The 104,460-nt window shown below is 46.7% G+C and overlaps 2 protein-coding genes across 2 annotated transcripts; both read right to left on the bottom strand.

Moving 5' to 3' along the window:
* Window positions 1–8,054: 8,054 nt before the first annotated feature.
* AMER1 (APC membrane recruitment protein 1) lies at window positions 8,055–40,579 on the bottom strand. The gene is made up of 2 exons (XM_084814162.1): window positions 40,498–40,579; window positions 8,055–23,230 (listed from the first exon to the last, which is right to left on the bottom strand). Exon 2 carries the CDS (start codon window positions 23,144–23,146, stop codon window positions 19,826–19,828), a length of 3,321 nt encoding a protein of 1,106 aa, XP_084670288.1. The 5' UTR covers window positions 23,147–23,230; window positions 40,498–40,579; the 3' UTR covers window positions 8,055–19,825.
* A 24,546-nt stretch (window positions 40,580–65,125) lies between these two features.
* Window positions 65,126–73,515, bottom strand: ASB12 (ankyrin repeat and SOCS box containing 12). Its single transcript, XM_084813362.1, has 2 exons — window positions 72,693–73,515; window positions 65,126–65,304 (listed from the first exon to the last, which is right to left on the bottom strand). The coding sequence occupies exons 1-2, from the start codon at window positions 73,513–73,515 to the stop codon at window positions 65,126–65,128; spliced, it is 1,002 nt and encodes a 333-aa protein (XP_084669488.1).
* Between the last annotated feature and the right edge of the window lie 30,945 nt (window positions 73,516–104,460).

Below are 104,460 nucleotides of genomic sequence, written 5' to 3'. Positions count from 1 at the left end.
ACTGCCATTTTTCTGGCTGAGAATGCAAAACAATATTCTGCACTTGAGCAGCCAACGTTCAGGCTGTATAGGCTACTCTGCCGTGCAAAATTTATTTAATGTTAAATGCTTACTCTTGATAAAGTATACTGCAATCCTAAACAAGTTTACATTCAATGGACGTATTCTTCAATAGTTGTATTTTTAGGATTGCAGCCTAATTAGGATTAAGCCTTACATGACTTGGATCCATGATACCTGATGGAGCACCTTCCCGGCATGAACCAACCCATACACTACGTTCAGCATCTAAGGCCCTCCTCCGGGTACCGACGTTGAGAGAGGCTTGGAAGATGGCAACAAGAGAGAGAACCTTCTCGGTGGTATCCCCCCAATTTCGGAATGAGCTCCCTGATGAGGTCTGCCTGGTGCCAACATTGCTATCTTTTTGGCACCAGACTAAAGCTGCCCTCATCTCTCAGGCATTTGGCAGCATATAATGAGTTTTTAATCAGATCTTGGATTGTTTTTGATTGTTTAAAAATTGTTTTTAGATATACGTTGTATGTTTTTATGCAAATATATAATGTAAATACATATATACATAATGTAAATTATACCAATATAAATTTGTATAATGTAGTTTTAATGTTTTTAATTTTTTGTGAACCGCCCAGAGAGCTTTGGCTATGGGACAGTATGGAAATATAATAAATGAAATGAAATCAACTAGAAAAAGCTTTTTAGTATAAACATTTAAAAAGTCACCATCCTGCAATGAAGGGTTCAAGTTTGTATTCTTTGACTAGATTCAAGTATTAGACAGAACTAGTGGGACCTGCAAGAAAAAAAGGAAAACATACATGAAGAAGATTAGAAAGGGCTACACAAATATCACAATCACAAATATAACCTGCAACAAAATGTTGCAGCATGGAGTGTTCTTATTCACTGTTTCGTTCCATCAGCCAGCCTTGCCTTCATCTGTGATACTTCATTCCATTTCGCCTCCCACCTAATTTTCCATCTCCCTCACCCACCCCCATCAATAGGTCAACATTCTGTGAGCTTACTGGACTGCTGGGGGGGGGGTCCTCCCCCAACCAACACCTCCCCCCAGGGTTTCCCTTCTAAAGATTTTTTGTGCATCTGTGTGTACAAAATAGATGATGCCATGTTGACTACATAACCATTGGCACTCACTTCTGAACAATGGAAACAGAGTGAGTGACTGTGCTTAGAAAGCAAATATTGATGGTATTGAGCTTTTCTCTTTTAGTTGATTACAGCACCCACTTCCAGGATGATGTCCATTGGAAATAAATGAAACCAGATGGGAGGGCACCAGATTGTCTGCTGATCCGAATTACCGTGAGCTGTTTTACCTGGATCTGGCCACCACACACATCTGCTCTACTCCCATCAGCATTAATTCAGCTGTAATAAATCCAGTTGGTGCCGAGAGAGGGAGGGAGGGAGGGAGATATCTAAAATCCTCTACAGAGAGAGCAGCTTAAAATCAGCAATGTGATCCCTAGATAAAGAGCAGATGCCATTGCAGTGGGACCTCAGTGTAGGTGTCATAGGCCCCTAACTTAGCTTAACCCAGACAGCAATCCCAGGAACCACGGGAAACCCCTCTGAGACAATGCTCCGACCTCGGAAGGGGGAGTCAGAGATCTGACCCCAGATCCCTCCCCCTCACAGCTGGTGCAGAAAGATCCATGCTGGCTGCTTCTCCAAGGTCAGAAAAGTGACCTTGGAGGAAATGGAAAGGGGGCATTCTGGTGGGCAAGAAGGGGAGGAAAGCGGAGAGGCCAGGATTCAAGTTACCCCGAGTCTACTCCAGCCACCTTCCCCCCCCTCCGAAGCACCCTTGTTGTTAACAGGGACTGGCCTGCGAGCTCATATTATGCCAGTACTTTTCCAGCTGCACTGGCTGCCAGTCCATTGCCGGGCCCGATTCAAAGTGCTGGTGTTAACATTCAAAGCCCTTAACGGCTTGGGGCCAGGTTACCTGAAGGATCGCCTCCTCCCATATGTGCCTGCCTGGACCTTAAGATCATCATCAGCGGCCCTTCTCCGTGAGCCCCTGCCAGAGGAAGTGAGGCAGGTGGCTACTAGGAGGAGGGCTTTTTCTGTTGTGGCACCCCGGCTCTGGAATGAGCTCCCTAGTGAGGTTCGCCTGGCGCCTACATTGTACTCCTTTCGGCACCAGGTGAAGACCTTTTTATTTTCCCAGGCTTTTTAGCATTTTAGCTTTCTAAATTTTTATCTTTGCTGTTTTAAATCTGTATTTTAAACTCCTGTACTGCTGCTAGGTTTTATTGTGGTTGTATTGTTATATTGTGGTTTTAATGTTCTATATATTTTAAATTGTTTTATTGTGTGTTGTTTGGTTTTGATTTTTGTGAACCGCCCAGAGAGTTTCAGCTATTGGGCGGCATAGAAATGAAATAAATAAATAAATAAAATACAAGAGATCAGAGGATGGAGCGGCGAAGTTCATCTCTGCTGCTCCTCCTGCCCTGCCGGCTTCAGCCCGGCAGAGCATAGGAATCTCGGAAGCCCCAGAGTTTGGGTGCAGTCCATAGGATTATGCCCTAAATACCTGTTACACAGCTAAGGCCACACTTTGCTTAGTTGTGGGCATGTTAAACTAGATGCAGCACTCCACAGGCTAACCTGGTGCATATGTTCTGGAGTTGCCCAACACATTCCTGGATCAACACAACCCTGGAAACCTCACTTAGTGTAAAAGATGCTCAAGTCTTAGTGGGATATATTCTGGGCGAATAGGACTTGGCAGAGGGACATGATGCGTGGTTTACTACCAGCAGCTAGGGTGCAATTCTATACTGTTTAGACAGAAAAAAGTCCTACAACTCCCAGCATTCCCTACTCCTCCAAGATGTGAGGGAAGGACCTGCAATGGTGCCAACAGGAGAGCTCTGGCCTCCATACCAGGGCCTAACGCTCTGTGGTGTAGCTTGGAGAGCTCCTTTAGAGTTCTGACTGGTTCTGAGTGAAACCCGGGGCAGATCCACTGACCCACTAACATCGGAGCCACCAGCCTCCATTCACTAGATCTCAGGCCCCAAAGCTCGGGGCGGGGGGGGATTAACCACCCAGGGAGCCGCAGTTAATAGGGGGGCAGCAGCAAATAAGGCTAGTGTTAGCACCTGGGCAGGCATGGGCATGGGGGCGCGGGTAATGCTGCTTGCTGCAGCATCCTTCCTTATTATTTATAAATAATAAGCATCCTCCACATGCCTCCTCTGAGGGAAGCTCAGGTGCCAATGAGGGAGAAGGGCTTCTCAGTGGTGGCCCCCCATCTGTGGAACGAGCTCCCCAGTGAGGTCCGCCTGGTGCCAACATTGTTACCTTTTGGCACCAGGTTAAAACCTCTTTTCCCAGGCATTGGGCAGCACATAATGAGTTTTAATTGGTCCTGGATGTGTCTTTAGTTATGACTGATGGTTCGAGGTTGTTTTTAGTTATATGTCGTTTGTGTATATTGTCTGTGTGCAATATACACAATGTTTAATGTTTTAACTTCTGCAAACCACCCAGAGAGCTTTGGCTATGGGGCAGTACAAAAATGCAATAAATAATCATAACGATTGGGGCATTTATATGGTTACAGATGCTCATTTCATTATTCTACTTTAAAAGGTATGTTATCCTTTTCTGCAACAAAACGGTGGTTATTCTCAAGTAAATGTGTTTGGCATCAGAGCAGCAGAAGCAAACTCCATTTTTATTCCTGTCGTCATGATGACGTTATGATCTAAGTGAATTTAAAATGAGAAATAGTGCAGGCTCAAAGTATTTCTTTTTTTTAATTGATGTTGGCAAACAGGTTTTTGCTTTGTCTTTGCTCTAATGTTTCAGGGATGCAGAAGCAGTTGTAAAGCATGGGATGGTGGCAGGGTGGAAGATGATATTAGTTGCAATACACATGGCCATCTAAAGCCGCCCCCCACTGCCCCTTGCCCCCACCGTACCCTCCCATAGCACCATTAAGTCCAGGGTCTGAAATTGCCCAGCTGCACCACTGAATCACACTTTCTCCTGATCCTGTCACCCAAGTGAGGCAGCAAGGAAGGGAAATGACAGCCACTAATTTAGAAGGGGAGAGCAAGAAGGAAAATACCTCTTCTAAAAGGGCCCAATTAATTAGGGAGACCATATGATTACCTGGAAGGCCTTTAATTGATTAAATATTGCAGCCCTAACTTTATTTACTCTTTTACTCATTCCATAGGATACTTGAAATTAATCTTATTTTACATAGGAGGCATTGAGAATCAGCAACAGTCTCTGCATCCTTTCTCTTTGTCTCCCTCCTGGCCCAGCAGGTTGCCTGGGAAAGGGGAGATCACTCTTGCCTGCGGTCTGAATGGATTGCTTGCAGGCAGCTTTTGAAATAAGGCCAGGCAGGGGCCACAGGTAATTAGGGCAAGGACCACTGTTTGCCCACTGCTGTTCTAGGAGCCCATTGTTCAACCTGCCTAGGAATATATGAATCTGTCATATAATCATTCCACCGGTCCTGCTGGAAGACCACCCCCAGGAAGGTTCCTCTTCCCTCAACCGTCGCCACCACCAGCCACTCCAGTAAGCTGTACTGAAGATGAAAGGGGGAAGCAGGGCCTTTCACCAGCCCTGCTTGAAGACCCTTTGCTTTTTTCCTCTTCCCTTCCCATGCCTTTTTCCTTGCATGTCGTGTCTTTTCAGACTGTAAGCCTACGGGCAGGGACTGTCTCGTTTTACTTCATGCCGAAGGTCCAGATCCAATCGCCAACATCTCCAGGTAGGGCTGGGAAGACTCCTGAATGAAAATCTGAAGAGCTGCTGCGTATCAGTGTAGATAGACCAGGGGTCCCCGACTTCTTTGGACCCGTGGCAAATTTGGGAATTTGAGAAACTGCTCTGGGCACCACCACAACGTAACTAATCAGTGGATCGCCGCTTTGGCATCTACCTGTCACATCTATGCATCTTAGGCTGCATCTTATTCAGCAAAACCTGTTTCATGTTTCCGGGACACCACACCGTCTCTTTTAATAAAGGATTTTCTAATTTGGCTAATTACTGGTGGTGTGATACAGCTAATGTTTCTTTTAAACTTATGTTTTGGCCATGTCCAGTAGTTGCTTCTTTGGGGGGCGGGTTATTACACAGATCATTTTGTACTGGAACTGTCTTTAATATTCACTGATGTACATGCTCTTTTAAACTGTTTACCTGCTTCATGGAAATTAATGGTCAGTATAAATGGATTCTGTGTGCCCTTTTGACAGCTGAAAGACTGATATTACAACACTGAAAGGGTAAACACTCACCTCCAATAATGCAATGGATTGACAGCCATAAACTGCTTTCAATATTTGACCGGGTGGCTTATAAGTGCCACCTTGAAATGGATACTTATTTGGATATTTGGTCCACTTTTGTTGAAGCCTATGTATAAATGCTAGGAAGTTGTATGCATTTCATATGTATTCATTGCTATGGATTTATACAAATCTATGTACATGTATTTAAAAAATGGGGAAAAATTGCAGGTGCGTCATGGTGCCTGTGGACACTGCATTGGGAACCTCTGAGATAGACAATACAGAGCTAGATGGACCAACAGCCTGGCTCGGTAGAGAGCAGCTTCCTAATGTGTCCATTGCGTGCATGGAATGAAAAAATTGTGCGGAACTATCTGCATGCAGATTACATGTTAATTGAGATGCATAAATGTCTTCTATGGTGTTAATCTGGTACTAAAAGGGTTAAAAAAGAATAAAGACGGCTGATTTGATCTGGGGGCGGCCTACAAGAAGAGCCCATAGAAGACCTCAGATTCGTCACCAGCTTTATATTCCAGACTCTTGACCCCTGGGTGAGAAGACCGTGAAGTTTGATTCTATGCTAAATGATGTTATCTCACTAACGGGGACTCTTGAGATTTTGCAGGACTGTCTTTGAATAAGGGGGGGGAAATGCAGCTGTCTTTACAAGCGGCTTCACAGAGCTTGCTCAAGGCCACAACATGCTGGAGAGTGTCTAAGTGAGATAAACAGCAGAACTGAGCATGCTCAGATGCCTACTGAGGAGGAAAAGTATTGTTTTGACATCTGGTGGTGTACACCTGCCGGTAAGAGAATGTCCTTACTCAATGCTAGTTGGGTGGGGAAGTGTAGCCCTGAGCACAAGCGACAACTAGGAGGAGGTGTTTGGGTGGATACGACCAAAAGTAACCAGTTCAAAGAAGATATACCAAAGAGAAATGTATCGATCAAGATAACATGCCCAGATGGCAGACTTTGGGTCATATGTTGGGACATTTCAAAGTAGCCCATTTGTAATGGTGCCAGACACGTTCCCCAGACACATGAAATTGTGGGAGATAGATGGGACACCTTGCTTCTGATTAGTGAGCTCTAACCACGTGCACCCCATTTTATTGGAGGCTGCTCGTCTCATTGACCAGAGCAGGGGTATAAAAGCCCAGGGAATGGGAGCTCCGGGGTGGTGCTTTTTGTTCCTGCTGCTGCTACTCTACTTCCCCTTTCTGCCGTGCCACCAGACCCACGGATTAAGGTAACTATGGACCTCTTTAGACTCTTAGACTTTGGAACGTAGGATGCTTTCTGAAAGTAGAACTTAGAATTATTTCTGAGTTTGGGACAAGAGTGTTTCCCAAGCTTGGGACTTGGAGGTTATATCTGAGGAGGGGATTTGGAATCCCATCTTCAGAGGTGACAAATGGAATTATTTCCAAGTCTTGGGTTTTCCGTTCACTCTAACTCCTACCTCTATTCTTCCTCTGCCTAGAGGAACTTAGTAATGCTTTAGCATTTGTATTCAAGTAAGAAGCAGGAGGAGGTAATGGGAGGGTTAACACATAGTTTAGATTGTTTTTGTTTAGCTTTGAACCAACTAGTAAACAGGAGTAAGTTGGAAAGAGGAGTCATAACAATGTTAGAAGCTCAAGCCATTATCTTATTGGCCAAGTTCATAGCGCCAGCTTTGGCAATTGCAATTCTTTTGATTTATCTTCTATTTTTGTTGTATTCTCTTTCCCTGTAATTGTAGAGAGAGTTTCTAACGCTCATATAACCACCATGCCACTTTCTTTATTTTGTATTTTCCCGGGTTTTCTGCAATAAAGCCTTAAAGATTGGTTTCAATCTACGCTTTTGTCTGTAGTGATGTTTGTCCGTTGGGATTAGCTTGGTTACCCACTGGGGTGCTTCGGACCCATTTGGTGCGGTTCTGAGGTTAAACGGGACCGTATTTACACATGGAGCCATTTTATGACATGTGAAGTGACTGTCTTCCTGCTTGTTGCAACCAGTTTCTTTACAGGTGTACAAGTTGAATAGGTGTTATATAGGTACAGAAGGAAGGTTCCTCCTGTGCAAGCACCGAGTCATTACTGACCCCTAGAGGGACACCGCTTTCACTGGCGTTTTCATGGCAGACTGTAGCGGGGTGGTTTGCCATTGCCTTCCCCAGTCGTGACTACCTTTCCCCCAGCAAGCTGGGTACTCATTTTACCGACCTCGGAAGGATGGAGGGATGAGTCGACCTGAGCCGGCTACCTGGGATCGAACTCAGGTCATGAGGAGAGTTTCAGCTGCAATATTGCCGCCTACCAACAACTCAATTTAGCTGGATCAGGGCCCTGTGGTTTACCACCAACTACCACCTTAGAGAAAGATCATGTTGTATAAAAGTATAGCACAGCTGTTGCACCAACGTTTATTAAAAACAACTGTCTTCCAGCTTATGGGGTGGGCAAGTTGTTGCCCTCTACATTTTGGCCTACAACTCCCATCAACCCCTGCCAGCACAGCCAATGGTGAGGAATCATGGGTGTTGGAGGCCAAAACATCTGGAGGGCCACAAGTTGTCCACCGCTGTGTTAGGTTGTAAGGTGCACAAGTCTCTTTTGTTTTTGCTGCAGCAACCCAACACAGCTACTCAATGAACACTTAAGTCGTTCCAAAGCACGTCTAGAACCAAGGCACTTCTTGTGCCAAATGCTTTGAACTTGCAGCAATAGTATATTATATAGCAGTTTGTCTCATTGCAGTGTTTGTAGGTAGAGACATATCAAGTTATTGAAAACTTTTTTCCCCATTTTTTTAAATTTTATTTTATCTTCGTTCCCAGACCTACATCTTAATTAAGAATGATAAACATGGTATTGGCAAGGAAGGACTTCCCAGTTACCAACGATTAAAAAAAAGTCACAGAATACTAATGAAAGAGGATGGTCTCTTAAAAAATCCTCAAATTTATTCATTAGACTTTAGCAAGGACATTCATTGTAAAATACAGAAAAACACATTAAAACTTTTCAGAACAATCAAATGAAAATAAAAATGAACTGAAATTAAACTCAAACAAACAAACAAAACTAGTTGAGGGAGTAACACAGATGGGGGAGTGAGAACTAACCCAGGATTTTTATTTCATTTAAATCAAACTGAGCAGAACAAGAGAACTTAATATCTGGCAGTGATTAAGAGATGGGCTGGAAAAGCCTGAAACCACCTACATGAAAGAACTCCTATTGACTTCAGCAAGAATGGTTTCAAAGTTCCAGGATGACAAAATTACTTGGTTTGCAAGTTTGAGATGGTCACTGGGGCTTACGCACACTAGGTTTTCAGTTCTCTTAGGATAGTGGAAGGCTATTCAGTAAAGTGTTTTATTTCTATCTCATTTCCCTGATCCAGCTCTACTCGTGCAAAGTTACACGCAACTAGTTGCACCAGAATGTGACTGGACAACCCCTTGAAAGCAATGCAACAGAGATGGACAACATCTGCACTTGGATGTACATTTGCAGTTCCTGATCTGAAAGAGGAGATCCATGCGTGCCTCTCCTTCTCTGGATCGGGTCCAATGAGATCAGTTCCCGCTCTAGCCTTTATATGTAAACTCTGTACCAAAACAGCCACATTTGCCACTAGCCAGAACAAGCCCCACCAGTAAGACCAGATGCTTGGGCTTTGTAGCAAAAGGAATGTTTAAGCCTAGCAAGGCTTTGCAAGCACGCTTCCCATTTAAGTCTAGTGCTTCAGTGTTCACAGCATCTCACAGACATTATATCAGAAACCCTTACAACAACCCTGCAAGGTAGGTATTTTTATCCCCATATTGCGGATGGGAAGCTGAGGTTTCGAGAGAGGGTGACTTAAGTGAAAGCCTCCTAGTGAGTTCATGGCAGAGGCGAGATCTGAATCAAGGACCTCCCCATTCACAACTCGGCCCCTATGGTAAACTAGTTTAGTGGGAGTGGGAACGCCTTCTGCACTCTCTGAGTGAGCGATCGGGTTATTTTTCCTCCAAAGCAGACAGCTTGTCTGCACAAACATAATTCCACCCGCTCCTTTGCAAATCTCTAAATTACACTACACCCACTCCTAACAGGACTGGGGGGTGGGAGACCTTTCTTCAGGGAACACCTGGGGGACAAAAGAAAGAGATGGATGTGCACTTGACAGCTTAGAGAGAGGAGGGGAAGCAGGCAACTTTCAATGGAGGGAGCAATCCTATGGCCGCTAGACAGTGGTTTTCCGGGAACCAACCTCCCCCCACTTCCGTGCTGCCTCCCCCGTGCTCCATGCTCACAAGAGGAGTGCAGAGCGGCCAAAAAGCGCCGTTCCTGGAGGGCGTTCTGGGGCAGGGAGGGCGGAAATGCCTGTATGACACATCCAGTGTGTTGTCTGGCAGCCTCCTCCCCTGCTCTGCCCTCCTGTGGCTAGACAGCTACAAGCAGCTGTATTGCTGAAAATGCAGGGCAGGAGAAGCGGGGAGGGAACGATCCCCTCCGTGCTTCTCCTGCCCTACCTTGGAGAGGCGGTAACCTCCAAGTTTGGAGGCAGCCACCTATCTGCATAGGAATGCACCCTAATTTACTTTCAATTGCTGCCACTCTACAACATAGCTGCGAACCTACTTTGTCAACTTCATTTCTGCTAACCCAAACCAGGGAAACTGAAATCGACAGAGTTGCCTTCCGAGCAGGAAGAGAAAGGAAAACATTCCAAAGAAAAAACACACACTTCGCAAATGACTTGCAAAACAGTGAGGCATCACAGCCTTCAAATAGGCCCCTGTAAAGGTTAATCGCTGTACAATGACAACAGGCAAGGCAAGGGGATTAAAATCCAGTCTTTTTTCCAAAATTCTTCAGTTGGTACAGGAGCATCAAAGCATCTCAGTTACAAAGAACTTGGCAGGCGAAGATGGACATACTACTGTTCTCCCAGCTTTGCAAGGGGAGGTACAGACAGTTTCATCAGCAAGTGTGGCAGCCTCCCCCTCTGCTTTTTCGAAGGGGGCGCACATGCAGCTATGCATGCGCACAGGCGGGCAATATACTCCTTCCCTTTACAACAAAAAGGGAAGACGTGTTAGTGATCTCACAAGCATTACAGAAGCATCTTGGTCACGGGAACAAGCCCACCACAGCAGTAACGCAAGCGGAGGCAGCCTCTCCCCAGTTCCTGCTGAAAACCTACAGGATCAGTCATCAAAAACTCTTGCCATGACTGGAAAGTAGTGAGTGTTGTTCTAAGGACAGCAAAAAGCACTATCACATAGTTTTTGCCATCCTTAAAAATGCTGCATCTGACATCACTCTGCTGCATACTCCTATGCTAACCTGAGATGGTGAAGTAAATAAGGAGAGCCATCAACAGCCACTGTAAGGCCAGGCTGGGGATGGGCAGATTCCCCATCTCTTAGCTCAGGGGTGGGCAACTTGTGGCCTCCAGATGTTTTGGCCTACAACTCCCATCAGCTCTAGGCAGCATAGCCAACAGTGATCAAAGCTCAGAGTTTCAGGGCAAAACATCTGGAACGTCACAAGTTGCCCAGCCCTGCCTTAGCTTGCCCAAAAGAGCAGAACCACTACAATGCATTTTGCCGTTTCTTCCAGTAGTAGCATCAGTCCTCTTAGCATTCAGCAGAGAAAGACACCGCTGTTTTAAATGCCATCCCATGACCTCCTATAACAAACACAGAAACCAACATCTGACAAGGCTGGACAATTTCAAGGATAAGATATTTACTAAGAGAACTAGCAACAAGAAGGGGAAAGAAGCTGTGCCATCATAATCGAATGGCAGAACGTTTTAGCATAACCATTTTTCTTTCTTCTGTTCTTGAAAACATGAAAGGAGAACCATGCTAACAGTGGATCAAGTTTGCAAAACAGAAACAAGAAAAAAACGCTACATGAGAGTTTCTAGCTTGAAGTAGCGACCAAGAATACCTACAAGGGGTCAACAACGAAAATGGACACTGTTCATCTATCAAAAACAGAAAACAAGACCCCTCCCCACCAAAACACAAGACATCTCAAATTGCACTTGACAAGGGTGCAAACTGTTATTAAAACCTTGTATTAGTGCCCAGAAAAGGAAGAGTGAATGCAAAGACCAGGGGGCTTGGAAGTCTTCCAAAACGGCAGTCAGTTTAAAGTCCAACAATGATATTCAAGCCACCATTAGCGGTGTGTCCCATTCCCCTCTTTCCCATTGCAGATGTGTAAGCAGCAGCCACTGCGTTGTCTTCAAAACTGTAAACGGCACCTTTCTATCTTAAAATGTAGCATACAAGTTAGAAGAAAAGCCCATAAAATTTCCCCATGAATGTATACAAAATGCAACAACAAAAATCCCATACAAAAATAAACATTCAACTTCTTATAGGTATATAAAAAGAAATCTCAACGGAGTATAGGCGAAGCACCTGGTAATCTGACCTGAATCTATCATTGGCTGAAACTACAATCGGAGTTGCAAATACTGACAAAATGGGCAGCAATACAGGGCGTGCCCTGATCTTTACTGACATTCAGAGCCACATTAATATAGTGGTGGCAGCCCCTGGGTCTGAACAAAGAGCATGTTTCAATGTTAGCGGCCCAAACCAGAGAACCATGGGAGAGGCAGAAGTCAATACAGCATTTTTATGCTCGCAATTGAGAAATGCCAAATGCTTGAGCTTATATTGTGTGAGGACTCCTGGACAAGGGAGGCTCGCGAAGTATGACACTGTTGTGAATGCACCCTGGCCACACCCCTTTCCCTTGGCCACACCCCCAGCCACCTATCATTTGGTGGCTTCCCAGTTTTTATGCCGTTTTTCACCCTATTCTAAAAGGTGGAAAAGTCTCTCCTAAGATGGTGTTACAGGTAGGACAACTTGGGACCAGGACACCCAAGAGAGCGCCTTCTTCTTCATCAACCTGCCCGGTCACTGAGGTCATTGGAGGGCTGCTCCTGGTGTTCCAGACGGACCTATGGCCCAGCTGGAGTCCACCAGGAAAAGAGCCTTCAGCATGGTGGCCCCCTTCCTGTGGAACTCCCTGCCTTTGGAGGTCAGGCAGGAGCCAATGTTGTGTTGTTTTCAGCGCCTCCTCCAGAGTGACCAGCTGCAGTTTATTAAGTTCAGAATCTGTGCTTTTAAGATGTTTTAACTGTTTTAATTACGGGGTTTTATTCTTTTACCCTGTTGTTCACCACTCCAAAATCTTTGATGTGGAGCGGTATATAAATATTGTAAATAAATGAATTGTAAATAAATATGCTGCTATCTTTTGTATTTTTGCCCCCACCCCCTTTTGCTTTTGGCCCTGTCCACCCTGGAATCTGCCCCCCAAGAGCCCCTGCCTCAGGTTTTCATTATCCTGAGTAATTTGTATGATTAGCAAACTCACTGCTCACCCCTAGCTTCAGATCATTGATAAGCAAGTTAAAAAGCACCAGCCCCACAATACAGATTGTGTAGAGGCCCTATTTCTTACTTTTCCCCCATTGTGAAAACTGCCCATTAATTCCTATCGTGGAGGGACGTAAGAAGCGGACAACCTACTCCTTGCCAAATGCTGGGATTCTTGTAAATAAATGCTGGATTAGCTGCACCTCAATATGATCCAAAAAAGCGCCATAAGCAAGAGGGCATCTGCAAGACCATTTAATAAAATTTAGTTATGCCTTAACAGGCAAGAGATCCTAAAGTCCTGTAAATTTGACACACATTGGTGGATGACGAGGATTCTGCTAACAAAACTGCCCTGAGCAATCCTAGATCATGCAACCTCGCCAGCATGGCCTGGAGCAGGGGTGGGCAGAAGGCAGATCTCCCCATGTTTTGGATTTCAACTCTCATAAGTCTAAAACATCTGGAGGCCTACCTTCTGCCCACTCCTGAGTTAGAGCATATTTGGGCATATAAAGTCACGTTGCCTGTTCCTGCAAATATGGCACCACCACCACCACCATCTCCAGACCCAAACACTTAACACGAAACCTCACCCACCAGTTGCTGCAACCTTTGCTCACCACAGCAGGATCTGCAAGGGAGAAACATTTATTGGGCTGAACTCAATGGCTCTACAGATGTCACCCGAAGAATGACATTTAGCCTAATCCAGTTCTTAGTGGAACTCAGAAAGAAGTAATCTTGAAATCAGCCCATCCTATTCAACCGAATATGAAGAACAACACAGACCCAAGATCAAACATTAAGGTTCTGGGCCTCCTCTTATGAAACAGCACACCAATAATTCTTCGTTTTGTTCCGAGCGCTGTTGGCTCTGGAGAGCGGCATGCCTCTTCAGCAGTAGGACCACCAAAAAGGAAAGGAAAAGCTTTGCCTTTGTGCACGTGACCTTCCAGTGGGTAGGCATCGCCTCTTTTGATCCCAGCCAAACCTGAAAGTTTCTATTGCACAGAGCAAGGCTTGTGGATTTCAGCTCCCATCATCCCCAACCTTTGCCAATGCTGGCTGGGGGAAATGGGAGTTAGGAGTCCACCAACATCTGGAGGGCCATAGGTTCCCCACCACAGGTATATAATTTTATCTACTGCACTGGGCTGGACTATCAAATCTCTTCCTTGACTCAGACAAGCTGGTAGAATTCTGGGCTGGGCCACTTTTAGACCGCAGGTGGGGAAGAGGGGATCATATTTTAAATGTTCCCCCAGTTTAAAGCTCTCTTCTTAATGAACCAGCCCATCCGGGCGCACTACACTAGGCCTTACTATGCAGTAAAGCGTGCAGGTGTTAATGTGGGGAAACATTCCAATCTATGACTGTTCCCCTCTAGTAGTCAGAAGGAATCCAATCCAAGACTCTACCACCTCATCCTCCATAGTATGTGGAACAGTTGCAATACTTTTGAGCTTCACTGTTGCAGTTCGGCTTGGAAACCTTCTACGCCTTGGAAGTCACCAGGGTGGAAGGGTCCACACACCAAGGCCATAGGAAGAGAGAGGTTCGCTCCCCTGCACTCATTCCCTGCCAGCCCATCATGGTTCTGCAACCTCATGGTCCTGCCATCATTTCCATGTGCCAATTCTTTGTCCTTACCCACAGACCAAATCAGATATTTAATTTGTTATTAAAAATAAAGGGAAAGCATCAACTTTTCAGAACATCAGGGAACCCTCTGGAAACAGGTCAAGTTACCAAGGCAGTGACAAAGTGTTGTATACATTAGTATATTATAAAGTGGTTTCTTTAAAAAAATTCCATTAAATATGTACAATCAAAATGCTAACCAACACACATTTGTAGATGAACATTCGTATTAGGGTGTATCCCCACACGCACACAATCCCTCAGCCCCCAGCCCCCCAAATCAGCAAGTGTTACACCATTTGACAACAAACTTCACAAGATGTCTTTGGTGATATGTTCAAAAGGAAATAACGCCCCCCCCCCCTCACAACCCAAAACACATCCAAGAGCATAAAGCAGGCTTCTCCAACCTGGCACCCCCCAGCTGTGTTGGACTGCGAGTCCTAGCATCTCCAGCCAGCCTTCCTGGGTAGGGATACTGGGAGCTGTAGTCCAACACATCTGGAGTGGGGGAAGGCATAAAGCTATGGCCAAAAGAGACCACTGTGAAAATCTGTCCACAATGCAAGCAGTGTGATCCTTAATAGTCCTTGTTTGTGAACAGCATCCATGGAAAACAAGAGATGGAAAGAGGTGGGGCCCACTCAACTCACAACCCCCAAAAGCAGCTCACCAGTTGCGTGCGTTCATACGGCTTCAAGAGCCCCTCTATTTTGATAGTCCCAGACAGCAAAACTTGAAAGCGTATCACATAATCATAGAATAGTAGGGCTGGAAGGGGCCTACAAGGCCATCGAGTCCAACACCCTGCTCAATGCAGGAATCCAAGTCAGAGCATCCCTGACAGGTGGCTGTCCAGCCTCATCTTGAATGCCCCCAGTGTGGGAGAGCCCGCCACCTCCCCAGGTCATTGGTTCCATTGTCGTATTGCTCTAACAGTCAGGAAGTTTTCCTGATGTTCAGCCGGAAATCAGAACCCTGTTGGGCTGCCCTACATGGCTGTCTGCATTTGGCTCAATGGGGTTATGAGTCGCATAGGCCTCAAAAAACGGCTGAAGGATCAACGCTGGTGATTTGAGATCTGGACATTCAGTTCCACCTCACCCTGCCAGACATTGCAACCATTATTCACGGCAGGCCATGCATATATGCTCACAAATATTAAAATGCCATCCCAAATGAGGGTCCAACAGCTTGAAAAGCAAGGTATAATGCTCAGGTATTTCTACAGTTCTAGACTGGCAAAACTCAGGAGTAGAATAATGCACAACTGCCCTGCAGGGATATGGTTCCCAACAGTCAGGCTCTAAGGTAATCTGAAGAATAGGCCAGGGGCCTATACGGAACACCGCCACCAAGAAGCAATCAGGCCTCAATAGACGCCTACAGCAGAACAAGATGGAAATGGCAGCATAATCCTGAGGTATGTTTTGGAAAATGCACACAAAAACACTTTATTCAATGGGAAAAAGTTGCTTGCAAAAATGTGTACATTTGAAAAAAAGATGCGTACAAAAAAGTGTATATTTTTGAAAAATGCATATGAAAATATGTAAGAATTTTCATGCAAACTTTTTTTTAAAAATTGCAATCCAATGCAGAAACAGGACAGAACAAACCTAGCTGTGGAAAAACGAGAACCTGAGTGAAACTGATCTGGAGAGATTCACTCATTCCTAGCCGGCAAGTGGTGGTGGGAGAAGAGGGGGGTAGGAAGTGACTGATCCACCACGGAGAGGGGAAAATACACTCCCTTAAAAACAAGGTATCACTTTATGAGACATCTAGACTGGATCTTTCTTCCTGGCCTATTTTTCTATGTTAATGAAACAGGTTCTTTTCAGGATGGGAGGGCATTCAAACAGGCAACCCCACCCCTCACACACCAGTAGCCTAAAGCGGTATGGTCCAGAACAGCTTTTCCCATAAACTAGAGTTTAGTAAAGATCTAACAAGGTTGGATTCATATCCTCCAACTCCTTATTTAGCTGACGGAATGGGGCAGTTGGTGGCAAACGAAGACCCTTCGTAAAATTGGTAACAAAACATTTGGGGGAGGGGAAGAAATCAGGCAGATATCTTTCCACACACTTAGGGCTTTCTACACAAGGCTTTTATTGTGTGCTCATGATTGCTCACTCACGGTAGTTTACAGCTCCTTTACACAACCTCGTCATCCTCCATGGCCTCTCCCAGGCTTTGCAACCATGTTTTTTTTTGGGGGGGGGAGGTCAAGGAAAGTTTGGTGTATCCTGCATGGCACTATGAAATGCTCCATGTATCTGCGCAATTCCACTATACCACATCACCATTTACTGGCTGTATAATGAAACATATAGAATGGCAGAGAAAGACACCCCTACCCCCCAGGAAACCACATGTAATGGAGCTGATCTTAATCCCACAAAGAATCCGGAAACTGAAGCCCCAGTAAAGGTGCGGGATAAAAGCCTCATGCAGAAATGCCCATAAATGGGCCAAGAGGGTAAGAGCTGGCAGCTGCTGTAAAATAGTGACTCTTGCTTATGTAAAGAAATAGTTTTCTTTTCCACTAAAAGCAAGTGTTATTTCCTGCAGAATTTGCACACCTGGGAATGTGGTAGTGATAAGCAATCCACAGATGGGACTATGCTTTACACCAGGGGTAGATGTTTTGGACTACAACTCGCATTGGCCCCAGCCAGCATGATGAATGGCCAGCGATTATGGGAGTAAGTCAGTCAAATTTAGCTGCACCCTCGGTTTAAAAGAAAGAAGGCCTCTGAAACTGCATTGTACTGATGGCAGCACCATGAGACCTGGCTCTGATACAGGATTTTCCTCTTGCTCATTTCGGGTTCCCCTTGCTGTTCGAGTAGCTATTGTGTACCAGGGAGCACTCAATGAACATGAATTGTGGACCTGGAAGGCCTTGATTTGAATCCTTGCTGACCTGCTGATAGTCCCAGTAGACACGACTGGGCAGATGGGCCAATCGTGACTTCATGTCCTTTTGAGGACTCTCCTATACTGCCAGCCGTCCCTTTCCGGATGGCTGCTTCTAGGTGGAAAGCAGAGACAGCCTTATCATAGGACAAAGTGAACAAAGGATGGTTCTTGCCCTCACGTCCTGACTGTGGGGTTCCCACAGGAATCAGGTTGGCTCCTGTGGGAAACAGGATACTGAATCAGATGGACCTATGGTGTAATCCTGCGGGGCTTTTATGTCTGACTTGGGGGCGTTGGATGCCATTAGTGGCAGCTGAGTAAGAGACGAACAGTTTCGGTTCTCGGGCACAAACTACCAGGAAGCCTTCCCACACAAACACCACTGAAAGCCCTATTGCCCCTTCACAAGCACCAGTTCTTCCCAATGGGGCTTGTACTGGAAAACGTCCTGGTGGATTGTGCCCCATGTTGAGTAGTATTTGTGCATGGCGTGTGGGAGGATACGATTTGCATTTTCTACCAAAACGCCTTGGGCCATCCATCCCTGTGCAAAAGGGAGGAAGAAGTTACCCGACAGAGGCAATGTTGCTGCGTTCTAGATGTTTTGAACTACAATCCCTGGCATCTCCGACCATTGGCCGTGCAGTCAGGTGGCGCTGATGTCCAAAATATTTAAAAGACACCAGGCTGGAGAACATTGTTGCATCTGATATTCCAATCTAGATTAACGGGAGTTTTGCATCACATCAACAAGCACAAATCCATCATATAGCTACCTCCTTTGTAAAAAACAACCACCACCACCACCCACCTTCTCCAACCTGGTACCCTCCAGATGTGTTGGACTACCACTGGAATCAGGTCCAGCCAGCCGTCGTAACCTTCTGGAGGGCACCAGGTCAGGGAAGAGGCTGCGGTATACAAAGCAATTAAAACCAAATGGGATTTGCCCAGAATTCCACTGGCACCCAGGTACCCCAGTGTCACTCACTTGCTTTCTGTGCTCAAAGGCTAAGTGGTTCTATCAGACATTCCACCAATTGAAATTTAGTCCTAACAAGGAAATAATGGAAATCAATTTTTCAGAAGGGACTCTGTTTGAAGCAAGGATATTTTTTTAAACACACACAGACTCATATCCTTGACGCTTGCAATTCTGCAAACATTGTGACTCCTCTCCAGCATCATCCATAAACTGTGCCAAATTTTTTACAGTACAATCCTATACATGTCTACACAGCTGTTCTCCCACTGAGTTCTGTGGGGCTTACTCCCAGGTAAGTGTGTATAGGATTGCAGCCTTAAGGTGCAATCTTATGCACGTTTAGACAGAAAAAAGTTCTACAACTCCCAGCATTCCCCAGCCAACACTGCTGGCTGGGGAATGCTGGGAGTTGTAGGACTTTTTTCTGTCCAAACATGCATAGGACTGTGTCCTTAAAGGCCTTTTACAGCCCCTTCCCCTTTCGTTGATGGTCACTTTGCCCCATTTTAAGCCATGTCCATTGACTTCTTGTTCTCACTTTGTCACTTCCAACCACTCTCTCAAAGCACAACATACTTCATGAATCCCACCCCAAATGCTACCCAATACAAGGGCTCTTCTCGAGTAATTGTGGCTGCAATCCTGAAAGACACTTACTAGAGACTAAGCCCAATTGAACACAGTGACACTAACTTCTAAGTAAACATGCATAGCATGGCTGCAACCTTATACACCAGCCTTCCCTAACCTGGTGCCTCCCAGACGTTTTGGACTACAGCTCCCATAATCCCTGACCATTGGCCATGCTGGCTGGGGTTGACAGGAGTTGAAGTCCAAAATATTTGGAGGTCACCCATTTGGAGAAGGCTGCTATACAGGCATATCTGGGAGTAAGCCCAAAGAAACTTAATGGGTTTTACTTCCAAGAAAACATGCATAGGATTGTGCTATTAAAAACTGAACATCTAACTGTTTTTTCTTTAGGCAAACCATCCCACTTTTTAAAGTTGCAACAACATTTACGTTTTCCCACCACCCTGCTAAAAAATAACACCAGAACCCCCACCTTTAACTTTGGCCACCCAACTGGATTTTAAGAAATTGCTTTGCCCCTTTTTAACTAGAAAGCCAAGCTGGAAACTTTAAAGATCTGTTCATCTGGGACCAACAACCTTCCTTCCCTACTGCATTTGGGATTCATAGTGGCCCACACTATGGAAGGCTGATTCCGTATGACTCTTAAGCAGAAGCACCATCACAGTGCTGAGTGACAGAGACCTCCCACTGGACGTGCTCTGCTTCGCTCACCACTGAAACAAGAATTCAATCCGTTACTCCCAGCTCTAAATCAAAATTAACGGTTTGGTGTTTCTTATGCCTCCTCGAAGCCCATCCTCATCCTGCCGTCACCCTCCATTTGGCTATTGTTACATTCATCATGGTGTTCTGACAGCAGGCAGGGGGTGTCTTCCAATCTGCGGCTCTCCCTCTCAGTAAATCCCATTCAGAGCTCCCACAATGGTCAGCTTTGCCCCCCGCCCCCAGGCCTCAGCACTGCTTGTTGTGAAGCTGCGACATCCCTTGCGTCACACCCACAGGTTTACATATTGCTGACTTGTTGGGAGAACGAGCAAGACCAAAGTTCGGAGGCAAGCTGGCACCTTCCTCTCCCAAAGGGAGAACCCAAGCAAGCTTTTTGGCCACACTGACGCCACCAGGCCGGTGAGAGGCGCATACCTCTTGGGACACAACAGTCGTTTGCAGAGGCAGATTGGAGGGCCTGACCACTGGCCTCGTGGCTGGTGGCATCGGACGGTTGGGTCCATCAGTGAGAGGTTTCCCAGAAGGTTCCTTGGCACAGTTCTGAACCAGGGCCGTGAAAGGCGGTTCTGCATCTGACTGTGCCAACGCATCCCGTCTGCTTTGGAAGGCTGGGGCATTCAGATCACGATCCTGCGATTTCACATCTTGGGAGGAAAACTCCTCGCTGTATGGGGCAGTTGATAGCCCTGGCCAGGAAAGGACACCTGCATCGCCTTCCCTTTCTTCTGGAGAACACGGCGCACTTTCCTGGCCTACTTCCAAGCCAGGAGGATTGGGATCCTTTCTGCAGCCACTCCACAGAGACCAGAACTCGCATGGCTTAAAGCCGTTCTTGGACAGTTGCAAGCTTGCCAGCTCAAACTCCAAACTCTCGGTGTCGAGGGACCGGCTTCTCCTGCAGATGGACAGCGGCTCTGGCACAGGAGGCCTCAGCTCCTGAAGCCGGAGCCGGCGGGGCAGGCTGGCGACACCCCAGTTGCAGCTTTGGAAACAGCTCTGCGAATACCCAGGAAACATTCTCTCGTCACATTCAGCAAAGGATTCTTTCGGGACATAACTGTCGTCAAAGGCCTCAAAGGATGCGGTGATATCCTCGTCAGTGTTCATCTCGAGATTCTGTTCGCACTCCCCTTCACCCTCCTGTTCTACATCGACAATGTCAAAAGTGACCATGGTTGGGAGGGCAGGAAGGTTCTGAGTGAATGCAGACCCTGAGTCAGAGCTGCCGAGACTTTCAGAGAGGCTGGAGAAAAGGGTCCCGCTGCTAGTGAATTCCACCAAGGCTTGAGAGAAGTTAACAGCCTGTTCTGGTTCACATTTGCTTTCCAGGTGGGGTTCTCCAAAGTCAGCTTCAGGTCTAGCAGGCTGCTCACTCGGTGGGCAGCTGCGGCAGCGGTGTGTTTGGTAGAATGGGTATGTCACCAATTTTTCCAGGGCCAAGTCACTTAAAGCGCACGATTCAAGGACTGTGTGCTCTGAACCAGAATCCAACACAGAGCTGTTTCCCACGAGCTGAATAAGGCAACTCCCATGTGGTTTAGGGCTACAACTGCTGTTATAATGCTTTTCTGGGCAGAGCATCTCTTGGAGGTCCTTCCAGTCTTGGTTTCCAGCTGGTATTCCAGCATTTAGGCCACTGTTCAAAGCATGAGGGGCAATTTGCTCACGACCAAGGCAACCCGGACTGTTGCCGACTAAGTTGACTGCTCTCGTTTTACATTCGGTGTGTTGCTTTTCCCTCGGATGCTGGTCTTTGTTAAGCCTATCTAGGTGCTTCAGGGCTGGTTCTCTCTGCAACTCCCAAAACAGCAGCTGCTTCTGGATTGCAGCCATTCTCTCCTCCTCCGTTTCCATCACTTCGTTCTTCTGACCCATCATCCGGACCAAGTCCTTCTCATCAGGGAGAGCAAAGTCCAAGAACTGTCCAAAGACCTCTGGAGGGGATGCTTTCCTATCAAACCAGGACTCGTCCCCACGAGAGGGGCTCATGAGCACATCGTCAGGTTCATAGAATTCGTAAAGCGCGTCGCCGCTGTAGCTGTCCCTCGGGAGGCGTTCCTTTTTTATTTCATCGCCAGCATCGTCCTCAGGACCTGGGGTAGTAGAGTCATAGTAACCCTCATCACTGTTAGGAGCAGATTCTTGTTGATCACTGTGTGGCGTTAAGAGTCCCATGTCATTCCTTGTACCTTCAGTATAGAGGTGACTTTCCTGCTTGGCATCATTCACTCCTTGGACCTCACATTTTGCCCTGAGCTCCGGCAGGCGTGCTTCGTAGGTGGCGTCCGCTTTGATGGCACCTTCCCACACCTGCTGGAGATAGCCCTCGATCTCATCAGGCAAGGCCATTTCTTCTCCTCCACCCTGGTAAGTCACCAGGCAGGAGCTCCTCTTGGCAGCATCCCTGGTGCGCTCAGTGGAGGTGGAGCTCTCTGTGATGCTGTCGATATCCGGCTCAGCTATGATGTCTCCACAGCCGGTGAGAGAGTCAAAGCTTTTAAGGGAAGTAACATCTCCAAACATCAAGCTGATTTGGTCCCCAGATGGGACACAGGGGGTACTGTCGTCTAGGTACTCTGGCTCAAGGGCATCAGGAAGGTCACGATAAGCAGAGTTAGCACAGAGGGCATCGTCTGGGTCCAGTCCCACATCTTGAGCACTGTCACTGTCCACAGGGCTTTCAGCCGCATCCCCGCCTGAGTTCCTCCTGGCGGCTGCCAGTTGGTCCACCTCCCTCGACCCATTGAGGTTGGCTGCTATTCCAGGTGAAGCACTGCTGAGAAAACTCTCCCCCCGCTCAGAAGGAAGAGCCACGCTTTTCAGACTCCCCTCCTCGGAGGCTGGCTGAGTTTCGACACCACTCCACCGACTTGGCTTGGCCTGCTCCCGTGCCACACCGTCCCCACTACTCCACTGCTGCAGCTCCGTCCTCTCGGGCTCGGCAGCTTTGTTCTTCCGGTGGCGCCGGATGCTGTTGAAGAGGCCCCTGAGGCCCCCTTTCTTAGACCTGGGGAGGAACAGGGATTTCTCTCCGCCAGGTTTCTTCTCGAAGCCCTCGGAACTCCCCGACAGAGACGTCGACTGCTGGGCAAAACTGCCCCGCAGGCCGACATCTGCTCCCAAGACAGCGCTCCGAGAACTTGGCAGCTGGGGAGGAGGGAAGTCCGTCCCACCGTCCGAGGGGCTCCTGGGACGACCAGAAGTGGTTTCTTCATACCCAACGTCACTGATGCCGTCGTGCGTCTTACTCTTACTCAGGCCCTTTTTCGAGGCTCCCTTTTCTTGGCCTTTGCTTTTCCCCCCAAAGAAGCTCGGCAGAGTGCAGATATGCCGCTTCCCACCGAAGAGTTTGAAGGCGGTTTTCTTCAGTTTGCCGGCAGGCGCCTGCTGCCGATGCGGTTCCACCGTGGCAAACGACGCATCGCTCCGCTCGGAGAGCCGGTCCGCTGCCCCATTCTCCTCCTGCAGACGCCGCTTACCATCCTTGGCTGGAGGAGGCTTGCCTCCGGCGTTAACCTCAGCACAGGCGGCGTTTGTGGCGGCCATCCTGGCATGCGCATTCAGCTGGAAACAGGGACTCTCGCGGGCACGCCTTCCTCAACATGCTGCAGCCAAAGCATGATGGCTGACCTAAAAGAAAAGAGAGGATGGGGAAAGGGGGGGGAAACAGCAACAGCATGAGAGCACGTCGAGACCAGACATCATTTCACAGAGTTTGGGATCTCCCAATGGCATTCTAAACAAGCAAAAGTATAATTACGGAATCACCGCAGCCCCGTATCTGCATTTACTCTTGCCCGTTTTAATGTGCTGCCATCGGCACTATTAAATGGACGATTTTGTAAGATCCTGGTTAGTGAACGGATACGTTTCTGTGGTGCTGGAGTAACAGAATCGGTTGAACATGTTCCCTTACACTGTGATCTCCACAGGGAATGCAGAGAAAAGCTAATTTCCCCACTATTAACAGCCTTCCCAGGAAGTATCTCCACCACTTTGGTATCCATTTGGTTAAGGGATGTGCCTTCTTGGGTCATGGGAAGGGTTGCCAGGTTTTTTATGATTTCAGTGCAAACTAGGAAAAAAATGATGCTATTTTCTTGAAAGAAGGAACCTCACAAATTGTATTTTATAACTGTGCTAGTTTTAACTGTGTTTTATATGTCGTATACTGATTTTGCTGGTCTGTGACTGTAATAAATGGATTCATTCATTCCACAAGAAAAAGCAGGGTCCAGGGTCCCATGCCTCCAAGGGAAAGGAAAGGAGCCGGCAACCTTAGGTGGGAAATCTGAACATGTGTGCGTGAAGAGATAGGAACATTTGCACCACTATGCACACCAGTTGCTGGGGAAACATGGGCGGAAGGGTGCTGTTGCACTCATGTCCTGCTTGTGGGTTTCCTGTGGGCAGCTGGTTGGCCACTGTGTGAACCCAACGCTGGACTACATGGACTCTTGGTCTGACCCAGCAGGGCTCCTCTTCTGTTCTTAACATGTAATTCTCAAATTAGTTCTAGAAGAATCCCAAAATGGCTGCTTCACCATGCCTCGGCAATACTAGCTGCCTTCTCCCTCCTACGCATCCGTTTGGGTCTGACCTCACAACTGAATCAACGGGACAGCTGCCAGCCTTGGATTTATCTGCAGGGTGCTTGAGAAAGAAACAATCCGGAGAAGAAGTCACCAATTAAGTCTTAGAGCTTCTTTCCTTTTGGGAGAGACTTAATACGGGCAGTGATTTGGTTCTGAGACTAGTTCAAGCCTCCAGCTCAGGGGAAGGCAACCGACTGCCAAGCTGGTTAATACCAGCCTTTGATCTCTCATTACCAGTAAGCACCCATCTGCACTCTTCTGCTTTAAAGCAAAGAACGCTTTGGTCTTCAAAGCAACAGCTGGCAAAGAAGATCCATAAAACCCAAAGATGTTTAATGGGAGTTTAATTTAGCACAGAAAACAACTAGCCAGGACTTGTACTTCATCCTAGATTCCACTTTTTAAAAAAGTTTTAAAAGGCAAATGCAACACTGCAAGCAAGTTCACTAAAGTCACACACAAAAACATGTGAATCATTTATGGCCTTAAAGAGAAGAAAAAGGAACAACTTCTTTAAAAACTTCAGAACCTTTCCTTTCCTGGAATTTTTCACTTGCCGCAGGCAGCCGGATAAGTAATTGCTTACAATTTTTGGTTACAGTAGGGCAGGGGTCAGGGTAAAAATGTTCCCTTTTCGCCAGGCAATTTAGTTTTTTTTCATTTATGTATATAAATGGATTGATTTGTTCACTTGTTTACTGCAGGGGTGGGGAATCAGCCCTGCTCAGGTCTGCCTGGCTCTTCAGGATTCCTCAGAAGGCCACGCCTCTTCCCCTTGGCTCCACCCCTTCCAACCACCAATCGTTGAGGGGCTTCCCAGCTTTTGTGCACTTTTCCCCCCATTCTAAAATGTTGAAATGCCTCTCCTAACACTTAGTTCCTGGCAGTAAGAGCTTTAAGCTAAAATCTGCTGGTGTTTGGGGTATTTGGCCTTTTTGCCTTTGGCCCTGGCCACCAGGGGAACCCCTGAGAGCTTCTCTGAAACTGAATTCAGCTCTTGGGCTGAAAGAGTTTCCCCACCCCTGCAGCGGTGTATTAATGTGACCAATGAAGTCTCTAGATTTAGCAGTCAGAGGCAACTCATCGACACACATGCCTATACGTGTTCCAGCTAAAGGTAACTCATGTTGCCATCCTGGCAAGCGGTGCACAGAGCTGCCATATTGGAATCCAAGATAGCCGGTGGATATATCAACCTCCCCTAGGCTTAAAAAAGTGCTTGCAATGACAGAACCAATGCCGCAGGAGCTGAGGGGATCAATCATAACATTTCTGTCATGGTAGCTGTATTGGATTCGGAAGCATAAGAACGTAAGAAGAGCCATGCAGGATCAGACCAAGGGTCCATCTTCTGTTCACACAGTGGCCAACCAGCTTGTCAACCCACAAGCAGGGCATGAGCGCAACAGCATCCTCCCACCCATGACCCCCAGCAACTGGTGTACATAGGCCCACTGCCTCTGGTACTGGAGGTAGCACATAGCCATCAAGACTAGTAGCCATTGATAGCCCTTTCCTCCAGGAATTTGTCTAACTCCTTTTAAAGCCATCCAAATTGGTGGCCATCACTACCTCCTGTGGTAGTGAATGTCATAGTTTAACCATGCGCTGTGTGAAGTACTTCCTTGGATCTGTCCTGAATCTCCCACCAACCAGCTTCATACTGCAAATTTAGGTTTGTTCCTTATTAGATAATGGCAAAGGTTGACAAAATTGCTACGTCAGCTCTGTTCGGTTTCAGTCAGATTATCTCAACAGAGTTGGTGGGATTAAATTTCTAGCCCCACTTGGGGAACTAACCAGAGATCTATCAACAGAGAGCAATCTACCATCTGCCCGCTGCTGCATCCAAGTGTACAGAAGCAAGAGGGAAACAGATTATTCTGCCGCTGTGCCTGCACTAGGTAGCACTCTGAAGGATCCCAGAATGAAGGCCTGATGCTGCAAGTAAAAGCATCCCCCTCCCGGCCAAACACTCTTGAGTGGATCTGTTGGAAAAACAAGCCCCAGAAATCCTCTCATTCCCCTTCTTACGTGTTACATTTGCCGGCTTTATTTCACCAGAAGCTGCCTGTAGAAGCCCTTGTTTATCAGCAGGTTTGGAATAACATCAGCCCTTTGGATTTAATGGACACGCCTTCTCTCCATAAGCCAACTTTAACAGCATGACAAATCTCTCTTGCTCTCTCACTCACACACGGGCTGGCACTCACTAGTCACAATGGAACAGCCTTCATCTGATGACCTCCACAATCACGATCAGCCATGCACACAAATGCGAAATCAATGAGTTCACGTCGCTCACAGGGCGCTCCAGAATGCAAACATCGGTGGTGTCCTTTGAACAATTGGTTTTCATGGCAAGCAACTTCATAACATTTTCACCACTGGGACTCTCCCTGGTTGGAGGTCTTTAAGTAGACAGCCATCTATTGGGAGATGTTCTAGCTCCAGATTTCTCAAGGTATCGGACTAGATCAAGGGTAGGCAGAAGGTAGACCAGGATCTACTGGTAAATCTCTGGGTAATTTGTACTAGATCTGCAAGTGCTTTGATGCTCAGTAGTTTAAACCAGTGGTCTCCAAAGTGGGGTGCACAAGATGATCCACTGGGGTGCACAAGCCGCCTGATAATTGAGCTGCCTCCTGCTGCCCTGACAAGGTGCCACTGTAAGCAATGATGGTGGTGGCAGAAGCAGCAGGATGGGATGGGAGCCGAGAGGGAAGCTCCGTGGCATTTCTCTCTTGGCTCCGGTCCTATCCTGCCTCTGCTGTGGCCATTGAGAGCAAATGCGCCAATCTCTGCCAGGCATGACAGAGGAAGATGCAGTTACCTGTTGGCTGTGGCACCGCAGCAGCTGCCATCCTGCCGAAGGAGAGCAAATTTGCTCCAAATTTGCTGACCTTTTCTGTGACGACAGGGGGCTGTCAGTAGTATGCTACCTAGCAGATACTTCTGAAAAAATAAACACACTTGATCTGTTCCTTCAAGGTAAAGGTGATGTTTTAACAATGAGCTTTTCAAAAGAAACTTGTGCTATGGAGAGAGCATTTTGAAAATGGATGTTTGGAAATGTTTCCATCGGTATATGATTTTGTTGCCGAAACAATGTACGTATGCCACCTATAAAAATTCTTATATCTTCACACTTAAAAAACATGGAAACAGAATTTTCTAACCTGTTTGAAAATTTTCCAAATGAAGTGTTTCAGTGGGTTTTGAGCCCATTTGTTAAAAATATAAAAATGTAACACCTTCCAATTAGTTTGCAAGAACAACTGATTGACATCAGGGAAGATGGAAGTTTACTAGCTGAATTTCAACAAAACCCTTTGCATAATTGGTGGATGGGATTGAAAAATGTGTCGCATGATTTAGTAAGCACAGCCAACGATGCACTTCTTTCATTTGGATCTACATATCTTTGTGAGGTGTATTTTTCAGCTATGACAGCCATTAAAACCAAGTATCTAAACAAACTGAACTCAGAACCAGACCTTTGAATCACTGTATCATAAAGTGTTAAACCAAGATTTTCAGAAATAATGAAGCATTTTCAATCACATTGCTCTCACTAAAAATATTAATATTTTTAGTGAGAGGAAAAAGGTTTTTTTATACTGTTGATAAATAAAATAAATTATTTTAAAAATATTGTTTATTTCATCTTTATCTCATCCTTTTTAATTTCTATTTTTGTGTATGTTTTCTAATGTACATAATATATTAGTACAGTAAGTAGTACATGTATATCATTTATAAATAAATATACATATATTGGGGGGGTGTGCGCAATTTTTTTTTACTGATAGGGGTGCATGATTTAAAAAGTTTGGAGACCACTGGTTTAAACAATAGCAAGTAAAACTGCAAGTAACAAAGCTTTGCTGGCTGGAGAATGCTGGGAGTTGTAGTACTTTGTTCTGTCTAAACATGCATAGGATTGCGTCCAAAATGGCTGATCTTGTGCCAGTTATTCTCTCTCAGCCTCAGTGTTCCTCACCTGTAAATTATGAGTAAATTGGTTGCCTCTGACCGAGTGTTTTGGGGCAACTCTGTTGGATAGTTTCAGAGTTTTGATTTAGACTCTACGATCTTCAGTAACTCAGATGTAGATGAATACTTGTATATGCAGGTTATTCCAGATGTACATCTCATGAGGTGAAGTAAGTAACGGGCTCTATTCCCTGAGCCACCATTTTCTTCTAGCAAATGAACTAAGGAGATCCCACAAATCTGAAGTCTGCCCACCCCTGAACAAGATGACCTACAACGCCCCCTCAAACCCTTTGATTCTATGACTGGGAAAACAAACTATTGGGGACACTTTCACACCTCTCGTGTGAAAACCAATGAGGTGCAAGGACTATACCATCTCACTGCTAGAAATATTAAATCAGCCCTATTATTTAGCAAGATGAAATCTGAAAAAAATGTGACCTCAGTGGAAGGGATCAGCAACTGGAGGCTGCTGAGCTGAGCCCCTGCTTTGCACGCAGAACGTCCCAGCTTCGATCTCCAGTATCTCCAGGTAGGGCATGAAAAACCTGGAGAGACGTTGCTGCCAGCCAGTGTTGACAATACTGGGCTAGATGGGCCAGTGGCCTGACTCAGTATAAGGCAGCTTCTTATGTTCATAAATCTCTCCCAGTATGAACCTACTGCAATCAGAATCTGAGGGCCTCCTCCGAGTGCTTCCTCCAAGGGAGGTTTGGGGGATGGCAACAAGGGAGAGGGCCTTCTCGGTGGTAGCCCCCTAATTGTGGAATGTTCTCCCCAGTGAGGTCTTCCTGGCGCCAACATTGTTATATTTTCAGTGCCTAGTTAAGACTTCCCTCTACTCCCAAGCATTGGTGGCACATGATGTTGTGTTTTTTAATGTTATAGATTATTGTTTTTAGCTGTTTCAAACTGTTGTAATTTTTGCATATTTAAGGTTTTATATTATATCATGTTATATTTTAGGTTTTTAATTTTTGTGAACTGCCCAGAGAGCTTTGTCTGTTGGGGAGTACAGAAATGAAATGAATAAATGTAATAAACGAATTAAATCTAACTGCCTAGGAGATATCTTCCTGATACCTCTATTGCCAACCCTAAAGTGGCAGCTGCAGTTATAGGCCTTGGCAGAAGGCCATTTTGGAAAGATGGCAGTTGGTGCTTGGGTCTACCCAGCCTCCTCTAATTGGCCATCTAGAAAAATGAACTGCTGGCGGAGACTTTCAGAGCTCCAAAGAGCAAACAAAACCCCCAGCCCAGCCCAGGATCCATTTCAGTTGGGTTTCAGGCCTGGGCATGGGACAGAACGGCCTTGGTCGCTTTGGTGGATGATATGAGGAGGGCTTTGGATAGGGGTGAATGCTCCTTCTTTGTTCTCCCCGACTTCTCAGGAGCTTTTGATACCGTTGACCACGGTATCCTCTTGGACCGCCTGGAGAGAATGGGCATTGGAGACATCGAGGTGTCGGACCCGTGGCCGCTCACGTGTGGGGTGCCACAGGGTTTCATCCTCTCTCCAGTGCTATTTAACATCTATATGAAGCTGCTAGGGGCTATCATCCGGAGGTTTGGGGTGCGGTGTCATCAATATGCGGATGACACGCAGCTCTACCTCTCGTTCAAATCTTCACCAGGGTTGGCCGTGGAATCCCTGTCCAAATGTCTGGAGACGGTGAGTGGCTGGATGGGGAGGAATAAGCTGAACTCTGACAAAACCGAGGTACTTCTGGTGGGAGACCAGAGTAGGTTGGGGGATATTGACCTGGTGTTGAATGGGGTACGGCTACCCTTGAAAGACGAGGTCCGCAGCCTGGGGGTCATTTTGGACTCCCAGCTGTCCATGGAGGCTCAGGTGTCAGCCGTGAGCCGGACAGCGTTGTACCAACTCCATCTGATACGAAGGCTGCTTCCCTACCTTCCCGACCATTTTCTCCCATCGGTAGTACATGCCCTGGTCTCCTCTCGTCCAGACTACTGTAATGCGCTCTACGTGGGGTTACCCTTGAAGACAGTTTGGAAGCTGCAGCTGGTGCAGAATGCGGCGGTTCACCCGATTAAAGGCAGCCGCCGGCATGATCACATCACTCCGGTGCTGAAGGAGTTGCACTGGTTACCAGTTGTTTTCCAGGCCAAATTCAAGGTGTTGGTTTTGACCTTTAAAACCCTATGCGGTTCCAGCCCAGCCTATCTCAAGGAGCGCCTCCAGCAACACCAGACAGGCCGCTTAACAAGATCAGGCTTGGATGGCCTTCTCTCGGTCCCATCAGCCAGGACAGCTAGGCTGGTGAGGACGAGGGAGAGGGCCTTCTCTATGGTGGCCCCCACTCTGTGGAACTCCCTCCCTAGGGAACTCCGCCATGCCCCTTCTTTAATGAGTTTCCACCATGCACTGAAAACTTGGTTATTCAGGCAGGCATTTGGGGGAGGTTAGGGTATTTTTAAATAATGTTTTAATGTATAATTTTACTGTTTTAAATTGTACCATTGTACATCGCTCAGAGTGGCTAGGTGACTGGCCAGATGGGTGATTAAGAAATTTAATAAATAAATAAATCATATAATTCATGTTATCCATAATCTGATGAAAAGGAAATGTTTATTTGCAAACTATTGCCAAGGTCATCAGACGTGTGTGTGTGGGGGGGTGGTTACTGGGGATTGTTCATTTGCCTGTGTGTTTGTTTTTAAACATACTTGGACAAATGATAGTCAACAAGCATTAATACTTTTATAAGTATTAATTTAATACAACTAAAACAGAGATGCTCATGACAATTATGATGACAATATTATTTTTTTAAAGAAACCATCCACACAATCCTTTTTAGTGTTAGGTATACCCCCTCCCCTAAAATCCTGTACACTTAACTTGGCATAGGATCAAGTTGGACATTTTAAACTAAATTAACAAATTATACTTTATTGTTACTCATTGTTATATTTAACAGAATTAACTATAAAGGTTAGTTATGTTCAAAAGAGTGCTTTTTAAAGTTTTATTTGGACCCCAAGGTCAGCCCAAACAAAATTATAACGAAGTAGGCCAAAAAGGAGAAGATTTTATACATTAAGGTTTTATTTTAATATTGATTTATTTGTCATTACTATACTGTCATAGTATAATTTCTATTTATTTATATTATAGAATCCTTCACAGAGGCTTTTTCCCTTCAGTTTGGTTTCTGTTGATAGTACACTTTGTTAAGGACTATCGTTGCTCTGTTTATCGCATCTTTGCTTTTTTCAGCCCAAACAATTTCAAATTTTACTTCAAAAGTAAAATGAATGAAATACACCTAGCAACTAGAAAAGACAGCTACTTTTAAACAGCTACTTTAAAAACGTATATCATTTTTAGGGGTAGCATCTTGTTAAAGACACCTTAGTCAATTAATTGTACGAGTTTTAATCAACTAGATATGCATAAAAATAAAACAATAATTCTGCAGGGGAAAAAAATACTTTTCCTGGTTTAGATCAGGACAGGCTTCAGGCTTGTGGGATCTTCTTTTTCCCCCCCCTAGAACCCCACGCTCCACCAAGGTCTGCCAGGTACAAAATAGTGGCTCAAGGACAGACTCAAATAATTAAAACACACTGGGCTTCTCAGCACATACTCAGCCACGGAATTTATTTTCAATGCCAGAATCGAGCACACAGTCTTTTCACCCCCAAATCCACTCCTGCTCCCCTCGCAAATTGTCTTAGATTTCAAAACCCTAATTTCGAAAAACAAACCTTTTTCGTTGTTTCTATTCTTAAACAATTGGGAGTCAGGAACCTGTGCCCATCTACTGAAAATCACCCAAGAGGGTACCACCTGAGGTTTTTAAGCAGCGGCTGGATGGTTACCCATTGGGGATGCTGTAGGGCTGAAAACTGGACTGGATGTCCTTCTAAATCCCTTCCAACTCTACGGTTCTATGTATATGTGACAACAGGCACCATTTTAGAAGAGGCGTCCCCTCTGGGAGATGGGAAGGGGGTATCTCTTCAGAAACGGAGCCTGCAACCTGCATGTTTTGTAAGCTCTTAACATTAAAAAAAAAATGGTCGCCCTATTAATTGGGACATCTTCATAATCAACAAAAGGTCTTTAAGAGATTGGTCAATGAGTTAGCTTAATTGATCACTGCAGCGAAAATATTTTCCCCATACAATGTGACAATGCACGGGGGGGGGGGGAGTATCTATTGTGCCACTATAAATAGAAACATCTTGTTGTTTGCTATTCATCTGAATCAGTTGTGCAAGTAAGTCCACACGTTACTAGCCCTCACACATCTTGAACGTCCTACCTGCCTTCACATATTGGTCACTTGTGGCCTGAGAGAGAAAGAACCAACTTTCGTAAAGCTTTCAAGCCTAGTTGGACATCAAAGCAGCAATGTTAACTTTGGCATTTGTTGTTCAGTTGTTAAGTCGTGTCCGACTCTTCGTGACCCCATGCACCATAGCACGCCAGGCCTTCCTGTCCCCCGCTCTCTCCTGGAGTGTGCTCAAGTTCATATTCATTGTATCGGTGATGCTATCTAGCCATCTCATCCTCTGCTGTCCCCTTCTCCTTTTGCCTTCAGTCTTTCCCAGCATCAGGGTCTTTTCCAGAGAGTTTTCTCTTTGAGTTAGGAGGCCAAAATATTGGAGCTTCAGCTTCAGTATCTGTCCTTCCAATGAGCACTCAGGGTTGATTTCCTTTAGGATGGACTGATTTGACCTCCATGCAGTCCAGGGGACTCGTAAGAGTCTTCTCCAGCACCACAGTTCGAAAGCATCCATTCTTCAGTGCTCAGCCTTCCTTACAGTCCAGCTCTCACAGCCATACGTTGCTACTGGGAAAACCATAGCTTTGATTATACGAATCTTTGTCGGCAAGGTGATGTCTCTGCTTCTTACTATGCTGTGTAGGTTTGCCATAGCTTTCCTCCCAAGGAGCAAGCGTCTTTGAATTTCATGGCTACAGTCACCATCTGCGGTGATCTTGGAGCCCAAGAAAATAAAATCTGTCACTGCTTCCATTTCTTCCCCTTCTATATGCCAGGATATACAGCGCTGTTGTACTCCTTTCCCAATTTTGAACCAATCGGTTGTTCCATGTCCAGTTCTTACTGTTGCTTCTTGACCCTCGTACAGGTTTCTCACGAGACAGGTAAAGTGGTTTGGTACTCCCATCTCTTGAAGAATTTGCCACAATTTGTTGTGATCCACACAATCAAAGGCTTTAGTGTAGTCAATGAAGCAGAAATAGACGTTTTTCTGGAATTCTCTTGCTTTCTCCATGATCCAGCGAATGTTGGCAATTTGATCTCTAGTTCCTCTGCCTCTTCGAAACCCAGCTTGTACTTCCGGTAATTCTCGGTTCACATACTGCTGAAGCCTAGCTTGTAGGATTTTGAGCATCACCTTGCTGGCATGTGAAATGAGCGCAATTGTACGGTAGTTTGAACACTCTTTGGCACTGCCCTTCTTTGGAACTGGAATGTAAACTGACCTTTTCCAGTCTTGTGGCCATTGTTGAGTGTTCCAAATTTGTTGGCATATTGAGTGCAGCACTTCAACAGCATCATCTTTTAGGATCTTAAATAGCTCAGCTGGAATACTGTCATCTCCGCTAGCTTTGATGTTCGTAATGCTTCCTAAGGCCCACTTGACTTCACTCTCTAGGATGTCCGGCTCAAGTTCAGTGACTGCACTATCATGGCTATCAGGGACATTCAGATCTTTCCTGTATAGTTCTTCTGTGTGTTCTTTCCACCTCTTCTTAATCTCATCTGCTTCTGTTAGGTCCCTGCCGCCTTTGTCCTTTAACATGCCCGTCTTTACACAAAATGTTCCCTTGAGATCTCTGATTTTCTTGAAGAGATCTCTAGTCTTTCCCATTCTGTTGTTTTCCTCGATTTCTTGGCATTGTTCATTTCAGAAGGCCTTCTTGTCTCTCCTTGCTATTCTCTGGAACTCTGCATTCAGTTGGATATATCTTCCCCTTTCTCCCTTGCTTTTCGCTTCCCTTCTTTCCTCAGCTACTTGTAAAGCCTCATCAAACAGCCACCTGGCTTTCTTGCATTTCTTTTTCTTTGGGATGGATTTCGTTGCTGCCTCCTGAACAATGTTACGGACCTCCGTCCATAGTTCCTCAGGCACTCTGTCTATCAGGTCCAATCCCTGAAATCTATTTCTCACCTCCACTGTATGATTTAGGTCATACCTCAATGGTTTAGTGGTTTTCCCTACATTCTTCAATTTAAGCCGAAATTTTGCAAGAAGCAGCTCATGATCTGAGCCACAGTCAGCTCCAGGTCTTGTTTTCACTGACTGTATAGAGCTTCTCCATCTTTGGCTGCAAAGGACATAAGCAATCTGATTTCAATATTGACCATCTGGTAATGCCCATGTGTAGAGTCGCCTCTTGTGCTGTTGGAAAAGAGTGTTTGCTATGATCAGCGTGTTCTCTTGGCAAAACTCTATTAGCCTTTGTCCTGCTTCATTTTGTACACCAAGGCCATGCTTGCCTGTTATCCCGGTGATTTCTTGACTTCCTACTTTAGCATTCCAATCCCCTATGATAAAAAGGACATCTTTTTTTGGTGTTAGTTCTAGAAGGTGTTGTAGGTCTTCATAGAACCGATCAACCTCAGCTTCTTCGGCATCAGTGGTTGGGGCATAGACTTGAATTACTATGATGTTGCATGGTTTGCCTTGGATTCGTACTGAGATCATTCTGTCGTTTTTGAGATTGTACCCCAGTACTGCTTTTCCCACCCTTTTGTTGACTATGAGTGCTACTCCATTTCTTCTCAGGGATTCTTGCCCACAGTAGTAGATATAATGGTCACCTGCATTAAATTCGCCCATGCTTGTCCATTTTAATTCGCTGATTCCCAAGATGTCAATGGTCAATCTTGCCATCTCATGTTTGACCACCTCCAGCTTACCTTGATTCATTGATCTGACATTCCAGGTTCCTAAACAATATTGTTCTTTACAGCATCGGACTTTCTTTTCACCACCAGACACATCCACAGCTGAGTGTCCTTTCGGCTTTGGCCCAGCCGCTTCACTCTTTCTGGCGCTACTTGGAAATACCCTCTGCTCTTCCCCAGTAGTATATTGGACACCTTCCGACCTGAGGGGCTCATCTTCCGGCGTCATCTCTTTTAGTCTTGTGATATGTTCCATGGGGTTTTCTTGGCAAGAATACTGGAGTGGGTTGCCATTTCCTCCTCCAGTGGACCACATTTTGTCAGAACTCTCCACCATGACCTGTCCGTCTTGGGTGGCCCTGCATGGCATAGCTTATGGCTTCACTGAGTTACGCAAGCCCCTTCGCCACAACAAGGCAGTGATCCATGAAGGGGAACTTTGGCATAGCTGCATATTTCAAACAATTTACAAATGCTGGCTTGTTTCAAAAATTGGGGGTTGGACTCGATGGTCTTATAGGCCCCTTCCAACCCTACTACTCTATGATTCTATTCTATGAACCTGCTCCTAAAGAAAGTTTGTGCATCCAGATTCTTGCAGAGCGCAAGGGACCCTTCACTCACTGAAGCCTTTCTTATCAGACAACACCCCAGCCCTATGAACATGTTACCCCTCCTTCCTGGAGTTTGAACCTGGGACCTTTTAGCACACAAAGCATGTCTTCTTACAAAGAGTTCTGGCCCTCTCTACATATCTTTTGACCACTGTCAGCGACGTGGGGCAGAAAATGTTCCAGTGCTTTATTTATCGGCAGAACATTTCCTATTTCATAAATTCATCAGAAACAATGAAGGGATGCCAATTGCAAATACGGTATTAAGGGAACTTGGCAATTTCAAAGTTATAGACGTGTGGATGTTTGCATATCATGCAGAGTCTTTTGGGTTGCTAGAATTTATTAATGTGTCAACAGTTTTCAGTACCTTTGTTGTTGTCGTTTCTTAAATGTAAACCATGTAAGGAAAGTACATGCTATTCTCTTTACATTTTTACAAGTATTCTAATAAAAATGTCTATATAATACAACATTTAAATCACATTAAGAATGCTTCCCCCCCCCCCAATTTCCAGTCAAATAGTTGTAGGGACAAAAAAAAAATAACATGGGGTACTTTTCAAAAAGCTTTGTTGTTTACTAAATGCAAATTAAATAAACATGGCAAATTAAGTCATACTCTCTAGGGCATCAGAAAATTTCCAACGCAAACTGAAAATCTTCCAGTGCAAATTACCCTAATTCCGGGAAATTTTCCAGAGAATTTTCTAATGCAAGGTTTTCCAGAAAGCCACGAACCACCATTAAGCAAGCAGGTGCAGGTATCACCTGGAGGCCCAGCACACGAGCAGCTGCTTATGAATACAACAGAGACTGGGCAGCCATCTGTCAGGGGGCTTTACACTGGATTCTTGCATACACTGGGGGTGGCCTAAACAGCCCCTTCCAACGCTGTGATTCTATGACAACTTGCTGTTCCGATCTCTGCACTCAACACAGGTTGTGAGGTGGAGCAGGCTCAGGAGCACGAGGCTGGGGGCACGGCCCTGTTCCTGCGGCTACACACAAGTGAGAATCAGTGTGGTACAGTGCTCGGAGTGTTGGACTGGGACTTGGGAGACCCGAGTTCTAGTCCCCGTTCCACCATGAAGCTCACTGGGTGACTTCGAGCAAGTCACTGCCTCTCAACCTAACCTACCTTACAGAGCTGTTTGGAGGACAAAATGGAGAGGAGGAGGAGGACAACGTAAGCCACCTTGGGTTCCTTGCAAGAAGAAAAAAGTCAGGATATAAATGCGGTGGTATTAATAGTAATAATAAATACAAGTGCCCTACACGCAAGTAATGTGTGCATAAGGCTCATGATGCAATTTAAAGGGTTAGTTAAGTCACCCGCTGTACAACATCACGCTTGACTGTAGTCAATAAATATGTAGGGACAGCCAGAGCTCTTTGATGGAGCAGATGTCTTGCATGTTCAAAGGTCCGAGGCTGAATCCCTGCCATCTCCAGGTAGGAGGATCAGGTAGGAGGTGATGGGAAAGACCCTTCTCTGCTTGAGTCCCCGGCAAGCCACTGCTAGAGGACACACTCGAAGATGGACCAACACTCAACTCAGGAGAAAGCAGCTCCATGTGCATTGGGGAGGGGCTGTAGCTCAGTAGAACTTGCTTTGCACCCAGTAAGTCTCCAGTTCAATCCTCTGCATGCCCAGTTCAAAGCACCTTATGTAATAAGGCCGAGAGGAAAAACAAAAGAACTCTGTCAGCTGCACCTTGGGCAGCTGCTGCCCATCAAAGTCGACAACACCATGGTTGATGGACTAATTCCAACTCTGCTTCCTATGTTCTACAGCAGCCTCCCCCAACCTGGTGCCCAGCAGATCTGCTGGACAACCACTCTCATCATTCACAGCCAGCGGACATGCTGGCTGGAGATGATGGGAGTTGTAGTCCAGCACATCTGGAGGACAATAAGTTGGGGAAGGTTGCACCAGGATAACGGACAAGCACTGGACACTTACTTGTAAATTTCACAAATATCATATTTGGTACAATTAAGGGCGCAATCCTATACTTGTTTAGACAGAGAAAAGGCCTACAACTCCCTTGCTGGCTGGGGAATGCTGGGAGTTGTAGGCCTTTTCTCTGTCTAAACATGCATAGGATTGCGCTCTAAGGCTGCCATCTTATGCACACTTAACTCACTGAAAAGAGTAGGGCTTTCTTCTGAGCAAAGATGCACGGGATTGAGTTGTCAGTAACCTTCAAATATTAGGCTACCTGTGTTCAGGTTCTGTTCTGCACTGATCCTACATGTTCCTGATGTACCGCAAAATTTCTGGCTACTGGCATATGTGCAAGGAAGAGCCAGTGATCAGTTACCAGTTACTACTGTTGTGCATTGTCCCTAGCCTTGCTTTCCATATATTAAAGCTTTAATTTAATGGTCAGAGACCATACCTTTTGCATTTTGTTACTATTTGACCCCAGTGTTCACATATTTTCTCTCAGGATCCATGATACCAGCCAAGTGAGGATAACTGTTCATTAATCTGAATCTGACAGCTTATGCCATAATAAATTTGTCAATCTTGAAAGGTGCCAAAAGACTCCATTGTTTTGTGTGTGTGTGTGTGTGGGGGGGGGGTTAACGATCAAGAGAAACCACAAATAATGTGGAAAGCTCTGAGCCCAACCCTAGCTGCAATACAAGGAAACAAATCCCACTGAAATCAACAAGGCTTGGAAAGGCCATTCTACACATTACAGGGCAACTAACTCAGGTTTGGAAACCTCCAGCCAATCCTGATGAATGTACTTGTATGGAACACATGCATTTCCAGACAGGCGCTTGTCTCATCCCTAAAAAAAAGTAAAGGTGACCCCAACCAGTCGTGTCCGACTCTAGTGCTAATCTCCATTTCTAAGCCAAAGAGCCAGCGCTGTCCAAAGACGCTTCTGTGGTCATGTGGCCGGCATGACTGAACACCGAGGTGCACGGAACGCTGTTACCTTTCCTGCCAAAGCGGTACCTATTTATCTACTTGCAATTTCTTGCTTTCGAACTGCTAGGTTGGCAGAAGCTGGGACTGAAGACGGGAGCTCACTCTGTCACACGGCACTCGGGTCTCGAACTGCTAGGTTGGCAGAAGCTGGGACTGAAGACGGGAGCTCACTCTGTCACACGGCACTCGGGTCGCGAACTGCTAGGTTGGCAGAAACTGGGACTGAAGATGGGAGCTCACTCTGTCACACGGCACTTGGGTCTCGAACTGCTGTCCTGCCGACCTTCCGGTCTGCAGTTCAGCGTCTTAACACTACAAAGCTATTAATTACAGCATCATTTATTATTTGTTTATTGTTTGCATTTCTATTCCAACTTATCTGCTAAAAAGCCATCAAGGCATAAGCTGTCACACTACAACTTTAGATGTATGGGGGGGAAGGTGGGGCGAGTAATGGGCAAACAGGCCTCTTCCACAGAACTGGGCTTAGGACTGAGGTGTCAACTAGGCACAAATCCAGCAAGCCAGAGAGATGCAGGCTGGAGAAGCTGCAGGCCATCTCTTAATGCACCCTTTTCTTTCTCCACAGAGAGCAAAATACGATTGCAAAAAAGGATGACGCATAAACCTACGAAGCTGCGTCCAGCCCAATATTGTTTACTAAGATTGACAGCAGCTCTGTCTATGGTTCTTCCCACTACCTGTTACCTGGCCCTTTTAAACTGGAGATGCCAAGGAACTTGGGATCTTGTACCTGCAGCAGGTGCACATGCTCCGCAGACCCTAATTAGATCATTGTCTCATCTACTGAACCTACGAACCTGCCTTAATCCGCGTCCACCTATTTATTCAAACAACTGCAAACCCGTCTTCCAGGGCAGCTTACAAGACTCTGAGAAAACACTGGGAAAAGACCATTACAATTTCAATTTTAAACCAATAACGGTAGTAATGTAAACGAACAGCAGCAGCTGAAGTTTTTCTTCCGAGCCAACACGATCCCATCCAACACAGCCTGGAATACACGCGTCTTCGGAATGACATTTTTAAAGCCAGCAGCAATGAGGCCGTCCCTACGTCTGGGAGAAGGAAGTTTCAATGGTGCGGGGCCACCACTGAGGAGGTCCTGCCCCTTGCACCTGCCGGCTTGACGGCCACCTACCCCAACAGCGCCCACTCAGGCAGACAGCGGAACTCCTGTACGGGGCAGTGCCGTCGCATGACCCCCCCCCACACACACACACACGCTTTCTAAAGGGAAAATCGAACCTGGGGCCTTCCGCGGGCAAAGTCTGCGCTCCACCGCTGAGCGGTGCCCCCCGCCGCCCCGAGGCGCGCCTCTGAAGCGGCCAGCCCGCGCTCGCTGCTCCGCCTGCCTCTGCCCCGCCGGCCTTCACGCGCGAGGCGCCCGGGATCGGCGCGGAGGCCCCCCGGGCGCCCGGGCCCCTTCCAAAGGAAGCCCGACAAGGGCGCGCCCGGGTGTCGCGCTCGCGGGGCGGGGGGAGAAGCCCCGGTCCCCGCGGCGCGCCAGCAGGCTGCCAGGCGCCCGGCCTGCCGAGGCTCGCCCGCCGGCCGCCAAGGCGAGGGAACCGACGCACGCCTCCGACCCTGCCAGGCGAGCCGGGCGGGTGCGGCGCCGCTCCCTCAAGCCCCCGGCGCGGGGGCAGCGGGAAGGGGCGCCTCGGGGGCGCCCCCGCTCCTGGCGGCGCGGGGCCGGCGCGCACGCGGAAGGCGGGGACGCGAGCGCGCGCCCGGCCGCGACACGGGCACGCGGGCCGCCCCCGCCGCGGCCGAGCAGGCCCCCGGCCCGCGGCGCACTCACCCGCCGCCTCCGCGTGCGCTCCCGGCGCCGGGCGTCTGCAGGGGCGCGGCGGCCCGCCGCGGCTCTCGCTCCGCCGAGCAGCGGGCCTGGCGCGGGGGCTCCGGGCGGCGCGGCGGCCGGCCGGGCCAATGAGCGCGGGCCGGGGCGGGGCCGCCCGCGCCTCCCGCCTCCAGCTCCCCGCGGGGCCGCGCGCGCTTGCTGGGGGCGAGCCGCGCCGAACTCCGCGGGGCTTGGTGCGCGGAAGCCTGGCTGGGGCTGCGCCGCCGCTCGGCGGCGCTCTCGCCCGCGCCTCCCCAGGAGGGCGCCCCCTCGCGCTCCGCGGGGCGTACGCAGCACGCCCGCCCAAGGTCTGCCCAGCAGCGCGGCCCGACGGCCGCCGGCCTAGGCGCGTGTGGACGGAGAAAAGGGCTGTGACTCCCAGCGTTCCCCAGCTGCTGCTCCCCCCACCCCACCCCTCCTGTCCCACTTTGCCTCCTCTCCCTTCTTTTGCTAAACATCGAACATGAAGAATTCTGGAGAACTCCAAAGTTTGCTAGAATTTTGTTACACGTGTTGTTCAGTCGTTAAGTCGTCTCGAACTCTTCGTGACCCCACGGACCATAGCACGCCAGGCCTTCCTGCCCCGCGCTCTCTCCCGGAGCGTGCTCAGGTTCATATTCATTGCATCCGTGATGCTATCTAGCCATCTCATCCTCTGCCGTCCCCTTCTCCTTTTGCCTTCAGTCTTTCCCAGCATCAGGGTCTTTTCCGGGGAGTTTTCTCTTCGCATTACGTGGCCAAAATATTGGAGCTTCAGCTTCAGTATCTGTCCTTCCAATGAGCACTCAGGGTTGATTTCCTTTAGGATGGACTGATTTGACCTCCTTGCAGTCCAGGGGACTCGTAAGAGTCTTCTCCAGCACCACAGTTCGAAAGCATCAATTCTTCCGCGCTCAGCCTTCCTTATAGTCCAGCTCTCACAGCCATACATTACTACTGGGAAAACCATAGCTTTGATTAGACGGACCTTTGTCAGCAAGGTGATGTCTCTGCTTCTTACTATGCTGTGTAGGTTTGCCATAGCTTTCCTCCCAAGGAGCAAGCGTGTTTTAATTTCATGGCTACAGTCACCGTCTGCGGTGATCTTGGAGCCCAAGAAAGTAAAATCTGTCACTGCTTCCATTTCTTCCCCTTCCATATGCCAGGAAGTGATAGGGCCAGATGCCATGATCTTCATTTTTTTAATGTTGAGTTTCAGACCAGCTTTTGCACTCTCCACTTTCACCCTCAACAAGAGGCTCTCTAGATCCTCTTCGCTTTCTGCCATTAGGGTGGTATCGTCTGCGTATCTGAGGTTGTTGATAATTCTCCCGGCAATCTTAATTCCGACCTGTGATTCATCCAACCCGGCGTTTCTCATGATGTACTCTGCATATAAATTAAATAAGCAGGGTGACAATATGCAGCCTTGTCATACTCCTTTCCCAGTTTTGAACCGATCGGTTGTTCCATCTCTGGTTCTTACTGTTGCTTCTTGACCCTTGTACAGGTTTCTCAGGAGACAGGTAAGGTGGTCTGGTACTCCCATCTCTTTAAGAAATTGCCACAGTTTGTTGTGATCCACACCATCAAAGGCTTTAGCGTAGTTAATGAAGCAGAAATAGACGTTTTTCTGGAATTCTCTTGCTTTCTCCATGATCCAGCAAATGTTGGCAATTTGATCTCTAGTTCCTCTGCCTCTTCGAAACCCAGCTTGTACTTCCGGTAGTTCTCGGTTCACATACTGCTGAAGCCTAGCTTGTAGGATTTTGAGCATCACCTTGCTGGCATGTGAAATGAGCGCAATTGTACGGTTGTTTGAACACTCTTTGGCACTGCCCTTCTTTGGAACTGGAATGTAAACTGACCTTTTCCAGTCTTGTGGCCACTGTTGAGTGTTCCAAATTGGTTGGCATACTGAGTGCTGCACTTCAACAGCATCATCTTTTAGGATCTTAAATAGCTCAGCTGGAATACTGTCATCTCCGCTAGCTTTGTTGTTAGGAATGCTTCCTAAGGCCCACTTGACTTCACTCTCTAGGATGTCCGGCTCAAGTTCAGTGACCGCACTATCATGGCTATCAGGGACATTCAGATCTTTCCTGCATAGTTCTTCTGTGTATTCTTTCCACCTCTTCTTAATCTCATCTGCTTCTGTTAGGTCCCTGCCGCCTTTGTCCTTTATCACGCCCGTCTTAGCACAAAATGTTTCCTTGAGATCTCCGATTTTCTTGAAAAGACCTCTAGTCTTTCCCATTCTATTGTTTTCCTCGATTTCTTTGCATTGTTCATTTCAGAGGGCCTTCTTGTCTCTCCTTGCTATTCTCTGGAACTCTGCATTCAGTTGGATATATCTTCCCCTTTCTCCCTTGCTTTTCGCTTCCCTTCTTTCCTCAGCTACTTGTAAAGCCTCCTCAGACAGCCACTTTGCTTTCTTGCATTTCTTTTTCTTTGGGATGGATTGAGTTGCTGCCTCCTGAACAAAGTTACAGACCTCCGTCCATAGTTCCTCAGGCATTCTGTCTATCAGGTCTAATCCCTGAAATCTATTCCTCACCTCCACTATATATTCATAAGGGATATGATTGTGGTCATACCTGAATGGTTTAGTGGTTTTCCCTACGTTCTTCAATTTAAGTAGGGATGGACGAAAGTCCCTTACCTGGTCCTGCAGCTTGTTTCGCGGTGGGGGGGAGGCGCTTTGGTTCTCCCCCCGAAGTTCAGGCCGGGGGGGAGGCGCCCCGCCTCGCCTGGCCGAAATTCAGGCCGGGGGGGAGGCGCCCCGCCTTGCCCGGACGAAATTCAGGCCGGGGAGAAGCGCCCCGTCCCCCCGGCCGCAAAATAAAAAAGAAAATGTAAAAAAAAAAACCACACCCGTGATAGGCTACATAACGATTTACGTAGCCTATCACGGCTAGATTTCCAAAGTCAGCCGTGATAGGCTACGTAAATCGTTACGTAGCCTATCACGGGTGACTTTGGAAAAAAAAAAACGCATACGCAAATGGTGGCGCCGAGAGGGACATTCGAGGGAGGTAAGTCCCATCCTGGCTGGGGGGGTGGGGGGGCAGAGAATTTCACCCCCAATTTCGGGGGGCCGAATGCGTTGGCATTCGGCCTCCCCGAGATTCGTGGAGAAATTCTCCGACATTCCTAAATTTAAGCTGGAATTTTGCAAGAAGCAGCTCATGATCTGAGCCACAGTCAGCTCCAGGTCTTGTTTTTACTGACTGTATGGAGCTTCTCCATCTTTGGCTGCAAAGGACATAATCAATCTGATTTCGATATTGACCATCTGGTGACGTCCATGTGTAGAGTCGCCTCTTGTGCTGTTGGAAAAGAGTGTTTGCTATGATCAGCGTGTTCTCTTGGCAAAACTCTATGAGCCTTTGTCCTGCTTCGTTTTGTACACCAAGGCCATGCCTGCCTGTTATCCCGGTGATTTCTTGACTTCCTACTTTAGCATTCCAATCCCCTATGATGAAGAGGACATCTTTTTTTGGTGTTAGTTCTAGAAGGTGTTGTAGGTCTTCATAGAACCAATCAATCTCAGCTTCTTCGGCCTCAGTGGTTGGGGCATAGACTTGAATTACTATGATGTTGCATGGTTTGCCTTGGATTCGTACTGAGATCATTCTGTCGTTTTTGAGATTGTACCCCAGTACTGCTTTTCCCACCCTTTTGTTGACTATGAGTGCTACTCCATTTCTTCTCAGGGATTCTTGCCCACAGTAGTAGATATAATGGTCACCTGCATTAAATTCGCCCATGCTTGTCCATTTTAATTCGCTGATTCCCAAGATGTCGATGTTCAACCTTGCCGTCTCATGTTTGACCACCTCCAGCTTACCTTGATTCATTGATCTGACATTCCAGGTTCCTAAACAATATTGTTCTTTACAGCATCGGATTTTCTTTTCACCACCAGACACATCCACAGCTGAGTGTCCTTTCGGCTTTGGCCCAGCCGCTTCACTCTTTCTGGCGCTACTTGGAAATTCCCTCTGCTCTTCCCCAGTAGTATATTGGACACCTTCCGACCTGAGGGGCTCATCTTCCGGCGTCATATCTTTTAGCCTTGTGATACGTTCCATGGGGTTTTCTTGGCAAGAATAGTGGAGTGGGTTGCCATTTCCTTCTCCAGTGGACATTTTGTCAGAACTCTCCGCCATGACCTGTCCGTCTTGGGTGGCCCTGCACAGCATAGCTTATGGCTTCACTGAGTTACGCAAGCCCCTTCGCCACAACAAGGCAGTGATCCATGAAGGGGTAACAAATGTAGTTGGTCCTAATAAAAGGTATCGCTCCACTGTGCCTTGTGAATGGATATGTATTAGGGAGAAAGCCCCAATGAACCCAGGGGGACTTGCTTCTGAGGAAGCGTGGCTAGGATTGCACCACTGTTAGGCTACAGTCTTGTCCACACTTTCCCCAGAGTGCACCCCCTCGAACTCAGTGGGGCTTACCTGAGTAGACCTGTGTAAGGTCTGTCTAGCAGCATGACCCTAAGAGTGCCGTCCTAGGCATGTTTTGACAGAAAATGTCCTATGACTCCCAGCATTCCCCAGCTGCTGGCTGGGGAATGCTGGGAGTTGTGAGACTTTTTTCTGTTTAAACATGCATAGGATTGCCACCTAAGTGTGGCTGGGAGTATTCATGGGGGCTTGCTCCCAAATGTGTAACACCTGCTGGTGCACCCCATGTAAGACTGTGACAAACTGCAGAATTTAGGACTCCTGCTGTCTCCCCCCCCCCCGCCCCCCATATCCCACTTTGTCTCTTCTCCCTTGTTTTGCTTAACATCGAACATGAGGAAGAATTCTGGAGAACTCGAAAGTTTGCTAGAATTTTGTGACAAATGTAGTTGGTCCTAATAAAAGGTATCGCTCCACTGTGCCTTGTGAATGGATATGTATTAGGGAGAAAGCCCCACTGAACCCAGGTGGACTTGCTTGTGAGTAACGTCTTGGACTGGGTTGAACAGGGATTTCAGCCGCACCCATTTGCTACCTCTCAGCCTAATCTCCCTCACAGGGTTGTTGTGGGGATAAAGATGGGGAGGGAGGGGGAGACCATGTAGGTTCTTTGGAGGAAATGCAGGGTATAAATGTAATCTTCTATTCTCTTCGATATATTCTATATGTATATATAAAAGGAAGTGTTTATATGTCTTCAATGGACTCAAAAACTCTATATCTAATTGTTATGAAACGTAGGAGTTCTACCTCTATCTGGGATGGTTTTAGGCATAGTGAAAATTTCAACCGTCCTCAGATACTTAACCTACAAATTTGCAAGGGCAAAATCCCATACAACAGGGGATGGGGGAAGGGATCAAGTTGCCCAGGTTACAGACGAAGAATGTTAGCGGTTGATGTGGTGGGAGGGGGAGAGAAGGAAGATGGAGAAAGAGGGAGTTCAGGCTGACAGAGAGGGAAGCTCACGACAGCCTTCAAAACGCATTAATTGTAATTACTTGGCATGTGTCTGTGAGGCTGAAGCCTGCAGCACCATATTCAGTCATGACACAGCAGACTTTCTTAACCAGGAGATAGTGTTGCAGTTCATACAGTTTGGAGACAGGAGGAAGTAGGATGGGGGCAAGAGTGATACAGCTGCCCTCTCCCCAATTCTGCTGGGCACCCCCCCCCAGGGAATGAAGTGGGCAGACCCCTGCCTCAAAGGGCTACAGGGGTCACCGTGGCAGGGGCTGTGCCTAGGGGCCAGGGCAGGCATGATATGTCCAACTTTGGCTGCTGCATAAGTGTACTCGAAGGTTTCGCTGGATCAAACTAAGGGCTGTGCAAAGCCGAGTCCATGTGCTAGTAAAAGAATAAGGCGAAATCTTCTCTCCCGAGCAAGCTAATACAGGTGGATTGTGAAGGTACAACCTCTTCTTCACTTTCCCTGATGCATGCCCGTTTACTTACACACCGTGCTCATAATAAATATAGACACACCACTCGTGTACCACTCTCGGACATACGTAGCATTCTGACATACACAGCCTAACCATTGACCAATCCAAATTTCCCAACAGTTGCAAAATTCCTAAGCCTCAGCAGCTGAACCAGTGCTTAGGGAAAGGAGGACCAGGGGCCTGGACCTTTCCAATCTGCTGAAGCAAGGCAGAGCTCTCACAGTCAATAGGTAACAGGGGCATTACTAAGGTCTTAAAAGATCCGGGGCACAGGTCCATAACCCAAATTTGCATATATACTGTATATGTGTGTGTGTGTGTATATATATATGTATATACACACATATATACACATACACGCACACACAGACACACACGAGTCTAAGCACATGTCATATATTTATGTGTGTGTGTTTGTGTGTGCGTGTGTGTGGTGCATGCATGCAGTGTGCTTGCATGTGTGTATAGATTACATACATACATACATACATACATAAGAAGTGTGCACTGACCCCTCACCTCACTTCAACTCAACTCAGACCCTGATTCAGCATTTTGGAAAACATCCCATTTCTGCTCGGGCCAATTTGTAGCTGGACCACTTCAGCTCAGTACCAAACCTGAGTCAAGGTTTAGAAAAATGAGTCATTATGCTTCCTGTTGACTACCATTAGAAAAAAAAACACCTGTAACTTTTTTCTCTTGGTCAGAACAGGATAATTTCAGGCATAGTAGCCCCCTAGAAGGGGATTACACCTGCCCAATATCAGAAAAATAGGTGCAGGGTTTATATTTTGATTTTCTTTTAAAGGGAACTGCCAATAACCTTTTAATCCCTTGGAAGAATTGGATAAAAATTTCAGGATTCATTGCCCCATCAGAGGAGATCATGTCTGCCAAATTTCAGAATTATAGCCACAAGGGTCTTTGTGCAAGGGTGGCCTTGACATTTTGAGGTCTCCAAAACCGGACATACTTATCTCCCGGTGTTCCTTGTGGACCATTGTTCTGAAAGTTACAGACAGCCTACAGGTGTCCCTAAGTAAGAAACCAGCAAAGTTTCAGAAGGATAGGTGCAGCAGTTCATGTGGAAGGGGAGTTCTCCTGTTTGGGGGAGGGAGTGGTTTGCTTTCCCTTCCATTCACCCCTTCCCCAATAGTTTTTGGGTAAATTTGTAGGAAAATGCACAGATCATTAGAGGTGTCCCCCTGGCAAGAAACCTTCAAAGTTTCTGAAGGATATACATGCGCTCTAATTTAGAATGACTAGAATTTATTTACATTTCACCAATGTTAGCAGCATATGGGAATATGGGGAATATGGGTGGGAAGGTGCTATTGCACTCATGTCCTGCTTGTGGGTTTCCAATGGGCATCTGGTTGGCCACTGTGTGAACAGAATGCTGGACTAGATGGAGCTTGATCTGATGCAGCACGGCTCTTCTTATGTTCTTAAATAGAGATTGCCTCTGAGCTTGTGCAGAATGTTCTTATTTCACCACTGAGCACTTACATTGTCCCCCTACCAATTCTATTCCCTTCCATGCAACCATCCCTCCTCATGCTACCATCCTCCAGAAACTTTTCATAAAAGCAGATGTCTCATTTTGTGCAACTCCTCTCTATGCACAAGCTCTCATTGTGTCTTCCTCCCCATAACTTCATTTGTGCCAAGACTTCACCAGGATTCAGCCAATGAGTCTGTTTTCAAAACTAGGGCTCAGTTATGGAGAAACTCTGAGCATGCACCAAGTGCCTTTCCTTCACTACTGAAGCTAGAGTTCATGCAAAAAACAACAACAACCCAAACCCACAAATGACAAAACATGCATAGGACTGAGCTGAAAGGGTAGTCAATTCATTAGACAGAATTGGGTAGGCACTGTATGAAGCCTGCAGTACCACGCTCACAACTCAGGACTTCTTTCTGAGTAAACATGCAGAACATCATGGTGCAAACCTCCCTGCCAAAGTAACTTGTGCTGGAATCCTATGCACACTTTCCTGAGGGTAAACCTCATTAAACATAATGGGACTTCTGAGTAGGCATACATAAAAAAAAGGTAAAGGTGTCCCCAACCAGTCGTGTCCGACTCTAGGGTGCGGTGCTCATCCCCGTTTCTAAGCCGAAGAGCCAGCGCTGTCCGAAGACGCTTCCGTGGTCATGTGGCCAGCATGACTGAACACCAAGGTGCACGGAACGCTGTTACCTTTCCCTCCGAGGCGGTGCCTATTTATCTACTTGCAATTTCTTGCTTTCGAACTGCTAGGTTGGCAGAAGCTGGGACTGAAGACGGGAGCTCACTCCGTCACGTGGCACTGGGGTCTCGAACTGCTGACCTGCTGACCTTCCAGTCTGCAGTTCAGCGTCTTAACCACTAAGCCACCGCGGTCCCAGGCATACATAGCATTGCATAAATTAGCAATATTTATCTCCCCTCCACTTAAAAAACAAACCAAAAGCTCCTGTTTTTTTTAAAGCTTTCTGTTCAGAGGAACACAGGAAGCTGCCTTGTACTGAGTCGGACCCTGGGTCCATCTAGCCCAGTACTGTTGACACTGACTGGCAGCAGCGGCTCTCCAGGGTTTCAGGCAGGGTTCTTTCCTAGCCCTACCTGGAGATGCTGGGGATTGAACCTGCATGCCAAGCATGTGCTCTCCCACTGAGCTACAGCCCTTCCTATTGCTGGATAATGGCAACTGACAAACAAAACAGGCCCAGTTTTGTTTCTCTGCAACCATGTGAACCCAGTTTTCTCAAAGGCTTGAGTGAGAAGGAGAAAAACCAACCCTCTTGTCTGTTTGTATGTCAAATACAGTTCAGAACTTCTCTTGCCCACTGAAGAGAATTCTCTTTAAGAATTCCCCAAGATTTGCTCTGGGTGGAATAAAGACGAGAGAGAAAGAAAGAAAGAAAGAAAGAACAGGAGGGGGGAGGGGAGGGGAGGGGAGAGAAGAAGAAAAGAAAGATGATTGGAAATGTGTGCAGGGGTGGGGGGAGAGAGAGAATTCCCTAAACCAAGTGGCTCCTTTCAGAGAAATAGCACTTCAGAGGAATTTAGGAGGCTGTGGAGGATTGCACGTACTTAAATGAACTTTATGAGGTGAGGTGGCTGAGGGCTTTTTCTAGCTTTCTTAAAACTAGAACCTATTTAAAAGCCCCAGCAGTTTCTCGATCATGACGCCACATAGTCCTAACCCTCCCTTTGGGATTATTTGAGTCATACAGCTATTTCGGAGAAATTAAAGTGGAGGGGGAGAAAGAAGTTTGTGGAGGCTGATTGGATCCTTTGCTGTACTGCAGCTACTAAACTTCTGCAGAGACCAAAGGTTCCAGTTCGGGGCAGTAAAATCTGATGCTGTGTGAAATACCAGTATTTCACATGGAGCTCTTTCTTCCCTTCCTTCTCTCTCTTCAAAATTTCATTACAGGCAAGCTCCCAACAGTGGGCATGTAAGAGCAGAAAAGAAAAGTAGAGGGGAAAAGGGGAGAGAAGTTTTTTGCACCTCAAAAAAAACCTACACCAGAGATTAGGGATAGTGACCTCCTAATGTTCACCTTGGGGCCGCGGTGGCTTAGACCCGAGTGCCGCGTGACGGAGTGAGCTCCCGTCTTCAGTCCCAGCTCCTGCCAACCTAGCAGTTCGAAAGCAAGAAATTGCAAGCAGATAAATAGGTACCGCCTCGGCGGGAAAGGTAACAGCGCTCCGTGCATCTCGGTGTTCAGTCATGCCGGCCGCGTGACCACGGAAGCGTCTTCGGACAGCGCTGGCTCTTCGGCTTAGAAACGGGGATGAGCACCGCACCCTGGAGTCGGGCACGACTGGCTGGGGACACCCTTACCCTTTTTTTTAAGTAGGAGGAGGGGGGAGTTAGAATGTTCAGATTTTAAATGGTGGCTCCTGATTGGCTGCTGCTTTTTCAGTTGGGAGAGGGAGGGAATAAGAGGCCCTTGGTTGTCTTTAGAGCTTAGATAGGGACTGGCTTTCTGGGGGGTAGGATTAGGGCACCGGGCTCTAGCTTTGGGGGTGGCTAGATTCCCCTGGGAGGCAGAGGGAGGTGTTTTTATTATTTGAAACCTTTATTATTAGAAGGGTAGAGTAGGCAAGGAACTAATACAAACTTGAAACAATTCTTACCTCACGAAACTCAGACTGTATTGGAGCATCTTATACTTTGTAAATACAGTGTTGTGTTTGATCTGTTCTTTCCAACCATGCCATACTCTGTGTGGTTTGTTACCAGAAAAGGGCTCAGTGTAACTATGAAAGAAATAAACCAAAGTCTCAGAATCTACACACGCGCACACACAGAAACTGAACGTTCTCTCCTCATGAGGAGGAAGGTGGTGGCAGTGTCCTAATAAAGGTTTATAAAAAGGTTTGCTCAATAAAGGTAGAAAAACACAACAGTGGTGGTGGTTGAGGTTATATCTGATGTATTCCTTCCCCGCGTACATACTCGCTCTAGGGTGTTGCCTCAAGGAGGAGGTTGAGTGAATATAGAGGGACTGAAATTCTGGAGTACTTGGTGTTGTAAAAAATATTTATGAGGAGTGGTGATGAGATAATAATCACCATAAGTCACAGGCCTTTACTGCTCTCCCTTCTTAAGGTTCTTTCTGTTTAAACTGGACTTGGACCAGAGAGTCCTTCGTATACAGGAGACGTCCAAACAGAGGACTGTCCTCTGATAGCCCTTCATATACAGGACTGTCCTTTGTAAAGCAGGTCACGGTGTTCTCCAAATGCTCTGTTGCAAGCCCACATTGGGACTGTAGATTTTCCCTCTTTGGCTACTAGCACCTCTAGAGTGGGGGCAACTTGTATCAGGGCTGCGGCACAGAGAAATGGTTAACTTTCTGTTTCCCCTGGCCACGATGCGAACTGGATGTTGAGTTTGGCCCTTAGGCCCTCATGGAAATACGGTTAACCTGACCACAGTGCCCCTCCTGACAATCTAGGTAAATATTTTGCCATGCTTCGTATCATGGGCCATTGACTTCCACAATTTAAAAAGAGTCCCTCTGCTTTTTTTTTTTTTTTGAAAACAATTTCTAAGTATCTACCTGAGACTAGATAGCTTTAAATGGTTCAGAAAGAATACAAGTTTGGGAAGCTGGTGGGTTTGCACGTTTTAACATCATCTGTATAGTACCTTTAGAGTTTTCAAAGCAGTTTAGAATATTAATTTCTTGTATTCCTTATAACAGCCCTGTCAGGTAGCTAAGTATTATTATTTCCTGTTAGCAGTGTGCTTTGGATTTCGACGAATTCTGAATCCAGAATTGAATTGGCCTGATTTGGACAGATTCGGGGGATAACCAAATGGAAGCAAAGCTCCTCCAAAGCAGTCTGAATCTGAATTGGAGGGGTACAGAGATGCAGACTTTAGCCCTATTCAGGTGTTCTTTAACTCCGTAGGCTAAACACACAAGGAGAAGGGAGTACGCCAGCCTGTCCACTTCCTTGCGCATTTCCATTACCCTCTACATGTGGAGGGCAACATTCTGAAAAGGAGAGCTTCCTCTATCTGTGGAAGTGCTCTACGCTTTTTGGAACATTGATTTTCAGCGCTCCAGATCTATATAATAATAAAGGAGGATGTCTATCTGACTGTCTGCGCTATAGCTCCAAGACACATGAAACATGGCATGCACATGAAGGGGAATCTTCATATACTTCAGGGTTATTTGGTCTTGGAGGGCGCAAGCCTGTCGGGAGAGGCGGCTGCCTCCAAACTCAGAGGCAACCACCTATCCAATGCAGGGCAGGACCAGCGTGGAGGGGATCATCCCCTCCGCACTTCAGCTGCCCTGCATTCGCAGCTAGACAGCCTATGTAGGCTGTCTAGCCGCGGGAAGTGGGAGTGGGGGGCTTAGATGTCGGAAAACACATAGGAAGTGTCGGAAAGGCACATTCACCCTTCCCACCCCAACCTGCCCCCAGGAATGCCCTGTTTTTGCTGCTCCACGCTGCTCTTACAAGCGCGGGGCCAATCTGTGCTGCCTACAAGGCAGCGCAGGAGGGGATGGAGGTCAGTTCCCAGGAACCGACCTATCCTATGGCTGTCTAGCCACTGACTAGAAGCCATAGGATTGTGCCCGAAAACACATTAATTTTAATTAATTTAAATGTGTCTGTGTGTTTGAGGCCTGCAGTCACATTTATTTATTTATTCATTCATTCATTTCATTTCATTTCATTTCTATACCGCCCAATAGCCGAAGCTCTCTTCAGTCACTAGGTGACTTCCCTAACCAGGACATAGCTTTGCAGTCAATACAGTTTGAAGCCAGCAGGGAGTACTCTGAGGGGCAGAGCTATCTGACTACCCCTCCCCGCTACTGTGGGGCAGCCCCCCTTAGGGGAATGGAGTGGACAGTCCCCTCCCTCAGTGGGCTATAGGGATACACTATAGCAAGGGCTGTGCCTGGGGGTGCCAGTGGCTGTGGCATCATTCGGACAGGGTGGGCCCATGTCCAACTCTGACAGCTGCATGACTTTGCTTGAATGCTTTGCTGTATCAAGCGAAGGCCTGTTCCATCCCGTGCAAAGCTGGGTAGACTCACCAGTAAGAAATAACAATGGGGTTTTCACATGGTAATTGCAACTTTAATGTGAATAGACTGTCCATAGATGGGAGACAGACAAAGCTATACTACACAGTTAGCCCATGTATAACCGACACATGGACCCTTTGAATTTTATCAGTGGCATTATTACACCATTACACTGGCATTGCAGATGTGAAATGTTTGGAACCTGATAAAATGGTAATGGTACTGAGAAGCTCAGCCATGATAGCTTGTACTCATATAATTTGTAGCTTGGGTTTTAGATTTGGAGCATCATCCTAGCACTTTGTCTAATATGTCTTTAGTTAGTTGGGGAGCAATCCTATGGCCCCTAGATAGCATCTGGGGGGGGGCATAGGATACTTTGGGTTCCTGGATCCAAGGTCACAGACAGTGCTTCGACTTCAGGTCCAGGAGTGTGAACTCCCTGCCCCCTCCCCTGTCCCTTTGCAGCTGGCGCAGAGAGAGAACTGCGCTGGCAGCCTCTCCAAGGACACAAAGATGGCCTTCGAAAGGACAGACAGGAGGCATACCACTGGGTGGGGAGGAGACTGGGGAAGTGGGGTACAAGCTACCCCCAGTCTTCCCCAGCCTCCTCCCCACCTGCTCTCCAGTGCCCATCTAGCTAAAATGCAGAGCAGGGGGAGCACAGAGTAGATCACCTCCACACTCCTCGGGCTCGAGTTTGGAGGCTGATGGGAATCCCAATAGGATTGTGCCCTTAGTTATGCAGTAACCCTATGCTTTCTGAAGGAGCACTCTGATTTTGGAGCACTCTGAATATCCAAAGCTCTACCGGCAGACACCAGCAGAGAAGGAGCTACGTAGGCGATCTGCACCTCTCCTTCCTCCTTTCTGTTGCTCTTTTCACTAGACATGCTTTGGAGTGCATCTAGTGGAGTTGTGGGAATGGGGACAAGGGCTGGGAGACCAGGATAGTGTGAATCTGCAGCACCTCGCTGCCCCTTTCCCTCTTATTTGCATCCCCATCCAAGATCGGAGCTCCGATCTTGGGAGAGGAAGCCATCACGGTGCTTTCCATGGCAGCTGCGAGGGGCAGGGGGGAACATCCCTGTCCAGATTTCCCCTCCAGAGGTCGTAGCAGTGTCTATGTCACCTCTGTGATTGGCTGGCAATAAGATGCCTCTGGATTGGCCAGGCTTGGTATAAAATAGGAAACAGGAGTTCTTCACTACATGTCAGTCAAGATGTCATCATTATATTTATTTATTGAAAATGTTCACATGCTGCCATTAAGGGCTATACATCCTTCCCAAGGTAATTCTCACAAGTGCAATACAAAATAAAATCATATAAACCTCTAATTAAAAAATACAGATATAAAAGCAATATAAATAAACAAAAACCTTCATACCATCTTGAAAAGAAAATCAACCATAAAATAATAAAGCAGCAACAGTTAAAAGTTCTACAAATTGGAGCCAATTTAACATTAATCGATTAAAAGCAGATGTAAATAACCAGGTCTTTAAAATACCCCAGGGTTTACTGTGCACCTATCACCAGCTGGCTTTGAACCTGGGATGCAAAGCCCCTGCTGAACCACCCAGATTTACAGCTCACAGGAAGATGTATTCCCCATTAATTTTTATATTCAAGGACAAGGATTAGTTCCTGATGATCTGAGTTCCCTAGGTACTTCCTGCCTGGTCAGGTTTGGCACGTTTACCTAATCACCAGGTCATTTGATTGTGTGTTCATTCCTTTAACTGCTCCCATATCCTCGCGGAGATGACAATATTCCAGCTGAGCTATTTAAAATCCTAAAAGATGATGCTGTTAAAGTGCTGCACTCAATATGCCAACAAATCTGGAACACTCAACAGTGGCCACAAGACTGGAAAAGGTCAGTTTACATTCCAATTCCAAAGAAGGGCAAAGCCAAAGAGTGTTCAAACTACCGCACCATTGCGCTCATTTCACATGCCAGCAAGGTGATGCTCAAAATCCTACAAGCTAGGCTTCAGCAGTATGCGAACCGAGAACTACCGGAAGTACAAGCTGGGTTTCGAAGAGGCAGAGGAACTAGAGATCAAATCGCCAACATTCGCTGCATCATGGAGAAAGCAAGAGAATTCCAGAAAAACGTCTATTTCTGCTTCATTGACTACGCTAAAGCCTTTGATTGTGTGGATCACAACAAACTGTGGCAAATTCTTAAAGTGATGGGAGTACCAGATCACCTTACCTGTCTCCTGAGAAACCTGTACGAGGGTCAAGAAGCAACAGTAAGAACCAGAGATGGAACAACCGAGTGGTTCAAAATTGGGAAAGGAGTACGACAAGGCTGCATATTGTCACCCTGCTTATTTAACTTATATGCAGAGTACATCATGAGAAATGCCGGGTTGGATGAATCAGAGGTCGGAATTAAGATTGCTGGGAGAATTATCAACAACCTCCGATATGCAGACGATACCACCCTAAAGGCAGAAAGCGAAGAGGATCTCAAGAGCCTCTTGTTGAGGGTGAAAGAGGAGAGTGCAAAAGCTGGTTTGAAACTCAACATTAAAAAAACTAAGATCATGGCATCTGGCCCCATCACTTCCTGGCATATAGAAGGGGAAGAAATGGAAGCAGTGACAGATTTTACTTTCTTGGGCTCCAAGATCACCTAAGACGGTGACTGTAGCCATGAAATTCAAAGACGCTTGCTCCTGGGGAGGAAAGCTATGGCCAACCTAGACAGCATAGTAAGAAGCAGAGACATCACCTTGCCGACAAAGGTCCGTCTAATCAAAGCTATGGTTTTCCCAGTAGTAATGTATGGCTGTGAGAGCTGGACTATAAGGAAGGCTGAGCGCCGAAGAATTGATGCTTTCGAACTGTGGTGCTGGAGAAGACTCTTACGAGTCCCCTGGACTGCAAGGAGGTCAAATCAGTCCATCCTAAAGGAAATCAACCCTGAGTGCTCATTGGAAGGACAGATAATGAAGCTGAAGCTCCAATATTTTGGCCACCTAATGCGAAGAGAAAACTCCCTGGAAAAGGCCCTGATGCTGGGAAAGACTGAAGGCAAAAGGAGAAGGGGACGGCAGAGGATGAGATGGCTAGATAGCATCACGGATGCAATGAATATGAACTTGAGCACGCTCCGGGAGAGAGCGAAAGAAAGGAAGGCCTGGCGTGCTATGGTCCATGGGGTCACGAAGAGTCGGACACGACTGAACGACTGAACAACAACAACAATTCTTATCCCAGGGAACACTGCCCCAAATTTCCATCCCATTGACATTATACATCGTTGCCTGAAGGTCTGATGTACTACACTATACGTGTTTATTCTGTGAAAGACTGTCCTACATTGATCTAAAGAGGCCATTTGCTTTTTTGTTCAGAGATATACTAGACTTCTAGAATTGTTCTATGCTGTGTTCTCAATAGTTCAAAATACATCTCAGCAGGTGTCATGTGCAAAATAGCAGGCAGTGCGTTGCATGCTGCTTGTTCATGTGCATACCTTTAGATGCATGTGCTCAAGAAACCAGATGGAAACCCATTCCCATTCAGAGGTTTAAAGGACCAAGTAGAGTGCTGAAGTCCAAAGGCCCTTCTCTGAGGACTGTCAGTGGGAGAGATACATGATGTATTTACAAAACAGAGGGCCTTCTCCATAGAGACACCTTGACTTTGGAATGGGCTCCCAAGGGCTGACCTTGCTTTTTTTTCAGTTTTAAGTCAAAATGCTCCCTGGTGTCCAGGCTATTTATTTATTTATATCAATTGATTTGTTTGTTTACTGGTTGAATTCTTTTTTATGCTCTTATCATATAATTTTTATGATGGTTAATATATTGTATTTGCCCTTTTTATAACGTTATGCAATCCCTTGTGGATGAAGGGCATTTTACAGAATTTAAAAATAAAGACAAAGAATGACAACTTTAGCAGCGTACACTAACAACATTTTAATGATGTATCCCTTCACTCAAAGGCAAAAATAGTATAGGTGCAGTGATTTATCAAGAACGCAGGCCAGAAAACAGGATCTGTTTCTGGTAAATAGGGACATAAGCTGTTTCAAGTTCAGCCCAGTGTTTTCCTGGTTTGTTGCTTCCAGTTCTCTTCAGACTGACTACATGGCTACTGGCTCTGGCTGCTCACTGACACATCGTCTGTTCTTCACTGTGGCTGCTTTCTGCCTCTGCTTTAGTTTACCCTGCCTCTGCTGGCAGGGCTGGTCTTCCCGTTGGGCTGGCAGCGTGGTCACCCTGGGCACCTACCCGAAGGAGGCGCTGAGCTGAGCTCGGTGGCTGCTGAGTGTATTGTCTGCAGTGAGCTAGGGCGAGAAAAAGCTGTATGTGTTTGTAACCTTTTAAACAACTTACATTGTTTTTTATTAACAAGTTTTTAAATGCTAAGTGGCCATTTTCCTCCTGGTAAGAAAGGATGGTTTTTGAAGCTGTATTTTACTGTTCTGTGGTAATTTAAATACTGTATTGTACCTGCATTTTGTTCCCAGTTTTGTAAACTGTCCAGAGAACATATGTTGATGCTTAGCAGTACAAATATAATAAATAACTGTATTTATTAACTGTAACCCTTTAAATAGCGTTTGGTGGCTGTTTTAGTTTGAGATTTATGTCAGCTACCTTCAGCTTTGGCAAGGTGGGGTACAGGTTTGGGTAACTACAAAAATGAACTTCCATCAGTTAGCTTTAAAGTATGGGATGTGGTTTGTTTCCAATTACCGTTTGTTATCATTTGTGCTAGATAAAAATAATGGCATTATTTCAAAATGACTTTTCCAAACACTTGAAGCACTACAAATACTATAAACACTGAGCTCAGGATTCAGGTTTAGTCATGACCAACCTAAGTCCCATTGATTTCAGTGGGTTTGCTCTAATTAAATCTGGCTCCAATGCCATAAGCTCTATAAATAATGATAATTATAATGATAATGATGTAAACCAGGGGCGTTGAACTTCAGGTCTGTGGGCCAAATCCAGCCTGCCTGAGTTCCCAGTCTGGCCCTCCAGAGCTCCCTATATGGCCCCACTCCTTTCCCCTGGCCTCACCCCCTTTTCCCACCCCTGATAATTTGGTGGTTTCCCAGATTTTGTGTTTTTTCCCATTCTAAAAGGCTGAAATGCCTCTTCTAGGTCTTAGTTACTAGCATTAAGAGCTTTAGGGCACAATCGTATGCATGTTTAGACAGAAAAAAAGCCCTACAGCTCCCAGCATGGCTGGCTGGGGCATGCTGGGAGTTGTAGGACTTTTTTCTGTCTAAACATGCAAAGGATTGCACCCTTAAGCTTTTACCTTCAGCCCCACCCACCACTGTAATGCAGTCTCTCGGAGTTTCTCCAAAATTGAAGTCGGCCCTCGGGCTGAGTCTTGACACCCGTGCTATAAGCTGACAGTTGTGGAGTGTGGGGGCGGGCAAATGTGCTCTTCACTCAGGGTGACTTTTATGGGATTGTGGCTGGTGCCCCTCTATATGCCCATCCCCAGAACCATTTGGATTAGCCAGCTTGACCTGTTGCCTCATCCTGATGAAGCTCTCACTGTTCAGTAGTAGGTACTACCAATCATCGCGGGATGGACTGGCATGCCACTGGCACCCCAAGTAGGGTATGAGGACATCCTTGTTGGGGCTTGAAGCTTGTCATAACTGACTTTCCATAGTTACAAAGGATGGTTAATCTTGGAGAGTTCTTTTTAAGAAGAAAAACTCCCAATTTTTTTTTTTTAAATTGGAACTGGAAAGCACTCTCTCTGAAATAGCAGTCCCTCTCATGAGATCTCTGCTTTCAGCTACCGAGCCAGAAACGGTATAGGTGCGACCTGACTCAGCTCTTTCTCCTCCGTTGCCAGCTCAAGCTTTAAGAAACAGATCAGGGTGAATATAAATGTTAAGGCTGATTTTAGGCTGGTGGTGGGAGATAGGACCAGTTGTTGTTTTTTTTTAACAGTTTGTTTCAGTAAATACCTTCCTACCTTTGAGCCTAGTATTGACTTTAGCCTCTAAGCAGAAGACAGCTTATTAATCTTCCCCACTCAAAGTCAATGATTCATCGGTGGAAATCCATGGGAAATCATTCATATTTGTTTCCATGCAAACAATAGATTTAAAAAAAAAATATTTTAGACCCAGGAGGCTGTAAAAGCAAGAGAGGCCTTAGTTATGAAACTTACATGAATGAATACACATCCACAGCTGTTCTTGTTGCTATCAGCTGGGAATTTTTTTTACTACTTTGAAAAGGATTACTTTTTTTGTCCATTCAAGTATTAACAAATAATATTCCCCTCGGGTTGTTGGTTCAAATCCATCTCAGGTCAGAAGGGACCCAAAAGGCATTACATTTTGGATGGTTGCCTAGCAGAGAATAGATCTGAAGAACGTTGGTTGATGGTACATAAGCATAAAACAAGACACAGTCATATGAGTGTTCTCCAGCAAGATGAGTTAAGAGCCAATGAATATCAGTCACCGTCTTTTTGTACATGATGGCAAATAATAGTCATACAGATGCGCAAACTCCAACAAGCACTGAAATGACATGCTACAATCCTAAGCGTGTTTACTCAGAAGAAATCCAATTACATTCAGTGGGGCTTATATACCTGGGCTGTAAATTAATTACAGCACTCTGTTTTACTGCTCCTTGATGTTTTAATGTAGTTGGTAGCATTTTTTATGCTGTGTTTTAATGCACTGTTTTACTGTTGTGTTTTTAATAGTGCATTTTAATCTTGTGAAATGCTGATTTTATTATATTCAGCAGTATATAAATACCACAAATAAATAAATAATATAAATAAATAATCATAACTGTGTTTAGGATGCCAGCCAGAGTTTCATTTCAGCTCAGGAATAAGTGTTTACCTTTTGAGCAGTCAGATATAACTAACCACCCAGCCACATACAAAGGCTTGTTATATTCTGGTTACATTTCTTTTTGCTGGAAATCTCTTAGACGCAGTGATTTTCCACAGGTCGAGATAGAAAGGAAGGCCAGTGACACAGGCATCAGTATTTACACTTCCTGCATGTTGAGTGAAAAAGCCACATGGATCAGAACATACATTTCTTCACATAGTAAATTGCAGGTAGAAATATTTGAGAGTTTCACTCAGTTCATTTGGGTGGTTTAAGGGACCTCAGTGGACTGGGAGGGAGATCTTTATAGGTCAAAGAAAGCATCTCCAGCTCCCCCACCTTCAAATCAACAGGCAATGCAAAGATACAACACTGGCTAATTCAGCATCCAATCTGAATTACCGAGGCAACTTGCTATTGTTCTCTCCAGCATACTCTCTTAAGTTTTTCCAGCCTAATTCAAACTGCAGAGAGCAATGACGCTTTCCAGCTTCTCCCCTAGGAGTGTTACCCATGGCTTAATAGAGTTCTCAGCCCTTGACATTTTAATTAGATTGTGAGTTGATCAATAATGCAGACCCTTTTCCTATTCTTCTGTGCTTCCAGATATCTGAGATGCTCTCAGAGGGACATTTGGTGCATGCATTTAATTGAAAACAAGGCCTAATTCTCTAGTAAATCTGTATCTGGATGGTATCACTTCAGAACTGTTTCCCAGTGAAAGAAAGGAGCCAGCACCCACAAAATTAGCATGTTGGAGAAGAGGCTAGATTAGAATCCTAATAAGAACGTAAGAAGAGCCTTGCTGGGTTGGACCAAAGGTCCATCTAGCTAGGAGTGTTGGAGAAATCTGCAACAGAATCAAATGAGTTTGGATTTCTCTAAATCTGCCCCGCAGATTCCAAAGCAGACCGGCTTGTCCCAAGCTGCATGGATTCCATGGACTTGTAGACCGTTTTTTTTACTTTTCAGAATGTAATGCCAATTTAGTTGTAGAAAAATATGTAATTAAAAAAAAAACTGGCTGAAAATGTACATTTCCCCCATAGACTAAAGCATGAAAATGCGCACTTGAGGGGGGTTCAGTTTGGGGGGATTTGCATGTTTTTGCAAGAGGAAATTTGTGCAAATGAGAATTTTGCTCAAATTCAGGACATCGGGAAAAAATCCAGTTCTATCAATGAGCTGATAATGGACAAAGGGGACCTGACAATCTGAGAAACGCAGACAGAACAAATTTTTACAAAATCCGTACATCCCTACATCTAGCTTTGCTTCCAACTTCACTGAATGGCCAGTCAGGGTTATGCTGCCCAGTACGTTAAATGCATAGGGTGTAGCTGATCCTAACTTTTTTTCTTTTAGTGTAAGCCCCATCTGGATTACCACCACTGTGGGAGGGTGGGTTGGAGGGGGAGGGTTAAACTTTCCCACCAGCTGCTTTCTTCCCCTAAATCCCTCACACACATGTGGGATAAAGAAAGAAAGAAAGAAAAAATCCATTGGCACCAACTTAGCATGAAGTTTAGCCCTCAGATGCCTTGAAGGAGCCTACAAGCAAGGGTCTGAAGACAATAGCCCTCTCCTGCTGTTGTTCCACAGCAACTGGTATTTAAAGGTATACTGCTCCCAGGCACGGAGGTTCCATGTTGCCATCTTGACTAACAGCCATTGGCAGACCCGTCTTCCTCTGCGAATTTGTTTAATCCCCTTTTAAAACCATCTAAAAGCCAGTGGACATTGCTAGGCCCTGTGGCAGTAAATTCCATAAATGAATCATGTGTGATTGGACGAAGTGCTTTCTGTTGTCTGTCTCGAATATATTCAGACTCAAGTCCACTGGATGGACCCAAATTCTAGTCTTTCTCCATGCATAATTTTATATCCCTCTATCACTGCCTTCACCAACCTAGTTCCCTCCAGATGTGTTGGACTGTAACTCCCATCACTCCAAGACAGCATTGGCTGAGAATTGGACTGTAACTCCCATCACTCCAAGACAGCATTGGCTGAGAATGATGGGAGTTGCAGTCCAACACATCTGGAAGGAACTAGGTTGGGAAAGGCTCCTCTATCATGTCTTTCCCACCTTAGTTGTTGATTTTTTAAACTAAACAAAAAAAGCCCCCTAAGCTTTCTTCATAGGAGAGATGCTCCAACCCAAAGATAATTTTGGTTGCCCTTTTCTGAACCTTTTGCAGCTCTTTCATAGCCGGGATCTAGTTTTTATGTGCATGGAGGGCCTCGCTCACACCCCATCCAGGATTATTCACACATGTGAAGCCCCCACTTGCAGTCTGATCCAGAAATAAGTTCACCACTACATCTGTTATTTGTGAGAAATAGGTGGTGGTTGTTTTTAAAGCCTTATGTATCACATTTCCGTCTTTCACATCATTGCTCTCTAGAACATCACGTTACTGAGATTTAGTCTACATCAGCCTTCTCCAGCTCAGTGACCCCAGACATGTTGAGGATGGATTCAGATTCATGCTGGATCAACTGCACTGCTGGAAGTGGATTTTCCTGCCTCCTCCTCCTCATGGCAGCCACTCCAGCCCTCTGAAAATGCCATACAGAGAGTCAGGAGATGCTGATGAATGGGGCGAGCTGTGGTGTGGAGGGAAGGGCCTTTTTATTCTCCCAGTATTTTAGCATTTTCGCTTCCTAGTCTTTTAGCTTTGGTGTTTTAAATCTATATTTTAAATCTCTTTCAATTGCTGCTAGGTTTTATTGTGGTTGTACTGTTATATTGTGGTTTTAAGCTTTCATATTTTATATTGCTTTGTGCTGCACTTTGTGGTTTTCATTTTTGTGAATTGCCCAGAGAGCTTCTGCTATTGGGTGGTACAGAAATTAAATCAAATAAAATAATAAAAAATAAAGGGAGGGATCCTCAAAAATAAGGTAGAAGGCAGATCCTGGATCCAACCCTTGGACTGCAACTCCCATCATCCCCAATCAGCACTTGCACCTGTTTGGAAAAGCCTGGACTACATCACAGAACCCTCTAGCATCACTTCTGTGGTTGCTATGGTGACACAGACAGAGAGAGCCTTCAGCTGTGTCTCCTTTAGTTAGTGCATCACATGGCAGCATCTTTTCAATGACACAGGGCAGCAGTGCAGAACCGCTTTCAGCCAGAGGACCAAATTCCATTTAAGATAAGCTCTCGGGGCTGCATTCTAGTAGTGGGTGGAGCCGAAGACAAAAAGGGCAGGACAAAATACCCCAAACACCAGGGTATTTTAAAGCTCTCACTGCCAGCAGCAAAGCCTTGGGAGAGGCATTTCAAGCTTTTGGAAATAGCAGGAAAAACAGCGCTAAAGCCGGGAAACCACATGCAAAGCAGTGGTCAGGGAAAGGGGGTGGGTCAGGGGAGCCCTGGGGGGCTGGATCGGGACCCCAGGCCAACCAGATTTGGCCATGGGCCTGAGGTTCAACACCCCTGACATAGGAGATGCCCTGCTGAATCCCAAACAGAAGCAGTATTCCGAGTTGAGAATCCAGCTGCTGTGTGCATGCCCATTCAGTTGGCTGCAGGCCAAACTATAAGTTCTATGGCAAGTCCATCACTGGATCTCACATTCCCCACCACTGGTCTGCTTTTCCTTTAAAGCAGCTGTGGGACTCTCCAAATAAAATCAAATAAATAATAAATAAATGTAATTGGTAGAGGGAGACATTTAAGGCTACTGTCCTGCCCACACTCATCTGGGAGTAACCCCATTGAAGAAAGTGGGATTTACTTCTGAGTAAAGCATTCATAGGATTGCACTGCAACTTTCCCACCTCCCTGGTGCTACATTCCCAATCCAAATTCTCATTCATCAAAGCTACTGTTTGTCCCAGGGAAGGGGTGGATATAGAGCTAATGGTATTTCTTTGAGTTGGGGAGATATAGATCAGGATAGTGGTGCAGGGGGAAAAGATTAAACACCCCCTTACACATTGCTGCCCTCATCAACTTTGGAACTGCTTTAAATGACAACTGAAAAACATCTTTTTTTGTTTGTTATAATTTCAAACAAAACAACAATAGGTATCAGGGGACCCATGAATGTAAGGTGTAGTTGGGCCCTGTGTTTGGATCAATAGTGGCATTTAGTGGTAGTGATCTTCGACACTATTTAAAACAAACAAATCTCACTATTCATCTCAGGATCATGTTAAGTGGACATTATTGCTTAGGGTTAAGAAGACATTATATTTATAAATTAATCACAGCAGGTTCTTAATCCACAGTGTTAAGCCAGGAATGCAATTTACAGGACATGCCAGCAAATTAACTGCTGGTTGTTCATTTGTCGGTCCTGCCATGGTCCAGGTGGCTTGTTTTGCCATTTATTCATCCATCCATCCTCTTAAAAGAAAGTTCTGCAAACCATTTGCAAAGTTGCTCTGGGAATTTGGGATGTCTGCCGGTGATGTTATGGGCGCTAGCTAATAAGTGCCTTCAAGAGCCAGCTTTTCCTCGGAACCATGGTGTAAACATGCAGAACCAATTTTTAAAACCAATGTTGTTTTGTTGTGAGCCAACTTAGAAGGATTTGTATCCTGAAAGGTGGGATATAAATGACTTTAGTACAAAAAGGAAATAACAAATTCAAAACTCATTTCAGAAGTATGTGTGTGTGCCTGCAGGGCAGGGGGCATGAATGCTGTGAAAACTGCTTTAAGAATTTTGTTCCTGTCCTCACCGATAGAATTAAGTATGTTTTTTATAACATTTAAATCATTTTTTGCATTTCCCACTCCTATCAATCAAATGAAAAGCTACATTCATTAGAACATACTTGAATTTAAAAAATGCTGTTAGACTTTCTATATCACAACATGAGCTTTCTTGAGTATACACGCCATTCTAAAATACATTTTTAGGCTGCAATCCTACAGGCACATTTACCTGAGAGTAAATGTCATTCACCTCAGCAGGATTTGGTTTTGAAGAGATACGCATAGGATTGAGCTGTAAGGCTATAGTCATATAACAAAATTACCTGGGAGTAAGTTTCATTGAACTCAGTGGGACTTACTTCTGAGTATACATGCTTACGACTGACCTTTCCAGTAATCTAAAGGGACTGTGAGGTTTTCAACCTTCATTTTGCTTGGTCACCTTCTACATTAAAAAAAACAATGTTTTTACATAATGCGGCACAGGCAACGTATTCACACATGCAGGCACAATAAAACTGATCTAAACAAGGCCACCAAACCACTTAGATTCCAATTCTTAGACTTTTTTTCTCTTTCTTATCCTGTTACAGTGTTTGGTAACCCTGTGCAGTTCCCACTTTGATCTTCAGTTCCGACTGGTGTTTGAGGTAGTTGAGCAGCACCGGGGGGATTTCCAGTTGATCCACAGCATAGGGCTGGTTAACCAGTTTGAGGAACTTCCTGATTGCCAGTCTGCATTGAGACATCAAGGTTTTGGGGAGAGCTGGAAAGGTGGGAGAAAAAAAAATGGAAATGGTGACTTCAATTATTATTATTAATTATATTTATATCCCACCTTTGTTCCTCTTGCAAGAAACCAAAGGCGGCTTACATTATCCTCCTCCCCATTTTATCCTCACAACAACAACCCTGTGAAGTAGGTTGGGATGAGAGTCTGTGATGGGCCCAAAGTCACCCAGTGAGCCTCCACAGCCAAGTAGAGACTAGAACTCGGCTCTCCTGGCTCCCAGTCCAACACTCTCACCACTGCACCACACTGGCTCTCCAGTGATTGCTGAGCTTTCAAGTCATACCGGGCCTCCAATGTCTGATGCTTTTTGTAAGCAAAGAGGAAAGGCAGGAGTAAAAAAAAAAGAATTTAGGAATGTGAGAGATAAACAGCCTCACATGTTCACTTTTCTGCAATTCTTCAGTGGAGGCTGGTGGCTCCAATGTCAGTGGGGTGGAGCAAAGCATCTTGGATAGCTCCTTTAGAGTTTTGACTGAAACCCGGAGCGGATTCCCTGCCCCACTGACATCGCAGCCACCAGCCTCTGCTGCAATTCTTCTACCATTTACAGAGATTTATATCTACCTTCTCATGGAGCATTGAAAGTACAAAGCCTGCACTGAACAGGAGGTTGGTCTAGATGATCTCTGAGGACCCTTCCAACTGTATGATTCTATGAACGTGACACCTTGCTCACTATTATGTTGTCATATTGGCCAGTCCTGATAAAGGTATTGCCTGATCATGGAGTCTGGATTTCTTTCTGATGGACCAACTTGGCTCCGCTCCCAGAGTTAGCCCTCTTTAGAAGGATATGTGAATTAATCAGGACAAGTGACTGGCAGTCATATACCTCTGGTCTGGCCAAGCAAGGTATGGCTGTAAAGGTCTTGTTATTCTGCTTTCAAAAGAACAGTGCTGTCAAGAATGACGGACTGTGTTCCATCCTGAGATTAGGCCGTGTTGTCCCATCTAATGCAACCACCTGGAATAGTATGTTATCTAGAGGCTCCTCAGCCCTTTGCTCGAGGCCAGGCCCAGGCCCTGTTAATTGGGAGGTGCAACAGCTAGAGTTGGTGGGGGAGTTCCAGCCTCTTTGGAGGCAAGGGCGGTCCTCCCAGGGGCTGAGCTGGTGACTGGCTAAAGGAAAATCGGCCCTGGGTTGCCAGGGCTGGGCTTTAAAAGAAGGCTGAAGGAAAGGCATGTGGTCTCCCTTTGTCCTGGTGGCTCTGGACCTGCAGATGGCTGGCTGCTTTCCTGGATAGACCCATACTTAGGTATATTAAGGATAGGCCAGGTAGCTTTATTATTTTGCTTGGGTATGTGTTTATAAAGCTCTTGGTGTACATGTAAGTAATTTGGCTTTGTACCCTCTTGTGCAATTTGCCACTTCCATTCTTCCCTTTCTCTCTACTCCTTCATTTTTGCCTTAATAAACCTTTATCCAGCCTTTAGTTGGTGTGATTTCTCTGCATAACCTCAGTGCTAATTTTGGTGCCTCTTGGTTTAAGAGGGTGGCTACTGGGTATTTTGGGGGACTGGAAGGCCGAGTTTGGCCAGTTCTATTTTGCAGGAGAACTGGAATTAGTTCCAGAGCGGTCCTACCTTGCAGGAAGGTTGGAACTGGTTCCAGTGATCCTTCACAAGTACCTTCTGTCTGCTGTATTGCAGGTTCTAGCTTATAGCTCCAGAAACTGACCAAAAGGACTCTGGACTGAAAACCTATGAGGGGCCTGGCCCAACTCAGACAGTGATACACTAACTTCTATGATGGTGCTGTTTATGGTACAGTGGAATGGGTTTTGTGATCTCAAAGATGTTGGTTCAAGTCCCACATCAGCCATGGAACAACTGTGTGGCAAATCATTCTCTCCCTCTCAGTTCCCCATCTTTAAATTGGAAATAATTGTAGATATATATATACATATACATACATACATACATATGGCTGTCCTTAAGAGTAAAACCATCTCAAGGCATCATACAGGATAAAAACCATATGAAAATATACAAATAGGCAAAATAAATATACAATGAAATACTATAAAAACAGATTATGCCAGTAAAACCAGCAGCCCACAGATTATGTGAAGGCCAGCCAAAACAGGTGGGTCTTCAGGGCCCTGATGGAAGATGGTTTCAGAGGTGTGGGGCCACCATTAAAAAGGCCCTCTCACTTTTACTGACCAGCCTAATCACCCTTGGTGCTTGGCAAGTGAGAAGGGCCTTTGTTGATGACCTCAAAGTTCAGGCAGGTTAGTATGGATAAGGTGGCCCTTCACGTAGATATGTGGCAAACTATATAAAGGTGTGGGTAGAAGGTAGAACAGGATCTACTGATAGCTCTTGGGGTGATTTGCAATATACTGGCAAGAGTTTCTGACTCCCAATGGTTCATAGCAACAACTAAAAGGCTCTCCCCGGCCCCAAACTAGGCTGCTCTAATGAAGAAAGTTTTGGGGAAAATCAGATGTGTAAACGGCCTGTGAACTCAGTGCCGGTGATGAAAACATCCTTATGTGCTCAGAGCCCTTAATTCTAAGTATTCAGAAGTTCTGGTTGGTGGGACTTGAGGTTCTAGTAAAAACAAATCTGTCAAGCCTGCAGCCTGCCCTCCTGCTAATATGAAGCACCTGGGATGGCAAACAGTACCGTATCAGTGCAATTCTATACATACTTACCTGGGAGTAAAGCCCCAATGAATTCAACGGATTGTGCCTCTGATTAAACATGTCTAGGACTGCACTGTAAGACTGTAATCTTAAACCTACTTACTAGGGAATAATGCCCCTGTACCATTTTTAGCTATCCTAATTATGAATTATTAATTCAATAGGCCCCTCCATGGATCACTGCCTTGTTGTGGCGAAGGGGCTTGCGTAACTCAGTGAAGCCATAAGCTATGCCGTGGAGGGCCACCCAAGACGGACAGGTCATGGCGGAGAGTTCTGACAAAATGTGGTCCACTGGAGGAGGAAATGGCAACCCACTCCACTATTCTTGCCAAGAAAACCCCATGGAACGTATCACAAGGCTAAAAGAGATGACGCCGGAAGATGAGCCCCTCAGGTCGGAAGGTGTCCAATATGCTACTGGGGAAGAGCAGAGGGTATTTCCAAGTAGCGCCAGAAAGAGTGAAGCGGCTGGGCCAAAGCCGAAAGGACACTCAGCTGTGGATGTGTCTGGCGGTGAAAAGAAAATCTGATGCTGTAAAAAACAATATTGCTTAGGAACCTGGAATGTCAGATCAATGAATCAAGGTAAGCTGGAGGTGGTCAAACATGAGATGGCAAGACTGAACATCGACATCTTGGGAATCAGCGAACTAAAATGGACAGGCATGGGCGAATTTAATTCAGGTGACCATCATATCTACTATTGTGGGCAAGAATCCCTTAGAAGAAATGGAGTAGCACTCATAGTCAACAAAAGGGTGGGAAAAGCAGTACTGGGGTACAATCTCAAAAATGATAGAATGATCTCAGTACGAATCCAAGGCAAACCATTCAACATCACAGTAATTCAAGTCTATGCCCCAACCACTGATGCCGAAGAAGCTGAGGTTGATCGGTTCTATGAAGACCTACAACACCTTCTAGAACTAACACCAAAAAAAGATGTCCTCTTCATCATAGGGGATTGGAATGCTAAAGTAGGAAGTCAAGAAATCACCGGGATAACAGGCAGGCATGGCCTTGGTGTACAAAATGAAGCAGGACAAAAGCTAATAGAGTTTTGCCAAGAGAACACGCTGATCATAGCAAACACTCTTTTCCAACAGCACAAGAGGCGACTCTACACATGGACGTCACCAGATGGTCAATATCGAAATCAGATTGATTATGTCCTTTGCAGCCAAAGATGGAGAAGCTCCATACAGTCAGTCAAAACAAGACCTGGAGCTGACTGTGGCTCAGATCATGAGCTGCTTCTTGCAAAATTTCGGCTTAAATTGAAGAACGTCGGGAAAACCACTAAACCGTTCAGGTATGACCTAAATCATATCCCTGATGAATATACAGTGGAGGTGAGGAACAGATTTCAGGGATTAGACCTGATAGACAGAGTGCCTGAGGAACTATGGACGGAGGTCCGTAACATTGTTCAGGAGGCAGCAACGAAATCCGTCCCAAAGAAAAAGAAATGCAAGAAAGCCAAGTGGCTGTCTGATGAGGCTTTACAAGTAGCTCACGAAAGAAGGGAAGCGAAAAGCAAAGGAGAAAGGGGAAGATATACCCAACTGAATGCAGAGTTCCAGAGAATAGCAAGGAGAGACAAGAAGGCCTTCTTAAATGAACAATGCCAAGAAATCGAGGAAAACAACACAATGGGAAAGACTAGAGATCTCTTCAAGAAAATTGGAGATCTCAAGGGAACGTTTTGTGCAAAGACGGGCATGATAAAGGACAAAGAAGGCAGGGACCTCACAGAAGCAGATGAGATTAAGAAGAGGTGGCAAGAATACACAGAAGAACTATACAGGAAAGATCTGAATGTCCCTGATAGCCAGGAGAGTGCGGTCACTGAACTTGAGCCGGACATCCTAGAGAGTGAAGTCAAGTGGGCCTTAGGAAGCATTAGTAACAACAAAGCTAGCGGAGATGACAGTATTCCAGCCGAGCTATTTAAAATCCTAAAAGATGATGCTGTTAAAGTGCTGCATTCAATATGCCAACAAATCTGGAACACTCAACAGTGGCCACAAGACTGGAAAAGGTCAGTTTACATTCCAATTCCAAAGAAGGGCAACGCCAAAGAGTGTTCAAACTACCGCACAATTGCGCTCATTTCACATGCCAGCAAGGTGATGCTCAAAATCCTACAAGCTAGGCTTCAGCAGTATGCGAACCGAGAACTACCGGAAGTACAAGCTGGGTTTCGAAGAGGCAGAGGAACTAGAGATCAAATCGCCAACATTCGCTGCATCATGGAGAAAGCAAGAGAATTCCAGAAAAACGTCTATTTCTGCTTCATTGACTACGCTAAAGCCTTTGATTGTGTGGATCACAACAAACTGTGGCAAATTCTTAAAGTGATGGGAGTACCAGACCACCTTACCTGTCTCCTGAGAAACCTGTACGAGGGTCAAGAAGCAACAGTAAGAACCAGACATGGAACAACCGATTGGTTCAAAATTGGGAAAGGAGTATGACAAGGCTGCATATTGTCACCCTGCTTATTTAACTTATATGCAGAGTACATCATGAGAAATGCCGGGTTGGATGAATCAGAGGTCGGAATTAAGATTGCCGGGAGAATTATCAACAACCTCCGATATGCAGACGATACCACCCTAATGGCAGAAAGCGAAGAGGATCTCAAGAGCCTCTTGTTGAGGGTGAAAGAGGAGAGTGCAAAAGCTGGTTTGAAACTCAACATTAAAAAAACGAAGATCATGTCATCTGGCCCTATCACTTCCTGGCATATAGAAGGGGAAGAAATGGAAGCAGTGACAGATTTTACTTTCTTGGGCTCCAAGATCACCGCAGACGGTGACTGTAGCCATGAAATTAAAAGACGCTTGCTCCTGGGGAGGAAAGCTATGGCAAACCTAGACAGCATAGTAAGAAGCAGAGGCATCACCTTGCCGACAAAGGTCCGTCTAATCAAAGCTATGGTTTTCCCAGTAGTAATGTATGGCTATGAGAGCTGGACTATAAGGAAGGCTGAGCGCTGAAGAATTGATGCTTTTGAACTGTGGTGCTGGAGAAGACTCTTACGAGTCCCCTGGACTGCAAGGAGGTCAAATCAGTCCATCCTAAAGGAAATCAACCCTGACTGCTCATTGGAAGGACAGATAATGAAGCTGAAGCTCAAATATTTTGGCCACCTAATGCGAAGAGAAAACTCCCTGGAAAAGACCCTGATGCTGGGAAAGACTGAAGGCCAAAGGAGAAGGGGACGGCAGAGGATGAGATGGCTAGATAGCATCACGGATGCAATGAATATGAACTTGAGCACGCTCCGGGAGAGAGCGCGGAACAGGAAGGCCTGGCGTGCTATGGTCCATGGGGTCACGAAGAGTCGGACACGACTGAACGACTGAACAACAACAACAACAACAATTCAATAGGAGTGCAATCCTATACATCTTTAGACAGGAAAAAGGCCTACAACTCCGAGCATTTTTCTGTATAAACATGCATAGGATTGCACCTAAATTCATTAAGATATCTGTATGACACCTTTAAGGGAAAAACCTTCTCAAGAGGATTTTAACAGGTGACGAAGCAGTTGCTTGATCTATGGTAAGTAATCATGAATTTTTATATAGAGAAAGAACAATGAAAACAACTTTAAATGTAAATACAGTAAATAAATAACATTATTACACATCATGGATACTGAGAAGAGTGCTTAAATTCTCTGAAAATAAGACTCCTGATTGGAGGTATGATTGTTGAAAATTTCAGACATATTTGGTGGGCAAGCCCAGTCAAAACTTGCTGCTAAGGAAGACTTAGCTCGATAAACACATTTCTGATCATTATGCTTCAATTAGATCCAGAGGTATACTAGAAGATATAATTAGAAGATATTAGAAGATAAAGGACTGGGGTGACCTGGACTCTAGTCCCCACTCTGCCATGGGACTCACTGGGTGACTTTGGGCCAGTCACTGACTCTTAGGCTAACCTACCTCACAGGGTTAGAAGAATCATGTACATTGCCTTGGGTTCCTTGAAGGGAAGGTGGGATGGATGAACAGACAGAAGAAAATATTCAGAGAGAACCTAGGGAAATTATTTTATTTGTTTGCAGCAGCAAAAATATTAATCACTGAATACTGGAAACAAATTCAACCGCTGCCTATTCATTCATGGCTTGTAAAAATGTGGGATCATGGGAAGCTATCATGAGGAATATATTATGAAGCATTATTTCTTTCTTTCTTCCATTTATATCCCACCTTTCTTCCATCGTGGAACTCAGAGTGGCTACATGTGGTTCCCAGGTAGTCTCCCCTCCAAGCACTGACCAGGCCCAGACCTGCTAGCTTCAGCAAGGTGGCTGCTTCATGTGCCTTCAGACTATGCCCTGGGAAGCATTAACACAATAGAGAGAAAGGACTCCTGTATTTGTCAGGAATTGTACCTGAATGTATTATGAGGCCTTTTAGTTAAATTGTTAGTTTATGAATTTATATTAATGAGTATTTCTTAATTTATAAATCCTTACATTAAGCAAATTTAGTTGGCTGTGTTCACCTTAACAAAGAAGGCTGCAATACTATAGCCACTTACCTGGGAGTAAGTCCCATAGAACTCAATGGGGCTTCCTTCTGAATGAAGGTGCATAGGATTGCACCTTAAGTCCTTTCTGAGGAAAAGGCACGGATGTTACAATACATGTACAAATACTTTTAAAAGACAGTGAGTTACCTCTTTCTCTGGCCAACAGTTCTAGCACCTCAGAGTTTGCTGAGATCTTATCTAACATGATACCCGGTAAGTACATGTTGGCTCCAAAATCGATAAGGAGTTTGACAAATTCAGCTCCACAGCCGTGCCGCAAGCAGATTTCTAGAAGGGTCTTTGGATACTTGATCCGGGTAACCATTTTCTCATCATTGCAGTTGTAGTTGGGATCGGCGCCATAGAGCAGGAGTGTCTTGAAACACTCCAGATGGCCATAGACCGCCGAGAGGTACAAAGGGCCGGAGCAGGCCACGGAGTTGGCCGCCCACTCCGGAACTCTTGCTTTGACATTGACCTCTGCCCCGTGCTCCAATAGTTCCCGAAGGATGTCGACGTCCCCGTCTCTTGCTGCAGTGAGCAGTGGAGTGCAGTTATTGTGGATGCTTCCGGAAGGGTTCGCCCCAGCTTCCAAGAGGGCCTTCACACAATCGAGGTGGCCATTGTTGACGGCTATGAACAATGGCGTCTGGGCCTTCACGTCCAGGCTGTCCACTTCAGCTCCACAGGCTAGGAGAACCTTGACACACCTCACATGGCCCTTTGAGGCTGCCAGGCGGAGTGGAGTCCCAGGCACTCCCCAGCCGCTCCTGCTGTTGATGAACCGCTTGTATCTCTCCTGGTGCAACAGTTCATCCAGAAGCTGGTAATTGTCCTGGGATACTGCAAAGTTCAGCTCCTGTCTTTCTCCATCCCCTTCTTCATCTTCGCTCGGCTGGAGCATGGAGAAAATCTTGGTTATATCCAGCAGGCTCATCTTTATTTGTCTTTTGAGGGTGACTTTCATCATGAACTGTGCAATGCTGGAAAGCTACGACACAAAAGGACACAAGACTTAGTAACAAAGTTTTGTTTTTTTCCTCCTCCTTCCCAATTCCTTTTCCTTTTGTGTTGTGTATTTTCTATTGTAAGCCTGAGGGCAGGGACTTTCTTATTATTAATCTTAGTAAGCCACTCTGGGAGCCTTTTTTGGTTGAATAATGGGGTAAAATTGATGATGATACTAATAATAATATCTGGGTTGCAGTTCTTACAGAAACAGCCACTTATCACAGGTTGCATGTGTGATGGGGGCTTCTGGCTGGTGGGAGAGCTGAACAGAAGCTGTTTGATTTGGGGTTTCATTGTTACTAGGCAGCAAAGATCTGGGGATTATGAGAGGACTAACAGTTCCACTCTCTCAGACATCAGCTAATAAGCAGGGATGGTGGGCAGTGGTCCCAAAGGCTGGCTTGTTTCCAATTCTGGAATGTAGAAGGCAGCCACAAAGGTAAACCTGTCTGGGCTGATTCACACATGTGGGTACATACATCATGGGATGACTGCAACACCAAACCACATAGTAGCTTCATGTTCAAGCGTGTGCATTTATACACACCAAAGTTTTTATGCACACCCTCTTTGAGCATTATGCCCATCTGTCACATCATCACGTCCATCCCTGCCACCCGCCACATGTTGGGAAGGCAGGAAGACTGCTCTACTTGTGGAGGCTCCCAGCACAGTTTAGAACCCTGATCTGCCACGGTTCTAAGTCATGCGGGGAGCCTCACAAGTGGAGAAGGCTGCTTCCCAACATTTGGATGGTGATGTAGCCGGCAACAGGGACATGATGGAGGGGTGAGGTCAACAGGTTTCTTCCTCCGCCACACCTCTTGGGGGGGAGGGGGGAATGCACCCAAAGGGCTCAAGTGATAATGTGCATGTTTGAGTGGGGGTCTTCTCTGATATAACATCACTGTCAACCCTATCCCTTGGACCTTCCAGTATGCAGCAAAGGGTTCCAATGAGGACAAGGTGCAGGCCACTTCCTCAAGGATAACACAATCGGTGCCTTATTCAGGGCCCTCCAGGCCAAACAACGCAGCCCTGCCATCATCCTCTGGCTCAGAGGATGAGTCCTCAGCTGAACCTACATCTCCCCAGCTTTACAAGCTAGAAAATCAGGTGAGGGACCTTTAACAGTCCAGTCAGCTCCTTGAGGAGGGGCAGAGCTGAACTCACCACAGGTCTTGTCAGCCTACATAAGGCTTCAGTTGGCTTTAGCTCCCTCCTGAGACAACATCCTCCTATTGTCCTAGTATGAGAGAACTCCAGCCACTAGGACCTACTTGGAACTACCCAAGGTCCAGTTTTCATTAGCCTTGACACTGCCTGCCATGCCTTGACCTGTCTACTTTGACTGGACTATATCACCTTAAGTTAACCTTGCCTACTGTGACCTCACCCTGCTTACTGGATGGGAATTTAACTTGTCATGACATGACTGCCATCAGATGCTACCAGTTTCCCCTGCAGGGATCAAGGAACCACAGAATGGGACAACCACAGGTAGAACTTTCATTTCACCTCACATCCCTTTCAATGCAAATGTTTTTCAATGGAGTAAAGATATCATAGGCGTTTACGCCTATAATCTTGTGTAAATGGCTGCATTACGGCTGCCGTTTGAGTAAATGGGGATTTAGGAAAAAGGCTGAGCCATCATTCTGATGCGAAATGTGGTTAAAGGCAATTGATACAAAATGGCGGCTCAGTGAGGGATCACATGGCCTGTGCACCGCCTGGTGGCTTGCCATGCACGGCGAACAGGGTCGGGTGGCTGGCAAGGGTCTGGCACGCGGCACGGATGGGGGCGAGTTCAGCCATTGCTAGCTGGCCCTGTCTCTGCCTGCCAAAGTCTGCATTTGTTTATTCTGCAATGGCATATCTCTCATTGACTTACAAGCAAAGAGGATGTTTTGTTATTTTGGTTAAAGGCACTGGCCTGTATCCAGTTGGTTAGTTTTTGTGGCTACAAAGTATTGCTGATGGATCAAGTGAAGTTGCAACTCAAGTCTCATGGCTCTCAGTGGATCCTTGATCATGGCTAACTTGTAGCTATGCTGGAGCTAATCGGGGTAACTGTCCTGTATTATGTCACATCACCATCATCATTACATTTATATCCTGTCTTATTCCTCTCCATTTTATCCTCACAACAACCCTGTGAGGTAGGTTAGATTGAGAGTCAGTGACTGGCCCAAAGTCATCCAGTGAAATTCATGGCTGAGTGGGAACTAGAACCCGGATCTCCCGAGTCCCAGTCCAACACTCTAACCACTAGACAACGCTGGCTCTCAGACTGCCAGCACAGAGACAAGGCAGTGAGAATTACACTTCCCCCTCGCTGCACTGGATGCCTTCAGTCAAGCAAGGAGAGTCCTAGCAAAGCTTGGGGATGGTGCTCTTGGACATGCGGGCCCCCAACCCCACCCCATCAAATGCTAGGAGGACTCCAGTACTGCAAAGGGCCAGACTGTAAGCACCCTCTCATGGCACCAGAGGCCTAGGACTGTGTACAGAGTGGCTTAGCCACACTAGGTCTTTCTCCACATATCCAGAGTATATTGCAGGTGTCAGTGGAGTTCGGGTACAGTGGAATGCAGGCATATGCCGCTCTGCCAAACGTTTTGCATAGTGCACCCAAGTGATCTCTTGTCAGGCCATCTAGCTCCAATATGCCCAGAGACAGAGAGGCAGCAAGCTTAGCCACTCTCAGAGGAAGCTTCCGGTTGTGTTTCTGCCTGAGTCATTATTCTGGCCTTGCCTCCTCCCAATCAGCTTCTGCTGGGGGTGGATGACACTGCTGCATCCTTGCATCAGGTGTGCTTGGATCATTCAGTCACTCCCAATGTGGAGAGGCAGCAGAATTACCTGCCATCAGAGGTGGCTGCCTGCTGCATCTCTGTACAATTCACTGCTCTGGCCTCATTTCTTTCTAATTAGTCTATGCCAAGTGTGGATAATTCTGCCCTTTCTCTACATGTGTTTGGACCATTCAGCCACTCCCAATGCAGAGTTGCAGCAGAATCACCCACTTTCAGAGGCAAGCTGTGTCTGTTGCACCTCTGTATGAATTGCTGCTCTGGGCTTGCCTCTGTCCAAAAAGGGAGCACTGTCAAACCAGGGACTTATGCAGCAAGGGTTGGGGGCAGGATCTTCTGAGAACAGGTCATTCTTTCTTTTACACAGACACTATTATCTTTTTTCATCTGCAAGAGCAGCACATGCTTCAGAGACCTGTTGGTGAGGGCAGGATGGGAAGCTGCATCTGATGTAGCTGAAGGCAGGACAGAGACAGATATTCCTGGCAAAGCGGGACACTCAGAAAGGGAATCCCTTTGGAAGCCAATTCCTAGCATTGCTCATGTAGAGGAATGCCTGAACTCCACCTGCCCAGCTATGAAACGCTGAAAGGGGAATGAAGGAATTTCAGATGCATTCCATCTCTGAGGCATCCAAAGATTTCCACCCGCTCCTTCATTCCTCCTCTCACATGAGAGGGCAGTGCCTTCTGTAAACTTCCAGTCTAGCTCCAGCTGCCGACCTCAGGGGGACCTTGGCCTCGGGGATCCCAACCTGGATTTGGGGAGATTGCCACCCACAACCTTAGCTGGGCCTGTTGTGCAGCCTATCCAGCAAGTCCTGCAGCCATGAAATTAATAATACATTAATTTCTAGCTCTCATTTACCAGGGACAATTTTGTCCCTGGTAAATGAGATACCTGTGCCTGGTAAAATTCTGTTCCTCTTTCACCTTTTGGGCTGATGCTGGCATGGATACTTTAGAAACAAATTTAGAAAAATATGCACACACATGCACTAGCAGGGCTGGCCGTGCCATGCAGCATAGTAATGCAACCTGTTTCAGGCAGCACCATGGAGTGGGGGAGGCAGGGATAGATGAAGGCAGGAATTGCTGTCTGAATGGTGCAGCAAGACTTGCTAAAGCAGCCTTCCCCAACCTGGTGCCCTCCAGATGTGTTGGACAGCAACTGTCATAATGGAGTTATGGCCATGCTGGCTGGGAATGATGGGAGTTGCAGTCCAACACATCTAGAGGGCACCAGGTTGGGAAGACTGTGCTAAAGTGTTGACCTTAATGAGGGTTGCAGGGCACAATTTGGGCTTCACTTGAGGCAGCAAAATGTCTTGGGAACATAGCTGCCTCATCCCGAGTCAGAGTATTGGCCCATCTAGCCCAGTACTGTCAACACTGACTGGCAGTGGCTCACCAGGGTTTGTGGCAGGGGATTTTCCATCCCTACCTGGAGATGCTGGGGACTGAACCTGGACCCTTCTGCATGCCAAGCATAAGCTCTACCCCGAGCTATGGCACAGTGCATTAGTATGCTTCATGTTCCAGCTGCCCTCTGCAAAGTAATGCTCCAATCTTAAACACACTTCCTAAGGAGTAAAAACAAAAGGGTCTTGTGGCACTTTAAAGATGAATGTATTTATTAAGGCATAGAATCATGGAATAGTAGGGTTGGAAGGGGCCTACAAGACCATCAAGTCCAACCCCCTGCTCAATGCAGGGGGGGATTGTGGAATCCAGTCCACTAAAGCTTATGTCATAACAAATGTGTTAGCGTTTAAGGTGCCACAGGACTCTTTGTTGTTTCTGCTGCAACTAGCACAGCTACTCCTCTGGAAATTGTTCCAGTGCAGTAAGATCCATTGAACCAAATGACTTATGTCTGAGCAAACATGCTGACTTATGACTACTTTGCACATCTCTTCACTGAGGGTGGGAGTGGATGCATCTTAACTCTGATGCGTGTCCATGTAAATCAGGAGTGTGAAACCTTAGACCTTAGGGGCCAAATCCACCAGTCCTCAGGTCCCACTCTAGCCTGCTGAGGTCTTCTAGATGATCATGCTTCCTCCTCCTGGCCCCACCCACTTTCCCCCAGCCACTGATTAATTATTCGGTGGTTTCCTAGCTCTGGGGCAGTTTTTCCCCATTCTAAAAAGTTGAAATACTTACTTAGCGGCAGTAGGAGATTTAAGCTAAAAGAGGGTGGTATTTTAGCCCTGCCTTTGCCCTGCCCATCACTAGGATGCAGCCCCTGGGAGCTTCTCCAAACTGGAATCTGGCTCAGGAGTTCAACACCCGTGATGTAAATGCATGTAGTGGTGAGAGTGTTGGACTGGGAGCTGGGAGATCCAGGTTCTAGTCCCCACTCAGCCATGGAAGCTCACTGGGTGACTTTGGGCCAGTCACGGACTCTCAGCCCAACCTACCTCACAGGGCTGTTGTTGTGAGGATAAAATGGAGAGGAGGAAGAGGATTATGTAAGCCACCTTGGGTTCCTTGCAAGAGGAAAAAAGGCGGGATATAAATGCAATAAAATAAATAAATAAATAAATAAATAAATAAATGCTGGTTCAATGCTTCCCTTCTACCTAGTGAGGGCCGGTGGCTTCAATTTTGGTGGGGCTGCGAATCCACTCTGGGTTTCAGTCAGAACCAGTCAGAACTCCAAAGGAGCTCTCCAAGGTGCAAAACCCATTTGGGGGATAGGATGCAGCATCTTGGATAGCTCTTTGAGAGTTCTGGCTGGTTTTGACTGAAACCCAGAATGAATTCACAGCCCCACCAAAATCGGAGCCCCTAGCCCCCACTGCTTTTACCCCCATCCCATAGTGCAGTACCACAATGGAAAAGGCCGTTGCTCCACTTACCAGCCACCCAACATCCAAAGGCAGAGGGACTTGGAGGAGAGCATGTGAAGATGATTGTAACATTTGGGAGATGTTTGTATGGGAGGAGATGGTCCTTTCGATACCCAGGCTGCAGCCAATTAGGGCTTTAAAAGTACCAGCACTTTGAATTGTGCCCAGAAATGGTCCAGCAGCCGCTATAGAAGAGAACACAAGATGTGTTCCCTTCGGATGATGCCAGTTAGTAATGTAGCAGCTGTGGTTTAGACTAACAGGAGTTTCAGAGAATTCTTCATTCTTCTAATGTATGACGCACTGAAATATTCTGATCTAGAGGTTACTGGACCTCGGACAGCTGTGGCAGGTGCATAAAATAATGGGGTGGTTTAAAAAAATATTGAGGAGGGTCTTCTATGATTAGTCTTAATTTGTGGAATGCCAGCATTATTTTTAAGAAGACTTTTTGGCTGTGCAATTTTAGTTTAAGTTGTGACTTTTATTGCTCTGACTGATGATGTGATGTTTTAATTGCTTTTGAATTGTGTGAACCACATTGTGAAGGGTTATCCTAAAAGTCAGGGTATAAATTAATCAATTAAGGCAGCAATTCTATGCACGTTTAGAATCCCAGCATGCCCCAGCCAGCCAACTGTAGGACTTTTAAATGTCTAAACACGCATAGGATTGCGCACTAACAATATCTCTGTCCAAGAGGGGTAGAGCCAGTGTTGCAGCTTGGTAATTTTAGACCCTGGACTTAGTGGTTTTATGAGGTGGGTGGGCTTTAGGTGGCCATTTGTGAAGCACACAACTAACATTTCTCTCCCTAACCCCTCCAACTGCCATTCCATGCTTTAAAACAGCTTCTCCATTCCTGTTATGTCGCAACAATAATAAAACTACAATTAAAAGCAGCAACAACTCTGAGCATGTGCAGATTTGCATTTTAAACTCAATTAAATCATATCACCACCATGACTATTACAAGAATAAAACGGAGTTTGCTTTTACACCTGCTGCTCCCTAGGTGATCATCTGGACACACACATCCTGGGCTGCGGGAGTCTGGATCAAGGACCACTGTAGCTGCACCACCGGGCAGCGCTGGTGAAAGGCGTTGAACGACACGGATGCTACTTGGGCCTCTAATAACAGAGCAGGCTCTATCCGCATTGCCAGACTGCGGGGAGCACAACCCCAACCAGAACAGGTAGAACGCCACCTCTCTGGTCAGTAGAACCGGATGCCAACAGCAACTCCATCTTGTTTGGACTGAGCTTCAGTTTATTGCTCTAATTCTGTCTATTACTGTGAACCAGGTTAGGTGGAGGGGGTCAAGCCTAAGTAACTTAATAGCTGAGTGAAGATTTGAAGGTGGTTTCCCACATCCAAAGTCATCACTCTCTAGCACAGCACATTAATTTATTTTACTTATGCCCTAATCTTCTTTCAGAAAGATGACATATTACATGCAACTGTACATTCCTTCACACTGGGAGCAGAAAAACAGGTGAGGAGGTGCTTGAACCCTTCCCCTTCCACCATTTTCCCACTCCGAATTGCCTCCCCACCCCCATCCTGCAGTAGATTTTCTTCTGGGTATAACTTATTGCTTGGCCCAATGCAGTTTCATTTATCAGCCCAATATTATTGCATTCCTTTGGACTATTCTCTGAGTCACACTGGTTCTTATGTATTTTTAAAGCTATTTAGACTCTGGCATTTACTGCATTCAGGGGTATTCTCTGTTCCAGAATCCCAACCTAATGAACAGGACTGACCTTTTCTGCTCATAAAGGGTGATTGCTTCCATTTATTAAACCATACACTACCTTACCCTTTCAAAGAAAATTTAAAAGCAGCCAGTATTATGGGATACTGGACAGCATCTTCATCTTGGACTAGGGAGGCCTGGGTTCAAATCCCTGCTCAGCCATGAAACTCTCTTGTGGCCCTGGGCAAGTGGATATCCCTTAGTTTAGCCTCCCCCACAGGGTTCTTGTGGGATAAAATTCCTCTAAGACGGCATCTTAGTGGAATAGTAGGATACAAATGAGTTCTTTAAAAATATCCTTTTATTTCAGTATCAGTACTGAAATGTAATAAATTCATTTAGTAGATAGGCAAATGAATAAACAAAGATAAGCAACTACAAAATGTTTAATACGTTGCAATCTTTAGACTGAATGCAACACATTGCCTTTTAAAACTAGTCAAATAAGGGCCATTTCACACATTACATAACAAAACACCCAGGTTTGCTAAAGCCACCCCCCCCCATTGACTTCATAGGTTCTTTGGAGCATGCTAGGAATGGCAAAATATAGGCCAGCAAGCTCCAATGAAACCAGTGGTAGTTCCTGATCCCAGAGCTGGGCATAGGACAGAAGTGGGAGGGGTACTCAGCCGTGCTATGGGGTTGGGGTGGGCAGGGGTGAGTGGACTTCAGGCTTGCAGAATCTATTTTGTTTTTTACTCGAGCCCTGAGATACACTGACCAGAATCTGGCTGCTTCCAGGCAGAGGGGCTCCTACGTGCTACCATTAAAAAGCATTGTGGAGTCAGCGTAGTGTAGTGGTTAGAGTGTTGGGCTGGGACTTGGGAGACCCGGGTTCAAGTTCCCACTTAGCTCACTGGGTGACTTTGGGCCAGTCGCTGGCTCTCAGCCTAAGCTACCTCACAGGGTTGTTGTGAGAATAAAATGGAGAGGAATGATCAGGTAAGTCTCCTTGGTTTCCTTTGAGGAAAAAAAGGTGGAATATAACTGTAATAATAAAATAAATAAATAAATATTGTGCAACTATTCTGCCTTTTCCTCCTTAAAGGATTTTCTGCAGTAAGTAAAAAAGACAGAAGTGGTGGGAAAACACAGGAGGGCTATTAGTGGGGGATGGCCTCATCTGGAAGTACCCTGAGAAAGGCTCCTGAGCCCAGGAACTTGTTTTGAGTAGTAGAACTGAACCGAACTTGCAGTCCCTTCACACAAAATCCCACTGCTAGGCACCCCAAACTTTCTTCATTTCAGCAGTATAGTTTTGGGGAGGTGTGCGAGGGGAGACATTCTGCTGGTGGTGCTATCATTAAATAACTGGGAGCCAGAAACATCGCCGATCTATTGCAAATCACCCAGAGATCCAGTAGTCGATCCAGGTCTACCTTCTGCCCACCCCTGGTGCAGTCCCAAGCCCGCTCTGTCCTCACTGACTGTAGACCCAAGTAACGTGTGTACGCTCGGTTGATCTACACCTGCAGTGGAATCAGGGGACAGACTGCTCCCTTCCCTAAAACGACAAACTCCCTGCAAGTCCAAGGAAGGGGGGGGGGGCTGAGGGAGAAACCCTCTCTTCTAGGGAGCTCTGAAAAATATCCCTCCCGCGCCTGCCTGCCACTCCATTCTGACGCCTCATTCGCCTGCATCGGGCGTAGATCAGGCCCAAGCCGACGCCGATCCGGCGCAGAACGAGCTGGCAAGGCAGGGGGCACGTGCGAGCCAGGCTCTGGCCCCAGCCCCGCGAGCCAAGCAGGCGCCCCTCGCTCGCGGCCGAGAGCGCTACTCACGAGCTGGCGGCCGGCCGGGCGGGTTGCGAGTCGCTCGGCGCGGCCCGACGGAGCGCCGTCTGAGGAGCCGCCGCCGGCCCGGCTGCGTCGCAGGCCGGCCTCTGTGAGGTGGCGGGGCCCGCTCGGGCCAGGGGCGGCCTCCCGCCGCGGGCTCGCCCAGCCCCGGCGGGGAAGGGGCCGTCGGGGCGCCGGCCAGGCGGGGCGGAGCGGAGCGGAGCCGCTTCGACGGGGCAGCTGCGCCGCGCCCATCGCCGCAGCGCGCTCCGGGGCTAATTTTAGCCCCGCGCTCGCTCGGGCGCCTTATCGGGCGCCTTCCATTCTCGGAACGCGCCTCCTGCGCAGAGGCGAGCGAGGGGCCGCGGGCCTGGCCGGATGGGGCCGGGTCGAGCCGGCGGCGCCTCCAACTCCACGCCGGGCGCGCGGGGACGGCCAGGGCTCCGGCGAGCTGGCGGGGCTGCAGCCGCGACGGAGGCGCCCCGCCGGCGGCCCCCGGAATCAGCCCGGGGCGCGCGGGTCCGCTGCGCCGCCCTCGCCCGCGTCCGCTCCTGATGGGAGGCCGGGGCGGCCCGGAGCGAGCCCTTCACCGCGGGTTCAAGGCGGCAGGGAGCGGCGTGCGGCTCCGATACGCAGGGAACGAAGAGGCCCCCTGGCCCAGCGCGGTGGCCTTTCCCCACCACGCCTGCGAAGGGCCGGTGGGTGGGCGCGGGGGGCAGGAGCAAGTCACTCCAGCTACCCCGGAGGTACAGCACATACGTGGCGGGGGGGGGGGCACCCGTTGACTTCTCAGCATCCGCAGGCATAGAAATTGATAAGGAGGCAGGGCAGCCTTCTGCAAGCCGGTGCCTTCCAGATGTGTTGGACTACAGCTCCCATCAATCCCAACCAGCATGGCCTATGGTGCTGCTATTGCACTTGTGCCCTACTTGTGGGCTTCCCACAGGCAGGTGACTGGCCAATCTGCGAACAGAATGTATTACTGCATTTGTATCCCGCCTTTTTCTTCTTGCAAGGAACCCAAGGCAGCTTACATGCTCCTCGCCTTCACCGTTTTATCCTCACAACCACCCTGCGAAGTAGGTTAGGCTGAGAGGCAGTGACTTGCTCAAAGTCACCCTGTGAGCTTCATGGCTGAGTGGGGACTAGAACCCGGATCTCCCAAGTCCCAGCCCAACACTCTCACCACTACAACACAATTGGCTGGACTAGATAAACCCTTGGTGAACCATCCACCATGGTTCTTCTGATGCTCTTATGTCCAAAAGTCAGGAATTCTGGGAATTGTCATCTAAAACATCTGGAGGGCACCAGGTTGAGGAAAGCTGGTATAGGGTCTTTCCTGGGCTGGGTCAGATGGAAACTTCTATTTGTGCAGAATTTAGCTGCCAGGATTTTAACTGGTACTGCCAGGTTTGTTCATATGACTCCAGTTTCAAAAGAACTGCATTCTGTGCCTATTTGCTTCCAGGCCCAATTCTAGGTGCTGGCATTTACCTTTGAGTAAGGATGGACGAATCTTTCCATTTTTGTTTCTCATTTTTTCAATTTTAAGTTTTTATTTATTTATTATTGCATTTATATCCCACCTTTTTTCCTCTTGCAAGGAACCCAAGGCGGCTTACATTATCCTCCTCCTCTCCATTTTATCCTCACAACAACAACCCTGTGAGGTGGGTTGGGCTGAGAGTCTGTGACTGGCCCAAAGTCACCCAGTGAGCTTCCATGGCCAAGTGGGGACTAGAACCCGGATCTCCCAGCTCCCAGTCCAACACTCTTGCCACTACACCACACTGGCTCTCCAGCGTGCTATGTTATGCTATGGATGTTCTATTGTACACCTCCTTGAACTCTGAATTTGATGAAGGGCTAATAGAAAAATATTTTTAAAACACAAATATTCTTCTTGTGATGTGTCTACAACACCAGGTGAAATTACAGCTGTGTGAACAAAAAACCACAAGTGAAGCACCACAGGGAGAACTATGTCCTCACATCAGTTTCAAACAGAAGTACTTTTCAACCAGGCTCATTCATCTTTCCATTCAGCCACACCCACGGCTCATCAAATGCACAGGAATCAAGTCTGGAGAAATCAAACCCTGGACTTGCATACGTGAACCAGGCCTTGTCTATGCCTTTATTTATTTTTATTTATAGATTTGAGTTACCTTTCAGGCCAAAGAGGGCCCCTAAGCTGACTTACAATTAAGACTTTAAAACTATTTTAAAACTTCTTTTAAAAATCACAAATCCACACTTATTTTAAAAAGCACACACATCAGAAGTTGCACATTTGGGATGGAGGGGAACAAGCATTTTTCAGGCGGTACCAAAGAACCATTATTACCCATTTTATACGTCCATTCATTTTCTGTTGTCCCATAGAATCACTGTCCAACAATGTGACTAGAGATGCTAGCGGAACAGGACTAAAATGAGCAAAAAAGGCTTCTGCTTTCAAGCCTCAGAAAACACACGCACAGCCATGTTATCATCTGTCTCTCCAGCCCTGGTTTGGTTTATTATTAGTCTCTTGGAAAGAATGCGTTGCTTAAACCATCTGCTCCTGACTTAGAGTGCTGTTTTGCTGCCTCCAGTATTAAAGATGTTAGCAAGCAACCAAACACAAACACAAGAGAATGGGATCTAAATTCATAGGAACTCCAAGATCATCAGAAGATGGGTGCCTGGGTCAAAAGGTCAAATATATAGAAAGGTGTTTTCACATATGGGGCGTAAACAATGCTGGATCAGGGCAAGGTTTCAGCGAATGCAGCATCCTATTTCCTACAGGCACATTTAAGGGTGGGACCCTCTCAAAGCGGTGTACAAGATAAAAACCACACAAAGTGAATACAATCAAAATCAGTAAATACATATTCAATTTTAAAAATTCATAAAAACAGAGATTAACAATAAAAATCCTTAAATACAGAAATTGCCAATAAAACCAGCAGCCCAAGATACTACAGCAGGGGTGTCGAACCTCTTTCCACCTGAGGGCAAATTAAATTTTGAAGGAGTTTTTTGGGATGGCGGCAGCATTCCAGTGTGGGTGGAGCAAAAGGCAAAAGGGATGTGGCAAAAATACAAAATATACTAGCATAGTTGTAGCTCAAAGCTCTTTCACTTAGCACACAAAAGGCTGAGGGGTGTGTGTGTGTGTGTAGGGGGGTGATTGTAAAAATGGGCATGTCATCAAGGGAGCAGCTCTGTGCACTTCTGGTCAGAAATTTTAGAGCTTAACTGGCCAATCAGTTAACCGTTGACTCTTCTGTTCCACCCCACCCCACCACACACACACACACACACGGAGGCCCATGGAAGATAAGGCTGTCGCTGGCTCCTAATCATGCTGGTTATATATTCCCTCCATTATCACAGCTTTTCTAGATGAGGCGTTTATTGTAAGCTTGTCATTCCGTGCTCTGAGTTATTTAGCCAACGTCACCATCCAATTTCACTTCTGGTTCTTAAAAGCAATTTCCAGGGTGTGTGTGTGTTGGAGTACAGAAAATCAAGTTTTTTGTGAAAGCGAAACAATGCTCCTGTCCCCACTAGTGTAGTTGTGTTATTCTGCTATACCACATCACCACCTAGAGGTTAAAGTACAGAAAGGAAAATAATCCATGTAGAGCTCTGGTCTTAATTCTGCAATGAAACTGAAACTAGAAACAGTGGGTTAAACAGCCTTATCTAGAAAAGCTGTCAGAGTCCTGGGGAACACAAGCATGGAAGTGCTATGGCATTCATGTCCTGCTTGTGGGCTTCCCATTGGGGCATCTGGTTAGCCACTGTAGGAACAGAATGCTGGATTAGATAAGGCTTTTCTCTGATCCAGCAGTGTATTGGCCCCAGGAGCGTAGCCAAGTCATTTGTTGTGTTAGAGGGGCCTAGAGATCCATAATGCTTGCTTAAGTTCATTATTGGTGCAATTCCCGTGCTAGTAAGCCTCTGAGCATGTGCAGATGAGTCAAAAGGCCTATAACAGCCTTCCTGGTGCATTCCTTGCTAATGAGGAGAGTCTTTATCTGTGATGTGCCTGGGAAGCAAAGTCTGTTTACAGGTGGCTGTGCCTGAGAACCAAACACTTCTAGCCTATGCTAGGGAAGTACAAAACACTTACCTGGTTCCGGTCGGGGCATCCGCTGGGGGGGGGGCGCTCCATCCCTCCCCGCAGAATCCTCGATGGGGGGGGAAGGCGATCCGGTCCTCCCCCCCAGAATCCTGCCCGGCTGACTCTGCTCTGCGGTGGCTCCACAGAGCAGCTGGCCAGGGCCGTCCACAGCTGGACTTCCGGCCGTGGACGGGCTGCTGCGGACGCAAATGGCAGCTGCCGTAGCGGCTGCCATTTGCGTCCTTCCAGGCTGCCATGATAGGCTACATAAGTATTTACGTAGCCTATCATGGCATGCCCAAACACACACACACAAAAACGGCATACGCAAATGGCGGCTAAGGTGGCTGCCATTTGCGTTCCCTATTTTTCGCCGTTCTAGCCTACGTAAATATTTACGTAGGCTATTACGGCAAAAAAAAGGGGAAAGCAAATAGTGTAGTGGGCGCTATTTGCATTTCTTTCTTTTTTTGCCGTAAAAGCCTACGTAAATATTTACGTAGGATAAAACAGCAAAAAAAAAAAAAAAAAGAACGCAAATAGCGCCCACTACGCTATTTGTGGTTCCCTTTTTTTTCGCTGTAAAAGCCTATGTAAATATTTACGTAGGCTAGAACGGCGAAAAATAGGGAACGCAAATGGCAGCCACCGTAGCTGCCGCCATTTGCGTACGCTGGGGTTTTTTTTTTGGGGGGGGGGGTTAGCCGTGATAGGCTACATAAATTCTTACGTAGCCTATCACAGCTGCAAGGATGGCAATGGTAGCTGCAGCAGCCCGGCCGCAGCCGGCCAGGAGACCAGCCACCACCGGAGCCACTGCCGCCACCGCCGGAACCGCCGCCGCATCCGCCGCATCCACCCCAGGTAAGTTCCATCCTGGGGGATTCCGTGGGGGGGGGGACACAGGAGGCCGTTCTGCCACGGATTCCGGGGTGTGTGTGTGGATTCTACAGCATCTGGCCTCACTGGAATCCGTGGCGGAATTCTCTGACATCCCTAGCCTATGCTGGGAATGAACACTGGGGGTACGTGCTAGTGTTGTGCTGCCTCATGGCTAACATGTATGGTATTAAACCCATTTGACCCAATGGCTCGTGGTTCAGAGAAGCTGTCTGCTCCAACCATTGGGTACATCTGTGTGCTGTAAGTTACCCAATACAGTACTCCTTGTAAGTAAACCTTTGAGTCTGATGTATCACTATCTTGGCGCCTCTAAATTAAAAGTTCAGAGCCTATGGCCAGGGCAACACAAGCAGATGTCCTTACATAAAGCATAGGGAGATTTTGCATGTCCCCTCCCTCCCTTTCATGTGCTCTTGGCGCTAGTCCTCTGCGGCATCAAAGGTCCTCTCCAAAAATCCTTTCTGGGTGGACATCAGGACTTGATCAGAAGCAGGATGCACCAGGACTTGGCTTGTGTTCCAGGGGCAGAACTGGCACATATGGAATGTAGACACAAAGAGAGACTTGGAGCATGTAAAGAATGCCCACCTTTCAACTTTGAGCAACTGGAACTTACCCTCCACACACCTGGTTTTAGAAGGCAGGGCTCCTAGCTCAGAGAGTGTCGCAGCTTAGAGGAGGCGGCAGTCTCAGCCCTTCTCTGAGATATTCCATGACCGCAAACATGGCTCAGCATCTATCGGAGCTGCGGTGGCTCAGCAAGCGTGAGCAGGGAGGCATTCCTGGATCTAGACCAGATGATGCTGAACCCTTTAAAAAGAAACTGGCAGGAGAATGTATCTGACAGGTTGAAGGGGCTTTATCAGGGCTTCGAAGTGGTAGTGAACAAACTAAATTAGTCACACGACAACAATGTCCTAAAATGGAAGAAAGAGAGGCATGGGAAAAGCTAGGGCAGCCCTTCTCAACCCAGGGCCTTCCAGATGTTTTGGACTACAAGTCTCAACATTCCTCACTGGCTGAGGCTGATCTGGGTTGAAGTTACCTATCTGGAGAGCACCAGGTAGGGTTTAGATCTTGACTTAATTAAGTATTTGGATAATATTTATGTATTTATTTATGAAATTATGTATAGGCTGCCGTACAAAGCGGATTACATATAATAAAATATAAAATTCAATTTTAAGCAAGTAAAATCCGTATGTGTGTGTATAAAATCAGCAAATAAATAATGGTAAGTATTTTACTACAGCTCATTACATGATCTGGAGGCACTTGAGAGGGGGACAAAGGAGTGGGAGTGTAGAAGGGGACTGTTATGCAAAATGTTGAAGATTAAAAGCAGCAGCCAGCTCAAAATCATGATGCACTGGATTTTTTAAACATCACAATGTATTTTCATTAACTCCAAATTCTGTATGATGTAGATTATAACACAAACTCTGAACATTCCACTGTAAGAAAAGGAAGGTTTTAGAGGAGCTCCCCACCCCAGCAGTTGCATCTGAAGGCTGATTATAATTTAATGTTTTTCACTCCCTCCACGCAGAAAGATCTAGGGAGGGATATAGACCTGGGGGGAAATGTTAATGTCTCAGTGCAAAAACCAACTGGATTTTGCCAGGGCAAGCGCAAGTTACTTTACTGGCCTAGACGAAAATTAATTTTGCTCAGCCATCCACCACTGCATGGTGGTGATTGCTTTGCCTCCTGGCACCAGAGAATCAGGACCAGCGAACAGGTCCACCATTTCTAGTACATCTAGTGACTGAGGAGATGCTCACAGATGTGTGGGCATCAGGTCTACCGAAGCAGGTAGACCTGGCCTCTGCAAATCTTGTGTTCCAGGCCTATCCTTCAGTTGATACTCAATGGATAGACCTGCTGCCCATCAATAGGTAGTCCTGGTGTATTGAGGGCATCTTCCTGCCCACAGCTGAAACCTTCCATTCTTTTCCTGGCTCCCTTTGCTCCAGCCCTTTATTAACCGCACTGCTGCTACAATGATCTTCAGGGCACCCTCCGCCCCGATTTCCCTTAACACCCACATGCACCAGGAGACTTGATGGTGACACTGGACTACACTGCAGGGTTGTCATGTTGTTGTTGTTCAGTCGTTCAGTCGTGTCCGACTCTTCGTGACCCCATGGACCATAGCACGCCAGGCCTTCCTGTCCTGCGCTCTCTCCCGGAGCGTGCTCAAGTTATCAAGGGTTGTCATAGTCACACACTATTCAAACTTCTCTCTCCCCCCAGCAAGATGGGTATAAGACCATGGGGCTACTTTGCAGGGCTGGTGTAACCACACTTTCTCATTCACAGCCCTCCCCCCTGAAATACAGATATAAGAATGACGGACTTCATCAGCATTGGTATTGGAAGGGTAAGGTCTACAAACTCAGCCCAGGGGATGGACACACACATACACCTTTCTGTTGTTGTTTGAAATAAGACCTGTGTTAGGAAGATCACGACATCCTCTCTCTGCTGTTACCTTTTGTTTTTGGGTAACCACAATCGTCATAATCACGACCACTTAGGGATTCGATTATATTAAGCAGTACAGAAGTACTGCAAATAAAATAAAACAAAAAATAATTGCTGTGGAGGGGGGCACCAGGCCCGTGGAACACCCTGGGCCTTCTCTTTCCCTGGCACTACTCGCACGCTAAGTGAGGGCAGGTGAACAGGCAGCGGCAGGCAGGAGGAAGGCCAGCAGCACAGGACACTCCAGGTGTCGACGGGGCCCCTGCAGGCTGTGGGCCTCAGCCGGGGCCTGACGCTGCTGACCCGTGACTGCCTCCTAATGGATCCCTTCATCCAGGATGAAGGCCACCTCTCTGGGTATTTCAGTTGGCACCAGGGGATTGTGGCGGAAGATGCTGTCCCAGAAAGATTCAGCTGCTAGTCCAGTCGGCTTCGGGAGGGGCGCCATCCCCGCTTGAGACAGCAAAACATCTAGAGCTGGCCCTCCCACCTCCCCACCCCCAGCGCGGCAGTCCCATTTTGAAACTCTTCCCCAGCCTGGTTGGGTTAATTGTAATCATATTTGAAATGTAAATATTTTAGGGCGCAATCCTATGGGGATAGGCGGCCACCTCCGAAGTCAGAGGCGCCCGCCTATCCAATGCAGGGCAGGAGAAGTACGGAGGGGATCATCTCCTCCATGCTTGTCCTGCCCTGCATTCGTGGCTAGACAGCCGATTTCAGCTGCCTAGCTGCAGGAAGGTGGAGTGGGGGTGGCTGGACGACACATAGGATGTGTCGTACCAGCATTTCTGCCCTCCCCACCCTGCCCCCAGGAACGCCCCTTTTATGCTGCTCCATGCTGCTCTTATGAGCACAGAGCGCGGGGTCATTCCACACTGCCTACGAGGCAGTGCGGGAGTGGGGGGAAGGTCAGTTCTCAGGGAACGGACCTCAGAGTGTGGGCTCCAAGGTCGGTTCCTGGGAACCGACGCATCCTATGGCCGTCTAGCCGCTGACTACCGGCCATAGGATTGCTCCCTCCATTAATTAATACGGACTACATTTATATTTTAACAATGACGATTCATTGCTTAATTGCATAATAAATATGGGAAGTGGTATAGTCCCAACACAGGTTGTATTGAGTGCTACTAATCTATGGGCCTACTGTTGAATCATGATGGTTGTCACTGCTGTTGTCCTCTCCATGGGTCTTGAAGCTGATCCTGGTTAAATGCTTTATTTTCTTCGTTTAGAAATATTCTTGACATATTATTGTAAACAAAGTGTTGAGAGCATTTTCTTGTGGAGAGAATTTGTTTATTAGTTCTTAGTGGTAACTAACACCCCAATCTGATGCATGTTTACTCAAAAGTAAATATGGTGTTTAAGGGCCTTACTCTCAAGAGTGCCTATGATGGCGCTGTCAGTCCCATTAAATGTAGCAAACGTTTTACTTGTGAACATAGTTTTGAACAGTCCCTAGTGGGTTCCTATTTATTCCCTCAGTTCCTTGAGACTGACATTGAGGCCTCATAACCGAGATAAATTTTTACATAAGAATACCTTCGGTACCCAACATCGAACTCAAGTATGACACCGAAGAGGGGATGGCAGGTGGGTTGTATGAATGCATAGATCAGTGGTCTCAAAACCTTTTTGATCGCACACCCCTATCGGTGAAGAAATTTTGAGCATGCACTCTCAATATATGTATATTTATTTATAAATTATATTCATGTACTACTGCACTAATATATTATGTACCTTAGAAAACATACACAAAAAATAAAAATTAAACAGGAGATAAAGATGAAATAAACAATATTTTTACAATATTTTTAAAATTTTATTTATTAACAGTACAAAAAAACTTTTTGCTCTCTTAAAAAAATTATCGTTAATATAATCTGTAAATCCACTCAACTGTGTACATGTTGTTGCTATATGCTGAAAATCGAGCAAGGGCACCACTGTCAACTTGCAAGGAGGGAAAGGTCTCCTTGCAAGGAGGGGAATGACGTGCTTGGCTGGGCTCCTGCCAGAGCCAGGAGTCCTGGTCACCAGCCCCACACCCTATGCAGAATCCCCACTCCTTGGCTGACTGGTGGCTTGGCCTGGGCTGCTAACCCTTCCTGCTGTCCTTTGGCAGGATGGAAGCTGAGAGGAAAGTGCCCACGTCCTTCTCGGCTTCGAAAGGAGAGTGGGAAGGGTTAATCTCCTTCCTGCTTTGCTGAGTGGGGTTAATCTCCTTCCTGCTTTCCTTCAGCCGCTGTGGCCACCACTGCCACCACCCTCCTTGCATGCAACGGCAACTCATGGGAGCAGTGAGAGGCAGCTCTCAGACCCCCGTGGATCGTCTTGTGCATCCCACTTTGGAGACCACTGGCATAGATGACCTCTCAAAGAACTGCAGTTACAGGTAGCAACCTGTCTTTCTTCTTCGTGGTCTCTACACATCACACATATGGGAGAGTAGCAAGCTAACTGACATGGAGGAGGGTCGATGCCCAACCACAAAACAGACGAGAGGACAGCACCATCAAAAACATAGTCAGCTCTAGCCCTGACATCCAGTCTACAGTGTTTCACAAAAACAGATGGTGTCAATCAGGTCACAGCATGGCACGGTTCAGGGACGTTGATGCCTCTGTCAAACACGACTGATGTTGCTACTGCGTGAGCAGAATGCGCTCCGACTGGGGCAGACAGTTTGAGTCCAGCCAGCTCATACAATAGGTTGATAGTTTTCATGGCCCAGGAGCCGAAAGAGGCTGGCCTTTTCTTTTGCCTCCATAGCATACAAAGAGACAGGTGACCGTCTAAACTGTTCAGTCCTCGACTTGTAAAAGGCTACAGCGCATTGAACATCTAGTGTATGCAGAGTCGATTCCAAAGGTGTAGAAGGAGAAGTGAAGGAAACAGACAAAACAATGTCCTGATGTAAATGAAAGTCAGACACAACTTTAGACAAAAAGGCAGAGTCAGGTCTGAGCACCACTTCATCTCAGTGAAAGGTGAGATAAGGCTGGTCTACTTTGAGTGCACAGAGCTCACTGGCATGGTGTGCAGATGTAATGGCCACCAGAAACGCTACTTTCCATGAGAGAAGGCCTAAGTCTGTAGTCGCCAGCAGTTCAGAAGGCTTCCATGGAAGTGCCTTAAGCACCACAGAAAGGCTCCAGCTCAGTGCCGTAGAGCAGACCAGCGGTGCCAGGTTCGCTATCCTTTAAAAAAATCTTTTTCCTGTTGGATGTGAGAGCACTGAACATCCCTTGACCAGAGGGTGAAAAGCAGAAACAGCAAAAAGTTAAGACTCTAAGAGATGACAATTTAAGTCCTTTTTTGAAAAGGTGTAACAGAAACTGGAGAATTTGGTGTAGAGAACACTGGCGTGGGTAAAAACCTTGCTTCCGAGCAACATCAGAAAAAAGCAGTCCACTTCCTCGAGTAGGAAATCTCTGTGGAAGGTTTACATGCCGCATCAAGGATCTGTTGAACCCCAGCTGGGGCCGCAGTGGTGTCTGTCACCTGATCCTCCATGCTGTCATGCAGAGAGTTCATAGATCCAGGTGTCTGACCCGGACCTTCTCTCTCATGAGCAGGGACAGGTGTGGTACAAGCCATTGATACTGACCTCTTGTCATTCAAAGGAACGGGGCGAATAAAGGCTGGTGCAGCCACCACAATGCGATGAGGATAACACTCGGTGCCGTCCACCAAAATCATCACCAGGACTCTGGTTATCAGTGGAAATGGAGGGAAAAGGTAACACAGTGCCCCGTCCATTGAAATACAAAGGCATTGCCTGTTGATCCATGGCCTTGGCTGCAGGAAGTCAGGTAGGACTGCATTCCCTGGTGTGGCAAAAAGATCGATCTCCAGTATTCCCCAATGTTGGAAAAGGTTGTTGATGTCAGTCATGCTCAGTTCTCATTCGTGGGAGTTCAGCACTGTCCAATTGAGCTGGTCTGCCAGCACATTGTCGACACCAGTGACATGGATTGCTACCAGTCTGATTCGACGGGGTATGCGCCAATCAAAAATCTGGAGTGTAAGGTCAAGCAGAGACATCACACTGACAACAAAGGTCCGCATAGTTAAAGCAATGGTATTCCCCCTAGTAACCTATGGCTGCGAGAGCTGGACCATAAGGAAGGCTGCGCGAAGGAAGACAGATGCGTTTGAACTGTGGTGCTGGAGGAAAATTCTGAGAGTGCCTTGGACTGCAAGAAGATCAAACCAGTCCATACTCCAGGAAAGAAAGCCAGACTGCTCACTTGAGGGAAGGATATTAAAAGCAAAACTGAAGTACTTTGGCCACATAATGAGAAGACAGGGTACCCTGGAGAAGATGCTGATGCTAGGGAAAGTGGAAGGCAAAAGGAAGAGGGGCCGACCAAGGGCAGGGTGGATGGATGATATTCTGGAGGCGACGGACTTGACCTTGGGGGAGCTGGGGGTGGCAACGGCTGACAGGAAGCTCTGGCGTGGGCTGGTCCATGAAGTCACGAAGAGTTGGAAGTGACTGAGCGAATAAACAGTAACAAGGTCAAGCAGTGGAAGCGACTTGGTACCTCCCTGTTTGTTCAGGTATGCAACGACAGTGGTGTTGTCTGAAGTCACCTGGACCAGTCTACCCACCAGGTCCAGTTTGAACACACAAAATGCTTTTTCCACTGCTCTTAGTTCCAGGACACTGATATGGTGAACTGGTTGACCATTGTCCATGCACTATGGGACCTCAACAGTGAGCTCCCTGTCTTAAGAGTGATGTGTCCGTAGTCACCACTATGGATGGGGAAGGCTGAAGGAATGACATGCCATGGGTGAGATTGTCCAGTACTGACATCAAAAAGAGTCCTTCAAAGGGCAATACGAGTCTGATTTGCTGGGCATCAAGGTCTGTATCGAAATGGCAGATAAACCAGTTCTGAAGGGGCCTCATTCGCAATCGAGCATGTTGTACAACCACCATTGTTGCCAGCCTGAAACCCAGTAAGCGTTGGATCTTGCATGCTGTGGTGGAGTTGCTCTTGAACAAGTCTACTGCTGATGATGTCGGCACTTCCACCCTGGTGTTGGGTAGGAAAGCCTGGCCATATTGAGAGTCCAATTGAACCCCTATGAACCTCATGCTCTGTGTTGGCAGAACGTGAAACTTGTCGGCCTTGAGATAAAGTCCCAGCTCTTGCGGGAAATTGCGAGTCATCCTTATCGACCAAAGGAGTTGAGTCCTTGTTGATTCCACCAGTAGCCAGTTGTCGATGTACAGATAGACTTCCATGCCTTGCAGTCACAGATGGGAACACACCACAGTCATGCACTTGGTGAATACCCTCGGGGTGATGGCGAGACCAAAGGACAGCACCCAGAACTGGAAGGTGTCGGCACCGATGGCAAAGAGCAGGTAGCATTGATGGTACTCTTCTATGGCGATATGAAAATAGGTGTCCTTGAGGTCAATAGAGGTGAACCAATCTCCTTGTGAGAGGAGAGGGAGGACAGATGCCAGGGACACCATATGGAACTTCCTGGGCAAAATAAACCAGTTCAGTTGTTGAAGGTCCATGACTGGCCAAAGCCCTCTGTCCTTCTTAGGCATCATGAAGTACTTTGAGTAAAAACCATCCTGAAGATGGGTGTGTAACACATTGGAATGTTCTTTTCTTGAGTTTCTGAACCTCAACCTGGAGGACTAGAGTTGGAACAGTCACCTGCACGGTACTGAGAGGAGGGAAGGTCTCAAGCTCGATCTGGTAGCCCCTCCGGACTATGGCAAGGACCCAGAAGTCTGATGTGATGTTGCACCATGCTGGATGGTATGTGGAGAGGTGTGTCCCAAAAAGGAGCATTTGAGTCAATAAATGAGGATGGACAGTAGGAGACAAGTCAAAGGCACTGCTTGTTCCTACTGTCTGGTTTCCTGCTGTAATTGTTGAACTTCGATGACAGGAAAGACTTTCCAGACTGACTTGCTTGAGATCGTTGCTGCTGGTGTTGTTGAGTTGGTGCTGACTGGTAAGGCTGGTATCGAGTGGTAGAAAATTGGAACCACTGGTGTTTGGGCAACTGTTGCGGTAAGAAGCCCATGCGGCATGCAGTGGCATGGGCTGTCTGTACCAAGTCTAAGGCATTGTTGGTCTTAGCGTTAAACAAACCTTGCCATCAAACAGCAGGTCCTCGATACGGGCTCTGGTTTCCTGCGGAAGCCCAGCCGACCTCAACCGGGCATGGTGACACAGGGTGATTGAACTCACTTGAACCTTCAAATTACAATCTACTTGATGACGCAATGTATTAATCTGCTGCCTGGACCGCTTGAGAGCCTCAGATTGAAAAAAACTGTGGCCCATCTCCTTCTTATCATCAGAGAGAATGTTGAGAAGTTGCCCAGCTTTGTCCCAAGGAATTGGTAACCTGACATCACTGCTTGATCGTTGGCGATCTTCAGGCCCATCGATGCGGAGGAATATATTCTCCTCCCAAATAAATCTAAGCATCTACCTTCCTTATCTGTCAGGGAGGAATGTGCCTTATGAGATTTTCCCTGTGCTGCTTTGACAGCCATGGAGTTGGGTGCTGGATGTTTGAACAGGCACTCAGCATTGGTCTCCTGCAGATGGTACATGCCCTCTAAATGCTTTGATATCAGTGGCACTGTAGAAGGGGCTTTCCAAGATTGTTTGATGGTTTCCTCTAAAGCTGGAAGTAGAGGAACTGCCATGGGTTTGAAGGATTCCACATTAATTGTGTCAAAGACAGGATCTTGGATCATGGAGGTGACCTGTAGAGTTTCAAGGCCTAAGGCCTGGGCCAGTCGCAGGATCTGATTGGAGAATAGACACAAATCCTCCAATGGAGAAATGGCCTTGTTGGAGTCCACCAACATATCAGGTGATGAAATAGAGAACAGAATTGATGATTGTGAGGCAGTATCAGATTGGTAATCATCCGCCATAGACATTGGTGACTCTCCTGCCAGAGCTTGTTCTACATCCCTGTTGAGAGGATGCTGTACATCTTGGGTACCGATCGGTTGTCTTGCTGGTACCGAGGGATGCTACTGCGTTGTCGGCAGTTGCAACAAAGCCTGCAGTAAATTCTGTGGAGTCACCTGTGAGCATTCAATATGAGGCAACTCAGATTGAGGCTCAGCAGATGTACAGGTGGAATCAGAGCAGGAGGAATGACCTATTGGTCCAGTGGCTTTGATGCAGTAGCTGATGGCTGTCGTCGGTGCCAGCTCTCCTCCCAGTAGGAACATCAGGATGGCATTGGTGAAAAGAGCTGAAAGGTTCATCTCGATAATCGGCTCAGTCTACGGGTCTGCCATATCTGTCCCATGTTGGATGTCTACCCCATTCAGAAAGAGGAGACCGTGACCAATCCCTGTGATGACTGGGGTCGTAAAATGAACAAGCAGAACATCTCATGGAAGATGCTGTCAGGAGTGCCTTGGCGGCCTCTCTCAGTAGATTCCAATAGCCAACTCAAGACACAGAGGAAAGGGAATTCTTTTCAAAGCTTTAATCCCATTACAGCTTAATGACTCTTTCAGATGCTAATCACCAGCGGCTAAAGCAAAGAAACAGCAGCGTGGACTACGCTTCAGGCAGGCAGGCAAGCAGGTGATCCCCATTTGAAAGAGAGTCACTTGAAGACCCAGAACTTAAGGGCTAGGGAGAGATCTTCCCTCTTTCCCTTGGGGCCATGGGAGGCGGCCGTTCCTTGCGCGCCAAACGGGCGCTACGCCTCCTTTCTGCGCCCTCCATCGCTCGTCGCTCTTTGCATCTGCGTCGAACATCTAAGAAACCCCCCTCCCGCACTCCCTCACTGCCAGGGTCACTAACTATCTCTGGAATGCCGGCAGGAGGAATCTCTGCCAGGTGCTGAGCCTGTGAGGGATGAGCTGGCTCCACTCCCACGGATGGCTGTTCCTCCTCAGAATCAGAACTGCTCTGGGGCTCTCTGGGCTCAGTTTCCACCCTGACAGATGCAAGGGAGTAGACGGATTCTGGTGAACGATGGTGTCTGTCTCGACCTGGTCCTGAATAACTGGTATCATAAGGACAGAGTGGTCTAGAAGGAAAAACAGATGGAGAAGATTCTCTAATCAACCCCTCAGAGGTGGAAGATGTTGGCAAAGTCTCAGCATGAGGGACAGGATTCAACCCTGTGATGGGTGAAGCCCTCGGCAGAAGTGGAGGAGCAGGCACCATCATCGGTATGGACAAAAATATGGCATCCTCCAGGAGTGGTGGAGGAGAAGAAGACAGGGCCGGTGTCAAGGGCTGGTGTTGATCTCGAGAGACCTTTGGTACAGAAGGGCGTGGCGACTCTCAGATTGGATCAATATGAAGCAAAGGAGGAGCAGGGGTGCTTGACACTCAGTCCTGAGCAGAGTCATGAACCTTTTGGGAGGCTTTTTTTTTCTTCTTCTTTGGGCCATTAGAAGAAAAGAGTAGCCTGTTTGGAAACCTTCACTTTTGGTGTGAGTTTCTTCGCCAGCGTAAACGTCAAAGACTGGCCCAGGGTGGGGTGGGGGGTCTTGGGTCTTGGTGGAGTATGACATTGAGGAGATAGTGGCCCCAATGCTGGAACAGGCTTGTGCATAGTAGACTGCGCTTGTGAGGGCATGTCCGCCTTTTCTTAGGCTCCTCAACGAACTCCAAAGCCCTTTTCCAGAGAGCGGCTTTCAACCAATCTGGTGATTTTTTCTTACCTGTTTTGAAAAGGCGTTACAGTGAGAACAGGTCTCCACAACGTGCCCCTCTCCTAAGCAGAAGAGTGGCGTCCGAGGGCGGCAACTTTGCCCCGCAGCGGGTGCACTTTCGGAACAGCGTCCAGAGGGCCATACGCCTGACAGTGACTGCGATAGTTGCAAAAATAAACAAAATAATAAGGATAATGTTGAAAAGATTGAAGAAACTGAGCGGGGGCGGAAAAGACAGACTAAATCCTCAGCAATCACAAGAAACGCACTTTGAGACGTCTGAAAGAAAGTCTCCCTAACGAAGCGCACACAAGGGCGGTCGAAAGAGAACTGAGGGAATATGTGGGAACTGGCAATGAGGGAATATGTGGGAACTGGCAAAGGATGTGCGCACTGGGATGGTGGGGGAAGGTTCCGGCCAAAAGTCCTCAGCTGTAGAAGTTTCCCAAATCAAGGCTTTGCGCAGGCACAGAGAGCATATGTGTGAATGCATAGAGACCACGAAGAAAAATCTACGTGGGGTAATAGGACCGATGAGAGGGTTGCAGGAGGACACCACACACAGCAGCACGAACGACCAAACACCACAGCTTCAGCTCACCGTCTCTCTCCTCCTTCCTCCTCAACATTCTGGGCCCTCCTGCCACTTGTGATGCCTTCTATGACCTCATAGGAGGATAGGAGCAGTAGGCCTTATGCTGACATAGGCTTACGTGGAGGTCTCCTCTCAGGCAGCATAGCTCTCTGAGTGCTCAGAGGCAACCGGCTTGGCTCAGGGACTGCGGGTTTTTTTCATACGAGGCTGCGCTATGACCTGGTAGGACTTCGGCATTGTGAGGCTGGCAGCGGGACTTGCTTGCTTTCAATATGAAAGGAAGAAGAGGATGGAAAACCCTGCAGAACTTTCCCCCTGCAGTTCCCTTCAATACCCTCTGGAGGGCACACTGGAACCAGAAGTTCCAGAATGAGATGCTTCCCTTATAAAAGATCTCGGCTCGTCCACTGATGTATGTACATTTGTTTGTTTGTTTGTTTATTTATTTATTGCATTTATATCCCACCTTTTTTCCTCTTGCAAGGGAACCCAAGGTGGCTTACATGATCCTCCTCCTCTCCATTTTATCCTCACAACAACAACCCTGTGAGGTGGGTTGGGCTGAGAGTATGTGACTGGCCCAAAGTCACCCAGTGAGCTTCCATGGCTGAGTGGGGACTAGAACCCGGATCTCCCAGCTCCCAGTCCAACACTCTTGCCACTACACCACACTGAGTTGCTTGCCACCCTGGGTCACTCCTGTGCCTTTAACAGCAGGCACACACACGCAAGTTTGTCAAATGAAGCTTGATCTCCGCATCGAAGTGTGTGTGTGTAGTGCCAAATGTTTATGCCATAGCCATTTTTTTAGTCATTGAGGTGCCACAAGACTTTTTCTTTTTTTTGCTGAAACAGACGAACACAGCTATCCCCCTGGAAATGCCTGTTTTTGGAGTGGGCACTTATCCAGATGTCATGGACGCTTATGACAGAGAGAAGCTAGTTCCTGAAAAAATGGTCACAGAATCCGACACCCCCCCCCCGCCCAGTCAAAGACATTTCTCTTCATTTTCTACTTTAAAGCAGGCACCTCTTGTCCACCTCCCTCACCAACTACAGACAAGGACACACAGAGCTTACACTGTAAGAACTGGAGAGGAAATTTATAAGGGCTGCCACTGCCCTCCAAATAAACATACATGTTTCTGTCCTAGGGTGAGCTTGATTCCCTGGTTTACATTTGAACCAGGGAAAACCAACTGTGGTGAGTACCAACTGGCTAGCAAGAGGCATCACCAACCAACATCTCTGCATGTCTCCTCCAGCTCTTTTTTTTTATCACTATTAAGACTTTTGTGAATTTTTGGAGGGATGAAGATGAAGAATAAACAAGTATCAACAAATATATGGTGGGTTGTCATTTTTAAAGGCATAGAAACTGCCTGGTGCACAAAAGGTGGGATACAACTCCTTTGCATGGGAACTAACTCAATATTCTGCTTACTACTATACGTCTGTGCTGCGAACAGTGAAGCCCCGTTCACCCTTTGGATGAAGAGCCTGCTATGACCAGAAGCAAAATTAGTTCTCACTGTAGTGGTAAACATGTGTGTGTACCATTTTGGGCAGCATGTTAGGATTCTAATGATGGAATGGAGGAGCCTTCAAAAATATTTCACTTTGGCCCAATTCAGACATAATGCTAAAACAGGGATGGGTAACCTGCAGGCCAAATGTGGACATCTGTCGCTCCCTGTGTGGCCTGCAGAGCCTCACCCACTTTCCCCGGAGCAAGGAAAAGACTCCTGTTCCAACACTATTTGCAGTCCTGTGACAGTGATCCCAACTGGAGTCTCTGGGGTGGTGGAAGACTTTATCCTCCCCACCCGAGATCCTGGTGTTGCGAAGATCGCCGTTTCTCCACTGTGCAAAACAGGAGTGAATCCACTGTGTGCATCAACATACTGCTCATTCACAGTATACTAGGATAAGCCAGCAATTCTGGCCTATTGTAATGTGCGAACATGGCCCGTAGTTGAAACTAACTGGAGATCTCCCCCCCCGGCCCTCACCCCAGTTTAGATGTAACGACGAAGTCTGGTTAGTTCAAAAACAGGAAGAGGATGCTTCCATGCTCCTTGTAGCCATACAGGATGAGGAGAGGAGACTGGGGAGTGAGCTAGGCCAATGTCAGTGAGAAGGATTTTAATAATCTACCTTTTCTCCAAGATATCTATTTTTTTTATGTGGAGGGAGTTTCTGTTTGGTGAATCACTCCATGATGTGGTCCCCCACCCTCCATATACTTCTAAAGGCTACAGGATACCTTGTGAACTTTGCCCGACTTGGATTCAGCATGCCTTCCCTAACCGGGTGCCTCAAGGTGCATGGGGCTACAACTCCCATCATCCCCAGCCATGCTGGCTGGGGATTATGGGAACTGTAGCCCCACATGTCCGGAGGGTGCCAGGTTGTGAAAGGCTGTCCTAGGGAATACATCTCTTCATATGAGTCCACCATCCTTTAAGATCAGGGAGAGGCTCTGTCAATTATTCCTTCTCTTTGCATGATCAGAGAGGCAATGAAAAAACTTTTTTTAAACCAAAGTCATTGCTGGAGAGGGTGGGATTTAAAGTGGAGAAGAACCACTTTACTCCTTTACTTAAGCCTTTACTCCATTCCCCAGCTGCCTTTCCCTGCACTTCAAATTGTCCCTTCCTCTAAGTAATTTCCTCCATCCATGAGGTGTAGGATGGTCAACAAAGGAAACTTTGCATTCGTTGTTTGAACCTAAATTGGTTGGGGACACGGCCTTCTCGGTGGCAGCCCCTGTGTTGTTGAACTTCTCTGGAAAGAGAATTCACATCACACCGGCTTACACCTCTTATAAAAGAATGCTCAATACATTTTAATTTCTATTAAGTGTGCTGGAAACTGGATTAGGATGTATTGAATCACTGATATATACTATTATATATATTCTTCAGGTGGACACTTTGCCTCTGTAGGAGTGGGTAGAACTGGATTTCTTTTTTTATACTGGGTTAGAACCAGACTTAGTCATACTTAGAGCAAACTCAATGAAATCAATAGAAATTAAGTTTATCAAGACCACATTGATTTCAATAGATCTACCCTAAGCATTATTAAGCCTCGATCCGACTCCTGAAGGCTCCTTGGAGCCATGGTGACAGAGTAGAAATGGAACAGATATACCTGTACTTAGTTTGTACAACTGATACAGTGACAGAATTCCAGGTTTTCAGACACAGATCTGTGAGGAGGATATAACACTCCATAGTTAATAATCCAAATCTGAATTGTAGAAAAATGCTCATTAACAGAAGGAGCCTGAATTCACCCACACAAAGGAAGCTGTTATCCTAAAAGCGAGGTCTAAAAGGGAAATTACAGGCCTGGCCTTCTATGTGTAGTTATTTTAATCACTCCTGTGCCAGTAGATGCAGCACTATCATTGGGTGTCCTCAAGTCCCCTCTCTTTTAAAGCTTATTTAGGGCACAATCCTATGCATGTTTAGACAGAAAAAATGTCCTACAATTCCCAGCATTGCTTTTTCCTGTCTAAACATGCATAGGATTGCACCTTTAATGGCTTTTCAACACAGATATGCATTATACCAATTCCAGGTCATTAAACATGATAATTCCTCAAAACATAATATTGATCCAAGAAGTCAACACACAGAAGCCGTGTATTAAAAATGCAAGGAATTTATTATTTTTTGTAAGAAATAAAAAACAAACACATAATACTTACAAATTCAACTCTCCATGAGACTTGCAACCATATATATCAGAATGCAACATTCCTCTCTAAGAGGCAGTAAAATGGTTGTTTTTTAGCAGTGCATCGACTGAAACTGGACTCAGAACATGTACTCAAGATGACATATAGGGAGCCATTAATCATACAATTTTAGACAGCTATATTTTAAGACAAAACATGGCCAGCAAACTTGCAGGAATTGCAATGCATTTCAGCTTGAATATTAGACACAATCTTACATTTCCACAAAAGGAAACTTGTGAGTGGTTTCAGAAGCAATCTCTGTACACTCACTTTAATATATCGTCAAGCCCAGTGCTACAAAAACACCACCACACAACCCACTACGTACATTGCTCCATCAACACACACATATAAATATATATATGCAAACTGAGAGACGGATTAAAGTAGACAGGCAGCAGTACAGGCAGTGGTTCTTCTCTCTTCCTGCACTGCTCTGACAGTTCAAGACATCAAAGGATGCAGTTTTATAGGCAGCCTACCATCAGCGTTAGTAAACTGCAGAGAACATCAGCTGGGTTACAAAAATGCTATTTCCCCCTGCCCCAGGGCAGTTCAACCCATGCTAGTGGGTGTGCTCAGTGATCCACTGAGGAACCCGAGGGCTCCATGGGAAGATCAGTGATGGCAGACAGGGATAGGCTTCCTTGAAAGACACCCTGCCCAATGCTACTGATCTGCCCCCTGCAATGTGCAGCCATGGAGGAGGAGTGCTGGAAGTCACACGCTTTGTCCCCAAGGGGCAAGAGTGACACCATAAGCCTGGCCAAACACTTGGCATGACAGGAGAACATGACCCAGGATCCTCTGCAACGCGCAGGGGTTTTGTGGCTGGTAAGCTAATGTTGAGGCTTCTCTGCAGGTAGAATGTGTTTGAGGGCCACTGCTCTTAAAGCATGCAAGGCACATGGCCTTGTCGGAGGGGAAGGGAGACAAGCTTGACAACAGCTGCTTTGCACAAGACCTTTGCCAGGAAACCAATGTCTGAACAGAACAGGAGGGGAATATAAACCAGAATTCTGCTTCAGGATCTCTCATTTGCAGCAGATGTATTGAAATCGAATTATACAACATGCAGCACTAACCCCACCAGCGAGATTGAAAGGAAACACACACTGCCTCTCGTTACGCCACAAGGCA

Source organism: Heloderma suspectum, chromosome 9 (assembly GCF_057233095.1).
Source record: "Heloderma suspectum isolate Gila_16-S chromosome 9, 16-S_ref, whole genome shotgun sequence".
NCBI lineage: Eukaryota > Metazoa > Chordata > Lepidosauria > Squamata > Helodermatidae > Heloderma > Heloderma suspectum.
The sequence above is the reverse complement of the archived record's forward strand: the minus strand, read 5'-3'. Positions and strand labels throughout refer to the sequence as shown.

Bases quoted from the DNA above. Each gene is read 5' to 3' on its own strand.
- AMER1 (XM_084814162.1), bottom strand. From the start codon at position 23,146: ATGGCCGCCACAAACGCCGCCTGTGCTGAGGTTAACGCCGGAGGCAAG.
- ASB12 (XM_084813362.1), bottom strand. From the start codon at position 73,515: ATGATGAAAGTCACCCTCAAAAGACAAATAAAGATGAGCCTGCTGGAT. The intron at 65,305-72,692 runs GTAACTCACTGT...CCACCTTTCCAG, and splicing joins ACTGTTGGCCAGAGAAAGAG to CTCTCCCCAAAACCTTGATG.